The sequence below is a fragment of the Amphiura filiformis genome, chromosome 9 (assembly GCF_039555335.1).
Source record: "Amphiura filiformis chromosome 9, Afil_fr2py, whole genome shotgun sequence".
In the NCBI taxonomy this organism is placed as follows: domain Eukaryota; kingdom Metazoa; phylum Echinodermata; class Ophiuroidea; order Amphilepidida; family Amphiuridae; genus Amphiura; species Amphiura filiformis.
This window is the reverse complement of record NC_092636.1, coordinates 13,673,676-13,816,805: the sequence shown is the minus strand read 5'-3', so window position 1 is coordinate 13,816,805 and position 143,130 is coordinate 13,673,676. Positions and strand designations below refer to the sequence as shown.

General features: G+C 36.9%; 2 protein-coding genes across 6 annotated transcripts; both read left to right on the top strand.

Moving 5' to 3' along the window:
* The first annotated feature begins 54,596 nt into the window (after positions 1–54,596).
* On the top strand, positions 54,597–71,166 carry LOC140160657 (blastula protease 10-like). The gene is made up of 10 exons (XM_072183930.1): positions 54,597–54,799; positions 56,628–56,871; positions 59,940–60,084; positions 61,163–61,232; positions 61,728–61,937; positions 63,083–63,209; positions 66,230–66,346; positions 68,213–68,335; positions 69,898–70,008; positions 70,521–71,166. Exons 1-10 carry the CDS (start codon positions 54,698–54,700, stop codon positions 70,730–70,732), a joined length of 1,461 nt encoding a protein of 486 aa, XP_072040031.1. The 5' UTR covers positions 54,597–54,697; the 3' UTR covers positions 70,733–71,166.
* An 11,465-nt stretch (positions 71,167–82,631) lies between these two features.
* LOC140160656 (OTU domain-containing protein 4-like) lies at positions 82,632–133,367 on the top strand. 5 transcript variants are annotated; one of them, XM_072183926.1, is made up of 24 exons: positions 82,632–82,982; positions 96,766–96,849; positions 97,626–97,676; positions 97,979–98,025; positions 98,891–98,963; positions 99,475–99,556; positions 105,082–105,239; positions 105,959–106,070; positions 108,906–108,970; positions 109,559–109,659; positions 109,899–110,038; positions 112,118–112,301; positions 116,478–116,603; positions 117,927–118,089; positions 120,009–120,138; positions 120,802–120,873; positions 124,507–124,587; positions 125,171–125,226; positions 125,508–125,793; positions 126,464–126,544; positions 127,170–127,210; positions 128,046–128,250; positions 128,958–129,083; positions 130,054–133,367. In XM_072183926.1, exons 1-24 carry the CDS (start codon positions 82,863–82,865, stop codon positions 131,094–131,096), a joined length of 3,627 nt encoding a protein of 1,208 aa, XP_072040027.1. In that variant the 5' UTR covers positions 82,632–82,862; the 3' UTR covers positions 131,097–133,367. The 5 variants fall into 5 exon arrangements, with proteins under 5 accessions (XP_072040027.1, XP_072040030.1, XP_072040025.1 ...); XM_072183929.1 differs by having other exon boundaries at positions 112,088–112,301; positions 130,678–133,367; XM_072183924.1 differs by having other exon boundaries at positions 112,088–112,301.
* The last annotated feature ends 9,763 nt before the right edge of the window (positions 133,368–143,130 follow it).

The following is a 143,130-nucleotide window of genomic DNA, read 5'->3' as shown; positions in this document are numbered from 1 at the left end:
CAATTTTCAAACAAGGCATTTTAAAGTGTAGATAGATCATTTTCTTGATATCAGCAAAGCCTTCGACAGGATATGGCACCCTGGCTTACTATTATAGCAAAGTCATACGCCCGAATGCACAAACTGGTAGACTAGCTACAGGATTACTTCTGGGATCGCTCCTAATTGGGAAGGCATCAAGGGAGAAGTCAATAAACGCATGCGTACCTCAGGGATTCATCCTTGGTCCGCTCTTGTTCATCGTCTTCATAGATGACATTACACTGAGAATGATGAATCCATCTATCCTCTACGCTGACGATGTCATCATTAAGTCAAAAGAAGACAGAGAATCTGATGCCTTCCCTGCCTCCTCACTTAATACCGACCTTCAAGAGATTGAAAACTGGACCACCTCATCTCATGGAACGCAGTATTTGGTGCTGCCAAGTGCAAAACAATCATAATATCAAATCGGAGAGATGCCACCAACCCAATTTGTTCTTTCTTTTGACATATCATAGAAGAAGCTATACGCTAACACCGTTGTCGTTATTGTAATTACTGTCAGCGAAAACCTGTCTTGGACACCTATGATCACCAAATGGCAAATCTGCGATGCACAGTGTCGACTTCCTATTCGATAAATATAAATTTAATACTCCGTTGGTGAGCGACGGGCGACTCTTATTTCACCGAACGCAAGAAAAGGAGTTCTATCTGATTGGCTAGCAATCGATCGCTTAGGTCGCTTAGTAGTCAACTACAAACTCAAAACTGAGCATCGTATTCAATTCGATTGAAATCGATATTCTATTATTGCCGTAGATAAAGAGAGTGATAGTGTGTCAATAATGTACATTGTATTGCAGCTGGATTTTACATGCATTCTTTTATATAAAATTGCTCCCCCTCTAAGCCTACCAAAAATTGCTTGCCCCCCTCTCGGCCTGCCAAAAAAACTTTGCCACAAATTTTACCCTCCCCCATGATTAATAATTATTTTACAGAAAATATTTTTTAGAAAATTCCACTAAGACTCGACCCGCCAACCTCTACCATATTTCACTCTAATGTGACAGTGACGTCACAACTTCAAATGTCTGAGTGTTCGCCCCGGGGTGTTCGCTCAAAGCGCTGGCGTACGTACGCACGCATGCTTATATCTATGATACAACTTTACTACGCAGCTCAGTCCACGAGCCAAGAGGATTTTTTTGCGCAATACTTTAAGATTCTAATAAATATTATAACGGAATAGAGCCCGATATGATGATTTATATTAAATTTGGTCCATCCAGGAGCTTGGCTGTAATATGTTAGGTCACAATCAAATCAAATCAAATCAAATCAAATCAAATCAATCAAGTCAAATCGAATCGAATCGAATCGAATCGAATCGAATCGAATCGAATCAAATCAAATCAAATCGAATCAACTTTATTTTCAACAAGGCTCGTCATCCGCTGGGCTATGTTCACATTACATGTTCTGTCTTGGTGCGTTAAGCTTAACCAAGACGGGAGATCACTAGTCCGACCGTAGTTTAGCGCGACGAGTAACGACGTTGATTGGCGCGCGCGATCTTGCTAACTCAGGTCATTGAACCTTCTTTGCGGATTAAAGTTAACCGGATATCCTAATACTGCAGCCACATAATCTTTTTTCGAGGGCACTGAGTCTACGTCATGGGCATACATCATGGTGGACGTGCGTAGAAAATCTTTTCTTGAGCGTTTCAAAATGATTCAAGGAGCTATTGCACTTTTATGCAGTTTGTTTTATTAATTATGAAACATGAGAATAAAAGTATCGCTTTTAATTGCCTCACCTGAACCTCCTAATGTATACATGGCAATTTATTTGGAAACCATCTGCAATATTATAAATGTAAAACCGTCAACAGATCCTCTACATGTATGCTAGGTATCTTTAGTTTCGACAGTTTATGGAAAATGATTACTAAGCTACAGAATTATATAGAACAAAGAAGAAAATAATTTAGATTTATTGTGTATTTTTTTAAAGTTTGAATATTTGTTGTAGTCAGTTGTAAGGAGCAAATATGCAACAAGTATGCCTATGTGTCTCTCTCCGGGTTCGTATTTTAGATCATGGCGAAGCAATATTTGGCAGGTCAAAAAAGGGGCATGCAATTTTCAAACAAGGCATTTTAAAGTGTAGATAGATCATTTTCTTGATATCAGCAAAGCCTTCGACAGGATATGGCACCCTGGCTTACTATTATAGCAAAGTCATACGCCCGAATGCACAAACTGGTAGACTAGCTACAGGATTACTTCTGGGATCGCTCCTAATTGGGAAGGCATCAAGGGAGAAGTCAATAAACGCATGCGTACCTCAGGGATTCATCCTTGGTCCGCTCTTGTTCATCGTCTTCATAGATGACATTACACTGAGAATGATGAATCCATCTATCCTCTACGCTGACGATGTCATCATTAAGTCAAAAGAAGACAGAGAATCTGATGCCTTCCCTGCCTCCTCACTTAATACCGACCTTCAAGAGATTGAAAACTGGACCACCTCATCTCATGGAACGCAGTATTTGGTGCTGCCAAGTGCAAAACAATCATAATATCAAATCGGAGAGATGCCACCAACCCAATTTGTTCTTTCTTTTGACATATCATAGAAGAAGCTATACGCTAACACCGTTGTCGTTATTGTAATTACTGTCAGCGAAAACCTGTCTTGGACACCTATGATCACCAAATGGCAAATCTGCGATGCACAGTGTCGACTTCCTATTCGATAAATATAAATTTAATACTCCGTTGGTGAGCGACGGGCGACTCTTATTTCACCGAACGCAAGAAAAGGAGTTCTATCTGATTGGCTAGCAATCGATCGCTTAGGTCGCTTAGTAGTCAACTACAAACTCAAAACTGAGCATCGTATTCAATTCGATTGAAATCGATATTCTATTATTGCCGTAGATAAAGAGAGTGATAGTGTGTCAATAATGTACATTGTATTGCAGCTGGATTTTACATGCATTCTTTTATATAAAATTGCTCCCCCTCTAAGCCTACCAAAAATTGCTTGCCCCCCTCTCGGCCTGCCAAAAAAACTTTGCCACAAATTTTACCCTCCCCCATGATTAATAATTATTTCACAGAAAATATTTTTTAGAAAATTCCACTAAGACTCGACCCGCCAACCTCTACCATATTTCACTCTAATGTGACAGTGACGTCACAACTTCAAATGTCTGAGTGTTCGCCCCGGGGTGTTCGCTCAAAGCGCTGGCGTACGTACGCACGCATGCTTATATCTATGATACAACTTTACTACGCAGCTCAGTCCACGAGCCAAGAGGATTTTTTTGCGCAATACTTTAAGATTCTAATAAATATTATAACGGAATAGAGCCCGATATGATGATTTATATTAAATTTGGTCCATCCAGGAGCTTGGCTGTAATATGTTAGGTCACAATCAAATCAAATCAAATCAAATCAAATCAAATCAATCAAGTCGAATCGAATCGAATCGAATCGAATCGAATCGAATCGAATCGAATCAAATCAAATCAAATCGAATCAACTTTATTTTCAACAAGGCCCGTCATCCGCTGGGCTATGTTCACATTACATGTTCTTTCTGTCTTGGTGCGTTAAGCTTAACCAAGACGGGAGATCACTAGTCCGAACGTAGTTTAGCGCGACGAGTAACGACGTTGATTGGCGCGCGCGATCTTGCTAACTCAGGTCATTGAACCTTCTTTGCGGATTAAAGTTAACCGGATATCCTAATACTGCAGCCACATAATCTTTTTCGAGGGCACTGAGTCTACGTCATGGGCATACATCATGGTGGACGGGCGTAGAAAATCTTTTCTTGGGCGTTTCAAAATGATTCAAGGAGCTATTGCACTTTTATGCAGTTTGTTTTATTAATTATGAAACATGAGAATAAAAGTATCGCTTTTAATTGCCTCACCTGAACCTCCTAATGTATACATGGCAATTTATTTGGAAACCATCTGCAATATTATAAATGTAAAACCGTCAACAGATCCTCTACATGTATGCTAGGTATCTTTAGTTTCGACAGTTTATGGAAAATGATTACTAAGCTACAGAATTATATAGAACAAAGAAGAAAATAATTTAGATTTATTGTGTATTTTTTTAAAGTTTGAATATTTGTTGTAGTCAGTTGTAAGGAGCAAATATGCAACAAGTATGCCTATGTGTCTCTCTCCGGGTTCGTATTTTAGAGCAGGGCGAAGCAATATTTGGCAGGTCAAAAAAGAGGGGCATGCAATTTTCAAACAAGGCATTTTAAAGTGTAGATAGATCATTTTCTTGATATCAGCAAAGCCTTCGACAGGATATGGCACCCTGGCTTACTATTATAGCAAAGTCATACGCCCGAATGCACAAACTGGTAGACTAGCTACAGGATTACTTCTGGGATCGCTCCTAATTGGGAAGGCATCAAGGGAGAAGTCAATAAACGCATGCGTACCTCAGGGATTCATCCTTGGTCCGCTCTTGTTCATCGTCTTCATAGATGACATTACACTGAGAATGATGAATCCATCTATCCTCTACGCTGACGATGTCATCATTAAGTCAAAAGAAGACAGAGAATCTGATGCCTTCCCTGCCTCCTCACTTAATACCGACCTTCAAGAGATTGAAAACTGGACCACCTCATCTCATGGAACGCAGTATTTGGTGCTGCCAAGTGCAAAACAATCATAATATCAAATCGGAGAGATGCCACCAACCCAATTTGTTCTTTCTTTTGACATATCATAGAAGAAGCTATACGCTAACACCGTTGTCGTTATTGTAATTACTGTCAGCGAAAACCTGTCTTGGACACCTATGACCACCAAATGGCAAATCTGCGATGCACAGTGTCGACTTCCTATTCGATAAATATAAATTTAATACTCCGTTGGTGAGCGACGGGCGACTCTTATTTCACCGAACGCAAGAAAAGGAGTTCTATCTGATTGGCTAGCAATCGATCGCTTAGGTCGCTTAGTAGTCAACTACAAACTCAAAACTGAGCATCGTATTCAATTCGATTGAAATCGATATTCTATTATTGCCGTAGATAAAGAGAGTGATAGTGTGTCAATAATGTACATTGTATTGCAGCTGGATTTTACATGCATTCTTTTATATAAAATTTTTCTCAAAGAGTTGAATATGATCAAAATTTTTATTCAGGATTTCAAATTTTTTACCCGCAAATTGCAGTTAAACATATCCACAGCAAAATACAGGTCCTCACTAATTAGTGTATTTAATTTCCAGTTAGTGTATTTAAGATAAAACCTGACAACAAATAAAATTTTCTTGCAATAGAAATATCATATGGGATACTGATATGGTAGGCCGCAACCGCCATAACGTGGAGCTGCTACGCGTAGCTGACTTTTTGCTCCGTGGAGCCAAATTGACCAATCATGATCATGTTAGAGTTTTTCGTTACTCGGAGGTAAAACTGACTAATTAAGTACGACTTAATCATTACGTGAAGCGAATTTATTCATTAAGAATTTGCCAGACGAGCGTCACGTAGTTGCAAGATATCCTCGGTCACGAAAGTTATGATTCAAAAAGTAGTTTATGAAAAGTACGAACTGACTTATTATTAAGATGGACATGCACTCATAAGAAACTCATACAGTATTGTACATAACTATATAGCTAGGCAGAGTGGTGGTAAACTATGCACGCAGTTCTGTGATCTGCAGTGTATCGCCGGGAGCTAATTTGTATAACTTGTGCGGTGTCCCTGCGGAATTCGACCTTCAGCAAACTGCAAACCAGTTCGGATTTACTTTATATACTAGTAGTAGGCCACACATACTGTAGTTACTGTCCGTTTTCCTATACACAATACTCAGTGCGCTCACAATTGACGCGTGACCTCTACAAATAGTGTATGTTAGAAGTATAGGCCATTGCCTAGTTGACGTCACTACTGAGTAAAAATAACCGGCCAATATTTAAAGTATTCTCTGAAATTCTAGAAAATATAGTTTTGTAACATGTCCTAAATTTTTAGCTAATTTAGGTGTTTGGAAATATTGGTACTTTTGTACCAAAAAATATGAAGAAATTATTTCTAAACCGTGTTAAGGGATCTAAAATGAGCGTTTGTTGCGTTTCGACAGTATTTTTGTGGGACATGAGAGCACCTCAGACCTATCGAATTGCATTCTGAATACGAAGCATGTCTTTCTGATATCAAATAATTTTCATTTTTGAAAATCACAATATAATACAAATTTTATGACAAATTATAAAAATTTGATATTTTCAAATGTTTGATATATATAACAGTCCTCGAAGTAAATTATATAAATCTAATGACATATTCTTAAAGTGTATGTAGCAGGGAGGAAAAGCCGACGGTCAATTGAAAATTTTGACCTTTCATATTGAAGATATGGATTTTTTCCCAAAAAGACCTAATTTTTTTGGTGTTTTGGGGAAAAAAATCCATATCTTCAATACGAAAGGTCAACATTTTCAATTGATCGTCGGCTTTTCATCCCACCTATACACACTTTAAGCATAAATCATCAGATTTATAAAGTTTACTTCAAGTACTGTTAAATATCAAAAATATCAATTTTAATGATTTGCCATAAAATGTGTATTAAATTGCGAATTTCAAAAAATCAAAATTATTTGATATCAGAATGACATTCTTCGTATTCAGAATGCAATTCGATATGTCTGATGTCTAATGTCCCACAATAAATACTGTCCAAACGTTCATACCCCAGCCCTTAAGTCATTAAGCTTCTCATTTTCAAGAACGCTGGTTAACAATAAGCAGACTATTGTCTCATTTCGTAAACAAAAGCCCACAGTATTGTTACCTTGCGTTCGCTTTATAATCGTTCACCCAACTGAAACTATAATACCAGCTCATTGCTCATTGCACAGGTAAAACAGACACAAGTGCAGTGTGTATTTAACCAGAGAAGATCTGATGTAACATAGTTGAGCCGTTTTCATTGAGTGTTATCTTGGTTTAATAGCTTTTAATAGGGTTTAAGTCCTTCAAAGGTCGTGGTGAGTTCTACTGTAGACATGACTGCATCATGATTATTTTTAAGTCAACAACATTCAACAATATGATCACCGTGATAGTATGAGAGTATCAGTACCGTGGGTGTCAGTGATCCTGGCCTGACACAGTAGACAAACAAACAAACAAACACGCCACACACATGACACATGCATGCATGCAAGGTAACATTGACTATACACTAATCAAACAATGGTATTGATCCTGTACAACTGGTCGTGGTTTATTTACAATCGATTCATTTAATATCCCCATAGTAAACATTAATTTTGGCAAGAGTTTTTCTCTCTGGAACGAGAATGCATCCACTGGCTCCGCGTAATGAAAAGATCTAACATGATTGGTCAATTTAGCTCCGCGAAGTGAAAAGTAACCTACGCGTAGCAGCTCCACGTTGTGGCGGTTTACGGCCAGCCATATATTGATCATGCGAAAATCGTAAAACATAGAATAGAAACAGTGTGGCAGGCGCTCAAAATCTCAAATTGTATGCTTAGCCTGAGTTGCACGGCCTATCTCGAATAAAATCACCATGCGTAGTTGTTGAAAAACGTGAGGATTCATCGTACTATCACGGCAATTTTTAACACGAAGATATAGGGATGTTGACGGTGTGCGATGTCCTTCCCTTTCGCCTGTTTCAGCTCAAAAATAACAAATTCAGAAAGCATTTTAATTATATTTCAATTTTTCGCTTGCTACGAGTGCATTTTGTCCCGATAAAGTGGACCCATTTCTGACCAGATTTAACTTTTTGGCTTCCGTGAGGCAAAATGAGGCTGCTTTCAAATAATTGTTTAAAAAAAACCCCAAAGAGCTAATTGAAATAACAAATGGCCCAAAATATCCATGTTTACGGCACTTTCCCGTATTGTCAATTTGTCATTTGTACCGAGTATCCTCACCACAGGTTTAATATATATGTCTTTCCGAATGATTTACTGCGTCATTATACAATTGACACGCGTTATGTAGTGTAAACACGTACCTCCTTCTATTCCTCGCGATATTTCATCTGGGAAACTCATTAATTTGAATATGATTTCTGAACATCAGTAGGCCTTCATACAGTCGACTGTATGAACATACATGATAAACTTGTAAGATATTTTTGTTTCCCAGTGTAGGTTTCAACTTGTCAGGCCAAGTACAGGAAAACAAATTTTGCCAGTAATGTAACTAATAATTGAACTATGCCCGCGCTTTTAACCAGATGACGGGAATCTTTAGATTACGTATATAATACATTTTATATTCATTAATTGTTTTTATTGTAAAATGAAACGCATTATTCAAAGCAAACGACAACTTAATTGAATTATAATCCATCAATATAAGGCCCCATGTCACAAGGGAAAAAACGGGAAATCGCCATAAACTTTGTGTTTTTTGTAAATATTTTAATGTATTTAAAAAAATTTAAATATATTTATATTTCACTATTGTCATTTAATGCGATTTTATAATTAATTCTTGTAATTTTACAACATTTTTGCCGATTTTACAAAAATTTCGGTGATTTTACAAAAATTTGGTGATTTTACAAAATTGTCGTGATTTTACCAAAATTGTTGCGATTTTACCAAAATTGTTGCAATTTTACATAAATTTTGATAATTTTACAAAAATTATGGCGATTTTACCAAAATTTTGGCGATTTTACAAAAATGTTGGCGATTTTACAAAAATTTTGGCGATTTTACAAAAAAATTAGTGATTTTACAAACATTTTGGCAATTTTACAAAAATTTTGGTGAAGTTACCAAAAATTTGGAGATTTTACACAATTTTTGGTGATTTTACAAAAATGTTGTTGATTTTACAAAAATTGCAGTGATTTTTGGTGATTTTACATGTTAATTTGACCAAAATTGAAACAATTTTACACAAATTGCAATGATTTTACAAAAATAATAGTGACTTTCTTTTTACAAAGTATCCTGTGTGTACATGTGCGTGTACATGTATCTATTACTAGAGCAATTGTTTTGCCCATGTAGGGGTGTGTTCTGTAGCTTCAGATTGTCCTATTTTTCCTATCCAACATGTCCAAGATGACCATACAAGTATGTGAGCTATTGCCATTGGGCTATTCCAGTTGAAATCCATACACCCCCTAATATGGAAGACATGACCTTAAACCACCCACACTGGGGTCTATATATTGAAGCACCCATTCAAGTCACCCGGTCACCCCCGGGGGTCACCCCAGTTGAATTTCACTCTCCTTGTGAGTTTGTGTATTTTCTCACCATTTTTAGTTTAATATTTCTTCTTTCAGGGGGGAAGAGTGTATGAATTGCACCCATCCCATAATACAATGAACTGCACATTTAGAAATGTGACCACCTAGGCCTAAATGGGATTAATTTATATAGATTTATAAAATACTAAAGACTACAGAAGCGCATTGAAAATTGCTTTGAAAATATGTGGTTCTCCTAATTGATGATATAACTTGGACAAAGAATGACTTTTATTAAATTTATCTATTGTACAGGTCCCCAGTCAAGTTGTCTGTGTTACAGACTGGGAATCTGATAACTACATGTACCGGTGAGCACAGATCCTGGCAGTGATGTATCGTTCGAGTCCAGACTCGGACTCAAGTCCGGACTCAAGTCCACTTTTTGTCGGACTTGGACTCGACTCTAACATAAAAAGACTCGGCTCGGCTCGGACTCAAACACAAAGGACTCGGACTCGAAGCCAAGTCCGGTCCGAGTCATGCAATTAGATCCATGTTTAAAAATGTGAAATGATTATACCTAAATATGTCAAAATAGATCTAAAATTTGATTTAAAATTTGTTGACTTCACTTTATTTGCCCTTTTTCCTAAAATTGGGGCTGTCAAATAAGTCATCTGTCATGTATCCTACATATCCACCATATTATTTAGGTTAATATCTGTGAATTAGCATAATCATATTATTGTTAGCATTAATGAAATAAACCAGTTTTATATAATTAATTATGCATAATTTTACTGTTTAAAATATCTTAAACTTCTTTCATGAGCTTTCATGGAACTGTCTAGTTTCATGAAACTCAGTGAAAAAAAGAGAAAAAGTGCACACTGGACCATGCAGTATGCATGGCAGCTCATCCTAACTTTGTGCTCCTCCTTACATACATGTACATGTATGGGTATGGTTATTACATAGGGTATTTTACATTCTGCGTCGGTCGTTCACGATAGATTCGGCTATTCCATCTTGTGCCCTCAGACACAGGGGACACTTACTGTTGTACTCAATGGGGGAAATCACAAAACATGTCATATGATATATACCTCTTTGTGAAACAATTTAAAAGTTTGATTTCTTATCAGGGGAATACGCTCCGAATAATGAGTAATTACAAAGGAAAATTAATGCACATTGATGTGTTCTATGCGGAGAAAATTGACTGGAAATCAAAGACCCTGTACAATCCAATAGGGATGTTGTGAGGGTGTCCCCTTTGACAGATGTGAGAAATGGGTAAGTGCACTAGATGGAACAACCCTGACCGAGATAATACATACATGTGTAGTTTGTATGTGTTCACTAGATTTGCTGCACATTTGATCAGTTTTGAAAAGATATTTGGAACTATCAGGTACAAAGCATACCACATTCTTAAACTTTTGTTTGGTGACAGCATAATCCACCCAGACTGACTGATAAAAGTGTGTGTGTGTGTGGGGGGGGGGGGATATGGACCCCACCCCTAACTGATTTGTATACATGTGTAGTTATTCCAAATCTTCAGGCTTGCTTTAATGAATATGGTAAAAAGATGTTTGCATACTGGTAATAAAATGCCAAACTGGGAAAACATTTCAACACATTTTCTTCTTGATATTTCTGAAGGCTGAATTTATATTATTATGATTATTATTATCATTTATTTTATTATTTAAATTATTATCATTATTATATTTTTCTATAATTTATCCCACCCCCATTGAATACATTGCTCTCCATGTACATTTATGCTGCACACAGCCTGGTGCCCCTTCCCTGTGGCCTGTGTACATCTGTGAGTTACATGCGACACGGGCATGTGACTAATGTGACATACACACAACAACACATCCACATTTACTGCTGTCTGATACATGTAGTTTTTAGAGAACTTCTAATACCTGTGACCCCATCGTTTAAAATGTTTACCAAATTACCCCCTCTTTCTTTTTTATACCCAATGACCCACACCCACACTTTTTAGGCCCCTACTTCACTGATAAAAAGCTGATAGACACATGCATGTCAGATATAAAGTTCAGTGCCCCACCCCAGGCATGGACTCGGGTCGATTTTTGTTGGACTCGGACTTGGCTCAGACTTGGCACCCCGGACTTGGACTCGAGTCGGACTCGGATCTAAAAGCACTCGGACTTGGCTCGGACTCGGGTTCAACTGGACTCGGCTCAGCTCGGACTCGGACGAGCTGGACTCAAAAGTACAAGTCTGGATCCTGGATTGAGCTATTCGGAAAATAGATGCACACCCCTATAGAGGAGTTCGAAAACTGGACTTTTGTCCAGTCGTGACTGTTGGAAATCCAGACATTTAAAGTGCCCAAAGGCAAAAAAATCAGGCAAAAAATAGTTTAAAATCAGCAATCCTCCATTTGAGAGCTTATTTTGGAGATTTCTGTGATTTTTCCTTCATTTAATTGGATTTCCAAGCTTTATCAAGTGACATTGGCAACAGGAATTCCAGTGGTTTTCCGAGAAAGAATAATTGGAAATCCAGACATTTCTTTGATTGAAAAGTTACTCCTCTATATAGGGGTGTTCCTGAAATTTTGTGTTATTTTACATTATCTCCTGAAAATTTGCAGTTTTACTAAATGTTCTTAATTTTTTTTAATTACAATTTTTGTATTAAAACATTTTCTGAAAGTTTGTGTTTTTTGTGTGTTTTTTGTTTGTTTTTTCATCTTATTTTACATTTGTAAACAAATATTTTGGGTATAGTTTTTGATTGTTTACAATATTTTCTGACATGTGTTTTTTTTGCGATATTTTCATATATCTTTCTTTTTTTTTTATATTATGTTCATATACTAATATTTTGTGTTATTCTTAGTATTTTGACCCAATTAACGTTTCCATCTTGAATGGTTCACCTTAACCCACATATCCCATCTGTAAAGTGAGAACTGAAACTGATTTTTTTTTTTTTTTGGCCTATTGTAAACCTAATATTGGTCAACCAAATTTAGACCACTCTCTGTAAAATTAGGGATCGGGCCATACCCCTTTAACATATATCTAAATCTTACTAAAAATACACCCCCCTCATCAATTTCCATGGTGCTCAATTACAAGCATGAAAGAGGGGTGGGCAGTAAGTGAGTCATGGAAACTAACACAGGACAGACTGCTTAGTCATTCTTGCTATCTACTGAAGATAGCTTATTTTCATTGATTTGTCATGAAGTGAATGATAATAATATGCAATCAGAAATGCTCAAAACATAAACAGTTTCAAAACAGCTCTCAAATCTTATCTTTATCCACAGTAACTTTTGTTTTTGTTTTCCATAAGGCCATATAAAATTAATATTTTGGTTCTCGTCCAGAGGATTTTCATGAATTGATGAGGGAGGGAGGTGTTTTTTTTGTTTTTTTGTTTTTTTTTTTCGATGTAAAATCAGCATTGTCAGTAGTTTTCGGTCTTTTCCAACAGTGCTTGAGGAAGCGATGAGGCACTTTTTTTTTTTCAAATGTGAGATTCTGAGGATAAACCCCTAGAGTACCACAAAAAGACTTGGAAGTGATCCGTGTTCTCTAATAAACTTATTTATATGTATGAAAAATTCATAAATCATTCCAAAGTCTAAAATAATTGAAAAATCTATTTTAAAAAAATCTGACAAATCCCAGAAATTGAGGAGGGAGGGGACGAGAACCAAAACATTAATTTTATAAGGCCTAAACTCTTTGTTCTTCTCATGAAACATGTATATCACCAATATATTTAATTATTGTTTAATGTTTATATTTTTGATCTTTTGTGTTTTGCTTACTAGCGCTTTGAAACTTATCTCGAAAAGGTGCTTTATAAATGTTGTAGTAAATTAATAGTAGTATGTATGTATTAAATGTCTGCCTTCCATGAATAGGGCTAGGATGTCTCAGTGGTTGTTCTGTGCTAATTATTCAGAGCACATTTTATACAATAGCTTTCAATTTTGAAGATGTTCACACACCCCGGCCCGTACATACACACAACCACCCTACACAGGAATAATAGTACTTAGTACTAAAGATTCAACCAAGCAATCCCCCCTCTTGTAGATGCTGCCAAGTGTGGAGGTGCGTTTGTAAATGGTTCTAACTGTGGAGGTGTGTGTGTTTTGTCACATTCACAATGTGGAGTCTGCTAACAACCGTGGAGCTCCACAGTTGGAGATAACCTCAAAAATGGGGTTTTTGAGCCATAGAGGGGGGTATACCACCTGTCATTTTCTGATTAGAGCAACCTCCACAGTATGGCGGTTGCTGTGAGATTTGTGTAAAAAAATTTCCCCAGTTTGAATGTGGTGTGTGAATCTCCCAGTTGGAAAACACACACATTACCTCTAGTGGCGAAAGCATCGTGCCCCCACAAATCAATTGTAAAATTTGAAAAATCCCATAGGAAAATATAGCCAAAAAAAACCCAACTTGTCCCCCAAACAGACCTGGTGCTCCCCAATCATGGTCGGTGCCCCCAATATGATGACCCATGCTTACGCCACTGCAATAACTTGATCATGTTGATACAGCCACCCAAAAACTCCTCTTTTGAAACTTCATACTTCAATATCAACTCATCTGACAAGATCAGAACAAGAACCACTCCCATCAGACCGGGCGGAGCGGACGCTGAAGTGTGTTGTGTTTTATGGAATGGCCCCGGAAGAATGGCAGCATAGCTGCATGGTAAAGAGTTTATTAAAAAGGAATGCATAGCAGTCAACTGACCGGCAAGTCTATTTTGCATATCAGAAAGTGCATAACTGCATAATGGGATTTGCAGACTAAAAGGACAGAGGACTTGGGGAGTTATTCATTCCTACAAGTTACAGTGTCTGCCAAAATAACCTCATCTCCTATGGCAAAGTTCATTAACACCATTCAATAAATATAGCTAAAAGTTGACCTCAAGTTAAAGAGTATGGGATTTTTACCCAACAGACTCAAAGGTCATTCTATGCCTGTACAAGTGTATTGTGGAATAAAGCATGTTTGTGTTAGCTCATGTGGGTGTTATAATTTGTGGTATTAATTGTTTTAACAGGCCTCATGTTCCAAGGATGTCTGTGTTTATATTTATCATTTCAGCTTGTCATATTATGTCTCAAGTCAGTTGAGGAAATTTCTGATACTGTGTTGAGTTGCATGTTGGATCTGTAACCATGGTAATGGTGATAGAAAATACACACAATTTTGGACTTGGTCAATACCCAATACCAAGGTCAATTAGACATGAAATTGCAGAAGTTTAAAATGATTTTGTATTGCTCGCCTGCCTGGTATAAATATTAGTCTGATATTAATTTGTAACATTTTTATAAGATTACAGTGGCAGGGCAAGGGGGAATTTGCCCCCCCATTTTTTTGCCCCCCACTTTTGAGGGAAAAAACCCAAAATTACGTAAATTTGGGAGGATTAAAAATAAAAACATTTTTCTAGTCCGAGTTTTCAAAAAAGAAATGGAGGAGAAATTGTTCTGACTTTTGTCGGAATTGCAACTTTTTTGGGATCATGATTCTTAAAAGTGGAAATTATGTTTTGTTTTATATTATTGGCACCTACCTTTCCTTTATAGTAGTTTGGCCAAGCCCATATTTAAGACCTTGCCTGCAGGATCTCACGTCCTTGGGTATACAGAAACTCATACTCCACAACTTGAGTTTGCATTTTAAGCACTTACTGTTGTATGAGGCTATTGAACTATGTTATTGGAAATGAGACTGGTTTGCTTCCAAAGACTTGAAACAAAGTCTAACGCTATCGAAGAAAAAGTCTACCACCATGATTTTGGAAGTACAAGGCATAAACAAATGCAGTGCAACTCCTCACTCTTGGGAGCTCTACATGATTTTACTCATTTAGCCTGAGAATCTTTGGCATTTTGGTATGCAGGTTTATGCAGTTTTATGCACATTCTGTTATGCAAAATAGACTTGCCGGTCAACTGACCCCAAAACTAGAAGGCCCGTTTGACCACTGCAGTGGAAGGTTGGCTAGAAACATGATAAATCCATGTTATAATAAGCTACATGCCATATAATGTTATTGCATCAATTAGCAACCTGTCAAATTCATAGATAACCTTGAGAAAAGATAGAAATTATGCATGTATACTCATAGATTTTAATGGTATGGTATACTCTAGCAGCACTGGCAGTTGTTGGTGAAAGAAAGTTGACCATGTTGACTGGGTGAAATCTGAGTTGGTTGAGCACAAGGTTGAATATGAATGGATGAAGGGCTCTTGTCAGTCCACAATGCATGCATTTTGTTGCATAGAACTTTTACAATTCAAAACTTTTCAGTAATTAAACCACATTTTCAAATTCTGCATTTTCAAATTTTGAAAAGAAATAGATAACTAAATAGAAAGATTTTTTTTTTGGTCTGACTTCTGGAAATTACATGAATTTTTCAATGCTTGCAAATTTTTCAGGCATTGAAAATATCTTACTTTACAGGCTTGTCCTTCACCTTATATTAGGTGAATGGTTTTGCAGGAAAGTACTTTAATACTTTCTGAAAACACAGACATCAGAGAGCAGTCATGGACGGTCATGTGTAGTGGTGTCCTGGAGTGGTGTTTGTGTGTGTGACATACTAGTACTAGACAGAACCCACATGTGGGCAGGAACCAGGGAAGTGTCACTTGATTCGTGCAGCATACATCAGTATAGTATAGCCAAGATTCAGTGTGAGGGAGCAAAGCCAAATGTTGGTCCCCATTAATTTTCTCAATAGTAATTTTAAGGACACTTTACTCTTTGATGTACCCATTTTATCCCTGAAAATTATTCATGGCAGGCAGCCCTGGGTCCCCTTAGCACACATACAAATACAGGAGGAATAAATTTTAAAAATAACACCATTGTCAATATAATAAAAATTAAAGCCATATAAAGGCCCTTCACAATTGATTCATAGTTTCCTGTTTCTTACATTCACACTGTACGTGTGTATGGGTCGTTCATAAAAGACCCCCATTGAAAATCTACAGTGGTAGGGTATTCTAAAAGAAATCCCCTGTTTCATGGTTGAAAACAAGGGATGAGGTGACTTTTAATTATTAATTATCTATTATTTTAATTTTAAAACAAGCGGTCGCAACTTATATCTACATTAACCCGTTTTGACTAGGAGCATGGATTTAATTATTTTACAACTATGTTTAATTTTATACAGGAGTAATCGTACAGTTATGTTGTTAGTTTATTCATCATGATCAAAGTCAGAAAGTAGCAACTGGAAGTCATTAAAAGTTACTTTAAAAGAGAAAATCCAAAATAAAAATAAAATAATTAGGCCTAAATATTTTGCAATTCTCTACTTTGGATGCGGACGGGAAACAGGAAACTAAGAATTATTTGTAAAAGTCCTAATCTACGATCTTATTATATGAAATTGGTTTTTTTTTTCAAACCTGATTTTTTGGCATATTTGTATAAATGTTTACACATGTCCCAACGTCCACCTAATTGGAATTGGCCAAATTTGTTGTGTTTGTAAGTCAAAGCAAAGTTTGACATGAAGTCATAATTCATAAAATTATGACTTTATGCCCTCCCATCGAACTGCATGTTAAACGGTCAAAATAACCGGTAGGGTTTTTTCACTTTAACTTGTTATTTCAGCTCAAAACGAACAGAAGCCTTCCCTACAATAAGGCCAAAAAATAAATTGTTTGCTTGTCCATAGATCACTTTCAGAATTTGGGTCGGTCGGTCAGTCAGGAAAAGTTTATCACTAAAAAGCATAGCCTACTGTAAAGTACTTGCTTGTATGCAAAACACTCACTGACCGCAGAATTTCCACCAAAGACAAATTCAACTCCTCTACTTTATTTAACATGTAGGTCTGCATGTCTGACAGACTTAAAATATTCATTACGGTTTAGCTACCTGGAGACTTTTTTTCAGCTCCGACCGGCGATTAGTTGAGAATCGACGGTCATTATTTTCCCTAACTTTACTCTTGCAGCTGGTATTCCTTATCAATAACACCATATGCAGCCGCGCCCCGAGGCATTTGACTGGATAGTAAAACTCGATGTCTAGACGATGCACTAATTGTTGTGCTGACCATGAAGTGAAAAAGTTACGCACTGCAGATAGTTCTCAGTAAATAATTCAAAACAAACAAATATTATAATAATAAATATCAATCTGAAATACATGCAATGCATTTCAATTGATGTGGCATTTTCTTCTTTGAAATGATCAACAACCCACAATAAACACAAATACTCCCCTTTACGATGCATCACAATAATAGTAATAATCATATTAATGCGCGTCAATGAATGTAAACAGTTCACCAACAACATGATCGATCGTTGCCAAACCCGCGATTTGGTAGCCCAATTGGGCGACTTTTGAAGATTTTCCCCGCGACTTTTGACAATTTCCTGTCCCATAGAAACCAATGGTTAAGAAAAAATTTGGGCGACTTTTCAACATTGGCTCCCGCGACTTCCGATAGTTTCCTGTCCCATAGAAACCAATGGTAAAGAGAAAAATTGGGCGACTTTTCGATTATTTGACCCGCGATTCGGGCTGAAATCTTTTGGCAACCCTTCATCGAAGTTGCAACATTATTCTTCGCGGCAGAATTCAGACGTACTGTGATTGAAACTTCAATTTTTGCCTGCAAATTATATACTTTTCTGTGAGTATGATTCTTTATGTACACTAAAATTTGATTGTATTAAAGAGTTAAGACCGACTGGATGATATTATTTATTCGCTAGAACTTCGAAAGATGCTTCAACTTTCATGACACCTGAATCTTGAATTGTATTACTAGTAGTAAAACATGTGTATATTGGCACAGTGCCATTGTCATCGCATCATAAATGCTTTTTGAAGTACATTGTAAATATTAGGCTACATGCTGTAACATGCATGCATGCAATGATCCGACTTTTTTTTCTGAAATGGAATGGAGTTTGCCAATGCTTCTAAAATCATTGGACTAGTTTTTTAAGACGAATTCGAGAGCAAGCATAAAAATACGTCAGTGATGATACTACACACACTGTCAAAAATGTCCATGCACGCTTCGACCCCTCACTGTACTTTGGTATTTGGATAAATGTTTTGACTAGACTCTAACTCAGGGAAAATAAATAACACAAATTCACATGAAGCTGATATTTTGCAATGGACAGATATTTTTAATTTTTAGGCCTACTATAATATAGTTGAGACTTGTAACAAGCTTATTTTTTTTTAACACCATTCTTGTTTTCTTTTCTTTTTTTCATTGCTCACAGGTCCAGAATACCATATCAAGCTATAGGCCTAGACATGTATCAGAGATGTATGTCAATGCAAATACCATTTAGTTGGAACCAATATAGACTATGCAGGTGTTTGTGGGTTTTAATTCATTTGACACAAGAAATTGAGGAGCAACAATGAATTCTTGATTAGAAATGATCAAAATACTCGTCTAGCTGTGAAGTGTGAACGTTAGAGGAAATTTCCTGCAGGATTTTAGTGGATGGATCTTTAATATTGTACTTGATATTGAGAGTTTCCGTGAGAGTTCGAGGTCTAAGGCTAATGAAAGTCAATGTTATGTTTAGCGTAACATTTTTTTCAAACCACAATGAGGCAACTTTTTCATTATTCATTATTCATTATTTTGCAACGTTTCATTAATTACAAAATAGCAGCCACTTCATCAACACTTGTCGCACTATATACCCTCCAATATTCTATTAAAACAGCTCTAATCAACAGTATGCCTTTTTTGAAGGCATATGAACCAACAAATTTGTATTAAAAATATTTTTCACCATCCAGGTATTTATACCAGCTTTCTTACCAGTTAAAAAGGCCATAAATTGTTAAATGACTGTCCACATTATTGGTCCCAAACCAGCCCTCCTTGGGGTAATGGCCAATTATAGTTCAATTTGATAACAGAATCTTGTTTTTAGTTCTTTCTTATGTTGGAATAGGTTGATTTATCATTGGCATTTGTGCTCGTGTCCCCACTGGAAACTAATTGTGTACAAAATACAAAATAATGAACTGTTTTGGGATTTTGGCATCACAAACGCGCCAGAAAATCCAAAGCGGGCGGGTGACGCTAAACATAACATTGACTTTCATTAGCCTAATCGAGGATTCATACACAAATAACACAAACCATACTTGATGAACACATTAAAATGCACAGATGAACATTTCAAAAGGACACTACGGTAATATCAGAACTGCATGAGAACAATTTATATTTGATTAATTAATACTAATTACAAAAAAAATTGTGTCTAAAAAACTCTGTTCCATATAGGGCCTACGCCCGCCCAGGTTCTATGGATGGACAGACAGACAGACTGGTTCGGTCAATCTGGATTTTTTTCCCTTCTGGAAGTGGCTATATGATCCCAAAAATATTGATTAAAAAAAAAAAACTTTCGGTAAAAATTAACACTTACGCCAAAATATGACTGTTTTTGAATTCTAATTCATCTAAAAAAATCCAAAAGGCTAAATCTGGGTTGTTCGGGGCTGTAGAACGGGGTTTTTTCGTAGTACACTCCAGGTGAATTTTAAAGGAAATGTTACCAATGAGTTGATATTTTTTTATATGTACTGTAAAACACTTAAATTTCACGAGGTATTTAATTTTGCGAGGACCTGAAATTTGTGAAATTAAATCCCATGTGAAATATAAAATTTACACTGAAACTAACATTAAATCTTCTGGATTTGTGATTTAAATCCCTCAAAATATCCTGCATTTTCTCAATTTGCGAAATAAAGTACCCGCGAAATTTAAGTGTTTTACAATATGCATATTTAAACTCAGGACCAGGACTTTTGAGTACGGTATATACATGTAGTATGAGATCTAAATGATTTTGAAATTTGAAGCACACTGAATAATAATCACATTTCAGATGGACGGTAGACAATGGTAGACCTACATGTTAAAATTATTGTAAAAACTAAGACAATATGAAAACTAATAACAAAGGGGACGAATCCTAAAATATTTTTTTCTCGTCATTTTTTCCTGCATTTCAATATAAATTAGAAATATCAGCCAGAAAAATAAATAAAATAAATTATAAATCAGCCAAAAATAAATTAATGTGTTGCTTCTGCATCTGTTCTCTTTGTTGTATTGTAGCCCATTAAACAAGTATTTTATGTAAATTGCTGAAGTTTGGCCGTGTTGTTTATCCAATTCATTCAACCACGTGCCTTCATCATCCTTGGCCCGGCGCGACCCGACCCGGCGTCTCTCAGGTTCATAGAACTGGTAAGCGATTGTTTTCGACCAATGAAATAGAGCCTCATAAATTCACAAGCATACATCTGTAGTCCCAAAACCGATCGCTTGTCGCTCAGTGTCAAAGTGGGAGTGTAAAATCAGCTTTTAATTTACAAAGGTCATGGACTCGAGACGGATGTATTTCTGTAAACATGGTAAACATCAATGCCCGGGGTTGAATGAATGACTGACTTCAGAGTAGGTATGCCACGTGTATAGTATGAACGCAAATTTAACATGGTTGGTGGGTTGGGGTGTGCAAAACTTTGAGTTTAAAAATAACTTTCAAGAGATTTGTTTAAATTTGAGTTTGAACTGTCATGCATACCGATCCCGGGAACGAGTCATCGGGCGAGTCATATTATTAAAATAATAATATTAAAATATGCCCTTTGCCAAAATTATTGAGTTGATTCCAGCATGCCAGTGAACACCCGGGTATACTGGGAAAAGACCCAGAAAATTGAACAAAATAATAGCGTAGCATGCGAGGAGAACATCTTGAGTATTCGAGGCGGGATTCGAGGCTTTTACCAACTTTTAGTGTACACGAAACTGGGAAAGATTTACCGACATTCTACAGTCTATGGAGGGACTGTGTGGACAAGTTATGGTGACCTCGCAATACCTCCGGCGTGTTTACGCATACGCTAGAGGTGAGCTCCCGTCTGAACATAGATAGTGACTGAACAAGCCTAAACAAAACAAAGTAGTTCCGTCCATGGTCCATGAGCAAGCTTCACACGCCCACCTGTTCATACTGGTCATAGTGACAGCTGATGGTGCACATGCTGCGTAGCCCATGGCAATACTAGGCTGACAGCTCATGACAGGATTTTTTCAAAAGTCTCCAGGTAGAAAGACGTAATGTGCATTTTTAAATTCACAAATGTAAATGTTATATTCACTTTTTACTGTATTGTGTAGACGCTGAGAATGATAAAATATCAGAACCCTCAGCCAGGTACGAATGGAGAAGGGAAACATGCAGGAAATTGTATTTTACACACCGGCGTGCCAGGATCTTTTCTGTGGGGGGCTCAGAGATTGCCAAAAAGTGGCTAATTTTACATGATTTTTAACAAAGTGTAGGGGGGCTTTAATTTGTTGAAAACTACACATGTAAATCAAGGATACAAGGTTCATGCGTGCGGTTTGCTTTGTCTGTGAACTGTGTGGGGTGGTTGTGTATATGTGGGGGTTGGGGGTGTGGGGCCGGCCGGGTGAAAGTGTACACAGGTGACCAGAAAAACACAAATTAGAATTATGCATCCTTTTCTGAGAATAAACATGAATCACACAAATCCTAGTAGGGTTTTGTTTTGCTCAAAAGAGCAAATCCTGTTCCCCCATATGTTTTAAAAATCTCTGGTCATGCATACCTGGGAGTGTTCGCTTTGGATAAAGTTAAAAAAGAAGAGAGACTGGCCACAGCATTACTGTTACTATTTGTTGCCTGTTTACTATGCTGCCTTTTCTTTGTTATTTAATATTACACTGCAAAAAGTGTATTAAGGAATTGCACCCCTGTTTTTAAACATATTTAAATGCTACACATGTTTAGAAACTTTGTGTAAGAAAAGTGTTTAGTTCCTAAAAACCAATGTCAAATTCCAATTTAGACATCATGTGTTAAATTCTTTTACACAGCCTATCAAATTCCTTAAAGACATGGTGCAAGATATTGTTTAGAAAAGTGTTTAAAATTCCTATTGCAGTGTAGTGACCAGTGACAGCCAGGCCTGATATGTATACACCTATCCGACTTCGCCATTACTGCGGTGTCCCCGATGTAAAACTGCGGTGTCCCGAGGTCGGGGGTTCCATCCATTATTTATTGTGTGCTATACAGAATTGTACCCGGGAATTGTACACAACAGTGATATTCAATACACAATCATGAGTATTGAATTACGAATTAAATCTCCGCTCTGGTACATCTGTGTTGCCGTCAATAGAGGGCCAAATACAGTAAACGCTTCTCGGATTGGTGTATACAGCTACTGATTGCTCCATCCCGGGGGCATTCAACTTGACAGAGCCAGGGGTGTGCGGACAGCAGTTCAAAACTATAGGGGTTTCGGAATCAAGCATGTTTAGAAATGTGGTTCAATAAAAGTGTGAAATCCTAAGCTTTAACAAACTTTTATCCTTCAATAGTGACTTCCATGGCAAATTTATGTAAAGTCATCAGTGGTGTAGATTTCTTTTCAACATTGTGTCTGTCTTAATTTAATTTAAAAAAAAGGATGATTGATCTTTGAAGCCCTCTGAAATAATTTTTTTCCTGGTTTTCCATTTGGCAGGCCAATGGTACATGTATGTACGTGACACTTGAACATGGCTGCAATGCTTGATGTGTGTTGTTTAGAGAGTAGGGATGATTGTTGAATGATGGTTTAAATTGTTGTGTGTTTGTTAATTTCCATTTTGCCCTGTGTATCATGGGGTTTGAGATTTCTTATGTTTGGTGATGTGGGGGGGGGGTGTGGTGTTTTGTAATTAAAAAAAATTAATATTAATGTCAAAAAAATATTGTGGTGATGGACTTCCTGTAAAGTGTTAAGTCCGTGATCAAGAGCAAAATGAATTATCTTTTGCTTCTGGCTATTGTGTGTGAAAAATTGTCATTTTCAAGTTTCAAGTTAAAATTGGCAAATAGTACATAAAAAGTGATAAAAAAACCTAGGGCTAGTTATGGCCATAAAACAGATTTGGACAAAAATAAATGTACTTAAAAAAGTATTGAAAAGGGAATAGAGCTAGCAACACCTGGGGAGCAGTTGAGGAAATGTCAAGAGAAATGTATAGTTTAATACTTGTACATAGGTACATTTTTACATAGGACCAGAGTGAAATTATATGATTGAGATAATTGAACATGTAGAAGACTTGCGCTGTAGGCCTCAGTTATCGAATTAGAGTAAATGTTGCTATGCCATATTAAAATATCCAACATTTTGGACAATTTTTTTTAATTCAAATTTTGACCTTTTTTGACCCATATTTTTAAAACGAAGAAAAAAAAATTCTAAAACTAATATCATCATAGTTTTTTGTCTTTTGAACACAAATATGCAATTTTCATCAACTTTGTTATTAAGAGAAAGTTGTTATGGTCAGAACAGAAATATTGACATGGAAAATCAAAATGTAGCTCTTTTCTCAAAAACTGCTCATTTCTGCCCACATCTGCTGTGCTTAGTCTTGCATCATTTTCTTTCTGAAAATGTATACTTATGTATATTAAAGACTTTTAGAACATTAAAAGGCGCCCCATTAACCATGGTTAATGTGTGCCTAAAATTCCCCCTAGTTTTACCCTCGGGGCTCATAGTAATATTACATAGCCCCTAAATGGTCTAGATATATATTGCAAGTGCATGCAGCGAGCTAGCAAGAAAAATTTGCATATTTAAGCGTTTCATTCCGTACTGTTTTTAGAGAGTTTTATTTAAATGTGTGCCAAAAAACGCTTGCCCTTAGTCCTCTCGGCTTGTGCTCTAATGTCCCACAATAAATACTGTCCAAACGTTCATACCCCAGCCCAGTGTTAGAAATATGCCTCAAAAAGTTACAGGCCAGCCGGGCCGGTAAGTAAAAAGTTACCGGCCAGCCGGGCCTGCAACTACGCTACTAGTCAGAAAAGTTACCGGCCAAGCCAAAACGTTACAGGCCAATGGCCGGCCCTATTTCGAACACTGCTCCAGCCCTTAAGGGAAAGAGAAAGTACAGATCTGTACAAATATTCCATGAGATTTATCTTATCACTATATAGGCTACTCGTAGATCCAAGGATGGTGATTGTGGATGACAATATTTTAAGGAGCTTAAAGGGCTATCATTTTCTTCGGAAGGAGGTCCCAAATATATTGGGAGTCATAAATTTTGAAAAGAAAAATGAGGGGGGTCATAACATTTTAATGACCAAAATGTAGGGAGTCACAAGATGACCACAGATAGTATGTTTATTTTATTGAAAAAGACTGATTTCAATACAATTTTAGCCTGTTTAGGGGCAAGGTGTATCAGTGGTGGGGTGGGCATAAAATTTTTGTTGACAAAATGGGTGGGGGTTGCAATTTTATTGACGGCAACTTTTTGTAAATTGGGAATACCCTTCTGAAGAAAATGATAGCCCCCTTAACATGCTGAAGGCAAACAATAATTAATGATTCTTTCATTTCTTTATCCCTCAAAAAGTGCGTAACATCTACACAAACAGGCCTGTACATGACATGCTGTTTTTGCAAGGAAGAAGTGCAGAATTTCCTACTTCATCTTGCTTCATCTATTAAAAGAATGTACTTTTGTTGGATATTTTGAACAGCTCAAGTTAGCATGAAAAGTGGTCCCTTTGTGAAATCTTCTTTTTACTTGGGACCTTCTTTGATAATTTTACTCTGAAAAGAGGACTTACTTGGTGATGTAGGGGCGTCGCACCTCGTCCCCCATACCACCGCTTCTTGCTAGATTTACACCCCCGCCCTACACAGGCTAACCCCTCTAGCAAAAATCTCAGCTATGCTCTTGAATTGTTGTTCAATTACCTGAATCTAAGTTATTACCCGTAACTTTCTGGATATCTTGACTTCTCTATCACATTTCCATCCCTGATTTCACCAAAGATACTTCTAAAATTCTTCTCCTAATGTAAAATTAATGAAGATAGTTTGTGGAGTGCAAATTTTCACTGTGCATGTGTTTGGGCTGAGTAAAAATAAAAACATTTTTCTAGTCCGAGTTTTTAAAAAAAAATGGAGGAGGGACTTTTTCAGAAATGAGACTTTTCTGACTTTTGTCGGAATTGCAACTTTTTGTGTACACATATAATCCTTGAGACCCCCTCTCCCAAATACTAGTAAACTGATGCATTATTTCATCAAATTTGCGTTGTGTAATTTGGTAGGCCAATAACAATATTACTTTTATAGGCCTAGTATACGATATCCAAGACTGAGAATGAACTTAATGAAGAAGAAACAGAGTAATATTATAGGCCTATATGTTTTCTTATATCCACTATAAAACAAAAAGAAATTGAAATGTGCATGGATTAGCTTTTCTGTGTCCATGATTTCGACTTTCCACTGCCCATATTAATCCACAAAAAACAATTGGAAACAACACAAATCCTGTGAGGTACTACTTCCAGCTACATCATTGCTTGGAATGTTCTGGAGTTTTGAACCTCTCATTTTAATTTAATCTGGAAATGATATTATTGACATTAAGTTTACTTGACAACATTTTTGTATAACATTCATGTTATACAGATAGACTAAGATGACAAACATTAAACCATACCACACAATGCCCCACATAAATTAGCATGAACTTGCTATGTGTTCATTTTTGTTTAATGCTAAACAGTACAATGAAAATTCTACAGAACATACTGAATGCTTGGAAATCATTCGGGATCATGGAAATTATGTTTTGTTTTATATTATTGGCACCTACCTATTACCTATCCTATTTGCCAAGCCCATAAATAAGACCTTGCCTGCAGGATCTCACATCCTTGGGTATACAGAAACTCATACTCCACAACTTGAGTTTGCATTTTAAGCACTATACTGTTGTATGAGGCTATTGAACTATGTCATTGGAAATGAGGCTAGTTTGCTTCCAAAGACTTGAAACAAGTCTAACGCTTATCGAAGGAAAAAGTCTACTACCAGGATCACCATCACCATGATTTTGGAAGTATATTTAAGGCAGGCATAAAGCTCTACATAGCTCTTTATAATTTTACTCAGTTAGCCTGAAAATCTTTGGCATTTTGGTATGCAGGTTTATGCAGTTTTATGCACAATCTGTTATGCAAAATAGACTTGCCGCTGCTGAGTGCTGTTTTCTTTGTTGTTGTTTTTTGCCAAATTTCTCATTTCAAAAATACCATGACAATTTGAATGACCTATCATTCACTTCTAAGCATTATAATTTTTAATTTGTTTACAGGTTCGCTGGGATCACTCAATGGGTCCAGTTTTAATAATAACACTATAGAGTCTACAAACTAGACCCACTGACTAAGAATAAACTTTTGCCAAGCCAGATGATGCTGTCTGGTACTTTCTGCAATTTGCGAAAAAATATATACTGCCACAAACATTTACATGTCTGAAACTTTAAATAATCAGACAAACTTGGATAACATTACTATTACATAATACCTGGCCTTGTGCTCACAATTTTAACCAAATCACCATGCACATAATGATATGCTGATTTATCAGTGGGTATACACAGTGGTAATTTTATGCAGTCATGCACATCACAATCATTCACTTGTCCACTCACTGGACTCAACATGCTGAGATAGCTCCATTGAAATATAATTATTGAAGTATTAAAAATCATAGATTAATTGGTAAAATGAATTAAGTTAGTTGCTGAATGACACTGACAGACCAGCACCTACCTTATAAAGTTTCACTGGAGTACTTCCATGTCCTGGGCAAGTCAACAATATTTTTGGCAGCTTAAAAATTTGCCAGATTTTTCAGATATTTTTTCATTTTCACCAGAAGAAACCATGAGGCTTACAAAAAATTATAGGCCTACACACAAAAAGTCAAAAAACAAGAGACATACTAAATAGAAAAGTGTGGATTTATTTAGATAAGGCCCTTTACAATTGATTCTGAGTTTACTGTTCAAGATTTTAAATATAGGACGAGGTGACTTTTAATTATTAATTATTAATTATCTATTATTTTCTTTATTTAGTATTAGTTATCACAACCAATTATCAGCCCGTTTTGCCTGGAGCCGGCATTTAATTATTTTATTACTATGCTTACTTTTACACATACACTGTAGTATAAGGTGCAGTTATGTTGTTTGTTTATTCATCATTATTGTTGATATGATTCATGTAAAAGTAAAAGTCATTAAAAGCAATTTTAAAGGACAAAACAATTAAATATTTTGCAATTTTCAATTTTGAACTTTAAGGGAAGCAAGAAATAAATCCCTACTTTTTTATTTAGTATGTTTGATATTATTTTTGATGACAAATTTGCTAAGTGATGAAAAAAATCTGGGATTTTTTTCATCACTTAGCAATTTTGTGACGGGGCCAAAAGCCAAGGAGGCATTTTTGAAAATTGAGTTACTATATTAAATTATTTACCTTGTAGTAACATTAGGCTATCATTATACTGAAAACACCAAAAGTCTCGTATACTTGGTTCTAAAGTTATGAGGTTTTGTGATGTGCATTTTCTTATCTATTTTATTGTTTTTTACTCCATATTTTTGCCTTTATCTCAGTTTCAAATTTGCCACCTTTGGCCTCCATGGACCAGATCATGTTACATTTTAGATTTCTTATGGTTTAAAAAAAATTATTTTGTGAGGAAAAAAGTGAGGATTTTTTCAACACTCTGCAACTTTTTTTTATTGTGTTTTTTATTATTTTGTGAGGAAAAAGGTGAGGATTTTTTTCATCGCTTAGCAAATTTTTGTTTACTTGTACATTATATAATATTTTATGAGGAAAAAGTAAGGAATTATGTTTTATATTATTTTATGAGCAAAAGTCAGAATTTGCACCACTTTCCAGTGTTTTTATTTCCTTTTGGGATTGTTTCCCAACTAAAAAACCCAGTGGAACTATTATTTTATTATTAAAAATTATTTTATAAATCAGCAATTCTAAAAAGTGATGAATTATAGGATTGCAAAAAATGAGGCCACTTTTGTTATCCCTAGGCATGGATAATTTAAGAAGAGAAATATAGGCTATATTTAAAAATAAAATGAAATTTTCTTATTTTGTGATATTGGCAATTAAAAACCTATCCCTGTAATAATTCAAATTGCTTATGTCAAAATCTAACCTTTTCTGATCATAAATATAGGCCTACACATAATTATAATCATTTTCAGTAAAGCAATATCCCGAGCAATATTCTGTGCAGAGCTTGCCACCTTAAAAATATGGTATGGCATGCTAAAATAATTTGAACAAAGACTATTTTCAGATACTATTGCATTGACATGAAATTGCATTTCATAAAAAAAAAACCATTAGGCCAATGAAAGTCAATTCCGAGTTTATCGTCCCTTTTTTTCCCCATGTTGGTGAGGTGACTTTTTCATTTTTCATTTTTTCATTATTTCATCAGATTTCATTATTGACCTAAAATGCATGTTGATTTAAAGCCAAACTCATACGTGTGAGTTATAAACATGTTTTTATATGGACAGGGACTAGAAAAGTTAGAAAAGAGCCTGGTTTTGCTTCCAAGTTATGAATTTATATGTTTTACAAACAAAAATATATGTTTCCAATTGCTAAAACTGGTGAAAACACTGATAATTTGAAAATAATGAATTATTTTGGCAGTTTTGAAAATTGGACGCGGGTATTTTTGGTTTCCAAAAAGTGACGCGGGCGGGGGGCGATAAACTCGGAATCAACTTTCATGCGCCTTACAATGTACATTAAAGGAGTATTTTGTGATCCTAGCATCTTCATTTTCAGTATATCCATGAAAAAAGCTTATTCCCAAAATTACAGTTGATTCTGATTTTGCGTTTGCGAGTTCTGCATGATTACAGAGGAGGCTTTAAAGGCATTCCTACATGCACTATGATTGGGAATTTTGATCAATATAACCTAATTTTAAAGACAAAGTCCCCATAATTGCCACACACACAAAATGGTAATTTTAAGGGATGTGCCTATAGGAATAAAGACCAAACAAACATATTCTTGTTTATGCCGTAATATTGTAGTCTTTCAACCCTTTCACAACTTCAGCTGTGCAACTTACAAAAATTCCCGCTGAAAAGTGGTTCTTTTAATTTTAGAAAATAAATGAAAAATCGCTCTGGACTTTTAGTACTGATTATACTGTAGACGATCACAGACTATTCTGTACTGATCATACTATAGACTATTGTGACGTCATTGCCAGACAGTTTGTCTGTATTATGGCTATTGTTCCTTGTCTGGAAATATGTTCGGGCTTTATGTTATGTTCAGGGGCCGTGTTTTTAAAACTCCCGCCTCATCACAATAAGGCATAGGACAGTGTACTGATCGCATTGAGTTCAGTCAAGCATATATTCCAGACCAATCCCTTTTCGCCTCATTAAATATGTGTCAAATTAGGTCAGGGACGCTATTTATAATGGTTCGAATCCTTTTATTTGAGGTCAATAGATAAAAGAGAGGCATTGAATTGAATCAACACAGGTGTTGCTCTAGATATGATCATCAAATCTCCCATAGCAGATTTCACACAGGAGGCGGCTCTTGCTCATTCATAGCGCTCAAAATTCCATATTGTAATAATATTGGTGATTACAATCTTAGCAGCGGATAGGTGTGCGCCGTGTTCGGCTGCAACCGGCCTAGTTGATTCATAGCGCTATATAAATGTAACATGAATTTAATTTTGTATATATATTTTCAGGGCCGGATTTACCTTTTTTGGGGCCCTGGGCCAGGCCAAAATTCGGAGGCCCCAAACTCACCGTGGGAAGGCATGTGCACTCAAGTGACCAAGTTTTGGTTTACAAATAGGGGCCTACAATAAGATGGGTTTTACTAAGACATTTGCGCAAGAAGCGCGAGAAACATTTCGATTTCAGACAATTTTAGCCCAAAATGAAGGTGAATTTTGTTATAATTATAAAAGCCCAGTGGGCGCGAAGCGAGTAAAAAATGTTAGCATATTTTGGTGCAAAATATGGTGTATTCGGGCTAAAAAGAAACATGCACATGCCAAATTGGGCCCCCAGATTTCGGGGGCCCTGGGCCCTGGTCCATCTGACCCAATGGTAAATCCGGCCCTGCATATTTTATAAATATTTTTTGTTAACATTATCTAATGTGGTGCTTAGGACTACTACATGTGGAACCGATGCGAAAGGCCGGGTCTGCAAAATAATGATCAGTGCATGATGGCTGTAGAGATTTAGCCATGTCCATGTTCAGTGTAATCAAATGAAATACTAGGCCTATATAGCTGGATATCATAAAATCGTGGAAAATGGTATCGCCTATCGCAAACCACCAAATCTGTCGTAGGTTTGAATTGCCAATATAAAAACCCTGAATTTAGTGTCACACATCTACGACTTGGTTTGAAATAAGGCGAGCCTGACGCCAGCTGACGCCATTATCAGTTTTGGGAATATAGCACACCGTTCGGTGTGCAAACTTGTGCTAAAATGCAATTAAATAACTAAAATCGGATTACTGGAATAATACCAAACAGCAACGGACATTGAGTAAGGACTACGTGAGAAGTTTGGGGTAAGTAAAACATTTCCTTGTTATACAAAACAGCCAAAAAGCTGTCCAAAATTGCACAAGGCGATATATCTCGAAACTAAATTTTGAGAGGGCCTACGCCGATTCTTTTAATTCTAGTTTAAAATCTATCCGTCACCTGCAGTCTGATATGGTATCTATGGTTTCATCCAATTCTTGGGAACTAATGTGGAAGGTATTTTGGTTTAAAAACCCGATACTGTTAAAATATCGGTATTTATGCAAGCGACATTTCTATCGTGTAAAATGCATTGAAAATTGTCGGCTAAAGAGTGCATAAATAAAAATCGCGAACAGTAAAATCAACAATAACTATCTACATTCCAAGCGGAAACGCTTTTCAAAAACATACAACCTTTTTTCGTGCAATCGCTGAAACCGAAATATGCAATTCTAGGCCATCTGTAAAAAGTGCGTGAACGTTTGTGACTATGAACTTGGGTCACCGAAACAAATGTTTATATTGGTGTCAGGCCTTTCAAATTGATACAATAATTAGCCCCACAATAATGGCTTTCATTTTAACCGTTATTTGTTAAACTGCGATTTTTACTTTTTTAGAAATCAAAGAACGTATCAAAAAACTTTTTGTAGATCGCTTAAAAATGGCCCCATGCCTTAAAACCGCAACCAATGAGCTCAATAGTTGAGACTTATAACTTATATTTGACTTTCTTGCAGGAAACTTTCATATTGTCCAGGCACTGCATTAATTTTATTCATAAAGTCACAATGTTTTGAATGTTAATTTAAATAAAAGGATGAAAACACCAGATATTTGCACACAACTGTAGGTCAACTGTACCACATGTGAACAAAAGCCAGACACCATATTATAGACAATGTGTTATAATTTCGTACTGGTATACCAGAACGAAATTCAAATTTCACAATATCTTTGCTAAACGAATTAATCTGCAAAATTTTTTGTATAGCCTATACATTTATGTATAAAGCCAGAGGTTTCCAGTGATATAAAAATCTCAACTTTTTTGAGAAAAGTAGGGGGATGATGCTGTGGATCACAAAATGCCCTTAGGTCACAATCAAAATACTATTAAAGAATGTTGATTTTATATTGTCTGAGATGTAATTTGCACCAACCTAGATTGACCCACAGTCTCGGTTCGGTTCCATCTCTAGATAATGTAACAATAAATAATCACATTAATGCTCTATGAACAAATGTGACGTGTCATGTCAAAATCAAGGCAATCAAGGCAGGGGCGACGCTAGCAGGGGGGGGGTGTATGGGGTGTGACACCCCATACACAATTTTGTAGGCAAAAATTGACTTTTGTCGTCAAAACCATGTGATTGTCGGCAAATGTAGTCAAAGCTATGTATGATTGTCGACAGATTGCAAGAGTCATCTAAAATATTAATTGTGCTGTTGTTACGTAATATAGCTATGGTTAATGTTACAGTAGTTACTCATTAATAAAATTTCGTCAAAATTTTTTTTTTTTTTTACTCCTACGTTTTATGGCTTTTAGGGCGCTAGCGCCCATAATCCTTTTTTTTTTTTGCTTAACCAAAAGGAGGCCGGGGGGCACTCTCAAGTCATATATTGGTACACGCCATTAGACCTGTCAATAGACCTCTTTTTTGGGGAGGGGGTAAATCTCCAAACTTCACCAAACATGAACACAGTACAGAAGTATTATGGAACACAACCAAAAAGAAACACAATACAAGTCTAACTGTACAAAAATTCTAGTAAATGGAACTTAACCAAAAGGAGGCCCGGGGGGGGGGGGGCACTCCCGATACTGGTACACATCATTGGACCTGTCAATGGACCCCCTTTTTTGAGGCAAATCAGATTACACCTAATGACCCTCTGTATCGTATTTGTATAGAAATTTACACCAAATCTTTGCCCAACCTCCCTGCCCCCCCCCAAATCAAATGGTGCATCCCCTAGGCCTACTCATCAAACAGGAGTAATACAGACCTTCACTTAACAGGAACACACACAGTACAGCAGATCTGACTCTTGGCTCATCCAACAGAAGAAATCATAGAATATCCCACCCAAGTTCACCAAACATGAACACAGTACAGAAGTATAGGTCTATTATAATGGAACGCAACCAAATAGAAACACAATACAGGACTGACTGTACAAAAATTCTAGTAAATGGAACTTAACCAAAAGGAGGTCGGGGGGGGGGGGCACTCCTATATAGGCCTACTGGTACACATCATTAGACCTGTCAATGGACCCCCTTTTTTGAGGCAAATCAGCTTACACCTAATGACCCTCTGTATTTGTATAGAAATTTACACCAAATCTTTGTCCAACCTCCCTGCCCCCCCCCCAAAAAAAATCTAATGGTACATCCCCTAGGCCTACTCGTCAAACTGGAGTAATACAGACCTTCACTTAACAGGAGCACACACAGTACAGCAGATCTGACTCATGGCTCATCCAACAGAAGAAATCATAGTAATATCCCTACACATCATTACCTGGCAATAGACCCGTTTTCTGATGCAAATTTTCCACCAAACATGAACACAGTACATAGTATGGAACTCAGCCAAATAAAAACACAATACAGGACTGACTGTACAAAAATTCTAGTAAATGGAACTTTAACAAAATGAGGCACAGGGGGGCACTCCCATATATTGGTACCGGTACACGTCATGAACCTGATATGTCAATATACCCCCTTTTTTGAGGCAAATATCCCATCCAACTTCACCAAACACATTAGGGGTGGTGCAATAATTATGTGTACCCCGGGGGGGTGAATTCTCAAAATGGTCTGCCAAAAATCGCTTGCCCCCCCTTTGGCCGTGCCAAAAAACCTTTGCCCCCCCTTTCGACGTGCCAAAAAACCTTTGCCCCCCCCCCCCCCTTTTGACGTGCCAAAAAATCTTTGCCCCCCCCCTTACACATGCAAGATTTTGGGGAACCCAATTTAAAACCTTAAAATGTCTTAACATATAATGCGAGCGCAGCGAGCAGGACATTTTGCATATTTGAACGTGTTCGTAACGTTTCCTACGCCTTTTTAGGGCGTAATATCGAAACTGTGCCCAAAATATCTGTGCCAAAAATTGCTTGCCCCCCTTTCGACCTGCCAAAAATCGCTTGACCCCCCCCTTCGACCTGCCAAAAATGCTTGCCCCCCCCCCTTTTGGCCTGCCAAAAAATCTTTGCCCCCCCCTATAATTCACCCCTTGGGGTACACATAATTATTGCACCACCCCTTAGGCCTACAGAAGTATTATGGAACACAACCAAAAACAAACACAATACAGGTCTGAATGAAACTTAAACAAAAGGAGGCACAGGGGGGCAGGGCCGCAGCAAGGTTGAAAAATGTGGGGCGGCCATCACAAATGTGGGGCGGTCAAAATACAAATATACGCCAATATTGAAATAAAGATATAAAGAAAAACATAACAAATTTCTCAAAAAGTGGGGCGGCCATGGCATCCCCGGCCGCCCTGCTTGCTACGGCCCTGCAGGGGGGCACTCCCATCCCATATATTGGTACACCGTCATGTACCTGAGGCTGAATAGACCCCCTTTTTTGAGGCAAATCTCCCACCCAACTTCACCAAACGCAGTATATAAGTATTATGGAACACAACCAAAAAGAGACTCAATACAGGTCTAACTGTACAAAAATTCTAGTAAATGGATCTTAACCAAAAGGAGGCCGGGGGTCACTCCCTTAACCAAAAAGGAGGCCGGGGTCACTCCCATATATTGGTACACATCATTAGACCTGGCAATAGACCCGTTTTCTGATGCAAATTTCCCACCAAACATGAACACAGTACATATTATGAAACTCAGCCAAATAGAAACACAATACAGGACTTACTGTACAAAAATTCTAGTAAATGGAACTTTAACAAATTGAGGCACAGGGGAGCACTCCCATATATTGGTACCGGTACACGTCATGAACCTGATATGTCAATAGACCCCTTTTTGAGGCAAAACTCCTTCCAACTTCACCAAACACATTAGGCCTACAGAAGTATTATGGAACACAACCAAAAAGAAACACAATACAGGTCTGACTGTCAAATATTCAAGTAAATGGAATTTAACCAAAAGGATGCCCGGGGGGCACTCCCATATACTGGTACACATCATTAGACCTGTCAACGGACCCCTTGTTTGAGGCAAATCAGCTTACACCTAATGACCCTCTGTATTTGTATAGAAATTTACACCAAATCTTTGTCCAACCTCCCTGCCCCCCCCCAAAAAAAAAAATCAGATAGTGCATCCCCTAGGCCTACTCATCAAACAGGAGTAATACAGACTTTCACTTAACAGGAACACACACAGTTCAGCAGATCTGACTCTTGGCTCATTCAACAGAAGAAATCATAGAATATCCCACCCAAGTTCACCAAACATGAACACAGTACAGAAGTAGGTCTATTATTATGGAACGCAACCAAATAGAAACACAATACAGGACTGACTGTACACAAATTCTAGTAATGGATCTTAAACAAAAGGAGGCACAGGGGGAAATGGCACTCCCATCCCATATATTGGTACACGTCATGTACCTGAGGCTGATATGTCAATAGACCCCCTTTTTTGAGGCAAATCTCCCACCCAACTTCACCAAACACAGTATATACAATGTAAGTATTATGGAACACAACCAAAGAAACACAATACACAGGACTAACTGTACAAAAATTCTAGTAAATGGAACTTAACCAAAAGGAGGCCCGGGGGGAGGGGGGCACTCCCATATACTGGTACACATCATTGGACCTGTCAATGGACCCCCTTTTTGAGGCAAATCAGCTTACACCTAATGACCCTCTGTATTTGTATAGAAATTTACATCAAATCTTTGTCCAACCTCCCTGCCCCACCCCACCCAAAAAAAAAAAAAAATCTAATGGTGCATCCCCTAGGCCTACTCATCAAACAAGAGTAATACAGACCTTCACTTAACAGGAACACACACAGTACAGCAGATCTGACTCTTGGCTCATCCAACAGAAGAAATCATAGAATATCCCACCCAACATGCCCAAGTTCACCAAACATGAACACAGTACAGAAGTAGGTCTATTATTATTGAACGCAACCAAATAGAAACACAATACAGGACTGACTGTACAAAAATTCTAGTAATGGAACTTAAACAAAAGGAGGCACAGGGCACACCGACATCGCCTGGCTAATAATTATTTGGTGCAGCAGAGACATTAAAATGAATACACGGGATCGATACACGTGAATTGCTATGCACAATTTTGATATCAGACGAAAATCTTCGGATACTGAGTTAGAAAATGATGAATATCTCCCGTAAATGAATTTTTCTCAAGAAACCAGATGTGGTCTCATACACTTGAAAATACGTGTTGAACAGATATTATAGTCGTTAGCGTGCGCTTTGAAAATTGGCCGTGCGCTTTGAACTCAAAATTTGACCAAAACTCTCAATTTTATATTGCGTTGGTCCTGTAGGCCTATGGACTACAGCGCGCAGCAGGCTATAGCGGCACTCACTCAAGTGGAGACAGTATATTAACCATTGACCGCAATGTCGTATACAAGCATGTCACACAGCGAGAAATCAATTACCCGTCTATTGTCATAGCCTTAGTCAGGTCACTTCGCTAATAATATGCATCTCATAAGGTCCGAATAAAATAGCCATGTGTGGCTGTGGATTCAACCTACCATGGCGATTTCTACTATGAAGATATCGGGGCGATGTCACTGTGCAGGGGGCACTCCCATCCCATATATTGGTACACGTCATGTAGGCCTACCTGAGGCTGATATGTCAATAGACCCCCTTTTTTGAGGCAAATCTACCACCCAACTTCACCAAACACAGTATATAAGTATTATGGAACAGAACCAAAAAGAGACTCAATACAGGTCTAACTGTACAAAAATTCTAGTAAATGGAATTTAACCAAAAGGAGGCTGGGGGGGGGGATCACTCCCATATATTGGTACACATCATTATACCTGGCAATAGACCCCTTTTCTGATGCAAATTTCCCACCAAACATGAACACAGTACATATTATGAAACTCAGCCAAATAGAAACACAATACAAGACTGACTGTACAAAAATTCTAGTAAATGGAACTTTAACAAAATGAGGCACAGGGGGGCACTCCCATATATTGGTACCGGTACACGTCATGAACCTGATATGTCAACAGACCCCCTTTTATGAGGCAAATCTCCCTTCCAACTTCACCAAACACATTAGGCCTACAGAAGTATTATGGAACACAACCAAAAACAAACACAATACAGGTCTGACTGTCAAATATTCAAGTAAATGGAATTTAACCAAAAGGATGCCGGGGGTACTCCCATATACTGGTGCACATCAATAGACCTGTCAACGGAACCCATTTTTTTAGGCAAATCAGCTTACACCTAATGACCCTCTGTATTTGTATAGAAATTTACACCAAATCTTTGTCCAACCTCCCTGCCCCCCCCCAAAAAAAAATCTAATGGTGCATCCCCTAGGCCTACTCATCAAACAGGAGTAATACAGACCTTCACTTTACAGGAACACACAAAGTACAGCAGATCTGACTCATGGCTCATCCAAGAGAAGAAATCATAGAATATCCCACCCAAGTTCACCAAACATGAACACAGTACAGAAGTAGGTCTATTATAATGGAACGCAACCAAATAGAAACACAATACAGGACTGACTGTACAAAAATTCTAGTAATGGAACTTAAACAAAAGGAGACACAGGGGGGCACTCCCATCCCACATATTATTGGTACAGGGCAGGTACAGGATGTGTCAATAGCCCCCCTTGTTAGAGGGTAAACTCCGACGCAACCTCACCAAACACAGTACATAAGTATTATGGAACTCAACCAAAATAGACTCAATACAGGTCTAACTGTACAAAAATTCTAGTAAATGGAATTTGACCAAAAGGAGGCAGGGGGGTCACTCCCATATATTGGTACACATCATTAGACCTGGCAATAGACCCTTTTTTATGCAAATTTCCCACCAAACATGAACACGGCAGTACATATCATGGAACTCAGCCAAATAGAAACACAATACAGGACTATCTGTACAAATATTCTAGTAAATAGAACTTTAACAAAATGAGGCACAGGGAGCACTCCCATATATTGGTACCGGTACACGTCATTAACCTGATATGTCAATAGACCCCTTTTTGAGGCAAATCGCCCATTCAACTTCACCAAACACAGTAGGCCTACAGAATTATTATGGAACACAACCAAAAAGAAAAACACAATACAGGTAATTGGAATTTAACCAAAAGGAGGCCGGGGGCTCTCCCATATATTGGTACACATCATTAGACCTGGCAATAGACCCTTTTTTTTATGCAAATTTCCCACCAAACATGAACACGGCAGTACATATCATGGAACTCAGCCAAATAGAAACACAATACAGGACTATCTGTACAAATATTCTAGTAAATGGAACTTTAACAAAATGAGGCACAGGGGAGCACTCCCATATATTGGTACCGGTACACGTCATTAACCTGATATGTCAATAGACCCCCCTTTTTTTGAGGCAAATCGCCCATTCAACTTCACCAAACACAGTAGGCCTACAGAATTATTATGGAACACAACCAAAAAGAAAAACACAATACAGGTAATTGGAATTTAACCAAAAGGAGGCCGGGGGGCTCTCCCATATATTGGTACACATCATTAGACCTGTCAATAGACCCCTTTTTTGAGGCAAATTTCCCACCCAACGTCACCAAACATGAACACAGTACATATTATGGAACTCAACGAAATAATTATATCGAAACACAATACAGGTCTGGTCTGACTACAAAAATTCTATAGTTAATGTGTACAAAAGTGAAAAGTTAAAGTACAAAATAGGCACTTTCATTAATTTTCAGTGCTTTGAAATTTATGGGGGTAAAAATATAGCTGATTTTGAACATATTATTTTTCCCCCCCCCCCCCCATGTACCCCCTTTCTCATTTGGGCAATTCTCAATTTTTGCTCATTGAGGATCTCTTGCTTATGCATGTGAATTTACATATAAAATGTAGGGTGGGAGTTTTTTGCTGTATTCTGTTACACATATTGACATATTGACCAACCACACACGCTTGAGGAACCCACTTCAATTTGAATTTTATCCCTTTTTTTATCTCAAAGTCTAAAAGTAATATGTTATTCCGATTCCAAAAATCAAAATGAAAGATTTTAATTTTTTTTTCGCAAAGGATGTTTTCCAGAAAAACGCATGTGAATTATTCATTCTCCATTGAAATGTGTACAAAAGTATAAAGTAGAAGCCCAAAATAGGCACTTTTCTTAATTTTCAGTGCTTTGAAATTCATGGGTGTAAAAATATGGCCGATTTGAACATATTATTTTTTTCACCCCCCCCCCTTGAAAAACCCACCCACCATGCACCCCCCATCATTTAGGCAATTTTTAAATTTTTGCTAATTGAGGATAAATATGTGTATGAATTTACATGTAAAATCACCTGGCAGGCAGGGTGGGTGTTTTTCGCTGTATCTGTTACACATATTGACATATTGACCGACCACACGCACTTGAGGAACTCACTTCAATTTGAATTTTATCGCTTTTTTATTATCTCCAAGTCCAAAAGTAATATGTTAATCCGATTGAAAAAAGCAAAATAAGAAATATGGCCGATTTTGAACATGTTATTTTGTCACCCCTCCGAAAAACCAACCCACCATGCACCTCCCCACCCCTCATTTTGCAATTGTCAGTTTTACTCATTGAGGAGTTCTTGCTTGAAATATGTGTGAATTTATACATGTAAAATCACCTGGCAGGCAGCAGGGTGGGAGTTTTTCGCTGTATTCTGTTACACATATTGACCAACCACACACACTTGAGGAACTCACTTCGATTAGGCGCTATATTAAATTTGTCTTTATTATTATTTATTATATTACATTAAAAATTTTCAATAATGAAAAATAGTCACTATTTTCATCACAAAATAACTTGATAATCTTATCTCTATCCATTAGGCTACCACCTCCCACTGATAAATGGTGGTTAAAACTCGGTCTAATGTAAGCAGTTATAAGCAGACATTGTATGTAACTTTGAAAGCTCCATCCTTTTTGCCCAGTGACTTGCAATGGATATTACAATTGGAAAGACATATTTATCAGTCAGTCCTCGAATTGATCCCAAATTACTGGTCAAAACCTGTCATTCCCTTTGTTCTGTGCATTTTTAGCAGTGGTGTAGTGTCATAGGGGCATGGGGGGCAAAATTGAAAAAATCCCATAGGAAAATAGCAGAAAAACGGCTTCCCCCAATCAGACAGTGCCCCAAATAAGATGGCCCATGCTACGCCACTGATTTTCAGTGGGGTGGTAAAGTCCCAGGTAAAGTGTTACCTGAAATAATAATGGTGCCAATTCTGACAATAATTTTAAACACAATGGTCTTCATTGCTGGTCTAAGTTGCCAGGTAATCAAGTTTGGTGAATATACACATGATACAAGTCAAGTATACAATGAATTTGTATACAGCTTGACTGGTTACCAGGTAGTCAGATTTGGATGTTGCTTAACTAGGGAATTAGGTTAGTCGAACTAGTGTCAATTTTGACAAGAGCTTATTACAACATCTCACTCAGTCAGCACATTTTAAAATTAGTGGGTCATTCTTGGTAAGTTGCTTATTTGAAGGTTTGAAAAATAGACATTTCAAAATGAATTTTCTATTTATTTTTTACAGATTAAGAATGTGAGATATGTCTCCAATGAAAAAGTGTTTGGTTCAATTGATATCTTTTTCAGCAACTTCATATATTTTTTTGGCTTATTCTGCAGCTGATATATCATCTCCATCACGGTCATCATCTGTGTCACAATTGTCACGAAGATCAACTATAGCAAAAATGTGTCGCACATTGAACATTTCTTTTTTACCTTCGATAGAGGAAAGGAGTATATAAACAAGATTATGCAACATATCATTACAATTCCATTTGACTATTTTAAGGTCAAAACCGGGCATTTTCTGTAGAGTGACGGAGATGATGTCAATAATGGAGATGCTGCTTTATCATCTCATTCATGTGACAGAAATGATACTCTCATTACTGAATTCATCTTTGCACGTCATAGCTGTCACAAAATTGTGATGGATATGATGTGATAGTATTATATATTACGAAATAAACAAACCTATGACCCTAGTACCGTAGTAAAACTGTAACGTACACATGATAAAAAGAAGAGGCGAGTAGAAATAAACTTAAACAAAAAAAAAAAAAAAAGCAATATAAATAATGCGAAAATTTTAGTGATCAGAAGCGTTCAGAGATAAAGGTACCCACCTGTATGCACCGGCGTGTCCAGGATCTTTTCCTGCGGGGGCTCTGGGGGCTTTCAGAGTTACTGAGGGGGCTTAATGGCTAAAATCGCCAAAAACGGCTGATTTTACATGATTTTTAACAACGTGCGGGAAGCTTCAGCACCCAAAGCCCTCCCCTGGACACGCCACTGTGTGTGAGTGAAGAAATGTTTAGTTTTGATGAATTCATTGCGCCAACACAAGGGCAAAATATGTCCAAATGAATTGAGCTTGTTCTCTCCAAATGAAATATATGACTTTGTAACAAAGTTGGTCTTCTTCTCAGAGCGCTTTCAATTTTTTGTGATGGTAAATGATGCAAATTTCTGGACAGGAAATTTTAGACATAAAGAGTGAAATTATTTTCACTCTTAATAATTTCACTCTTATTTTCAGTCTTTGCTGTTGCTATGCAAGATGTGTTGCAATAACATTTTCCACAATCATTGATAGGCAACGAATAGTTTGTTATTCCCGGTGTTTTTTACGCTGCTGAAATTAACCACTAAGAGATATAAGCATCAAAAGTTTTGATGATCCCAATCGGGACATGAGATTTTTGGGGTTGTGACACCCTGTAGAAGCTATTTTCTCGAAAATAAGAACTTCATCCAGTGTTTTGATGCTTTAAGATATGAAATTTCAATATTCAACATTTCTGAAAAAAATAAAAGAAATCCTGTTACATATTATAGCTATAACCCCTGAAAGTGGGGGGGGGGGGGCTGCAAATAGGCACCTTACCAAAGAATGACCCCAGTACTATCTCTGATTAACATGATTAAGGCAAATGATTCAAAAAGACTCAGGTGATTATAAAGTAAGTGCAAATAATATTAAATGTTATGTGGATTAAAGAGCATGTATTGAGCTTTAGTTGTTTTGTTTTGCTCATGTAAGCTTACCTATACTTCATTAGACTACCCCGTAGTCCACTTGCCCATTCTGCATTATACTCTGGGTATTGTATTTGAGCTTAAAACTCTGATTTAATTAATGTGTGCACAATTGATAGATTTTCACATCTGATCTTTTTAGTCACCCTACACCCTCTGTTTGTTAGATCCCCAAGTGGACTACTGACATTGGATTGCGGTCAGAGATGCTTAACACGGCTGTCTATGAGCTTCTATGGATGAGATTGTCGGAAATCTGGCCTACTAAAATTGGCCATGATGTAATGCATCTTTAAATGGATCTGGCTTGTGATTGGTCGCCCAGATCTCGTTATGGTTTAAATCCTCCGTGTATATCATTACCATTAATAACTACATGATACACAAGTCTGCCGCCATTGTGTGGTGTAATTGCATGAACGCGTCACTAAGTGCATGGTAGCGTATTGTATTTGCTTGCGGTTAAATTTGATTGATAAACAAGTGTGATTGACAGTGTGAGTGTCAGGGACTTTGCCCACTCAAAATCGCGTTTAAAATTGGAAGTCCATAGTCTATTTTGAACCTGGAATTTCGCGATTAATAAACTTGGAGATTTTAAAATCAGAATTGTTCAGTGAAGTGCCAATACAATTATGACATTATGATAATTTATGTTGCATTCAATAATATAAGCCTACGTACACTTTACTTTTACTGTCACTAATATAATTATATAAACTTTTTCATAACAAATTTATACTAGTATATATTTTGATGTAATAAATATCAGTATAATTTCGAGTTCAACTGAATGCCGGGCTGAATGCTTTCATCATGATTAACATGCTTTTATTTATCAAAAATAGACTATGGCATAGTCTAATACTTCATAAGCTTATACCTACATGAGTAAAACAAAACAACTGAATAAGCTAAAATACATGCTCCTTTTAATCCATCGAAGTTGTACTTCATTGTATAGGCTACTCACCTGATTTCTGGGAAATTTCATTCATCTTTTTATGTAGACAAATTCTATGGCTATATCTTGTCATAAATGTGTTTACGCAGTCTCCTGTCAATTTTTTAGCTAAACCCTTGGGTTCATCGGGGTCTCAAACAACATCAGTTCCCATTCTACTGGTCAGGCTTCAGAACATTGTATAAGTAGGGCGAGAATGACGAACGACTTGAGAAGGGGTTTGTTAATTTAAGTCATCTGGACAAACTTACTTATACATGTAGTCATGGCTAAGAATTACAGGTACACCCTGTCAGTCCAAAACCCCCGTCAGTCTGAACCAACGCTAACCCTAAACCTAACCCTAACCTTTCCCCTAAACGTAACCCTAAAAATTCGGACTAGCGGTGGTTCGGACTGATGGTGTTTCGGACTGACGGGATGTGATGTGAGTGCAATGTTTAGAAGCTTTCTACTGAAGATAGCAATATGGGTGACTTGTAACTTGATAGGCCTATGAGAGAACCTAGACATAATTATATATTAACAGACATATAATGCTATACATGCAGGGCGGGGGCATGCACTAGGGGTATAATGACTTGTGACTTGATATAGAGAACTATAGGCATAGGCCTACAGACATGTCTATCTAATAAAGAAACAGCAATGTATGCTTTTGACTTTCATGCGAGGTTGCTTAAACCAAGCTGGACATTCAGTGCTCGGAAAACTATCTTCTGAAGACAGCAATTAAGTGACTGGTTACATGACTTGCTATGAAAGACCCTCAAAATTATAAGTATGATGTCATGTATTGTTTGGTTACATTAATTATACCAAACTGACATGCAGTGCTATCTACTGAAGATAGTATGTACATGTATGGCTTGTGACTTGTTGTGAGAGAACCTTTACCAATCATGTCATGCTAGTTTTTAAAAATAAACCCAACTTGACAAGTAGTGCTTTAGTGCTATCTACTGAAGATAGCCAAATGTGACTTTCAATCAGAGAGGACATTTTTTGATTCATAGGATGAACACTTACTATTGAAATATTCAATAACAGATCTTAAAAAAAAAAAAAAGCATTTAGTACAAGTGTAAAAAAGCATTTGGTACAAATCATATGAAATCATAATGGATTCTTATTTTAAAGATGTTTTATATATGGAAGTCTATTCAATGGATACAAACACTGTTTAACTTGAGCGTACAGTTCTGTTATCAAATGTTGCACAGCTGACAGCCAGACTTGTAGTACCCGTACTCGAGTCCCAATTTTCGTACCCGCATACCTGTACCCATGGCTCTGTACCCATACCCGCACCCATGACTCCGCACCCGCACGGTACCCGTACTCGGGCCAGTACTCACACCTTATTTTGGCTTAGGACCCATACCCGTGGCTTCTGATCCGTACCCGTACGCATGGAATGGGACCCGTACCCGTACTCATGGCCCGGGACCAGCACCCGTACCCATGGGTACGGGTACCATACAGTACATGGCTAAATGCATGCAGGAAAGTGAGAGTCAGAGCTAGCTCTACTCTTACTTCCCACCCATGAATCCCGCTGCACTGTGAGCCCCACATATATGTTAAAACAAATCTAGGTTACATGGGATGGGATGGGGTTAGGTGGGGAGTAACACATTAAGCCAGATAGCCAGTGCCCTAAATTTTAGCCTGGCCCAGGGCCATGAAAAAGGTAAATATGGCCCTGGCTACACAAAGATGTGTATGCTACATATTACAGTGTAGATTCCTACATTGTGACAGCCTCCAGCCTGATGTGTGCACACTTTATGCTACCCATATACATACAAATTACATGTCGCATTCACACTCTGACAGCTTCTGACTGATACAGAAAAAAGCAGCAAACTGGACAAACATTTCAAGAAATTGTGTTTTTGTGGTGAATTTCAAGTTATCCTGTTCATAGCTTTTATTCATCATTTTAATATTCCCCATCTGAATACACTCTCCTATAGGCCCACATGAACAAGTGCACACATGAAGAACTACCAGGGTACATAATGACTGGTGTGAGCAGTGAACACTTTCCGCCATGTACTTGGGATCATAGGTTCTGTGTTGGAGTGTGGTAGTGTATCTGAATAGAGAGTTCCTTTACCTGTAAACACTTGAGAAATTTATGATTTATAGTAGCTTATAGGCAAAGTATTAATAAATCTTGGATATAATTATCCCGATGTACATAATTAATGATAATGATTATATTAAGCTAATTGGATAATCTGGTATGTGTGGCAGGATGTGTGGATGTGCATGAAAGCTAGGCTCCACTTATTTGGAAAATTGACAATTAATTTTAAAGTCTACCAAAATTGGATCAAATTTGAGATCCAATTGATGTTTTGAGATAAATAATAACTTGAATGCTATATCACTGCTAAATGTATGTTGAAATTAGTATTGCACAGTGTGTGTGTCCATACAAAAACATAGTTTTTTCATTTGCATGAAATTTGCATCCCAAAATATGCCACCTTTAAGCTAGATTCACTAACACCATTAATATTATATCTGTTTTTGTACTTGATTAATTCCTAAAAACCAGTTCTGCAACTTTCTGTAAATGAGAGTACTTCTTTGCAAATAAAAATGTCTCGGCAACTCATGGCACACATACAACTTAAAATGTATGTTGTATGATTATGACGTAATAAATTTCTGTAATTTTTTTAGAGCAGACTGTAGTATTATTCATTTGTTGTGGCATAAATGACATCAAGGAGTGTATTTACAGCATGGTATTGCTAATAAATTAATGTTTACACCAATAACAAGTAACCGTACGCATGGCCCCTACCTGTACCCTTACTGGGACCCGTACCCGTACTCGAGTCCCCATTTCCGTACCCGTACTCATGGCTCGGACCCGTACCCGTACTGGCACCCTATTTTGGGTTCGGACCCGCACCCGTACCTGTACTCATGGCTTGGGACCCGTACCTGTCCCGGTACCCCAGGTCAACATAAAAAGTGGTAACCATGTGTGTTCTAAATTTCGAGGAAAAGGGGTATTTTGTTGACTGAAATCGCGGACCATGAAATCGCAAAAAAGGGGGTATTCTGAGCATTGTCTACGCGAAATTTAAAAAAAAGGGGTATTTCACAGGTTCGTTCGATCGATGTCTTCGACTGATACCACAAAAGTGTACATTTGAATTTCTACTATCTGTTTCTGTATGTGTTTAAGATATATCTGATCTGAGTATCCAACCCATAGTGTTGTGCAGCCTGAGGTCTTGTGTCAAAACTTGGGTACCACAATACTTTAAAGTAACCTCTGTACACAAAACTTGAGGATTGTTCCTCTTTGGTTCATTTTCAATTAAAATCAGTATACAGGCATTGTAATTACCCCAGTTAATAACACAGGATCATCTGGGAGTACAACAGACACAAAGTAATGTTCATACTTGCACATTTTGTACTTAATATATTAAAATATTTGGAGTCATTGAAAAGGGGTGTCTGGAAATCTTCTCATTGAAAACCTTGAAAAAGGGGGTATTTTTACCCTGATTTTGTCAGTGATTTGGCAAAAAAGGGGGTAAAATCAATGAAAAATCAGTGAAAAGGGGGGTTTTGAAAAAAAGGAAGAACACACATGGTTACCACTTTTTATGTTGACCTGGGGTACCGGGGTACCTGTACCCATGGCCTGGGACCTGTACCCGTACCCATGGTCTGGGGCCCGTACCCGTACTCATGGTTTGGGACCCGTACCCGTACTCATGACGGGTCCCAATACTACAAGGCTGCTGGCAGCAGAGTAGCTACAGTTCAGAAAGCCAGGTGTATCATCAAAACCTAAATGTTCCATACTCAATGTGTACGAGACAAAGGTGAACCAACATCAGCACCAGCTAACATGCCCCCATCGATTTGAAAATTTAGAAAATCCCATAGAAAAATGTCAGAAAAATAGCCTGTGCCCTCCCCCATGGTTGGTGCTCTCCTACCAATAGGATAGCCCATGTTAAGTCACACGGCTTTCCTGGGAAGTTATTAAATAAAGTGATTGAAATTCAATATTTTACAGAAAATGCCATCTGGGAACAAAATATTAATATTAATGTTCTGCTCACTGGTGAAAACTGATTGCTCATCAGACAAAAATTGTCAGAAAGATACAATGATGATACCCCCTGCTAGTGCTATGGGAGGGCATTCATTCACATGTAATTCAGCAGCTAAGTTTGTTCCTACATGTACATGTATATCCTCAAAAATATTTTGCTTTATTTGACATTTTGCTTGTGACTTTTGTGTTATTGCTTGATGTGCACCACATAATACCATGAATACAGTTGGTTTAATTGTGATGTGTGTATATAATTGTGAGTCTACTGTGTGCTTATAATTAATTTTTCACCAATGTGTGAAGGGGCAAGGGCATGGAGCGAAGGCTCCATGCAGGCAATGAGAAGTAAGGTGCATTTTTGATACAGTTTGTGTGGCTCAGTGGGTGGGTGTATTTTTATGATGGGAAAAGTTGCTAATGAGCAGTGGCGGTGCCACGGGGGGGGGGCATTTCAAAGACTCAACTTAACTCAACCACTGACCAACCGTACACAAAGATCATACCCATGAACAGGTAGAGCGTGGCGCAATGGTTAGGGTACTTGCCTTTAGTGCATGAGGTCCCGGTTCGATTTCGGCGGTGGCGATTTGCTGGGATATTGACTTGGAAAAAAAAAAAAAAAAAAAAAAAAAAGTCTGAAATTAATTGGCAACATCTGTAGATTAAGTTTAGACTTCCGCTCTCCCCATGGTTCATTTAGAATTGGGTAAATGAATCATGAAAGTACTTAAATCCTTCGGAGGGGACGTTAAGCCGTCGGTCCCGTGTGCAGAGAGCCATACCTGTACATATATCTCGTGAGTCAGTTTGAAAAGAGTAGGGTGTTAACCCCTGACTGTTCCCTAACCCGTCCCGGTGTTCAAATGGACCCCAATGGAAATAAGCTTCAAAAGAGACTTTCTTAGGTTATCAAGGGTTGTAACAAAACAAATCAAAAAAAAAAAAAAAAAAAAAACTCCTGAAGGTGAAAACTGTATGTACAGGGATGTATCAGACCATTTGTATCAGACAGCAGTCATGTGGGGGTATTTGTGTGTGTGGCCATGTCTTCAGAGTCTATGGTGTGGCACACTACATGTAAACTCACAGTTAACTTGCGCCCGGGCTTGCGCCCAGGGACTGGAGAAGTGTCACTATAGTCTGTCCGCTTAGAAGTACAAACCAAATTTGTGGCATTGGGGGTCGATGCTTTGCGTCACGCAGCGGCGTGATGCGTAAAGAGCGTGGTTAACAAATCAGCGCAGCAGTTGGCGCGCCAAAGAAGCATTGCACTGAAATAATTATTCTCATACCTCCAGTTTCCGAGGTCTATTTACTTTGAACTTCTATGTGGACAGACTGTAGGCTGCGTGCAGCATACAGGATAATGAATTGCAATATATTCAAATACCTACGTACATTATAGAAAAATAACATCATCATCAATCATCATCATTATCATCATCGTCATAATAATGATAATACTAACAGAAATTCACCTTTAATTCTAAACATCTTTTCAAAATTGTCCCACACAATGTGCACTTAGTAGTGTGCACACACAAACTACAGACACCTTATAGCCCTATGGAAGAGTACCAGTTTACTGGTGGGAGCTGATATGTATGGTCCAGTGTGCATGTTTCTCTCTTTCAAGAGTATTTAATGGATTGGAAAGTTCCAGAACTCCAAGATATTATTATATGCCCAAATATTTTATAAAATTATACATTTAATTAATTATCAATTATTTCATTAATGATTTACAATAGTTTACAATAATATGATTCTGCTCAGTGACAGATAAATCTCAATAATTTGGTGGATATTTAGGATTATATGACAGATCACTGATTTGAGAGCCCCCAATTAATTTGGAAAATGGCCAAATAAGTAAAGTCAACAAATTTGAGATCTATTTTGACATTTTTCGATAATCATTTTACATGGATTTAATTGGACAGGACTCGGACCGGACTTGGCTTTCTTATTGTTATTAGGGGTGGTGCAATAATTATGTGTACCCGGGGTGAATTATAGGGGGGCAAAGATTTTTGGCAGGCCAAAAGGGGGGGCAAGCATTTTTGGCAGGTCAAAGGGGGTCAGCGATTTTGGCAGGTCAAAAGGGGGCAAGCAATTTTGGCACAGATATTTTGGGCACCATTTCTATATTACGCCCTAAAAGGCGAGGAAAAGCGTTAGGAACACGTTCAAATATGCAAAATTTCCTGCTCGCTGCTTGCTTCGCAGACTATATGATAAGACAATTTAAGGTTTTAAATTCGGGTTCCCTAAAATCTTGCATGTGTAAGGGGGGCAAAGATTTTTGGCACATCAAAGGGGGGGCAAAGGTTTTTGGCACGTCGAAAGGGGGGGCAAAGATTTTTGGCACGGCCAGAGGGGAACAGCGATTTTTGGCAGACCATTTTGAGAATTCACCCCGGGGTACACATAATTATTGCACCACCCCTTAACACATGTTTTGACAATAATATTTGGCAGTTTTATAGAATTGTTGACTATTTTATCTAAAAACTTGGTGATTTTGACAAAATATAGGCGATGTTAGCCAAATTTTGGTGATTCTACCAAAATTTTGACGATTTCACAAAATTTTTTGCGATTTTACCAAAATGTTGGCGATTTTACAAAAATTTTGGCGATTATACAAAAATTATGACGATTTTACCAAAAATTTGGCAAATTTACTAAAATTTTGGCGATTTTATAAAAATAACGGCGATTTTACCAAAATTATGGCGATTTTACAAAAATTACGGCGATTTTACAAAAAGTTTGGCGATTTTACAAAAAGTTTGGCGATTTTACAAAAAATTTGGCGATTTTACCAAAATTTCGTCGATTTTACAAAAATTATGGTGATTTTACAAAAAGTTTGGCGATTTTACAAAAAATTGGGTGATTTTAGAAATATTTAGGTGATTTAACAAAACATTTGGCGTTTTTATGCGAGTCTGCGATTTTAGGCGAATTCCCGCGTTTTCCCTTGTGACATGGGGCCTAATATAAATAGTACAAACAGATGCCTTCTTTAATCTTCAATTGCTACGGGTGACGTGAAATCAAGAGCATTATTTGTGAACCATGATATTGCTCGTTCACGTGGAAAATATTGAGGTTTCGTTTAATGCATAAACCATCTTTGGTCTGTTTCTCTCATCTTGTTTATGTTTGTTTTACTCCGTTACCTTCTAATGATGTAAAGCTGTTTAATTATTCATACAATATTAATGTGTGATTAAATATGTGATGGTAAACAACTTATATTTTTATTTAAAGCTCCCTACTGCTTACAGCACCAAACAATTAAATTTACTTTATATGAATATAAATTGTTTGTATTGCTTGCCTGACCGATCCTAATCTTGAAAATCTGGAAAACGTTTTAATGTACAAAAGAATATTGACGATTATTGACAATGCGAAAGGTCTTTAAACAGTTTCGTCATACCAATAAACTATTTTAATACATGAATGAAATGATACAGCACAGCGAAATATATCAAATCTCACCCATTTTGGTGTTTTTATTTTGCAAATACAATTCGACCGTCTATTAGAATATTGACCCTATACCGGGAGTGCCACAAGGCTCTAAAATTGGCCCACTTATTGCAATACGTCAATGTGAAATTTGTTATGAGATGCGAATTGAGTCACACATTGATAAATCAATAAATGTACCAATTTGTACCGCGTATGTGATTGAAGTACTTACTTCGAAGATTTGAAACGTCCAATCCATATAGAAATGGTGGGGACATGCCTGATGATCTGAGCGCGGTGATGATGAAACAAAACATTTAGCCGATTTCGGCAACTACAATGGCTGTAACTACAAATATTTCCTGAAAGATTATGGTCTACAGAACTAGAAAGTCCTTATTCTAACAGTACTATAATTATTCAAAAAATAAGATGCCTGTGATTTTAGCCACAGGTGGTTTTTGAATCGGTAAACATCCTTGGTATTAATATTATTTCAATTACATAGATCGCATGCCAACAATTGCAGGTATGATTTGATTATCTATGAAACTCTATAGGTGAAGTATAAGACATTCATTTTCAAATACATTATTTGATGAATTTTGCATATGTTGGGAATCACATACCAATCTGAGAGATTTGCTATGTAGGTATATCGGTTAGGTTGCTATATGGGAAAGGAAGAAGGTTAATTATACTTTAATCAAAAGTATTGTTGAGAGGAATGTGATGGCAGGGGCCGTATTTGTCCAGTTTTGGCCATCTTAACAGGATTCACAACATGCTCATCTATCAGGGCACAATTATTTAACCCTGCAATACATTTGTACATTCATTGAATGACCTTTGAAAATTTGGGTACAAAAACTCATACTTGAGGTCAAATTGTGCACTATGATTGTTTGATCGAGGTTATAAAACTATGCCATTGGGAAGAGGCCATTGTGGTTCATAGTGTAACTAACAAATGCAGCGACGGTATTCTTCATATTGATATACTTTAATCTCATAGGAATTGAGTCTAGGAAGCCAATAATCACATATTTTTGTAGGTGTCACGGTACTTGAGTTAAGGACCATAATATATAAAAACGAAAGTGTTTGGCGTTTCTCCCTCCCGAGGAAAACCGAGCACATCTAAGCAGAAATGACACCAATTATATCAAGTCTTGGGACCTCCTTTATAGCACTCCATTCGTCTTGTGTGTCAGCTTTATTTGTAAACACCTACCAATAAGCAATTACCCCCTCCTTAATGAATTACCATTATTCCACAATTGTTAATCGTATGCCAAATTTAGAATTTGCATTCGAAGCATAAATTATTGTGTGCATTATGACACCTCTTTTGTTGCAATGGTCCCAATACTGATGCCGCAGCATACATTTAAATGAATGTAACCCAAGATTTGCAAGTTGCAGCAAAATCCTATTGACTTGTATTTAGTATCCATTGAAAGAAATCTGTTCAACTTTCATTAGATTATCCATTTGTTTCATGCTTTTGGAGGCGATCAAAACATGTGATAATCAATAGCAATTGTCATTTTTCACATCAGTGAAATCATTCACGTAATGTCAAATTGAAACATGAAGATTTCAATATTATTTGACCAACAAGGTCCTAAATGTCCTACAATTACAAGTTGTCCTTTCAGTGGTAAAGCTAGATTTAAAATTGCCTGATTGGGAGGTGTAACCCTTGGCCTTACACTTCTTTTGACCTGATTGGTCCCAGAAAACATTGAACTTGTCATGTTGGAATATGGGAATAAGTAAATATGACCACTGAATAATAACATTTTGTTATTGATTATCACATGTTTTGACCGCCTCCAAATTCACAAAACAAGACAAATAATCCAATGAGAGCAAAAAACACTGTCCTTCCATGGATAATGAATACAAAGCAATCGGATTTTCCTGCAAATTTCAAATCGTGGGTTACTTTCATTTCAATGTATGCTGCGGCATCAGTATTGAGACCATTGCAACAACTGCGGTGTCATAATGCGCACAATAAATTCCACTTTGAATGCATATCCCAAATTTGGCGTACGATCAACTATCATGACTATTTTGGAATAATGGTCATTCATCAAGGGGGTAATTACTTCTTGGAAGGTGTTTATAAGTTTAGTATGTCTATAAAGAGAATGCATGGTTGTTTGGTGCCATATAAAACTGAGTCATTTTAAAGAAAGGTTGAACAATGATGGAGCTATTTATCTTAAATCTTGTTTGCATCTTTACAAGGGGTAGACACTTGTATTATGGTATTAGAACATCAGCAAAAAGTCTAATAAATGATAATGGAATATTTTATCGTGAAATTTAAGGTATAACTCATATTATTTAGTTATTTTAAATTAAAAATATATGTAAATAGTGCCCTCAATTTGCACACAAATGTAAACTACCACAAAAAGTCAGAAAAAAGTGAATAATAAGATATACCGTAGAAACGAAAATCTATGTTAGAAATTGCTACAAAATATATGTGTATACAGTTCATTTGTGTGATAGCTGTTGGTATTATTCAGGTCTATAATAATTGAACATATAATGTTTTGTAGAAAAATTAATAAATGATCGCATCAAACAACCGTGGATGATGCAGGCCTTATTAACCGTCCTCTCACCTTGCTTTGTTGTTTTATTGTTGTTGTGATTTGGAAATTGGAAGCTGATTGGTTGTAAGTGGTTACTGGGATCTGAAAACCCAAGATCAAATGTTTTGCCGAATCACCATACATAGTCTGCGGGCATTCTTGCCGCAAAGGTTCATAGTGTAATGCTTTCACTTCGTATCATTTTTAAGTATACGCACACATCTGTTCGAATTCCGCATTAATATAGGTTAATACATAAGTGTGAGTTTTCTTATGTTTCTTGATTGGAAACGGTATGAGCTGTGGAAAGTGTCACATACCTATATTAAAGCCATATTATAACATTTGCTGATACAGAAGAGAACGCCCTAAAACAAATGTTAATTCTGTTTTTTACACGATTGTAATGTACTTTAGTCAATAAAGAAACTCTGTAAAAATCAAGAATTTTAGGTGCTGTAGTTTTGTCAAAATCCGAGAACCGGCGTTTTATTATTACGATGGAAATATTAGTCGAATACGTATGCACAGTGCGTACACGGCGTGCGGGATACACATACACACACACCCGAGGATCGTACCGTATTACAACCGCGGGAGTAACATGCATTTGCGCTAGTAGTAAATTCCAATTGTCTATGCTTTACCTCACTTGTTCGGCTCAAAATTACAAGGGGACATATCTGACAGTAAAAGCTAACATTTTATGGAAAATAAATACTAATCTATTTTTACAGAAATGTTATAATATGGCTTTAATGCCAAACCAAGCTATATACATTTTCGCAAACATTTTGACAGAAATATGCTGGGGATTAGAAATAGAACAGTAGCTTGCATAAATCATAATAAGATCTACGATTTTACTTTGAAAATATTAAATATCTCAAATCTTTGCACAGAGGTGGAAACAATATCAAATTGATCGACATGATTGAATTGAAAAAAATATATACATATGGAAATTAGAATTCTAACAACGATGAGTTTGTTATTTTCAAAATTTGTTCTGTGTTTAATGTTCGTATTTCTGTATCAACAAGTGACAAATCTATGTGATGAAAAACATTCTAACTTAAACCCATGTCAGAGTGAAATGTGGGCGTGGTCGGTTGATTTAATAGTCAATCATCTTCTGACGTCATAAATAAAATGGTTGCTCATTGGTTGACGAAAGTAGTCAAGCTTATAAACACATGGCTCAATCTATCATGTATATATTCAATTGCATGCTGGGATATTCCTGCATATTTATACCAGATCTACCGGATATTTTCCTTTTCATCGGCTACGAGACTACAGCTTTGGTGAAGCCGTTTTAGGAAATATACGGACCTATTGAGGAATATTTATTTAAAATGGAGCCACTTTTGAAGCTTGTTATTTTGTTTTCACTGGTGACAATAGGATTGGCGGTTTCCGTTGACAGGCTAAAAAGGGACAATGACAAGGACGAAAAGGTAACATTTGCATTCTTTTTTGATAATTTCATTGTGTTTCAAAATTACTTAAAAGCGCCGGTTGCCTCTCGATATTCTAGTATGTGAAATAAAAGTTATTCTATTAGTAATTCGAGCTTTTTTTCTTAGCAGAATCCTTTATATCAAAGACAATGCCCAAAGCCCGTGTAACACTTTAATAGCTAGCTCTCAGAATACCTCTCAAAACGCATCCTTTAAAAGCTCTGTGGCTGCGTAGCACCACAATTAGATGAGAATCGTATACAGTGGCGTAAGCGTCACAGGGGCACGGGAACCAACTCTTACGTATGTGTCACCAATCGATTTTAAAATTGTCGAAAAAAGATTTGTGCCCTATGAGGCGGTGGCCCCTCCCTTCGTATAGGATGACACACCCACGTAACATACTGACGTAATATTTTGTTTCACTCTCTCACTTATAAAATGTAGTACAGTTCATGATAACATAATTATTGTATTCATATTTAGCAAAAGTAATAAAACTAGAAATTAAATAAACGTATAGAACTACACAGGAGTGAATGGGTACAAAAATACCCCCACAGTTTGCAAGCCTGTATCCCTTTGAGTTTGTTATAGGTTGATTACAAATAAGCCTATTTTTAATCAAAAATGTCATACATGTAGAAACCATTAAACACCTTAATTAAAAGATGGTACAACCGGGCATACACAGTTGTTTGATGTGATCATTTATTAATGTTTCTAACAAAACATTACGTAATTTTCATTTCTAGACCTTAACCATACCAACAGCTATCACACTAATATACACATTATATAATTTTTAGCTATTTTCAACTTAGATTTCTTTTCTATACCAAATTTGGCATCTTTTTCTGCCTTTTTGTGGGTGGTCAATTTTTATTCTGTATATTTGTGAGTAAATTGAGGGCGCTATACATACATTAAAAATTTAATTTAGTCCAATAATGTGAGTTATTCTTTTCATTTCACAATAAAAAGTAGTTTGATTTAAGATAAATAGCGCCATCAGTGTTAAACTTTGCTTAAAATGAATACAGTTCTATGACATCAAACAACCGTGTATAGACCTTTTTCCCTCTTTCCCATCATGCACTATTCCAGGGGGGTATGAGTGTCGCAAAATACATCATCTTCCCGGGGGAGTGCAGAGTTATGTTCATTACATTCTGGAATACGGACATTTCGGCTGGTGCCTTCATCACAAAAAAGGAATCCCCGATAATGATGATAATGGCGCCACGATCACTAATAACTTTCGGGGGCAAAAAACAACATTTCTATGCCTTATGGACATGGTGTCGTCGCCAAAAAAAGTTTCCTGTTATTGAAACCTAACTTTGTATACATTTTATAGACCTAATGGTTAAAAACTAATGACGGGCCACGCAGTGATATTTTGTCGGCGTCCGTTTCACTTTTTTTTCGGAGATGAAAATAAAACGGTAAGCAAAAATCTCTTACACAGATGTTCTGCATCGCTCCGTAACAGCATCACTCGTATATTCAATAATTGCATAATTAGTAACATCGATGGCCTTTACGATAATCCGCATAGGCCTATATGGAATCAGTATGCCCATATTAAGACAAAATAATTGCAAAGGCCTTTCAAAGACCATCGGATGCACACGATCTATGAGGTTAATGAACTACGTCATACCCCCCTGGAATAGTGCATTGTGGGATAGAGGGAAAAAGGTCTATACCATGTACATAATATCGAGGGTTGGGAACCAGAAAGCCTTAACCCAATCCTGAGTGAGTTAAGGATTTCTGGCTCTGAACCATCGATATAATATATATGGATGTTTTTCTTCAGGAATTCAATCCAGAGTTTGTAGGTGAACCCCCCGAGGAGAGACAACCCCCACATCCATCCCCATATATGCACGCGGACATGTTATTTACTAAAGGACAACAAGAAATCTACACTAAAAACAAGGAAAATGAAGAAAATGATGGTGACAGTGATTCGGACAGAATAGCAAAACGTAGAGGAATGTCAAACTTACTTCATCGGTGGCCGAGGAACATTGTCGTGTATAAGATCAGTCCAAATGCAGGTAGAGGAATATTAGAAAATATATAAATGAATGATATCTAGCTAAAATGTAGGACAAAATCCTAAAGGATTATCTGGGTACCCATGCTAGATCCGGGTGGCGCCAGATTTTTTTTTTTTTTTTGGGGGGGCATGGGGGGGAAGTGAATTTCATAGGGGGCAAAATCACCACATTTTGCGCAAAATTGCAGCCTATGGATATGTTCGTAATTTTGTGTTTTAACTGGGGGAGCAACAGGGGGCAAAGAGTTCTGACTGGGGGAATTTCCCCCTCATGCCCCCTGGCGCCGCCACTGCCTGGAGGTAACCTCTACCGGGACTCGTTTTTTTACGTAAAAATAGATTTTTCGGGACTAGAAGAGGCTACAGTGAGTTTGATACCTCGAAGTAAACAAGGTAGACTTTATAAATCTAATGCTACGTACTACGTAAGTGTATGTAGCTGAATGGGAGGAAAAGCCGACAATCATATGAAAATATGATTATTTATATTGAAGATATACATTAAACTTCTTGTATATCTTCCATACGAAAGGTCAAAATTTTCATATGATGGTCGGCGTTTCCTCTCAGCTAGTATACACTTTAAGTACATATCCCGGGTACATGTCATTAAATTTATAGAGTTTAATGCGAGGACTGCATGTCAAAAATGTAAATTTCTAATAATTCGTCATAAAATTTGCATTATATCGCGACTTTGATATAAAAAAAAATGACATCAGAAGGACATTCCCCGTATTCCGAATGCAATTTAGCGTGTCTGATGTGCTCTCAGGTCCCACAAAAATGGAGCTTCCTTACTTCAGCCAACGCCTTGCAAGCTAAGTTAGAAAAAGGATTTTTGCCGACAATGAACTGTGATGTCTATTGTACACATAAATATTTGGGAGAATTGCACAGGATTTCCATGCCACCGAGCTGTCGTTGGATCTAGTCATGTTTTCTCTTGAATATTATCAATTATTATTTATATCAGGCTTTTGAGCGATACAATAAAACTGTATATTGTACAATATTTTCAAAATACCCGGATGCAATACAATATTTCGTGAATATTGTACGCGTATCGCGTACGCGTCGCGCGTTACCATGGTGACGGCACCAACACGGGTCATGATACAACAGCACAACAATACACTACAGACATCGTAACGGCTCACAGGAGATTTCGTACTGTATAAACAAGTAAAATCACAAACTTAAGGGATCTAGAATGAGCGTTTATTGCGTTTCGACAGTATTTTTTGAGGGACATGAGAGCACCTCAGACCTATCGAATTGCATTCTGAATACGAAGCATGTCTTTCTGATATCAAATAATTTTCATTTTTGAAAATCACAATATAATACAAATTTTATGACAAATTTTATGACAAAAGACCTTTTTTTTTTTTGGTGTTTTGGGAAAAAAATCCATATCTCCAATACGAAAGGTCAAAATTTTCAATTGATCATCGGCTTTTCATCCCACCTACATACACTTTAAGTATAAATCATCAGATTTGTAAAGTTTACTTCGAGTACTGTTAAATATCAAAAATATAAATTTTAATGATTTGCCATAAAATGTGTATTAAATTGCGAATTTCAAAAAATCAAAATTATTTGATATCAGAAGGACATTCTTCGTATTCAGAATTCAATTCGATATGTCTGATGTGCTCTAATGTCCCAAAATAAATACTGTCCAAACGTTCATACCCCAGCCCTTAATTCGCGGCAATTCTGGATGAGGATAACCTTAGGAAATATAATCCACATCTACAAATAAACCTATATATAATTATTCCGAAATTGTCTTTGGAGAGTAAAGAGCAGAAAACAAGAAGGTCAAAAGGTAAGCTTACATTACAATACACATTGGTTAAACCCGATGGCTAGGTGAGCTTAATAAATTTTCATTTTACCGCATAGCAAAAGCCTGATATAAATAATAATAATAATATTGAATGGCTTATTTTCGTGTGATACAAGAATATATTGCACTCGATAGAAAAATATTCTTGTATCACACTCAAAGCCATTCAATATTATATAAATACTACACTCCTCAAAAGAATTAAAGGATCAGTTCAATATAATCAGCATTTTTGAAATCATTGGATATGATGATAAATATTATTGATAATTGTGCTTGATCTTTCATTACATCACTTGTTTCCTAAGCTGCAGACAAAATTCACTCATTACAAATATCCGCCATCACCCACATCATGAGGGGAGGGAAGAAAATGGAGGCCAAAATTTCGATTTTTAAGCCATTTTTCAAACGTCACCACGGTCAAGGTCAACTCACATATTGGGGTGGGTTTGTGTATGTCACGTTTGTGTGGATCTATACGTCACATTAGTGGGTATAAGATGCCCTCAATGTATCCCCGGGGTGGGGAAGTCATTAATGTAACCGTACAAAAGATGACCACCCGGCCCCTCCTCGTTTCTCTGGGGGTAGGGGTCTTAATCGTGACCAATAAATGGTACAGAAGAACAAAACATAATTATATAGAGTATTCATTTATGCATTACGTTGCACTATTAAGGGAGCTCAATTATGACCCCTACCCTCGGATATGTGAGGAGGGGGCGGGAGATCATCACTAATGTGCCGTATTGACCCAACACACATCACATACACAAACCCATCTCAATATGTGACTTGACCTTGACCGTGGTGACGTTTCAAAAATGGCTTCAAAATCGAAATTTTAGCCTCCATTTTCCCCCCTCCCCTCAAGATGCGGGTGATAGCGGATATTTGTAATGAGTGAATTTTGTTTACTACTTAGGGAACAAGTGATGTAATGACAGATCAAGCACAATTATCAATAACATTATCATCATATCCAATGTTTTTAAAAATGCGGATTATATTCAACTGATCCTTTAATTCTATTTTAAATAATTCTGGTCAATATTCAATATAAGCTCCACAATGTCGGGAACAGTTATGGTTTTTAATGTGGTGTCACACTGTCGCTGATCCCCGTTTTTAACTGTTGTGAAGCTAAAATATGATAAACTTGAATGTAAATGACATGTTTTAATGATGAAATTCTTTTCTTTTAGAGAAATACAAGAAAACCATTACAGCCGCAATAAACGAATGGCAAAAATACACATGTTTGATATTCAAGCCTGCAAATAGGAAAGTTGCCAAAAAAGTTGGGCATACCAATTATATTCTCATTGACGGAGTCGATGATTCAATAGGGTAAGTTTAATAGATTATTTTGTAAATTAAATCTAATACTGGGGTTGCGTCCAAAACCATCGGACTTCAACAGGCATCTGATCGATGATGGTGTGATGTCAGAAAGGGGGGGGGGGCGGTGGTCCCTGTAATTCCGGGTCCCATCCGTGTGACAATTGGAAGAGGAGACCCCAATAGCGGGCTCTTCCACTCTGTTTCATATGGATTCCCTTACTCCTCTCTGGAACACTGTCCTTCTTGTCTAGGATAATTGCCTCCTCCGGGTTGAAGAAGTGACGTCACACCTTCATCAATCAGATGCCTGTCGGACAAAGAGCCCCTTTGACCTTGCGCAAAGAATAATTGACATATAATAATAAATAAATAAATTTTGGATTTATAAAGCGCCTTTCTCTAGATCTTAGAGGACTATAAGCGCTGTAATTTCGCTGCAATGGTGAATCATCACAATCAGATCGCATCAACTAGATCGTTATAGACATAGATCGTTCTAGCTAAATCAGGAAGATGTGATGCGTAGTTATCTCAAACATTACCATCAAATTGAATAGATTTATCAAAACAAAGTTTGTAAAGTAGTATACTTATATTTATAATTTAGCAATTGGGTTTCGGGAACATTTTAACAAACTTGTGTTTTTACCTACTGGTATTACAACTCGTGAATTATATAGTGAAAGCGCCTGGGTGACCTAATATCTACTGAACCTTTGACGTTTCACATATGAACGCTAACCCCCCTACAATATTGTCTAGACCTAACATACACACACTTGAATCGTCGCGTGATTTCAGTCGCCCATCCCAATTGTTCACAATCCCTGATTTAGAGAGAGTTTCCCCCGAGAGTTTCATGGATGACCTAATCTACTAAACCTTTAACGTTTCCCCTATGAACTCTAACCCTCATGCAATATGGCGCCTATTGTCTAGACCTAGGATACACAGTACACACGCTTGAGTCGTTACATAATTTCAGTCGCCAATCCTATTATTCAAAATCCCTGGTGCTCGTAGGCTTTAGGTAGGAATTACGTAATATCATCAATAATTGGAATTGTGACGTATCCTTCAACAGGTGTTCATCGTACATAGGTTACATACAAAGAGAAGGACAACTACTCAACTTGACAGATGAATGCACTGCGGTAAGGGGCTATCTGCATTGCCTTGTTTGTACTTATAGGCCCTAGTCATGATTCGCTGTCACTAATGTGACGTCAAAATCAATCATTGCCAGGTCAACTGGTTCACGCTATCTCTTTTCGGAACCACGTTCAAAATGACAACACAAAGTCAATAAGTTGCTCACAGGTCTGCGTAAACTAGTAGTACTAATAAGGCGAATAATCGAATCTTGTTGAAACGGTCTTGACATCTACGTTATATCTCTCTTAAATTTTTAACACTTTTAAATTGCCAATGATGCTTGATGCTTTTCTTCACTCCCTTTGTGGCCGGGGGGGGGGGGGGGGGGGTATGAGCCCTCCTTCGAAAACCATTTCCCATAGGAATATGGGCATCAACTTATAGTTATATCATGTATGAGGGATCAATTTCATCAAATCAAATAGACACTTGAAATCAAGAACCACAATCGAATTTTGTTTTTATTAATATTCTTATTTAATTTTTATTTGCAGAAAGGTCCAGGATCCGCCATACACGAGTTGGGTCATGCTATCGGTTACGTCCATGAACAATCTCGTCCTGATCGTGACCAATATGTCACTGTACATCATGAGAATATCATACCGAACATGGAAAATAACTTCGAAAAGATGAGTTCCGTGGAAGTGTCTACCAATGGTATTCCGTATGACCATGCCTCCATTATGCATTATGGTAGCCATGTAAGTATCAGAGTATGCTTTTCAGTCCATTAAATCATGTCTTCATTCAATAGTCGCCATGCAAGTTCACTTGGACAATTTGTGAAACTACTCGAGACTTATTTTAATTGTCCTAGTATGTACCTTATTTAGTTGGACTACAATGTTTTGCAACATTCTGTGTGCTTTGTAACTTTTGGAAAAGGTGCCTCTATATTAATATGTGTATTGGGGTGTGTAGGGGTGTGTGTGCACTTGTGCCAGCATTCTTTTGGGGTACTGTGTAAGTTGCAGCAATAGCTTGTGGGGTACAACTTCATTGTGGGGTATAAATCATGGATCTCATTAAGAAAAACAAACAAACTTATAGAACCCCATAAGGCCCGAAACGTGTAGAAAAAACGTTCCTCACAAACTATTGGTGGTACGTTTTTGGTACCCCACAAGAATGGTGTGATAAGAAATATACCCCATAAAGAACCACTGGCGTAAAGAATAAAGCCATAAAGAATCCTAGTGTAAGTGGGCGTGTACTTACCACAGATATCTACATTGCGGGTGTATTTTTGCATCAGAACAAAGTAACATTGTGGCCCTGAATGTTATGAGGGTAAATGAGGCCCTCTATACTCTGATCAGCAGGTAATAGGCGGGACTCATAACATCGTGGATTGATATACATGTAGAATGGCGTACACACAGTTGGGCACAGCACATACGCCAACTGCGCTATGCGTGATTGACGCGCGCTTTTATGAATTTACACCAGCGTATTAAAGTTTATTGAAACCGAATAATTCTTGCCTATTACGAGATAATCATAGTTTAAGAGACTACCACTACCCCTCGGAGGCCTAAAAATGCAATTTGAAGGGTATGACGTCCTCTTATTCGCGCAAACGGCATCACGTCATGAGCGCCCTACACGGCCAGGCATTGCCCCTTGCATGAACACCCTACTCACACACGCACTATAATCGATCATACAAGAAACACGCTCAATACGCGATTATTTCCGGTTGCGAATTCGTAGACACTTTCTATTATGAGCTATTATGGATATGCGCATCCCAGGAGATTCCATTGTTGCGTTTTAATGCAGATCCCGCTCGCTCTCATTTGAAGTCACCCATCAATAAACAATTTCTAGTACATTTTTCTTTCAGTACGCTTCGAAAAATGACAAGTCAACAATAGAGGTGCGCCATTTAGAGGATCGAATGAACATGGGTCAGCGTCATGAGCTGAGTCGGTACGATATCAAACACGCCAATGTAATGTATGACTGCCCAGGTAAGGGAACAAAACAAACAAACAAACAAACAAACAAACAAGCAAACAGACAAAAGTAAACGGAAATTACCTGTTTGTGGGTTATAACTTTTACTTATGAAGAATTTTCAACTTTTCAAACCCTTCTGCGCCAATTTTCCCGCAAAGTCATCCGAATTCGGTTTACACAATTGATCAAACTGCAGGAGAAATACTATTCATCGCGGTTGTTTGATGGCATATAAAACGACGTCATTTTTAAGAAAAGGTAAACTCTGATGGCGCTATTTATCTTAAATCGTGTTTTTACAATGGGTAAATACTGATTTAATAGCATTAAAACATCAGAAAAAGAGAAACAAATAGCAATGTAATGTTCTAAAATGTAAGGAATGATTGATAATATTTGGCTAATTAATTTAGAATGTATGTAAAAATAGCGCTCTCAATTTGCACACAAATATACAGTTTATAGAATATTAATTATCACACAAAAGGCAAAAAAGATGAATAAGGAAACGAAAATCTATGTTAAAAATGGCTAAACATCTTCCAAAAAGTAACCACCCCCTTAAATAATGGTCATTATTCACAAACGGTTAATCGTATTCCAAATTTGGGATATACAGTCGAATCAGAATTTATTTTTGCGTATTATGACACCTCATTTGTTACAATGGTCCCAATATTGATCTCGCAGCGTACATTTAAATGAAAGTAACCCAAGATTTGAAAGTTGTCTTGTACCCAGTATCCATGGAAGAAAATGTTTTCGGTACTCATGGGATTATTCTTCTTGTTTCGTGAATTCGGATTAGGTCAAAACGTGTGATAATTAATAAAGAAAGTGTAATTATGCACATCAGTGGTCATTGTTTACTTAATCCCTGTTAATCTCATATTAAAACCTGACTCAGATTAAAACATTACAAGTTCAATGTTTTCTGTGACAAAAAAGGTCACAAGTGGAAGACCAAGGGTTTCATCTGTTATGGAAAATAATGGCCAGTATTTAAAGGGGGAGGGGGGTAGTGACTCTTTGGTACGCCACAGGAAAGTCGTCAAGGCACCTTCATGATAATGATCGCTGTGTCTACGGTCTTGGTACACACGTTTGTATATACAATGGTTGGTAAGTCTCCATCATGCAGTTATTGTTAACTACATATGTGCACACAACACAGGGGCACTCACAATAGGCAATTGAACCCTACTGGTAGCGCTGTGTTGTAACTATAGGGGATGAACTAGTTAGCGTCATATATCAAAAAGTATAAAAGTTATGATTTTAGTACTTGCTCTATGTTTCATTTACTTATTTTTTTTCCAAATATCTGAATTTTCAACCCGGTACAAGCTTTAATAACGGGGGAACATACATTTTTATGAAAAAGAAATCCTGCCATCTATCCAAACTCGCCGTGTTATTCCAATGCACATTTTGCTTCACCGGGCAGCCATGGTTTGGTCGTATTTGGAAGATTGTCATAAAACCGTAATAGGTACAAATTTAGTACTTTCTGTCAATCAAGTATGGCTTATTCTCTACATGTCAATCTTTAAATAATTAGCATAGTCCTTATAATAACGGTGGTCCGCCTTGATGAGTAAATGACAGCAAACAGCTGCAAACCAGTGAAAAATACCCCAAAATTCGGTCAATGGAGCTCCGCTCGTACATGTCAATAGCGTCATTATCGATTGGATTAGTCGTCCGTAGCGGACAATTCGGTCGCTCATTGGATTAATATTATCATGTGGTAATAAATTTGCATTGGACAATAGATTACTATATAATGGTTTAGTACTGCATATATCGGTTTAATCTTCAATAAGCGGGTTTATGGCTGGAAAGGTCACGGTGAATTTGCCGTGAACGTAACTGCACTATGCCCCAATTATATCATGATATGCAGTTCTTCACAATCAGACTGTTTGCACTGGATGTCATATAAAATGTTCCTTTGTTTATCGGGTGTCCTTAGGATGCACCATAGAGTGTTGTCGGGTTTTAAGGTGACGGGGACGCGCCGCGGTGTTTCACGAAAATCCGCTTGAGTTTCTCCGAAGCGATACGGGATAGTAATGTTTCTTGGAGAGGAGCTTCTGCGGTAGTGGTGTAAGTTCTGATTTTCGTGGGGCTTGAGGTGTTTATTCAGTTCTGGTACCTTCAGGTACCTAGCGCTGATTTATGATGGTTACGTTCTTTCAACTTAGCTTCTTTGGGCATGGGAATTCTCTGCGCGTTAAGATAGTATTAATGACCCCTAGTTTGTGCGAATCAGTTTGTGAATCAGCGAAAGGTGCGACTCAAACAGTAAATATCCCGGGTAAATATTGGTCCGAATGATTGTGGTACTTAACTGAGCCATTGCTCTCAGGTGACCAAACAGTCTAAGAATTGAAGTTCATTGTCCTTTACAACTTCTTGCGTAAAACTGATATTATTCTATGCAGCGTTGATGTGTTTGAAGAAGGGGACTTGTTTGATTTTATTTAACTTCACAATAGTATCGTCCACATAACGAAACTAAACCAATGTTTTGGGTGGTGTAACGTTGCAGGATTGGAGGGCTAGCCGCTCAAAACGCTCCTTGTATAATTTGGCGACAGTATATGTGTTAGTACTCGACATAGAACATAAGTGGTTTTAAGAGGAGGCAAACTTATCTCCTGTTGGAGGAACCTTTGCTCAATTCAGGATGATGACTATGCCACAACTTTTCCAGGAAGCTCCAGGACCTGCGACGCAGCGATCAGAAAAATGCCTCGACGATTCTCCTGTGACGTCATACCAACCGTGTGACAGGTCAATAGTTCAGTGCCTGATTTAATAGTCATCGTGATCATGCTCGGATGACACGTGATACCGTAGCTATTAGAAAAGCCAGATGAACAAGTTTATAATTCATTTTAGCATTTTGATTCACGAAATTTATTAACGAAATCAAACTATTCGTTTATGTGGCTTCATCGATATTTTGATTATTATTATTATTGTTGTTGTTGTTGTTGCTATTAATTATTTCTATTTCTACCAGAGGTGAACGAATGTGAGAAACTGGATCCATGTAATAACGGGGGTACATGCGTGGACGAGGAGGGATCGTATAAATGTGAATGCGCGGAAGGATGGCATGGTCAAAATTGTGACTTAGGTAAGAGCTGGGAAAAAACATCGTCTAACAAACATTTGAATATTAAAGTTTGTCTGTTTGTTCATCAGCGTTGAATTAGAGAATAAAGGTATTGGTTTTAGCCACTGGAGTGCATCTATCGTCTCATATAACACGGGCGACATCATTATTTTAAGTAAAACAACGAGGCGAAGCCGAGTTGTTTTACGCCAAAAATAATGATGTCGCCCGTGTTATATGAGACGATAGATGTACGACAGCAGTTAAAAACAATACCTTTATTCTCATTCTTAAACACTTCAATTCAAATAGAAATATCATAAGTATTACAAATTTTAATCAAATTAAATCCTACATTTTACAAGGAACTACCTAGGGCTTAAAATCGATCAGTCCCGTCGTTGCTATGCTCCTCCGATTGGTTCAAATAGCGAGCACGCGTATCGCGTCGATGCACACTCGCTGACCCGTGTGATATCGTGTCATATCACACGGGTAAGAACCAATGAGATTGCAGGAACGTTCTCAAGTGTTTAAGACTTTTTATTATGTTCCTATCAAAAATGTAGATGTTTACTCATATTGTGAAAGTGACGTTTCGCCACTAGACAAGCATTGACTAGTGGCTTCATCAGGCTAGCAATCCGTCATCATCTTCCTAAGGATGTATATACGATTAGCTTACGTAGTTTGGCGTAAACACTAGACTATGCCATAGTCGAATTTTATTTAAAATATGTTATTATTAGACATGATGAACCCATTTCGTTGAACTCAAAATTATACTGATGTTTATTAAAATTAAAGTATTCAATAGTAAAATGGTCATAAAGAGTTAAAAATATCAGATGATTAGTCACAATAAAAGTAATTGAATGCAACATTATCTTGCATAATTATAATGGCTCACTTTAATACTGAACAATTCTGATTTTGGAATCTACCAGTTTATTTATAGCGAACCCCGAAAATCCGACTATGGACTTTGAATTTTAAGCAGAACTTTACCCCGGGACTTTGCTCTCTAAAAACACACTGTCAAGCATACTTGTTTATCAGTCCATTAACCACAAGTACTAAGCATGGTATAGTACAAGACGCGTTAGATGTTTGATGAGAGATTAACTTTCGCATCAACACAAAAGCGCCGCAAATACCACAGATAGTTGTGTACGGTGTAGTTAATGGTACTGGCGCGGGCCCGTAAGATTTAAACCATAGCGAGATATGGGCGACCAATCACAAGGCAGATCCATTTAAAGATGCATTACATCATGGCCAATTTTAGTTAGGCCAGAAATTGGCCTAACCTCTCCATAGAGTCCCGTGTTAAAAATCTTAACCGCAAGGCAAAGTCAGTAGTCCACTTGGGAAGCTAACAAACAGAGGGAGTGCGTTGACTGAAAAGATCAGATACAGATGTGAAAATCTATCAGTTGCACACAAATCAATATAAATCAGAGTTTTATGCTTAAATGTAATAGCCAGAGTATGCAAAATGGGCAAGTGGACTACGGAGAAGTCTACGTAAACACATGAACTCCGGCTTGTAGAAAGGTTATACGAAATTTCTGAGCACATGCAAACTTTCCTTATGATGCAAATGGGATCAAAGGTTTAAAACAATTGAGTAAAGCTAACAAAAACCGTTGCTTTGTCCAAAAACGCGTTTATAGGTAGGAAAACTTAATTACACAGTCGGCTTAGTCGTTTTACTCAGAGCAAAATAAAAATACCCAAGCTCAAAATAATTAAAAACTACCGGCCTGCAAAACTACTTTGTCTCCATTGTCTCCATTGTTTTATTAATGCAAGGAATGTGCTCATTTTGTTTGTACAGTTTGTTTTTAAATTGAAAATTAGTATTGTACTAAATTTTTTTCATAGGATGTGAGGACGACCATAAAGATTGTAATTTCTTTGCGGGTAGTGGTGACTGTGTCGGCGGTGAATACCAAGGGTGGATGTTGATTACTTGTAAGAAGAGCTGCGGAATTTGCCAACCATATGGTAAGATATTTATTTAATATTACAGAGGATCAGTAAAGTAAAATGAATGACAAAAAATCGGTGAGGCCGAAGAATGATTGATTTAACAGTTATCCGACCTATATGTATAAATTGACATGTCATGCACACAAACATTAATACAGTGGTTGTTGGGTGTTATTATTATTATTATTATTATTATTATTATTATTATTATTATTATTATTATTATTATTGTTATTATTATTATTTACTGGGTATTAGTATTATCTTGGTAAAAAGAGTATGGCTTTAATAGTCGTAGCCAGATTATAATAATGTATATTCCCAGCAACTGAACATAAAAGGTTTTTGACATCATCTGAAAAAGGTTGCCAGAAAATACTTAATTAATGATATAAAGGGCATACAAAGCGTATATAAAACATTTCATAACATTAAAAAACGTTTTTGATAACCTACTGTAAATATTCTAACATAATGATATTAAAGTGTTTACAAAATATTTGGCAAAAAAAATGTTTGCAAAAATATTTTACAATAACATTTTGAAAACATTTTAAAAACATTGTTGTAGTGTATTTTCATACAAAACGTTTTAAAACGTTTTCATGACCTTTATATAACCCGACATCTAATGTTATTAAAACGTTTTTAACAAAACCAAAACCCAAAATATAACCTGTTTAAAATGCTTTGAAAACGTTTTTGTGTGGGTTTAAACATTAACCCTGTCTGGGATAACAACCTGACCCACTGTAGACTGCGCTGCATTCCTTTTTTTGTGATAAACAATTCATACGTTTCCATGCATGAAACCATTTAAAATCTATGACGAAACACATCACATCTCCAGTGACTGCCCTGCCCAGAGAATTCCCATGGATATCTGAGCTGTTGAATCAGAACAGGAATGATGAGTTTTCCATGGTCAGGTCAGAGAGCTTAATTTAGGGAATGATAAATTAAACTGGTCTACTACAGTAGACTAGACCCACTGGAATCAAGGGGGCGCGTCACAGCATCTTCTTGTTTGACGTCATCTACACCTGTGACGTCTCAACATCACTAGAAACAGCAAGTCATCAGAGTAAGAACATGCGTTGAAGCGATGAAAGAGCTCCGGTGAGTGAACCGAATTGGAGTAGCGGCAGGGGTGAGGCCGCTTACATCCATAGTAAAGACTTGCAACTAACGGAGTTCCAATATATATTAGAGCCCCGCAGGGCATGAAATCAGGGGTAAATATAACAACTTGTGAAACAAAATACCACAAATCAATGAGTAAATTGTTAATTTAAGTTGTTGTGGAGGGAGAGGCTGGAAATTTAAGGCAAACCACAAAAAGCAATATCCTTTACATATTATTCTTGCACTGAGTGAAGCTGTAAGAGTGAGGGCCAAAAAGCAACTTCCGGTAGCGGGGTTGTAGCAGGACTGTAGCGAGGCGGTAGCGGGGTTCAGTACCGAGCTTTTCTCACACATATACTACCTCATTTTCTGCAGAAGTAAAGAGTGGATGTGTACGTTGTAATCTATATGTTATTTAAAATAGTTGAATGATTGGTTGTCATTTTCTACAGAGTGCAAGGACATTGCCGACAATTGCGAGGACGCTAAATCACAAGGATACTGTGAACATACTTACGTAGACTGGGCAACGGGGAACTGCCAGAAAACATGTGGCTTCTGCAGTAAGTTGATAAATCTTTGTTTGCTGACGACTTTGACAGGATCAAAGGCAACGTGATAAGACAACGCACAAACATAGACAAAGGGGCAGGACATGAGATGAGACAGATAATATGAAATGATCAAATATGGGTGCAAAAGCTGAATAGAAAATAAAAATGAATGGTGAATGAGGAGAGAAAATGATCAAGTGGTTTTTGCTGAAAATTTTTTAACGATGTGTGGCCTATAATTGAATACCAAATTTAAAAAAAATGGTTTGCGTCAGGGCAAAGGCGCGGTGCGATTGGTTGCTGACCTGCGCAGTACGGTATATTTTGTCTGGTTGACAGGACATCATACGCAAGCTAGTCATTTTAATTCTGTCTTCGATTATATAACCTTACATTATCCCAAATATCATTTCTTGTAAAGGACGTTATTTATCATTTATTGATTTATTTATTGCAACTTTATTTTAACCGTTTTTGTAACACCTATAGTATTCAATGAATGAATATTATTCATTTTACAGATTTTTGCAATCCTGCACCGTGTCTGAATGGGGCAGCTTGTGATCAATTTGGCGCTGGGTATAAATGCACATGTACCGAAGGATTCAAGGGTGAACACTGTGAGACTCCAACAGATGAACCCGCTGAAGAAACCCCAGTTGAACCTGAGCCTGAACCTGAAGATGGCATGACTAACTTAGGCAATGGATTCTGCATGATTAAGTGTCCATAAAGTCTTAATAATTACAGATATAACAAATTAGTATGGTTTCCCCTTAAATTTTAGAAAGTCAATTTATTTATATGATAATAATTTCACAATAACCGGTTAATAAATTTTCAGATCTTCTCCCATTTTATAGCGACATCTATTTGAATAATTATTTTGTCAAAATAATCGTTACTTAGAAAATAAGACGAAACGTGACATTTGCCCATATTTCCCACAAATACGGGAAATACCTTCGACTCATTCCAATGATTTCGGCATCTATGGCAACTCTGGCACATGCATCTGACGATGAGGCTACCCAGAGAGGCTATTGTACCATGATGGGCATTGATGGCTCGACGTGACTACGTCTCGCAAATCGTCAGCCTGCTACGCTAAATGCCTAAGTCATTCTTACATGTTTCTCATTTGCAATTTTGATTTTCTGAGTAACAAACCCATAATTCATCAAATTTCCAGCCGCATTCTTCAATAACTTGTGGAATACATCAAAAGAGATGTATTCCACAAGTTAATGAAAAACGCGGCTGGAAATTTGATGAATTATGGGTTTATTACTCAGAAAATTAAAATTGCAAATGAGAAACATGTAAGAATGACTTAGGCATTTAGCTAGCGTAGCAGGCTGACGAAATGATCTTCTTTGGCGTCCAATACGTTACAAAAAGGGGGAAAAGAGTAATTATATATATAGACTGTAGTGGAAGAATACCTAATAAAGAAATAATTCTATGAATAAAATGGTCCAATATATACTTTCATATTTTTCTAGAAGAACTGCTTTATTTCTAAACAAATAGAGTGAAGTTCTGCTCCATAGCTTCTATTTGAGAATATGACCTCCATTTTTATTATGTTTTCACTATGATAAAGCGCTTCAATTGTAATATTAGGCGCTAAACAATGATTATGTGCCCCGGGGAGCGTCAATATTTCGCCCCTATAGCCATAGTAAGGGGGAAAGAAAGAGAAGACATTTTTGACAGATCAAAGGGGGGGGGGATAATCAAATGTTCGCACGTCATTTTAAGGCATAATACAATCGTGAATTGTAGGAATATCGAGAGAGGAGTAGCAACATTTAGAACGCCTTAAGAAAATTTTACCCTCCACGGGGCACATAGGGGCCTTAAAGGAGTATTTCGTGATCCTAGCATCCTCTATTAATGACATTTTCCAGTACATATCCACGAAAAAAGCTTATTACCAACATTTCAGTTGGTTCCGATCCCGGGGGGATCACTCCCATTGTGGCCTGTACACCATCCGCGATAATCAACTTTTGAAAAGCACCCTAAACAAGGATTTAACCATTGGCTAAAACGACACCCTAAACAGGGATTTCATTCCTAACATCAAATTTCATACCCTAAATTTCATTTCCGCGTATTTAGAAATTGCAATTTTGCTACCCTTTTTTCCAATTTTTCATGTTTTTGACACCCTAAACGCGATACGCGCGTATTGTGCGTACCCACGAAAAACGACCCTTTTACGCGTTTTCATTATCGCGGATGGTGTACAGGCCACAATGGGAGTGACCCCCGGGGTTCCGATTTTGCGTTTGCGAGTTATGCATGATAATGTGTATTACACTGCTCCATAGACAATGCGTTGTAATTTCGTTCTGGTATACCAGAACGAAATTCAAATTTCACGATATCTTTGTTAAACGAATTTATCTGCAAGAAATGTTTTGCACATAAACATTATGTAGCCAGAGGTTTCCAGTGATAGAAAAATCTCAACTTTTTTTGAGAAAAGTGGGGGGAATGAGGCTGTGGATCACGAAATGCCCTTTTAATTATTATGCCATAATTATTATTATTATTATTATCCGTTTAATGATGATGGAGACAAATGAATAAGGGCTCACTCATTGTGCGGAATCTTCAGAGAGAGTTTTGTTCGGTGCTTCGTAAGGTCGCGAAACACACCGCTTACTTGTTTCATTCTTCGGCTAGTACTTAACAATTTCGCGACAAAATTTTTAGTTTAACAGCGTTCCCATTCATCTTGGACACATAAGTTTCGTAAAATAAATATCTCTGGATCCAAATGATTCATAAAATGAATAAGAAAATATGATAATAGTTTCAATCTGTTCCTAACAAAGTGGAAGTTCCTCTTTCACGGTTGTTTGATGTGATATGTTTCTAACAAAGCATTACATAATTTTCCATTATGTAACCTTTACAATACCAACAGCTATCACAACAATAATTATGTATACACATACATTTTTAAACTTAGATTTTCTTTTCGTTATCAAGTTTTAAAAAAAAATCTTTTTCTACCTTTTTGTGGGATTTTTATTCTATAAACTGTACATTTGTTAGCACATTGAGGGCGCTTTTACATATTTAATTTAGCCCTGATTTAGCCCAATAATCTGAGTTATTCCTTTCATTTCAAAATAAAACGTAGTTTGAAATTTTTGTTGCTAAATGGTTCTAATTTTTATGTTTAAATGCCATTATACACGTGTCTAATCCTTGCAAAGATGCAAACAAGATTTACGTTATAAATAGCGCCATCAGTGTTCAACTTTACTTAAAAATGAATACAGTTCTACATGCCATCAAACAACCGTGCTTTGGAAAGTATCAAACACCTTTAATTGTAAATTATTGTTGTAATTATTGTGATATTAGTTATTAGGTTGATGTTAATTCTTTATTTAAAACACCAAAATGTGTTACCATTGTAACAATAAGCAATGTAAGCAAGAACTTTTCCTTCGTGATCAAAATAAAATACAATTATTATTTGTATATTTTGTTGTTGTTTGTAAGGAGCTGAAAAAGACAATCATAATTATTTACAACATGGCGAGTGGAACCGACATTACTATAGAATATCGTCGAAATACTTTAAAATTATTTAAATTAGATTCAAATGCAAAATGGTTATGCATAACAGCTGGTCTCCGATATTTGGCGGGTACTTAGCCGGAATCCGACGAAGTCCGTACCCTGGTATTGCATTTCATCTGCTTATGCAAACGTAAAACGTAATGTTCCTATATCAAACTTCGAAGTGGCCCAACCTGGGCAAATGATCACCAATGAGCAGTGGCGTAGCCACGGAGGGGGTGGGGTCAAGGTGGCAGCTTCCCCCTGTAAGAAGGCGTGCCCGTGCCCCATGGGATGCTGGCCACCCTGATATTAGATTTTAGACCCTTTTTTGTACTTTTTAGCCCATTTTGTACAATTATTGTCAAAGTTTGCCCCCTTGAAAGTTCCTTTGCCCCTCCCCCCTTTGCCCACCCTCTAAAGAAATGCTGGCTACGCCACTACCTGCGAGCAGGCCGATTAGGAGAAATCACAACGACTTTAGGTTCCATGCCCCTTAATAACATTAAAGACTTGAAAATACAAGGAGGTTATATATATAATCATGGAGATAAAATCGATTACGTAACGCATTGTTCTTTTGATGCCGATTTGATTTGCCGAAAAGCTATTCATAAAAGTGGTCCGTACAGTTGTTTCGAACGAAAGGGTTCCGCCATTAAATTGGTAACTGATCCGACAGCATAAACACTTTACACAGCCATTATGCAGTTATGTCTACAGTAGAATTCACCACGACCTTTGCAGGACTTAAACCTCATTCGCTATTAAACCAAGATAACACTCATTGAAAACAGCTCAACTAAAGATCTTCTCTGGTTGAATCCACACTACACATGTTTCTGTTTACCTGTGCGATATTGCAATGAGCTGGTATTATAGTTTCAGGTGGGTGAACGATTATAAAGCAAACGCAAGGTAACAATACTGTGTGGGCCTTTGTTTCCCAAATGAGACAATCATGAGTCTGCATATTGTTAATCAGCATTCTTTTTTTTGGTGTTTTCTGTCATTTACATATCGGGGAGGTACGACCATTTGCAGATGCCCAACCTACTCAGTTTTTAGCCTACAATGTAATGTATTCATTATTCTTGATTGACATCAAGTACAAAAATATCCGTCAAGTGGTTTAGCTTTAATGCCCTTCGCAAGAGAGCGGTACACAAGTGAGTGATAGTCAGTAAAAGATGCATCCGATTTACACAGAAAATTTTGCAGGCCGTGCCGTACCCTTCCTTTCTAAAACACCAAAGTGCGAATATTTCCAATCACCTAAATTAGCTAAAAATTTAGGACATGTTACAAAACTATATTTTCTAGAATTTCAGAGAGTACTATAAATATCTGCTGGTTATTTTTCACACAATGACGTTAAATAGGCAATGCCCTATACCTATAACATACACTGTTTGTAGAGGTCACGTGTCAATGGTGAGAGGACTGTGTATTGTGTACAGGAAAATGAACAGTAACTGCAGTATGCGTCGAGTATCAATAAGTGGCCATATCCAAGTCATGTGTAAGCGCACCAAAATTTGACTTGAGAACGTGGTACCATTGTTATTGCACAGCCCAAGGATGTGATTGAATTGCCTAAATTTAGTTGCAAGCACGCAAACCTACTATGTAATTCCAAGGTGCCGCCCAAAATGGTTTGTGTGGCTAATTAAATAAAATGATGACCCGACGATACAGCTCGATACGACCAATGTACGAATAAAAACACCAAATGTTCTTTTCGGAGTTGTACAAGCGCCCGAGTGTTAGATCTCCCATTGGTCGAAGCGACCACAACTGCTAGCTGGTTTCCTATTCAGTCTAAACCTATCAATACTATACAGTCAATGACAATTCAACCAATTAAGGACTCTAATCTCAGAGCTTTTGGTCTATGGATACAGAACCAAACCTGGACTGAAGTGTATGACATGAATGATGTACAATCCAAGGCAAATCCCTTCTATCACATTCTGAGTGTGGTATCGACACTTTCCTTCCATCCAAGACTGTCAAGATACACTCTTGTGACAAGCCTTGGATGACGGATCGCGTTAAGGCCCTCATTGGTCTGAGACAGAGGGATTTTGCTGATAGAAACAAGAATGCTAGAAATAAGCTCAGAAATAAAGTGATCAGAGAAATTCGGAAAGCAAACGTTTCTCACAACATCAACAAGATCAGAGAGTTACAAAAAACCAGGTAAATGACACAGGGAGATACGTATTAAATCTTGCCAACATGAATAAGCTTGAGAACACTCCCAACACTATTCATGTTCCCAACATTGATCCTACAAATTATAAAGCGGTTGTCAATGAAATTAATACCCACTTAGCCAGTTTCTCTCAGTCTCAAACAGCACTCAAGCAGGTGGATCTCCCTGCATACTTCCCCAGTAAAGATCCACGCCTTATCATTCAACCCTGGGATATTTATGGTGATCTTGAGAAATTATCTGCTTCAAAAGCAGGAGGTCCGGATAATGTTCCACCAAGAGTTCTGAAAGAATTTGCATATAAACTTAGTAAGCCTGTTGCAGATATTATTAATGCTTCTCTCGGGCAAGGTTAAGTACCCTCTCAGTGGAAGGAAGCTACTATGTTGTGCCTATTCCAAAGCAAACCCCTCCTTCCATTGACAAATTTAGGCAGTGTTAGGCCAATTTCTCTTACAGCAGGTCTTGCCAAGGTTGCTGAAGGTCGTGTAGCCAAATGGGTTCTAGAAGCTATTCAGCCTTACATTGATCACAGACAATATGGTAATCAGAAGGGAATGTCAACTACCCACTGCCTCATTGATGTTTACCATCATATGGTTTCTGGAGCTGAAAAGGCTGGTAATGTTATCACTCTCGTCCTTACGGACTATACCAAAGCTTTCGACATGATAGACCACAAAATTGCTGTAGTGGGTGATTGACTTCCTTTCCTCCTGTAAGCAAAGGGTTAAGCAAACCTTTTCTGAATGGGTTACTTTCTCTGGAGGTGTTCCAAAAGGTAGTACCAACATGGGTCCTATAACTTTTCTTGCCATGATCAATTATGCCTTGAATGATGTCCAGCATACAAACAATAGAGTCTGAAAATACGTTGATGACCTGACAATAGAAGAAAATCAGGCATATAGTGATGACAGTGCAATCCAAGAGAATCTAGATGCCCTGTACACTCATAGAAGTGACTTGTTCGCCTTGTTGGCGCAATTCAAAAGGAGTAAGTTTGAACAACTCAAAAATAGTGTAAAAGTTGCCAAAACAAAATTCATTTTAGTTATCCGAACTTAAAAAAAGCTCAAAAAGTTCCGTCAACTAATCAACTTTGTTGGCATTACTTAAAAAGTTGATGTAAGTCGTTGCGTCAACTTTTTCAGTAATGCCAACTTCTGAATTCAAGTTCAGGGAATTGGATCATTTTCTGCACAATTAGCAGTATTCCAATATTTATTTTTGTAATCAGTGCACAATTTTGTATACTATAGCACACCTCTAGAAAATTATGCTAACCTAGGCTTGTTTCATTTTCTGAGTTGTAACAACTCAATAAAGTAAGTGCAAATGAGTGCGACCAACATAATGATATCGAGTCAGCGTTCTTACATCAACTTACTGAGTAATGCCAACGAACAATTTCTATGAGTGTATGAGTGGTCTAAGAACAATAAATTTAAGTTGAACCCTTCAAAATGTCAGGCCATGCAAGTTTATTTTGGTAAGAATGCTACGCCATATGTAGATCTTTCCATTGATGATCACAAATTAGCTGTTGTTGAGAAGGTTAAAATCCTCGGTGTTATGATCCAAAATACACCACATTTCGCCATAATACATTCTAGAAACGCTTGCTGTTAGAATAAGAACAATTTTAATGCTAATTTATTGCACATTCTAGGGAAGCGTGGTTACCTTTTAAAATAACCGAGTGAGAGGGTTTTCAAGAAAATATTTTTCCTGTCAAAACTGAAGCATCCTCTGTATAAAAGAAAATATGAATATTAACTGCACATCATATATTACGATTCGTGATACCCAATTATGGCGCATTTGATGTCGTTTAAGAGGCAGAGAATTTTATTTCAATTTTATATACGCCAAAATATTTTTTTAATTGAGCAAGAATAAGGATAGAAAAAACGTTGAAAATCCTATGTGAATATTACATTAGACCCAACCAAAGATTACTGTTTCGTTTTTATGGTAATCTAATCTTTTATTTCCTGAAAAAACATTTTGGGTCTAATGTCGAATATTCACATACTTGATCAAAACATCGAACGTGTATACAAGAAAATGGTAGGTTTTCCTCTTTAGTATTTTACTGACCATGGAAATGTACCGAGACACAAGCACGTGTCAAAATCGATATAATGTATTGTCCATATAGACGCCCAGTTATTAGTATCATGTTTTTGTTGGATTTTTTTTTTGTATAAAACGCGTAGTTAACAATTGAGCAGTAATAATACACATAAATGTTTTTAGGCAAATAAAATTCCAAAATATGGTACGTTTTCTGCCTTTGCTTGTCACGTGGTAGGCCTATGTTGAAGTTGCGATTATATCTACAAATAAGTTTCAAATGAATTCCAACAAGACAAGTGGCCGAGTGGTCTAAGGCGCTGGGTTCATAGTGTGTCCAAAGCAGTCCGCCGCCGTGAGTTCGAACCCCGCCTCCGCCAAACTTTAATGAAGTAAAATTAAAATTTTACTTTTTAATAAATTTCATATTGGGGAAATGTGACTGGCAGAATTTATTTATGGCGTGGAGTGGTGTGGATCCAAAACAATTTATGTTGGGATGAACAAGTTCATTCCATGTATGCGAAGGCCAATCGTAAACTCTTCATGCGCTGCAAACTGATGAAGGAAGCATCTCTCTCACCCGAGGAGTTGTTATTGGTGTACAATGGGTCATCCGCACTGTTTTAGAGTATGCAGCCCCACTTTGGCATTCTGGTCTTAATACTTCTAACCAGGTGGCACAGCTTGAGAAAATTCAGAGAAGTGTTTGCAAATACATCCTTGGTAGAAAGTATTACTAGTATACATGTACTACCAATGCAGATTCCTTAGCTACCCTCGAACTTTTAAGTTCGAGGGTAAGTTCGAGGGTTCGTATTAAAATACGTTGGAGACAAAACATCTGCAAGGAATTTGCCCTGAAAGCAAGCACGTCTGTGAGGTTCTCCCGGGAGGTCTTCACCCTGGTTCCCACCTTATATTTTTTTTCATTATGTTTAATGATTTTTTGACTACCTATAAGATAGCAATTACGACGGGTTTATATACGACAAAAGATTATTTCTTGCGCACTGAATCATTGTTTGAAATAACAGCCATGTTTTCCATTTTTGTTTCTTATTTTTTTCCCTTCACGTTCCTGATAATCTGTGCTATATAAGTGCCGTTTTAAATTTTGGTGAACTTATTCATTATTTTTAGCATTTCTTTATAGCTAAGTTGCATTCGCCCTATTGCCTATTTTTCCCCTAAGCTCGCGGCCAATTAGCATAGCCGCGAGTCGTACTGAATCATCATCTAGAACGCGTGTTAGACATTGTTTTTTGGAACATTGTTATTTTTTATATTTTCTGCTTTGCTTGCTATCTTCTGAAGATAGCATTTAGGGCCTACGAAGAAAATAATTAATACCTCAGCGATGGTTTTTTTTTTTACTATCTACTCAAGATAGCAATTACGACGGGTTTATAAGACAATGGATAATTGTTTTGCGTACTGAATCATCATTGTTTAAAAAACGCTCACATTTACTCATCTAGAGTAAATCTTGGCAATCATCTAAAATATCAGTCATGTTTTGCACTTTTGTTTCTTAGTTTTTTCTTTCCCCTTCCTGATAATCTCTGCTATAAGTGTCGTTTTTAAATTTTGATCAACTTCGCCTTTTTCTAATCGCTTGGAAAATTAGTATAGCCGCGAACCGTACTGAATCATCATCTAGAACGCTCGTTAGACATCGTTTTTTGGAACTTTTTATTATTATTTTTTTTTTTTTTTTCTTTGCTTGCTATCTTCTGAAGAGAGCATTTATAGGGCCTACGAAGAAAATGATTAATATCTCCAGCGGAATCTGTTAAAATCATCTTTTCGTATATATATTTACTCATTTATATGTTTAATGATTTGTTTTACTATCTGCTGAAGATAGCAATTACGACGGGTTAAATATAAGACAAAGGATAATTTCTTGCGTAGGCCTGCTTGTTTAAAATATCAGACATATTTTTGTTTTTTAATGTTTTTCCTTCACGTTCCTGATAATCTCTGCCATGCCGTTTTAAATTTTGGTCAGCTTCGCATTTTTTACAGCTTAAGCCTACATACTTGACATTAATTATAGAATATTTGGGCACCTTGGGAGAACAATGCCAGTGCATTGAAAGGTCAACCCAGGTTAAATAAGAATGAAATAAATAAATAAATAAATAAATATTTCTTCACGAAGTACCAAGACTACTATGAAAGGCGACTGCATAAACCGCACGTTTTAAATCATGGACGAAAGTAGTCTGTGAGTTAAGGGTAGACGAGGTTTTGTTGGTCGAAGCAACCTAAAAATCGATTTCCATTATCTAGATCAATATATTATTGAAAATTAACACCTTGATGTTTATCAAAGGTTTATTCTACAAATCGTATACTCTGCAAACTTGCTTAATTTATTGTTGTTAATTAGTTATGTACGTTTTACAAAAGTGTTGTTGTTTCAGCCCTCTTCACAACAACGTAACTCAAGAACCGCAGCACCTATAAAAGTATATCTGTGATATTTTAATTCTTTTACACGCTCGCTATGAATTGAGCAATGCAATTTTTGCCAAAGCTCACTACCATTCGTAAGATGCTGTGAACTACCAAATCACAACAGTTTAAAATAATTAATAACCTTAAGTTAAATGTTTATTGGGGTGTGTCGGGAGATGTTGTCAAATATTTTTTGATAGGAAATGTGTTTACCATTAGGCCTATGGTGCTCATAATGTAGTGGATTAGCCCTTTAGCTGGCGAATTTAATGAATTTGAGTGGGGTTTTTTTTTGGGGGGGTACATTTCTGAATTTCTAAACATTGTTCTGATATATTATCAAATTTATTGAAGTTTGAGGTGATATGTACTATAGCTTCAGTTAGAAGCTGTTAAAAAACTCTTTTGTAGGCCTACAATTTTTATGCTTGTTGATTTTGTTTGCTATCTAGGGCCTACTGAAGATAGCAGTTACGACGGGTTTATATTGCCCTAGTACAAAAAGAAGAAAACAATAATTTAAATACCTACAGCAAAAGCCAGAGGCTAAGTTTAATAAGAAAAATTTTTGGTATAGTTTTATGTTTTGTGATTTTTTTTATTAGGCTTATTATCTCTTTTTTTTTTGGCTATCTAGGCTAGGTGAAAACAATTTTTACGCCGGGTTTATATCGGCCTATAGGCCTAATACAAAAGATAATTCCTATAGGCCTACATTTAGCATTTTTATCGGCTATATTACAGCCTCGATTGCGTTCTGAATCATCATCTCTAGGCCTATAAGTTACGTTTTGTATTGAGTGAATGTTCTTAGTCATCCCGTGCTTGATGAAGTCTGCTGGTTCCAGATGCAACGCGTCGCAATAGTTGCAAAAAAGTAAAGAAAGTAAGTACCAGTAAAGCCTACTTAGATTTAATTCCAAAACTCTGTATTTTTGTTTCTTTATTTTATTTCAATCTCGTTCCTGATTTTCTCGGCTATAGGCTGTATCAAAATGATTGGTAGGCCTACCCATCGATTTTTTATGTTGATTGAAAAGTAGGCCTATCATTGTGAGCTATTGTGCCTCTTCCAAAATTATGCAACGTTGGATAGGCCTACTCTCGAAACATCTTATGTAGGCCTATAGGCCTAGTTTATTGTTAATATACAATTAATCTACATTATTTGGATCTTATGTTGAATTTTGATGCGTCAGTTCATCCATGAAAACTGATGGGTATGCTATAGACCTACCAATCATGTTGACCCACCCTTTCCCCGTTCGGAGCGTGAGTGGAAAAATACTAGGGGGGGGTATGTCTTTCGGTCAAAAAGGTCCATATTTTAGAGGGGGATTTTAGGAGGGGGAAGTGCACTTTTTCAAAATCTGTCCGCCTAGCCGGGTCAAAATTTTGAAAAAAAGTCCACTTTTTTTAAATCAGCCCCCATTTTAAAGGAGGATTTCGTGATCCTAGCATCCTCTTTTTATGACATTTTTCAGTGAATATCCATGAAAAATGCTTATTCTCAAAATTTTAGTTGATTCCGATTATGCGTTTGCGAGTTATGCAGGATATGACACGGCTCCATCTAGGCCACTGTTGTTTTCATTCGTTCTGGTAGGCCCCTATTAGGCCTACCAGAACGAAATTCAACTTTGACGATATTTTTGTAAACGAATTAATCTGCAAGAAATTTTGGTACATAAACATTATGTAGCCAGATGTTTCCAGCGATTATATAAAAATCTCAACTTTTTTTGAGAAAAGTGGGGGGGTGAGGCTGTGGATCACGAGTGGGGAGGCCGGCCCGGGGAGGCCGGGGGGGTGAGGAGCAAGCAATGGGAAGCCGAAAGGGAAGGCTAGGCTATATCAATGACGAGGTTATAGGCCTAATTTTAACCTGGAATTTCATATTAGTCAATTTTGGCCTGCCCCCTGCCCATGATTTAAGGGATTTTAACCCGGGGATTTTAAATGAACATTCCCTAAAACCTGTTGCATCGAATTGCATACTTCGTCTGTTCTAAAAATAGCACAGAACTACGTGCTTTGTAACACCACATGCAACGACATATCTGATTGGATGTTGCGATAGGGAGGATTTATTTCAGATACCATAAAAATGATATAATATGGCTAAATATAGACAACTCTGACAATTGCACATTTATTAAAGCTCATAGTTTGTTCGTAATAGTTAGTTAATTGATTTGTTGATCTCAGATTTACATTTTTGTAACCTCCCAAGTGACGTTAACGTGTTTATAGCTAAGCCAATCAGATGATGCATAAGGAAGTTAACACGAAAAGGACTTCCTTCAGTTCATAAACATTCCCACATGTTCAGTGACGGCTGAATGTGTTATGGCGTTACAATTTTATAACTTTTTGTGTTGGTTTTTACCAAATTTATTTATCTAAATGGCTCATATACATCGTATTTCAGTTAAACTATAGTTCTGGTACACAGCACAACAGTGTGAAGAATAATTTATGCGTTTTATTTGCCAAACAACCTGCCTTCAAAATGATGCGCAGACCTAACGCACGAGCTGAACCAATAGACATGTACCTGTCGACATTGGGGCTTTACAGAAAAATAACAGCTAAAGATGGGTCGTGCTTATTCCGAGCTGTTGCAGAGCAGGTAAGTTAAATAAAGTAATCATTTTAACAGAAAGTATGGTGTTGCACAGCAGGTCATGCAGGTAGCTTAAGTTACTAGACCGAATAATCAGTCGCAATACAAGTTACAACAACATCTGTCACGGGATCTGTCATGTCTGTCAGAATACTGGACACTTCATCCCCTGGACACTTCATCCCCTGGACACTTCATCCCCTGGACATTTCATCCCCTCGTGTTAAAACGCTATTGTAGCGTTCTTTGAGCGTGACAGTGAATCAAGAATGCATATGAATATAATAATTGTTTAGAATCTTGAACTTAGAAGGAACTAATATAAGGAAATTAATAATCTTATTTATCCAATGTATGCACCGTGTTCTGTGTGAGCTATCACCAGCTGATCACACGTATAATAATCGATCAATGTTGAATGGCAGCAGGGCCTATTAGACTATTTAGTTAATAATAGTTTATACATTCAATGAATTTACCTAAATTGAACAGTGCATACGCGTTATTACTGTGAGTATTGTTATCATTATAATATTACTATCATTGTTAATATTATTAGGCTGTTAGGCATATTATTATTATGATCATTATTATTATTATTATTATTATTTACTGTGGGTTAGTTAGAACTTACACTTGTAGGAGAATTAAATTAATACTAAACGGTAAAGACTAAGGAGTACTATACATAAAATACTGGAATTCCATCAGTTCAACTGATAATAAATATCTGCATTATATTTGTTCTTTTTCTCCTGTTTTTGCCCATTTATTTTTCTTACTTTCCTCCAAAGATCCCTTCCCCACCTCCAAAGATCCAATTTTTTTTCTTGTTTTCACCCAAAAAGACATTTTTTTGCTCCCAAGACCATTTTGTGGGGGACACTCTATACTGTTATAAGATCGGCAACCAAGTTTTAGAATATGGCTCAAAAACTGCAGAAAGAACTGATTTTGGGGTTTCCGCTTTTATGCATGTCATTTTACTATTAGTATCCCGGAAACTTTAAAGTTTGAACTACATGATTCCCGACAGAGTTTACACAGATTACACTCTGCATCTGTATGGATTACAATCCATGGCCCTTAAAGACCGGGTTATAAAAAATCGCATACGACCACAAATATTTAAATTTGATTTCTCTAAATTAAATTTTCTAGATTAATTTTCTAAAAGTAAGACAAACTCAGTTTCACCCCATACAAACTTGCTCAAAAATATTAATCAACATAATTTGTCAGTGGAGTATACATGTAAGTCCTATTTGTTCACCTGAAGATCATGTGGTTACTTATTTTGTTTATTTAATTAATTAATTTGTTTGTTTGTTTATTTATTTTTAGGAACTATTGCATTTGTTTGTTTGTTTGTTTATTTATTTATCAACAATTATACATCAACAATTTGCAACAAACCCAAATTATGAAAAAATCACCACAGGGTAGTTTTATATTTCTCCATTTACGATCCTGCCCAAAAGTGTCTCCTTTTGATATACCACGTCACAACTACTAAGATGTATTTTACTGGGGCTCAACTTTGTCATTACTGTGGTTTGATGGTTTCCTCATTTTTGACAAATGTTTCATTTCGAAAATACCTTTGATCCGATTTGTGCATGATGATGGATGCATCATAATATTTTGGGTCGTGCTTGTACACGCCGTACTTGAAGTCAAGTTGTCATTTGAAACCGATTTTTTATAATTTCATGATAAATTTATGTGAGACCTTATATACTTTGGGACGAATATACTTTCTTGCTGATATAACGTGAAATAAAAAATATTATTGGCCTACCATTCCTTTTTGTACGCTATTTTCTATTTTCACACCCCCGTGCCAATGTATAATGTCATGTAGTTAGTGATATTTTAATTAACCCCAAAACAACCTTTTTTCAGTAGGCCTACATCATGCATTTTTGCAGTTGATTTTCAAAACAAAAAAAATAAATAAATAGATAACGACTGGTAATGTAGACTAACCTCTTTTCAGCCACTGCCCCACTCCCCAGAGCCATGAAACGACATGTGGTTATGTTATTTTTAATAAACCCAAGTGAACCTACATGAAAAGAGAAACTTGGCCCCCCGCTTGGCACTTTTGTCGTCTTAAGCCACTTGTGAGAATTGATATGGGAATATTCTAAGGATAATCATGGGGATTAAGCCCTTATATCAGTTATCTCCCTGAGCGTGTATCGACTTTAATTTGTTTCCCATTGTCATACTTGGATGCACACTGACCACAGAATGTTTTCTTTTTATTTGAATTAGTTGTTTGGAGCAGGAAAGTTGAGGTCTTTCTCAACTTTCCTGTTTGGCGGTTTTGTTTTGAAGGACCATTGACTATGACAGAATATCCAATTCAACAATTTTGAAGTCGGCTTTTCAAAAATCGCCTAATAGGCCTATTTAATGGATTTCATGGTGAGATTTTCAAAGTAGCCAAAATGTCACGAAATCATGGGAGCACTTTGTTTGTCGGGACGGAAGTCAAAAGTCGCCCAATTGGACGACTAAAACTGGCAATATAGTTATATGTATATAGATTCCACTGATTGAAAGAGTTCAACTTCCTGTAAGTAACCATTCGGCTGACGGCTATTGTTCCTATTGTATAACATGACATTGCACTAAATCTAATCACCTCATCAAGTGGACAATACAAAAATATTGCCATGATCCTTCCCTAGGGCCTATACAATGTATGCAGACATATTTGATCACTTTAAGAATATAACATACTATCCACATAACAGATACATGGTAATTTTGTTTGATGAACAACTAAGGAAATAATAATAAATAAATAAACAAAGAAAATAAATAATAAATACATAAATTATAATTATAATAATTATAAATAAATTAACAGCCTATAGATACATAAACAATACACAATAAATACATAAATTTAACAGGAAGAAAGAGAAGAAATACACTTTAGCTTAAATAGTCCAGGCTAATATCAACAACAACAAAAACAAAGTATAATAATATAAATAATAATAATAAAAATATTAATGATAACGATAGGCCTACCTCGGTAAAATAACAAAATAATAATACTTTTAATAATAATACTAGGCGTAATATTGAATTAGAATCATCCGTGTAGGGGGCCTACAAGCCGCTTAATAGGTAAATTGATTGCACTATTGCCATTCAACATCGATCGATTTTTATACGTGTGATCAGCTGGTGATAATACTGATAGCTCATACAGAACACAGTGCATACATTGGATAAATAAGACTAATTTTAAATAAAGATATTATTTCCTTCTAAAGATCCTAAACAATTATTATATTCATATGCAATCTTTTTACTGTCACGCTCAAAGAACGCTACAATAGCGTTTTAACATGAGGGGATGAAATGTCCAGGGGATGAAATGTCCAGGGGATGAAAATGCGAGGGGATGAAATGTCCAGTTACCGTCTGTCATGTCTGTATAGGTATGCTAGGTGAATTCAAATTTGCCATCAAACTGCATCATTTTACATATCAAATCAAAGCCCTTGAGTAAAGAAAGCTAAAACTGAAAATATTTTTGTCATAGCACTTTCCGTAACAAAGTTACATCTTGTCAAGATTGACTTTCATCAAAAAGATTCTGCTAGCAAAATTCCCCAAAACGGCATTTAGGGGTGTTTCTAGATCTTAGTCTCATGGCGATAGCAGCTTTTTTTAATGGAACTGCTGTCAAAATCCTCTAAAATTCCATGTGCGACTTGATTATCACCATAAAAAATCATATATTTGGGTCAAGTGAAGTATTATTAGTATAGAAAACGTATTTATGTAGGTTTCCTTCACCGACCTATTCTCAAAAAAAATTGAAATTTCGATGTAAATATGCATTGTGTTTGGGCCCCGGTTTCGGCGAATTTCGCTGACTAGTAAATGGGTTAACTAAGGTTTGCCTGGGATACCCACTGTATAGCGACTGAAGTGGTTACAATGCTAAAGTCCATGGTGGTATTTCACCGTATTTATGTAACTTTTTGTTGAATTTGTCTCACCAGCATTTATATGAACCACTCCAAATTGTTGCTTGTATATAATACGAGGTTTTGGTGTACAATCGACGTCAATGCATTCCTTAAAAAAAACAATTTGTAGTTACGTTTTCAGTGCAGTTTCTCTCATTGCATGCTCGAGTATTTACTTTTAAACTGGCATATGGAGCATGCGCGGCTAAGCTGAATTTATACTCCATCGCCGATCAGTACTTGACCAATGAGATACGCGCTTTTTCCAACATAACAAAAAGTGGTCTACCTCATTGGCAAAAAAAAAAAATCGCTGTCGCTTAGCGGTGTAGTATAAATTTAGTTTTTGCCCAAGTCTTCCAGCCCCGATTTTGAAGCTAGTAAACATAGTGGAACGAAATGACCGTGCTTAGCAGTTGAAGACTAATGGGATGAACCCTAAGTGCGAGGGCGGCCATATTTATTTACGTTGTCCATGCAAACAAGATTTGCGATGAGCAGGAAATTTCGAAGGTGAGAGCGCAAGAAATTGGATTTTTTTTGCACATTTCAGTGCCCATCCAGAAGCTTGAAGTATTGCGCTCGAGAGATAAGTAAGTTGTTATCACGTATAGGGTATTGCAGGGAATTATACAAGATTATTTAGGGGTGAAAAATATCAAGTAAAACACATTGTGGCCGTTTGCAAGTTCAGGATGTAAATATCGTCATCCTCGCCGAATATAAAACATAGCGTAATAGTACGGCACTAGTACTAGTAGCTTACACAGAAAAGGAAAAAAGCGTTCCAGCATCTTACTATAATTTGCCAAATGTTGTGTGTATTATGCGTGTATGTGGGTAAAAAGCTCCGTCAGTTTTGATCCGAGCCTCGCCAAATTCGCACGGGGGATGCAGAAAAATACGGGGAATGTCGTAAGCTACTTTCGGTCGAAATCCGAGGTCGAAGGTCAAAGGTCAAATTTTAAACTTGGTCCGATTGGGCTGTAACTCGGTGGGTAGAATCCGTGATGCGAGGGGAACGCAGAGGTCACATATGGTTGAGATCGATAAAGAATTGGGCTCAAAATCGGCGAAAATGTGATTTTTTTTTGTTTATCCAAAATCCACAGTATGGTATTGCACCCTGAATGTCCTCTCTGTTAATCTATAAATAGCTCTGATCATATGCACTGATCATGCTGATACATGTATAGTAGGCACCGGAGTTTTGCGTGATTTAAAACAGCAAAATGCGCTGGCCACTTTTCAAAATGCGCGAAAATGCGCCAAAAAAATAGGTCAAAATGCGTGATCCCCTGTTATCAATGCAAAACACGAAAAAACATCGGTAAAACGATGGCATGTCAATCAATTACGACCGACTTCCGGTTCATTTCCGGGTTCATTTCCAGTTTCTGGAAAAAATAAAAAATAAAGATGGCGACCATCACAAATCGTCGATCGAAATGTCGAAAGCAAGGGTAAATTTCCCCACATTATGCTTGGTTTAATGATCGTTATTTGTATTTTGATGTACATAAGTGAAGTTAGAACCAATATTGCGTGAATTTTCTTGTAAATGCTGCCGATTTGGGGCATAAAATCGTAAGTTTTAACTTTAAGCTTATCGATGGGTCAAAATCGTGAACATTCTCGATGGAACCCAAAATGCGCTTTGGACGCCCAAATGCGCGAAAATGTGCACTTTTGCGCGGACCGCGCAAAACTCCGGTGCCTAATGTATAGGCCTTGCACAATATACCAACTCTTGCTATAAAGCCATGTCTTCCACTGTGGGTTTTATATTAACCCATTAAATGAATGAACAAAGAAAGTGTAGTCAGTAAAACAATAAAAATATATAAATTAATTGATTTAATTAATTACCGGTAAATAAGTGATGTCATCTGAGGTCAAATGTCATCCTAAAGGTCATCCAGGGTCAAAGGTCATAATGGGTCAATGGGGTGAAACAGTACCCTATCAGCTGGATTGGGCTTAAACTTGGTAAAATAAATCTGAGGAATCAGGCCACACCACCTCAATGCCTTCGGCAAAATATTTCCCTAAAATATCGCAAAGTAGTTTGATTAACAGATTTCACCTCTGACCTCGATCACAAACATGGCTGCGCCCAGTGAGACCATGGCACGATAGTTGTGAAAATCAATCGCATTATTTGCCTCGTTTACCGACGTGCTTTGACAAGTTTGCAACAGGTTTTCAATTCATCTTGTATCAGAGAAGCAAATAATAAGATGGACTAAGGACAAATATTGCCACGGACATCGAATAGACGGCGAAAACATGACGAGATATCGAGATTTGTTCCATTGACCACCATTGCACTGCCCGAATGTTTTCATATGCATTGATCATACCTTTGCATGTGTGTATTAGCATCCACACAAAGAAAAGTTAATTGTGGGGCCCTGATGACTGTCCACCAAAGTGAACCAAAATGACATCTTGATAGCTTAGAACCAAGCTACTGTCCGGTGGTCACAATTTGCATATTATATTGCTCTTTATGTGTCTATAGTCTCTGTGATTGTGCATGTGTAATAGTGTGATTATATGTTTTGAAATTGTATAATACAGGAAATGGTCATTGAATTTTGAATATAACTAAACTAAAGTATTTTCTTTGAGTTCCAAAACTTGGGTTGAACACTGTTATTTTAATTATCAATTATGCAATGGTTAAATAAATTTGTAGACAGATTTGGGAACATATAGGCCTATTTATAAACTGTCACATTAAAAGTATTACACTGAAATCGGAGGTAATTATTTTATTGTATTATTAATATTATTATTATTATTTTTTTTATATATTTAAAAAAAAATTTGTTAAAATTATTGGGAAATAATTCATTCATGTATTAACTTTTTCATGTTTGCAAGGCCAGGGCTCTTTTCTTGCACAGATTGTGCTAATACATGTAATATGTAATAGTACACTACAAGATTCCTGGCGACGGAGTATCTCTGCTGCAATGGTACTTCGCGGCTACTACCGCTGCTACTATCGAGTACCCAATCCCATTGTTGTGGTTACCTAATAAATTATTTTGCTTTTTATATTTTGATGTATTTTCGCCAGCCCATAGGGCTGGTATCTAATTCTGAGATGGGATTTGTGTACACTAAAGATTAGCTAAGTTTATAGCCTTCTTCTATTGGTATGAATTATTTTTTTCACTTCTTGTGGTGGAAATGTTTTTGATGTCTGCTAATTCGATTTGCAAGGAAAAGAAAGTATGTTTTGCCGTTTCAACGAAAGAAAACGATTGAGTACGGTAATGCCAAAGTTATGTTTGAATTAATTATGACTTAAAAAGTTATCATAGGTTAGGCCTACACATATAAACATAAACTTGTTCAGCAATCAGCATAAAAAAATGACATGGTCAACAATTAGTAATTAGTGGGGAATGATCACTGGAACAAGGTCATATCAGTGGACTACTGAGCATAGCATGATGTTTGGTTGCCTGTGAGTGCATAATTGATATGTTGATAACAGATCTAATAATGTTGTAGAATCAAAATCTTCATTATATGGACCACATTGAAGTCAAAGTAATTATCTATCCTATCATGTATCGTTTTATGGATAAAATTGACTCAAAATGTTATTGATGATATTATTGCTATCTTTAACATCAGTTTTGTCTTTTCAACGGGAAAAATCCGATGGAAAATAAAGTTTTTAGGGCTAGCTATAATATTGAACAATATATCCCATATTTTGACATGCACTTATAGAAAATAAATAAATTATTGTCTTACTTTATAAATTATAAATACTGTAAAATGACACATAACTAAAGTGAGGCCACTTTCTATCTTTTTTATTTGATTCATAAAATTACATTCAACAAAATGATTGAAGACTGAGAAAACACATAGTGCAGACTATTACAGAATGGAGTAGGTAAGATGCCATGCCCATAGCTTTGCAGGAGTTTCGGACTAACAATCAACACATTCAAAAAATACAGTTTAAAAGTGAAGATTGTAGTGAATGATCAGTCCTTTATCATGTGCTTGCCACTATCTTTATAGTAAACTATACATTGCGAAATAATATAAAATCATTTTAAAATAAAATGTGCATGTAAGTTAACTAACAACTGCAGTGTATTTTTTGATTTTAATAATAAGCATGGGTAAAAAGCAGTAAAGACAAAAATACAGAACAATTTGGAGTAATGAATTAAAGAGTTGACAGGAGTTATAGGAGTTAATGTTTTTGCTGTTTCAGTGTGCATGTTCTCACCATTGATGGTTTGGTGAACTGTCATGTAACATGGATGTAAGCGTGATCCTAAAAAATGCCTTTCACGGTGACCCAAACTATTTACAAGACCTCTTCTGCATTGAGGCTGGCCTTCCCTTTTAAAGGGAATTTTTATTTAAAAAATGACTGTGCAATATCTTTTTTATGTCTGTACATGCAATTTGGCATATGGGTATGAGATTCTTAATAAAACACCTATGATTAAAAAGTTCTTCTTGAAAAAGACAATGGGAGATTCCTTGAGTTCTAATATAGATGCACAGATATCTACTTCACTTGTCCCAATGTGACTAGATTCCATGACTTTCCTTTCAAAGGTGCCATACTGTAAAAGCCTCTAAGGGCGAGTTTCCCGACAGGAGTCTTATTAAGCCGTAGTCTTAAGGTGGCCTTGAGGCTACTAAGCCTAGCCCGCTCTCGAAGCCCGAGTCTTAACTCTAGCCGGATTTCTTCAACGCAAATTCAACCTAGTCTTAGTGGCCTTGCAGGCTTAACGCTTGACAACCTCGTCCCTTTCAACCAGCGACTTAATTGTATAGGCTGTTGGAGGTAGATGTACATAAGCTGTGGTCCTCACGGTTTACCGTACTAACTATAAATAGCTCTGATGATATGCTCTGATCATGCTGATACATGTATAAGCCTTGCACAATATACCAACTCTATAAAGCCAATGTCTTCCACTGTGGGTTTTATAAAACCCATCAAATGAAGGAAGAAAGAAAGTGCAGTCAGTAAAACAAGTAAATATATATATTAATTGATTTAATTAATTACCGGTAAATAAGTAATGTCATCTGAGGTCAAAGGTCATCCAACAGGTCATCCGGGGTCAAAGGTCATAAGGGGTCAAGGGGGTGCAACAGTATCCTATCAGCTGGATTGAGCTTAAACTTGGTACAATAAATCTGAGGAATCGGGCTACGGTAAATAAAAGTCCCTAGGATTAGGCTGATACCACTTTATATTAACCCTTTAAATGAAGAAAGAAATGGTCAGATATATGAATAAATAAATAAATAAATAAATAAATACATAAAATAAAATTGATTGATTAACAAATTCATTAATTAATTAATGTCATCCGAGGTCAAAGGTCATCAAACAGAGGTCAAAGGTCATGTGGGTTCCAGCTATGTTGCTGTTATGCATACATGTACGGGCATATTGAGCTTAATAATCATTTATGCATACGGGTATTAACTCTAGTCAAGTCAATTTACAACATGATCATGATGATGGGAGCTGACCTTCAACAAGTTGAGAACCACCCATATCTTGGTGTCGAGCTTACATCTAATCTGGACTGGGGACTACACATAAAGAACATAGCAGGCAAAGCTCAGCGATCACTCAACTTCTTAACAGCGTAACCTGTACAAGTGTCCTGAGCAGATCAAACAACAAGCCTACTTCTCCATAGTTAGACCAGTTCTGGAATACTCAGGCACCATCTGGGATCCTCACTACCAGAAGCACATTTCAACCCTTGAGGCAGTCCAGCGGAAGGCAGCTCGCTTTGTGAAGAGGAATTACCAGCGTACAGCCAGTGTTACCCAGGAGTTGAAATGGCCTTCACTTCAGGACAGAAGAACCATCTCACGCCTCACAATGCTCCACAAGATCAACTCTGGAGATTCACCACTCACAGTTCCCGGGAAGTTCCAACCAGTGAACACAGACAGGCCAGTTACTCGCAGCCATAGACCTGACCAATTCATCAACTATCCAGCCAGAACAGCTCTACAAGAACAGCTTCTACCCACAGACCATCAGGCAGTGGAGTCTACTCCCAGCCAGTGTCATCACTCAATCAACATCAGCCAAATCCTTCAACACAAATGCATGGAAGTACATGAACGACCACAAGGCACAGCTGTACATGGGCAGGCCAGCCGGACGTTCCACCTCTGCAAGCATCTAAACTTCACTCCAGTCACTGTATATTTGCGCACCCCTTTTAATTGGTTATCTGCACCCTCAGTTGTTTTGTGTGTAAGAAGTTGACATGTAACCGGAAGTCTGGATATTTATACCGCCTGGTCCTGTCCAGTATTACCTTAGAAGTAGAAGTAGAAGTGAGTTTTAATTCTGAATCATCGAATGTTTACATTTATTATTCATGTTATAATTACAAATTACATCTGATCTGACATCAGCCCGAATTAAGGATCTGAAGGGGCACAGCAACTTTTTTAGGGCAAGTTGAAAATTGCCTTGGATTTTCACTGAAAAGGCAAGGCAGCATGGTAGTTTGTAATATTTCAAGAGGGCATCATGGCAACTGTTGAAAATTTGAGAAGGGCACCAAGGCAATTTCTCAAAAGTGAAGAAAACACACACAAACAATAGATAGATGATTTTATAATGAAGGGGCACGGCTGGGGTACCAACGGCAACTTCATTAGAGGGCACGGCAAGTGACTGCCTTGGGTAAAGCACATATTTTGAGGGCATTACGGCAGTGGGGATGGGCACCCACGGCAAAATGCCATGGGTGCCGTGGGTTAATTCGAGGGCTGTCTGACATGTTTAGTCAGCAGGGCGGCAGTTGAAGTACCTATTGCTCGAGAAGTCTGGTTCACTTTTCCCCACTTGGGGTGTTGAACTGTACAGAACCAGAAGTCTAGCCAAGAACTTGCTCACTGAGCTGCTGAGAGGGCGAGATGCCGATTCACTCTGTCGGACATCCGGGAACATTGTCTCCTTCGTCCCCTTTGCACAAGCGCGCGCATAGCAACCAGCTCGAGAAAGGGGATCTGCACATGCGTACACTGGTTTTACAAGGCTATTTCCCCATTGTGACGTCAGTCCGTTGACCGAGAGAATGGCCGAGCGGTTTTAGAGAAAGGGATCATCCCTGATTCTGATATCTGGTCATGCACTCAGTCCTAGGTTCCTGGATAAGTTGGCGTTTAATAGTACAGCTATCAGCCGGGAGATACGATCGACGAGAGTCCAAATTGGCTTGCCTTAGGTGAAAATTCTCCTCCCTTCCAATAAGTAGGTGTATGAAAGGCAAACCTTATATGTAGTTAACACATTTGCTAGTCTGTAGTCAGCCAAATTCGTCTAGACCGGGGCCCAAACACAATACATATTTACATAGAAATTTAAAAGAACAGATTGGACAGGCTGGTCAAGGAAACCTACATAAATATGTTTTCTATACGGTACTTCACTTGACCCAAATATATGATTTTTTATGGTGATAAGACAATCGCACATGGAATTTTAGAGGGATTTTGATAGCAGTTCCATTAAAAAAGGCTGCTATCATCATGAGACTATAAAGATCTAGAAACACCGCCGAAATGCTGTTTTGGGGAATTTTGCTAGCAGAATCTTTTTGATGAAAGTCAATCTTTGAGTGACAAGATGTAACTTTGCTACGGAAAGTGCTATGACAAAAAGGTTTTCAGTTTTGGCTTTCTTTACTCAAGAGCTTTAATTTGATATATAAAATGATGCAGTTTGATGGCAAATTTGAATTCACCTAGCATACCTACAATAAGTTCCTAAATGGTCAGGAATCCTTCAATTGAGTTCAGTTTCATCACAGAATTTAATTGTAAAATTTCTTCTCGCCCTCCATATCAGCTTAGCACGTGCAGATATAGGTAGTGTGTGTGCGATGTTCCGTTAAAGTTTCAGAACTATTCGAAAAGAGAAAGGGGATCATCCCCGATTCTGATATCTGCACTCAGTCCTAGGTTCCTGGATAAGTTGGCATTTTATAGTACAGCTATTCTGAATCTGCCGACTCAACCAAGAAAGAAGAAGAAGAAGCTTCACATAAGGCTAGAAACCATTGCATTGAAAATCTAGTCAGATTCGCTGAAGCATGACACCATAAGTCAATGGAGTTCAGAAGTAAACAGTTGATCACGACAGGCGATCGCATCAAAAATGTTGCTAAAATTGCACTTCAACAAAATTTTAAGACTGTTCAAAATAGGCAAATTTTACTCAAAGGATATCTTACTCTTGCTTTTTTGGATTAAAATATAGTTTCCCTGATCCACAATTTCTGACAAGAATCGAAATTGATTCTTATTAGGCTATTGAAACTTGATATTGAGTTTAGCGTCCCATTTTTTTCCGCTCATAATGAGGCAACTATTTCATTATTCATTATTCATTATTTTCAAGGTTTCATTATCAGCGGCCTTTTACCAATGCTTATAGCACTTTTGTTCATTCTAATTGGGTATCGCCAGTCGCAATATAATGTCACAAACACACATAAACATTTATAAAAGTATAATTATCTTGCTTTTTGTTTTTCAAGTTTTAAAAGAAACTAAATGTATTCCGAAGTATACTATGCCAGTCTTCTTCACTCCAATTTGTACTAACCTCTCCGTATACATTTGAGGATAGGGAAAAATGGGGGGGGGGGGGATTGACTCATTAAATACAAAAATAACAATCATGCAGAACATTATGAAATAAATTTTTGGCACCAATTTGTCAAAACTAGGTCTTTCCTAGTTAAATTTTTTTTAATATTTAAAATCAACAATGTCCATCTGGTAAAAATATTTTGGCTAGGTTGATTTCTTTTCTAGTCTATTATCCCAAAGGTATAATTGAAATAATTGGATAGAGCAAGGGTCAAAAACCTGTATATTTTTAATGCTAAAATATTTAAATGTATTCATCTAATAGAGGTTATCCACTTTACTCATGCGTGACTTCTAACAAAAGGCGCTGGTTCCCGTAGTATTCCTCATTCAAACTAATTCAATGCACGACCTCGGAGTTACCTGCATGACTTTGGCGGGCTATTTTGAAATAGTCATGGTTGCACATGCAGGTACCTCTTTTGAAAGTCCTAAACAAGGTATAGGAGTCGCTGGTAGGATATGCAGCTTATAGAACACGGATAACCTCTATAGTTCTCTAGGCTTTCTATAGTTTTCAAAGGGTTAAAATAGAAAAAAATGGGTTTAAAAATTTTGTAGAACAAATTTTCTTTCTGGTTTAGTAGTAATTTGTAAAATAATGAATTATTTTCAGATTTTACATCTCAAACGCGGCACAAAATTCATAACGCGGGCGGTGGACGCTAAACTCATAATCAAGTTTCAAGTGCCTTAAGAAAATCTGTGGCAAAAATGCACCAAAATTAAAAATTACCCTGAATCAGTTCTTGAGACCCCCATTGGTGGCCCTAGACCCTGCTTTTTTGCCGGTCGATCAGTTCCCTAGACCTCAAGTTCGAAACTGGCGGTGGCACACTCCTACCAAAAAGAATATGAGTGCCCCCGGGTCAACTGCATAAAGGGTAGAAGTTCAAGCCCTGGGGGAAAATATATTTGGCACATTGAAATTTAAAGGGGAATAGGTTATTTATAGCATGTCAAAAGGGGGAATCTAAGCCAGAATTGCCCCCTCGGGTACACATTGCACAGCCCACCCCCCCCCCCCACCCACCCCACAGGTGTTTTGACAAATCATTAAGTTCATTAAACATTTTATATTGCATTTTCTACAGGTTTTCTACACTCAAGCCCTACATGTGCAAGTAAGAGAAGCTTGTGTACGATTCATAGAACATAATAGGGAACGCTTTGAACCAGTAAGTACATTGATCAGTTCTGGGGTGCTGTGAATTCACAGACTCCTCTGAATTCAGAGAGCCGGTTTGTGATTTCACATACTGTACTTTTCACTTGCTTCAAGTTTGGCAGCAAATAAAACACAAAGCAGTATGTTTGGTACATTAGATAGTTCATGAGCTTTTTTGCTTCAAATTCATCTAGTGTGCAAATTAAAATTCTATCTGCAATTTTTTTAAGCAGAGCAAAATGATGCGATAAAGCAGAAATATCTGAAAAACTTGCAGCATAACTTTGTTCACTGTTTTTTATGTTGTTGTAGCACATAGGAAATATTTAAACCACATTATAAACAACAGCATGTAAGCACCTTGAAACAAAACTAGCTAAAAATGCAGTAAGAAGTTAGGTGTCATATGTTCAAATCCGCACATGGGGTCTCAGCTGCACTATGGGAACCCTCTATTGGTGGTGTTCAAGGTCATCAAAGGTTATTTGAGGTCAACTTGTAAAATATCATTAAGACTTTTGGTTAAAATTTGGTCTCATATAAACAGTTTAAATCCTAATGCAACCATTATTATGTTTTGATGAATCTAAGATGAATTTTTAGCAATAGATAAACCTGATAAAGCGACATAGAGGTATTTTGATTGTATAAAAATGTTGTAGCATTAAGAATGAAGTAAAACAGTCAATTTAAGCAATAAATTAACTTACATAATTTTAAAAAAAAAAAAAAAAAACCCTGTTTTCACCTGTTAATTTATTTTTCTGTTTCATTCTTCCATACCAGTTTATTGAAGGACCATTTGATCATCATATCTACAGACTGAGAAATCCTAAGGTATGTTTGATTTCAATTACTATCTGAGAAACTGGGAGAGATCCAAAAAAGATGTGTACATGTAGTAGTTCACACTGAGACAATTAATTACCTGGATTTGCAGATGTTAACTTAATTAATTAAAAGAACCATTAGCTAACGTCATGCAGGGCTTATAATTAAGTGCAGGGCATAAATTGTGAATGTCCTAATTTAGGAATATAATTGTTATGAGTATCTAATATTTTGGATTTTTTGCTTAAAACTAAATAGATGTTATTGATGTTAATAAAGGTATTTGGGATTTTTTTTCTCCTATCTAGGAATGGGCTGGCCAAGTTGAAATTAGTGCTTTATCTCTTATGTATAAGTAAGTATGGGTTTAAACTTGACATTATATACCTTAATTGCAGTTCAAGTAGACTTCACTGCAATCCCTCATTCTACCTGCTCTCTTCCCTTCATCCTTTACTCCCTTTCGTTCCTTCCCCATTCTTACTCCTCTCCTTCCCTTCATCCCTCACTCCTTTAATTTCCCATTCCCTTCCTTCTGCTCTCCCCCTTTTCTTTTTTCTTCCTGATGTTGTTAAGATACAGTTTAAAGACCAGATATTCCACAGTTTGAGCTCTCTGAACATTGCCAATATCCATATTATGTAATGGGTATTTCCAAGAAACTCTAGTTTACATTGACAATCTCATGTCTAAGGCCAAAAAAAAAATTGTTTGTTTGTCCACGTCCGACCGACCATGTACCCTGGTCCCGACCTTGTCTTTTTTTTTTTTTTTTTTTTTTTATTTATTTTTTTGGCATCGATTTTCGTATAAAACAGTTGTTAGTATAAATTTAAAGAAAGAAAATGTAAAGAAAATTAACAGTATAACATGCAGAACCATCTCAAGAGTTAAACCAGTAAAGTGCTGTGTGTTTTGACTTATTTACCAGTCTTCAAATTGTCAGTTTCAAGTGCAATATCTGTAAAAATATAAAATATAATAAAAAAAAATCCGACCTACCGACCCAACTGTTTCATAAGCCTCTATGGACAAACAAACAATTTTTTTTTTTTGGCCTAAAGGCATGTTCACAAAATATTGCAAAGTCAGTATGCAGTGAAACTTGTGTAATGCTCAGTAAAAGTAGATCATAAACTCAGTACATTGTTACCTTTTCATTTTCATAGTTATCCTTTCATTTGTTACTTTTTCGTTTTCAACTTGGCTTTTCATTTTAGGCGTGATTTTGTCATATACCAAGAGCCAGAGCAGGCACCCACCAATGTAACTCAGAATGGATTTGAGGATAAGGTAAGTCAAATCTGTCACTTAAAAAAAAAATTTAAACTGCAGTTTGGATATCCATAAATCCACATACAAAATACTCTTGTCATCTTAAGGTGGTACTACACCCCTTGATAAATTTGTGACTATTTTTGCATTTTTCTCAAAAACTAATAAAACACTCGTCAAAAGTTATGTATATAGGGGCAAGGAATCCAGTTACTACACTGGAATTTCAGTGACTCAAGACTTAGTTATTGATTTATTGATCAAATATTGGTTTTCCCTCATTTTTGACTGTAACTCCACAACTGTTGTCTGTGCGGTAATAAAATTTTTAGTGCAGTAGTTGTAGTCCTTGCCCCTATAATATATACATATCTTACTTGTCACCAATGCGCTCTAATTTTTGAGAAAAATGCAAAAATAGGCACAAAATTGGCCAGGGGTGTAGTACCACCTTAAAAGTTGTTTTTTGATGTATCACTATCAGTATTATAAAACATTATATGAATGTTGTTTTATTTTTCTAATGCAGGTTATGTTGTGTTTCTCTCATGGCAATCACTATGACAGTGTCTTCAGAAAGAGATTTCAAGAAGCTGCTGCCATATGCCAAGGTATGTCGAACATAGTATCAAGAAATTTAAGGAGGAGAGTGTAGTATACTCCACCTAAAAAAAAAAAAAAAAGAAAAGCGCAGTGATTTATAGTGCGCTACGCACAGGCACAACGCCTAGGCGTTGATCCTCAGCACACTTTACAGGTTGTCGCTGACCACTACGGCCCACATCATTCCATAAACCATTAAGGTTAAACAAAGTGTTGAAGGGCTTTACCTCCAGAAAAAATATATTATTACCTTATACGTAAGAAAATATGTCTACTTATCATGTGAAATTAAAAAATCCGGAAAAAATTGTGTGAAAATGTGTTTTTAGCCTATTTTTTCAGCTGTTATCAAGCACTATTATTCGATTTGTTTACAAGCGCCAAGCAACTGTCGTCTAGGAGAGTGATTGACATCTTTATTATTAGAGAAGAATGGAATCTGTATAGTTCATGAATATTCATGTAGTATTTACACAACCTGTATCCCAGCCATTTTTGCCTAGTTATCGTAATCGTTCATATAAGACGCCCATATGATCCATGGTGTTAAACTTTATATCTCTCGATCTTTGCGATCCGAAATATTGAATTTCAACTTTAGGCACATCTCTAGCAAGATAATTAAATACCTGTCACAAATAGAGGTCTTGAAATGTTACTTGCAACGTTAAAATGTGAATAGAGAACAAATCGGGTTCAAACATGCTTCAAAAATATGAAGGTAATTGTCAACGCCTACTACCAGAATAGCCGGAAGAGGGCAGACTTCATAAGGGAGTGTTCATAATATACTTTAGTGGGGACAAAGAATTGGGTTTTTGGTTTTGTTTTTTTATATTATCTTCCTGTTCGGGTGTTTCGGTTGGCACATTTTCGGGGCATTTTCATGCACTTCACAGGAGGTTTTCGTGGTTTCTCTGTAGCTGCCGTGTGTACTTTTCCCCCACGTACAGGGTATAAATCCCGGGGTATAAATAAATAAATGAATAATAACATATAAAAAAAAGAATCTGGAACTTCAACGTCAAAAAACAAGACAAATTGTACTCTGCTAAAAATATCAACCCCTATCCTCTCTGAGAATAAAAATAATAAGACTCCAACCTCACCTGCAAAAAAATATTTTTTCGGGGGATAATTTGGGATAAGTTCGGGCCTATTTTATTGCGACAATTTTCAAAATCTATAAGGTGAAATGTGTCGTGGGGATGTGCGGCAGATTTGGGGTGCATTTTCAGCCATTTAGTTTAGACTCTGTTGTATTTTTAGCCATGATTTTATTGACCCTCAGTGTCATGAAAATTAGGTTCAAGAAGGGTATTTTCAATAATTTTCTCGAAAAAGTAAAAATTTGCGAAAACTTTCAGTCCAAAAGTTGATACAATTTTGGGTCTGTTTTCTTCAAATTTGGTTTAAAATCGTACCGCAGTTTTTCGGAGTCACAGCCTCACATCCTTACCCAAACCAGCTTGAGAGGGTTCCCCCGGGTGTGTGCAAATTTGCAATTTATAGGCCTACACTCGTTATTTAAGCCTAAAATCAAAGTGTTAATACCATTAACACTGCCATGGCCCGTTTTGTCGTGATGACTGGCTTCCAAAATGTAGGCCTATTTTAAATTATAAATCTGGTCCCGCTAGAGGTGTGTTTTTACCCGCGGAGGTCTCTCCCTCGGGTTCGTGGATGTGCCACAGTTTAGGAGCAACAAATTATTCATGACGATGCGTGAGATTTTACTCATTTTCCAGCTTTTTGCGTGAGATTTATTACCTAGGCGTGAGATTATACTACCTTGGCGTGAGACCGTGAGCAATGCGTGAGAGTTGACAGCCCTGCTTGTAGGCCTATACCGCGTATGTCTACCGTGATGACAGTAAGCGTAGCTGCCGGGGGGGCAATTGCAAAATTGCCTATTTGGGTCCCCGCCCCTAGTGCAAGGAAAAAAAGAGGGAAGGGGGGGGGGAAGAGGAAAAAAGAGAGGAGAGGGTGAGAGGAGGGGCAGAGAGATGGGGAATCCAAACGATATGCAATACAGCTCAATAGGCCTACCATATACGATTATGATAAGCCTGGCAAAAATTGTCTATTTGGGCCCCCGCCCCCAGTGGGAAATTTGGTGGATTTGGGGCCCTCCTGGAAAAAATCCCAGCTACGCCGCTGCGTGATGATGTTGCAAAGTTGCGGGTGTTCATATGATAAATTTCCCATTTCCACTCGACTACAACAGACCAGCACGCATGGCGCCAAGCAGTAGCTAATCCCGAGCTAATCAGAGACATGCGTTTCTCTTTCAACAGAAAATAATGTGACCATGTGACTGACACGATGTACGCTTCAAATAATTATGCTCTCAAGCGTCAAAAGTATGATAATGGAAAATATTTATAATGAACACTCCCTTATTTAGCCACACCTTTCTCGTGTTGCCTGGTATATCAGCAAAATCCTACACCTATCGCCTTCCCTTGGTAAAATCCCTGATAAAAACTCGTGATATTGAAATTGAATTTCAGCGCCAGAACTTCCGTCATTCTAGCATCATGGATGGATATGCAGTGGCGCCGCTAGGGGGCAACATTTCCCCAATATTTTTTTCTTTCCCATCCAGTTTTTAGGCAAAATCCCCACAATTCTGTAATTTTCCACTTTTGCGGCAATTTCAAGTGCAATAAGTGCCCCGTCTCAAATTCACTTCCCCAGGCCCCATGCCCTTGAAAAAAAATTCTGGTTCCGCCACTCACGGGTATGGCCATAGCTAGGCGTTCCCCCGTTGCCCTTGGTTATGCTGAGAGAAATTTAGAGCTTGTAGTTCAATTCCGCCAATTTTAGAAATTTTAAAGGTAGGCCTATATACAGTGTAGGCATGTATATAGCCTATAGAAAAACGGATCACAGTCAAATAAAATATAAAAATCGCAGGCCCAATAATTTTACCAATGGCATTTATTGAGCTGCTCACTTCTTGAAAATCCTATGGTTTAATATTGATATTATAATTGAGCTCCTTGTCAAGCTCCTCAGTAGGCCTACACATAGGAGAGTGACTAACTGAGCTCCGCTATTTTCAGAAATGAAGGCCTGGCCTATTAAATGAATAATTAGGATTGAGGCAGCCTTTTGTTTCATTTTACAGAACTTTTTAATCCCCCAAAATTAGTGTTGTTTTTTTTTAATGGGGAATAGGCTTTTAAAACGAAATTCAAATTTGGCAATATTTTCCATTGCTTAATGAATTGATCTGCGTGAAAATGCCTAAACATGTGGCCAGAGCGGGATGACTGGTATAAAAATCTTAACTTGTGAGAAAGGACGTAGGCCTATGGGGTTGTATGAGGCTGTGGATCACGAATGCCCCTTTAATGTGTGCTAGGTAAAGTCATTCTTCCTTTCGACCTGCCAAAATTTATTCCCTCCCCCGGCCCCGGCTTGCCAAAAAATTGCTTTCTCGAAAGGCTGTGCAATCAGTACCGGTAGGCCTAGTATTAGTCTACTAATTAGTAAGCCAAAATTTCCAAGCGACTCGCTAAAAATCGCTTGCCTCCCGTCTCGGCCAGCCGAAAATCGCAAGTTGTCCGCACCCCCTGGACTGCCAAATTTTGTGGCCCCCTCCCCTTGGCCTGCCAAAATGCCCCATCCCTTTGCATATAGCCTAGGCCTATATGTAGGCATGTAGGCATATGCCAATTTTTTGGGATCCCCAATTTCCATACCCATGATACCCATATCTTAAATGGATTTCTAAATATCTACCTGTTGCCCGGGGGGGGGGCACATCAAAAAGTTTTGGTGGGTATGCTCCCGGAATTTTGAGGTGGTGGGTCTTTGGGAGCTGCGGCGTTCGGTACAAGGGGTCTTTCGGTGACTGCGAACCGCGCTGTGAACAAGTAAAATGGGGTCTTTTGGAGCTGAAAAGTCAAAATCAAGGGTCTTTCTTGGCTTTTTGGTTGAAAATCGCCTGAAAAAACAAGAAATATGAGGAATGAGCAATTTTGGGGTCTTTTAGAGCTGAAATTATCAAAATCAAGGGTCTTTCGGAGTGTTATTTTGGTCAAATATAGGGTCTTTCGAGACTGCGAAACCCAAAAGGGGGTCTTTCGGGGAGCATACCGTATGGTCATTTGTGTTGAGTGCCCCCGGGACCTGTTGCAAGCGCAGCATTGGCGCTAGATTTTAAGCTAGAAAATACCTAAATATTTTAAAATCCAAACTCGGCAACACCACTTTGTGACGAGCAAATACAGCCCGTAAGTAACATGTCGTACATAAACAACGCGTGTTAAAAAAAAAAATGAGAGTGTCACTTCTGTCCAAAAATTTGAATTTTGGCCTTGAGCAGCGACAATCAGAGGTAAGAAAAACACAGTATGACGCAGCTTGAAATATAGAATCACTATATGATTTTTGAAGTTTGTACTTCAAAGCACAAGCTTCTAAACGAGGTGAAATGGTTCGAAAAAAAAATTGATTTCGCTGTATCTTTTTATCGCGAAACTGGACAATTTGGCAGCAGCGAGTCGGAAAAATAGCAAATATCTCAATTTTCTGCTATCGAAATAAAAATTTAAATAGCACCTGCATGCAGAAGAGGGTTTATAGAAATAATGTAGGTCAGAATTTTGTCTATGAAATCTTGCACGGAATTATTATTACTGGTTACAAAAGCGACATACAAGTGGAGGCCATTTTACTTCAAATTCGCCAACATTTTAAGCTTACATAAAAAATCGAGACAACCAATATCAAGAATGAATATGCACATTCTTTTACTGACTTGTTTGTAATGTGCGTCAAGTTCCCAACAAAATCGCCACTTCAATGAGAAATTATGGCCGTGTTCCAAAAAATCTTGATGCTCCGGAAAATGAAAAAAAATTGAAATGTTTGAAAAGTACATTTCATTTTGAGCCAAGTGGAAAATTCAAGCATAATAATGACCCTTACACTTTCAGCTTTTAGGCGTAGTTTTGCGTTTTTCTCTCCGATATTTATTTCCAGAAATAGATAAGTTTAAAGGGGGCTACGTGCATCCCATTTTGCTTCTGAAAATGGCAAAATTGTGTATAACCTTAAACAACAATTCAGGGACTTTGCTGCTTCAAGAGCGCACACCCTAGACATTCCACAAATAACCATCGCAACCAGGATCAGCTCCCCGAGTTTCGTACGGGTTACAACGAGACAAGTTAGCAGTAAGTTCCTTGTCCAGGGAATTTCAAGCTAACTCAATTTTTCCACGAGAACAAACTAGGCACCACCAGGGTTCGAACCCGCAACCTCTCGCACCATAGTCGAACGCCTTATCGATTGAGCTAACTTGACTACATGTAGTATATAATGTAGAAATATATACTGCCATGGGAAGTTCTGATTCAAAGTACGATGGGCCCGAGATGGTATCAATAGTAGTTCTTTAAAATCTTATTATATATCTTGCAAAGAGATGGATCACAATTTCTATCAAATTTCGAGTGATGTAGGATGTTTTAACATTACTACAGTGAATTTATACAATTTGTGTGTATTACTTTCATAGCTGTTATTTATGAGATCCTATACAAAGATGTGTTCAAGTTACCCAGAGAAGCAGATGAAGCAGTGGAAGTCCTCCGATCCTCAACGAAAAAACCAAGACGAGATAGCTTTGGTAGTCAGGATGGGAATAGGGAAAATGATCCAGAGCTAGAGATACTGGTAAGCAACAGTGTCTTAGGGATGAAATCAAAACCTGACGGGCGGTTGCCTGCCGGTTCCGCTCAGTTCCATCCGGTTCCCATTGTTTAGAACAAAAGCAACCGGGTGGAACCGGACGGAACTGGTGGAGTTTTGATTTCATCCCTTAGTTAGAAATTGAGGTTTGCTCATCGTAGAAATATTATTTCCTGTCCTAATATGACCTTCAGAACAATAACCAAACTTCTGCAGCATGTTGAGGGTTTAAAGAGTTTAAATATGTGTTGGTACTTTTATATGGCCTTGTCTGGTAAATCTGACCTTCTCATCACCTTTAATTTTTATAAAGCAGTAGAAAAAAATTCTTTTCAAACATTTTACTCATTATTTTCTGTTTTGCCTATCATGGTCGATAGGCATCATCAAAATGATGATGGATGATCCTTCTGGTTGGAGGTATCCCAACTGTAGAGGGTGTATTTTCAGTCAGGAGAGGATCATACACATGACTTGGGTATAGTGGGCCACCTCATCTCTGTTCATGACGTTGGGTCCTCGTCATCTGATCCAAATGGATTCTTTGACATGTCTAGCATAAGACGGTTGCTTTTGTTACGTTGTGAACAGAGACGAGGAGACCCACTACCTAAGTCACATGTATGATGAGATGGTATAACATAACCAGGATTGTTTCTAATTCCCTTGATGGGTTTCTCCTCTTTTTAATTGTTTCTTTCCAGGATAATGTGAGGGCTCATAGAAGACCTCCACTACCATACAAAGTAGCCAAAGCATTAGATCCAGAAATTTACAGGAATGTGGAATTTGATGCTTGGAATGAGATGAAGAAAGGTAAGCAGATAGAATACTTTGGTGTTGCAAAACTCACTCATATCAGTAAAAAAAGCTGCTTTTCTCATAATGGGTCAAAGTGGACTGAGTGAGTTTTGGAATACCTGTCTTCAGGTACGTATATGTATGTCTTCAAAAATAAAACCCATTACAATCAGTCTTCAGATCGCCCCTATTGAACCCATACTTTTCCCTTTTAGTGTGGGCTTTATTTTTCTCAATATTTGAGCAACACTGTTAGCTTGACATCGGGTACCGCTCCGACTCGCCTTGATCAAATATGTCACAAGATCAAAAGTGGTCAATTACAGAATAGTCTTTCAACCCATAACTTGAGTTTTATGAAAATGTCATTGTGGATACAGCATGATAGAATCTGTTCATAGAATTGTCTATGATTTTGATGTATGCTATTTTCATATGCGCTGATAACAAATCTGAAATCCGATTCTGAAGAAAATATGTTTTTTTTAAATCTTCATGACATTATTAACATTGTATGTTTTGAAATGGTAAATTTGAACTTAAGGGTAGACGAGGTATTGTTGGTCGAAGCAACCTTGATGTTTTGCCAAAGTTCATTCTACAAATCGTATACTCTGCAAACTAATTTATTGTTGTTAATTAGTTATGTACGTTTTACAAAAGTGTTGTTGTTTCAGCCCTCTTCACAACGTAACTCAAGAACCGCAGCACCTATAAAAGTATATCTGTGATATTTTAATTCTTCTACACGCTCGCTATGAATTGAGCAATGCAGTTTTTGCTTAAGCTCACTACCATTCGTAAGATGCTGTGAACTACCAAATCACAACAGTTTAAAATAATTAATAACCTTAATTCGATTTTTTATCCCAATGAATTGCAAACTTGATCAATTAAACAGAGATGCCAGACTTAAGGAAATTTCCTGATTTCAGGAAATTTTGCTTGGATGTTTATGTGCAAAAGTATACACAAAAGTAAATTTTCAGGAAATTTTCAACCATTAAGGTTGGTCTGAACCCTGGAATTATGGAAACTTTCGGGCCTCATAACTTCTAAATTGTTGGTCTAAAGTATATAAAAGTATACATATTTAGAATGGCAAAGACTTGATAAGTTCATCTGTGAGGTCAAATTTGGGCCAAAATGGCACTTTTGGCCCAAAATCCCCAAAATAACGGTTTTTGGCCCACTTCTTTTTTGTGCACCGTAACAAAAAAATTTTGGGCCAAAATTATTTTTTTCTTAATTTTTAAAAACTAGATCGAAATATCTAGGACACGTTTTTCATTTTTTGAATTTTGACCAATTTCACCAAAAATATTTGAAATTTGTGCCAAAATTTGGCTTTTTATGATTTTTTGAAAAATCAGCATTTTTGGACCATTTTTGGCAAATTTCTCAAAGTAAGTCGAAATTCAAAAAAATGAATAACCAGCTCCTAAATATTTTTATCTAGTTTTTAAAAATTAATAAAAAAAAATTTTGGCTCAAGAATTTTTTGTTACGGTGCACAAAAGAAGTGGGCCAAAAAACCGTTATTTTAGATTTTGGGCCAAAAGTGCCACTTTGGCCCAAATTTGACCTCACAGATGAACTTATCAAGTCTTTACCATTCTAAATATGTATACTTTTATATACTTTAGACCAACAATTTAGAAGTTATGAGGCCCGAAAGTTTCCATAATTCCAGGGTTCAGACCAACCTTAAGTAGAGTTTAGTTTCTTCTCACCGCTTTGCATCATGCACATACATACATTAATTTCTCTTTTGTATTAGTGATAGGCTGTACAGCCCAAAAAAAAGGGTGATGTTTCAAAAAGCTTAGGGTACCAGCTGAATTGAAGCAGCTAATCCTCCTGAGCATTTTGACACCTTTTAAAAAAAATTGGTTGAAAAAATGAGACAGTGCCGCCAAAAAAAAAGCGACGCATAAGGGGGATTTCTTGGGATCCCCCCTATTTTTCACTTTTTTGACACTTATGGGCATTTTCTTTGCTGTTTGTTGGATTCTAATGATTATTTACATGATTTTGGGTCCCTGGATATATTTATGCAATTTTTACACAAATTGTATGTTTCGATGCAAGTTTAAGAGCCAATTTAGGATGTGAGGGCGCTGTTCAGCCTAATAGCTGTTACGTATCCCCCCTACTAAAATTTTATCATTTCTTATTATCAAAGCAAAGTTACTGATAAATAACATCTTCTGTCCAAATTTGAACTCTCAACCTTATTTCACTTGTGCGTGGTACCCATTTGAAAATGTGTAGAGACGCTTCCATTGACTTACATGTGATACAAAGTTCGTTGACCCCTGTATATTGCTATGGGCAGGTTACCCCTGTATTAAAAATTAGTGCCGCGGCCACAACAAATGTGATAAATGGCTGAAAATTTCAGAATATGGATGATTGATGATTATCTCTAGTATGATTAACTTAAAAATCAAAAATGGTTCCGAAATGGGTCGCTAAAAGGTAAAGCGCCCTCACGGCCTAATTTTACCCAAAAACGTTAATTTTAAGGACACTAAAAAGTTTCATTTAACACAAAGTGCATAAATGACCTTCCTGGACCTAAAACTATGTAAGTAGATACCAAAAATGCATTACATAATCCTTAATGTGGTAAAATTCACTTAAAACTAGAAAATAAGGGACAAATCTGCCCCCCCCCTTGTGTGTCGTTATTTGGCCGGCACTGTCTCAATTTTTGGCCGATTTCAATGAAATTGGTGTCAAATTACTCAGAACACCAAGCTGCATCAAATAAGCTGGTACCCTAAGCTGTTTGCAACTACACCCTTATACAGCCTATCACTATTTGTATCTTTATTTTGATTGTAGAGCAACAGCATAAAGATTACTTGATAGCAACTGGATTACAGTATGCTCCAGGTGACAAGTGCCAGGTAAGTTATCATCGGTCTTGTTCACAATATTAAAAACATGAGAAAATGTGACACGATATATCCAATGAGGGAATACACAAAAGGTATAAACAAAGTTAATTAACTGAGAAATACCTTTTGTGTTATTCTCCCAATGGATGTTATGATGTCACATTTTTTTATTTCATCAATTCATGCTAGTGTATCCTTTTAGATCCATCCACTGGTTCCCTGCTGTAATTTGTGTATTAAGATATTTCCAATGCTAGCTAGCACAGAAGACTTTTGAAGTGTTGATAATTTCACAAAATCTTATCCATTGTTGTCATATTGTCATGTTGGAACTGTTATTTGATTAATCTGATATGCATAATAATAATTTGATGTTGTTTTGCAAGTTGAAAAGTCACTGTGTGGGCATTTATCATTAGAGGCACGGGTGTTCAATGGAATGAATGCATTGTGTACATTGTTGGATTACTTTGATGTTTTACGACAAGGTAGCAATTTTGTCCAAGCTCAATATGAAAAAGTACAGTACCGGTAATATTTTTTTGAGATGGACAAAGAAATTACAACTTTGTTGTTCATTTTTCATTTTATTTACAGGTTGTTTTAGAGGATTCCAAGAGACTGTATAATGCTCACATTCAAGAAGTACAACCTGAGGATGGACCTGTCACAGTGTACATTCAGGATCTTGGGGAAAAGTAAGTTATACAACAAATAATACTTTTGATAGCATGGAAATCAAATTTAATTTCAGTCTTATCAGACCAGGTCAGTTGTATTTGAATATAAAATAAAGTAACTTCAAACAACAAACAGCCCCCCCCCCAAAAGAAAGAAACACACAAAAAAAAACATGCACCATTAAACACTATTTGGTGTTCGTTCTTGTATCAATTTCCATAACAATTTTCCGTGTTGTATTCTAATCCCATTGCAGGCATACAGTCCCCCGGAAGAATCTCCGTCCAGTGGCTCCAGTGACTCCTCAGAGACCATGGAGTCCAGTGATTGGTAGAGGGTACAGAAATCTTTCAGGCTACTATCAAAAGTACACAAATGGAATGGTACCAGATGCAGGTGAGATCCTATTCCTATCACCCCCTTTTAAAGAAGCCCTGCTCCATCTCTTGTAGTCTTCTCCTGGTCCGTACCATATGCAAATGAAACAATCAGAATAGCCCTGAGATTCCTCATACTTAAAAACCCCAACTCATGATTGATGCACCAGATGGTGGTTTTCTCAAAGTGACGAACCCCAGATTACTAAAAATGGTCCTTGTCACCCTTGTATTGTACTTATTGCATTGGACATTGAAAAGCTGTTCTTATCATGGTCACCACCCATATTTGGCAAATTGTTTGAGGTTTATAGGAATGGCTTTAGTATACAGTAATGTGGTATTATTCAGTATTTAGTAAATTACAACCAAATAAAGCAACCGTGCTCTAAGCCCAAGACATAGATGAGGCATTTGACAATCATAATCATCAAGCCTGAAACAAGCAGGCGCCGAAGCGATTTTACCCTCACGGTTACCGAGTTTTGACGCCTGGATCCAACCAGAATTACACGCCCAGGCGCCAGAGAAAATCTGAATTTTGCGCCCGGTATATATGACCATTATTGCTCCATTTTGACAATTCAGTGCTCAGGAAATGACCCAGTAAAACTTCATCAGGCAAGCTCATTTCCACTCAAAATATTGGCCATTTCCAATGTATTTTCAACAAAATGCAGTGCCAAATCTTATCGTTTACCTAATATTTTGCCAATTTTCCTTGATATTTGCCTTCAGGGCTCATAATTTTGGCAGTATTTTGCCTTGTTTTCTGGTTAGGTGATCACGATGATCGCGATCATGAAAATGCCATCTTGAATTTTGCCAATGTGTTTCTAGATATTGTTTTTCCTAAAATCATGAAAAAAAAGACAAAATAAAATAAAATAAAATAAAATAAATAAAAATGAAATGAAATGAAATGAAATGAAATGAAATTATTAAATTAAATTAAATTAAATTAAATTAAATTAAATTAAATTAAATTAAATTAAATTAAATTTTAAATTAAATTAAATTAAATTAAAATATAAAAAAATAAAATAAATAAAATAAAATAAAATAAAATAAAATAAAATAAAATAAAATAAATAAAAATGAAATGAAATGAAATGAAATGAAATGAAATGAAATGAAATTATTAAATTAAATTAAATTAAATTAAATTTTAAATTAAATTAAATTTTAAATTAAATTAAATTAAATTTTAAATTAAATTAAAATATAAAAAAAATAAATAAAATAAATAAAATAAAAAAATAAAAGAAATAAAAAACATAAAATAAAAAAAATAAATAAAATAAATAAAATAAAATAAAATAAAATAAAATAAAATAAAATAAATTAAAAGTCTGTTCAGATAACATCTCAGGTGAGCATCGAAAGCTGTAGAAAAATAAGCATTTTGAAACTTTCAGAAAAACGACTCCTGGCTCTTTAAAAATGGCTCCTGGTTCGCTAGAAAATTACAGGACCAGGAGCCGCTTTTCCAAATGTTTGGCTCCTGGTTCAGACAGACTTATTTCCAGGCCTGATAATCATATACCGTAAAACCCTGTCTACAAGCATATATGGTGTTTTTTTATGAAAGCTAAATTAATTCGAAGCAAGCGTAAATATACCGATACAATAGTTGGTCTTAAAATAATACTTGTTTGTATATGCTTGAATCCGTAACTTATTTGCTCAAATTCTCCATAATGGTGCCTGGAATAATGTAGCTTTCATCAGAAGCACTCTATATGCTTGTAGACGGGGTTTTACGGTATGTGACCATCCACAACCAATCCAGTGTAATGTCACACTTTTGAGTATCTTAGGTTATTAAAAGTTAAAATCTCCATTAAACAAGCTTTAAAATGATATATCACTTGTCATGACTGCTAGGGAAATAGGTGCTCTAATATCAGTTTTGCTCTCGAAATTTCTTTGTTTTCTATCGATTTTCTGTAATGCTTGTTGCTCCATATCTCTAAATAAGCCCTGGCGACTCTACACTGGGTGTTCTTGAAGTTAAAATAGACTCCATGGGAGTGATATTTCTTTAATTTTATGTATGCATGCGCAGACCATCAATTCCTTCCGATCCCATTCCCAGATGGTTTTCGAGGAGCCAGAAGAGGATCCGGTAGAAGAGGCAGCCCACGGCTACCCATGAATAACGGGATGATCCTACCACAGGGATTCATCCCGCCACACACAGGACCATCTTACGATGCCCAACAACCTTGTATGCATCTACCACAGCCACACAATAGGTATTATGGACCTAAATCATCTGGGTGAGTCATGCAGATTTTTTTTTTTTACAGAAATTGAAATAATTTTCAAGGAAACTGAATTAGTTAAGCATCGTCCTTAAACAGATGCAGTAGGATTGTACTTGTAGGTCACAAAATTTGTACTCATGACTAGAGCTTTAGCCATCCAGGCTGAGGGGTTGATCACAAGTGTACTTTCACTCCTCCGGATCAAAGTTTTTGCAACTGTGGATCATATATACCATATATGTCAAGGAAAGTGATAGATACCCAAGAGGGGGAAGCAAAGCAACCAACTGCGATGATGACAGTTGCTCTCTTAGTTGCATATGATCCACTGTTGAAAACAACTTTGATCCCGAGGAATGAGAGTGCATGCAACCTCCACGGGAAACATGGTGGACCTCATCACTTGTGATCAAGCTATCAGCCTGGATGGCGAAAGCGTAAGTAGTGAGAAGAATTTTTGGATTTCTCACACAAAAATAAGCAAGTGTAAGTGAGCAGCATATTATCAATAACTATATGCTTTTATTGTATAATCTCAATGGGAATTGGAAATACAAGTTGTTTGTTTGATCCATTGCCATCTTATACAGAGATGTCAGTTTTCATCAATGACAACGCCCCCTCATGTTCCACTAGCTGTTGACCTCTGGACCACCGCCATAATTGTCAGAATATGTTCAGAGGACCTAATGGCATCTCTGTGTATAATCCCTATGGCACATACTTGCATGCAATTCTCGCGATTCCAAATACAGCGCGCCACCAACGACGGCAGTGAAAATTGGCATTTCCCGTGTCTGGGGTCGACATCCTTTTTCATCAACCATAGCTGACCATGTTTGTGATTATTACTCTAAAAACACAATGTTTTGTAGTACATTTTGAAATTTTTTGAGACTTTCTGTGTTGAAGTGAAATATTGCAGTTTGATATTCATAGATGTCCTTTTCTAAAACCCGCAAACTTGATGTTGATACTAGGTGTTAACTTTTTGTTATCCCATTTTCTAAAACCGCCCTTTTTTGTTTTTAAACTTTACGATGCTTTTCAGCCTAGCTTCAATGCGAAGTAGCCCTAGGCCTGTCTTTTTTTTTAAATGGAAAACGCATAGGTTTTATTTTGGTTATTAGAATAAATTGTTTTAATTCTTTCTGAATTTATTGTTTGTTCAATACGATAATAATATAACACCAACATCCATACTATAGGTGTTGCGTTTTTGTAATCGGCCTACATTTACTAAAAATGTGGGTTTTTTTGGAACGAAGGAAATGCTTATAGCGGCCCGCTTTCTTGTGGATAGGCCTACAACAAAGAAATTCAAGTAAATTTTAAAAAGATTCTTAATACTCATTACTTATAAACATGCATCACATTGGTTTGCCGTTTTTGTTATTATTGTAATTGTTTGATTTGTCCTTATTTTATGTTTAGCCTAAATTTGTATTTTTAATTATATTACTATCAAACATTACAAAAATTACGATCGCAATAAAAACACTTTGTAGGCATAGCTTACCGCATAAAAATAGCATTTATTTTTTGTTAATATTTCAATTTGAGACTTTAATGCATAAGTTCAACAATACCTCATAGAGTTCTAGCATTATAATAAAGATGAAGAAAGTTTCAAACTGCAAAAGAGTACATGAATTTTAAAAGATCATTATTTTAAGGCATATCAAGAAAATCTGCATGAAAAAACTTTATAACTTTAGAACCAAGTATGCTAGACCTTTGTTGTTTTCAATTTAAAATGAAAGCCTAATTACAGTAACACAATTTTCAAAAATGCCTCCTTTGGCCCCCATGAACCAGATCGTGTCACAATTAAGGTTTAAATTTGACAATTGTCATGCCCGATTTTAATATTAATTCATGTTTCTTTTTCATATTTTATTTTTACTTCCGCTTTCTTGCATGTCTACCATCTTTATTTCATCTTTCCCTTTAATAATTCATAACCCAAGGAAATTTACTCTTAATGTAGGCCTAGGCCTACTCCCAAATAACACACGTTGGTTGGAATGAGTTTCTTTTTAGTCATATTATCGGTCGGCACAACATTGAAAAATCAAACTTTTTCGACTAAATATTCAATTGGACAATTTTAAAACACCTAGGCCTAGGCCTATACATGTTTTTTTTAAAGAAAAAGAAAATGGGAAAGATTAAAATCTTTCCCATTTTCTTTTTCTTTCTCATGAAATTATAAGTCAACACTGTGAAAAGAACTGAACTGTAGTGTAGTCCAACCTTTACGGCATTGTGGACTTTGAAAATGAAAAGCGTGCCTATTCATACAGAAGAATTCGGCCTATTCGATCTCCGCACCAAATTTATTGAGGGGCTGAGTCCCAAGCCCCGGTTCATAAGCCTATGTAATTTTGTTGACAGAATTGCACCACGAGAGTTTATTTTAAAAATTAACAGGTTTATTTGTTTAGTGCAAGTATATATTTTCTCCCGACATTATACATTGGGGCCAAAGTGTTTTATTTATAGGGCTATATAGAAGGAAATGGCTTCTAAATTTACGACCTTTCATGATCATACAGTAGGCCTACATCATGCTACAAAAGCGTTTCAAAACGTCACACGAAAATGCTTATAATATCTATTCAAGTTTGTTAAAAAGGTTATAAATGTAAAACATCTCGATAGGCCTAGGTTAGCAAGAAAAATAATAAAAATAAAAAATAAGACAAGCGTTCAAAACATTTATGAAAACCAAACGCTTTTATCTTAATCATATGTATGGTAATAATTATGGGAAAAGTTATCCAATCAAGAAATAAAAAAGGCACAAATTTGAGTTTTAGATTAAATTACCTGTTTGAAATTGTCTTGCATCAAAAGCATTTGCTATTATCAACTCGAAAATTGACATTTTGACATCGGGTTTATAGGCCTAGATGGTCGATCAGAGACATCAACATTTTTGACATCGAGTTTTAACCGTAGATGGTTGAATAGGAATAGAGTACATTTGAAATTGAAAAACGTTTTAATCGTATTTTAAAAAAAATGCTTTACGCTGTCCATGCTGTTAAAATATGTATTGAATATTTCGTTCTTCTAAATATTGAGAATTAGGCCTACTTAACTTAAAACGAACAAGGTTTAAAAATTGGGTTTTTTTTAAAGGATATATATAAAGTAGGCCTATCCCCAATCATATGTTTCACTGTTTTCTTTTCTTGTAAATGAGAGCCTAAAGTATTTTCCCAAGCGCCTCGGATCGGGCTCGGAAAAGTTTGAAAATAAGGGTTTAATTGATGCCCATTATTTTGTGTGGGAATAGGCCTCACACTCTGAACATTCACAGAGGTAGGCCTAAACCATGACTGTCGAAATTAACTTTAAAAAGGAGGCAGAAATGAAAAAAAAAAAATCGTCGGAGGGTTGAATCAACAGCTGTTCATCATCAACGTAAATAAACAAAAGTGGTTGAGTAATGAGTAATCGATAGCAACACTCGTTTCCGTTTCATTGGGCGATGGTTCATCGTCGACGCGTCATGGATGTCGACTTTTACCCATGATGCTCTCTTGCGAAGTAGATCAGCCAGGCGTGATCGTGGGTGGCGCGCTGTATTTGGAATCGCGTCAATTGGAATTCACATAGTTCGGTGGATTCATTAATTACAATATTGCATGCTGATTGCGTTTTAATTTCACTATATGTATATTGTGATGTGTTTTACTCGATATTATGAGTGGTTATATCAGGGTTCCCATAGTCCTTGAAAGTCCTTTAATTTGAAAAACACACATTGTCAAGGCCTTGAAAGTCCTGGAAATTTGCACAAGTTCCTTGAAAGTCCTTGAAAATTGGAATTTTACCTAAAGTATAATTTTGACCAAATTTGGGGAGTGGAGAGGAGCTGTCACTTTCGTTAATATGTGCCGCATGGAGAGCCGCATCATGATTTTTGTGTTGTGGCAAGTCCTTGAAAATCGTGCTTTTGGACCTGAAAAGTCCTTGAATTTTAAAGGCTTCAAAGTGCAAGAACCCTGTTATGTATGTATGCAGTCATCAGTGATATGTATCATCACATAGACAGCTTCACATATATTGTTCGAGTTCTCTGTAAATCACACTATATTTGAGAAGTAAAATCGAAATGAACGGTTTCCATTATCATATGAAACTAATTGATTTGTTCTGACTGTATCATTGATTCAGTGCTAGAAATCCAAGTCCTCCACCACGCTTTCAGAATCGAGTGCCAGAGTGCGTAGATCAGGTTCAAGTTGGTAGCAGAGGACAGAATATGAATAACAACAGACAAGGATATGCACCACATGATAGGTAAGTCATTTTGTTTGGGGTCAAAAACTGCACTTCTGTAAAAACTCAATAGTAAAATGTAGCATATGTGCTTACTATCAAACGTTTTTGAAAACATGAAATTGTACCATAATCTGGCGCTTTACCAACTGAGCTAATGGGGTTGAGAGACACATTTGCAGGTTTACTTGTTTGTTTACAACTATGTGTATCAATAATTTGCTCAAAACCCTTTACACTTTGTGTTTTAAAAGCGCTTCGATAGTAACGTGTGCTAACTATTGAGGTTTTACTGCATCTGGGGAGAAATTACAATGTTGTCCCATGTGTCAAGATGAAGCCATTTATTTTGCATTGTAAAGATGCTATTGGTTTTGAGGTAAGGGGTAGTATATATACCTTTATTATTAAATTTAATGCTGATGTCAAAGGGACCGCCAACCCTACGACATCCTGTACTAGGTTAGTATATGATACATGCATTACAAAGTTATGTCTGTGATTGCATGTGTTAAAGAAAACCTCATCATTGATGGGACAAGCCGTTGTGTGAGAAACAAGGAGGGAGGAGTGCTTTTTTAATTGTACAAAACATAAATATTTCATGAACCAGTACTTTTACATGGTATAAATAGCTCAAATTATGTTCATCTTACGCATCGTCGGGTGTATTACATAGTGACGGATGTCATAGCTGGGTTGTTTTGCATAGTGACGGATGTCGATCGCAAATTTATCAAGAAATCGACTTCATGAAAATGTTGAATATAGATGAATTGTATTGGGCATAGATTATAAACTTGCCATTAATGTTCAGCAATTCATGTGTCTATTAAAAGTAGACTTCTGAAAGTTATTTTCAAAATGTTCAAAGGTTGTAAAATCGCACTATGTAATAACCATTTTTCGTGAAATCGCAGCATCCGTCACTATGGGTTTTACCATATTGTTCAGATCCATCAGTATGTAATACGCCCGACGATATTTAGAATTACCTTGAGGATAAGTTTGTTATCAATTTACAGTGTAATTGATTGTTTTGTAATTGTTGTTTTGTAACTTGTTGTTTTGCAAAATGATTACACTAAACTGGCACCAATAGGTTTATTTTGGTACTTTAATACACAAATATCATTGTTAAAAATATTAATAATAATTATTATATTGGCTTATTTTTGTGTGACACGAGAATATACCTTTGGTTTGGTCTGTATTTTCATGACTCATGTGGTATATTCTCGTATCATACTCATAGCCATCTTATATTATACAATTGCCCAGATTATGTGATATATGATACCAGTGTAATTGTCATCCGATTCTATATCGACTTGTTCTTAACAGACGTGGTCGGGGTGGCGGTAGATATCCATCCCATCAACATAGGCACCAGGGTCAATTTGACAATGGCATGAGTTATGAGGAACTGGAAGAAAAGAGAGTATTGGAAGAGGTAGCTCTCTTTGAGTTGCAGGAAAGAGATAGCGCTTCATTCCCGGCCTTACCTGTAAGTACAAATTCGGCTATTCCAGTTGAAATTCACATTACCTCTGTGGAAGATTTTGGAAATGCCTTCCACAGGGGGATTAAGTTTTTATGTAATTGGTCATCTGAGTTTAATCATTTTGAAACCCATACTCCCCCTGTATTGTGGCTTTACCTATATCTTTCACAACTGGAGTGAATATTTCAAATAGAAGTTACCCAATTGTCTACTTTATTCAAAACTTATACTCCCTCTGTGGATGACTTTAGCTTAATCTTTTCCACGGGGGGGAGTGTGAATTTTAAATGGAATAGCCCATTGCATGTTATTGTTTTATTGTAAAATGGGGTTGATATTTACGTGGAATTGTTGCATATACTGCATGTTTTGCTATCAGATTTAAACATTTTTTGGGATATAAGGGACAAAATTGCTAGTGTGAAGAATGTGAGATTGTTTAGTAACCCTTGGTCACATGTTTTCTTATAGTTTCTCAACGTTCTAATTCAGCATGCCCAAGTTCTTTTCAGCTCTTCTGTGTCCTAGCTAGAGGTCTCCCGATTATTTGAATCAAATTGCTCATGCAAATACACCATTAACGTAGTTGGCTATCAAGTATTGTTTTGCAGAAATTCCTAGAATACTTGGTTACAAAGTAATGAACTTTCATATCGGAAATGTACTTTTATCATTTTCTGCTCCCTATTTTTGCCTGTAACACAATTTCACACTTGTTGGATTGGATCACACATGTACATCCATATCAAAACAATGTACTTGTCGGCAGCTACATACCCCTTTTGTTAGTGACAGCCAAGCAAATTTGAATCAGTCAAACAGTCTATTGTTGAACGGGACAATAACAGTGTTGCCAGTCTTCAGGAAATTGCCTGATTTCAGGAAATTTTACTTGGATGATCCTGTACAAATATATAGGCAAAGTACATTTTTCAGGAATTTTTTTACCATTTCAGGATTTTTTGACAACACTGACTGGCATCTCTGCAATAAGCTGGTAGTATCACTATAGAATTGTTGTACAGCCCTTATCTTGGTCTGCTTAAGCTCAGCCCTTTGTTGATGTTTGCTTGTCCAACCAGTAACAATGAGAGAACATTCCTATGACTTGTGGATGATTTGAATTGATTGCCACTTGAGATGAGTCTGGCATTTAACCTAGCTATATGGAAAAAGAGACGGATGTAGCAGCCAACAAGTGCACCCCTTTAGGGATGTACACATATGTAAAATCTGTTTGATCACTAATATGTAATCAGGTACCATAGGATGGTATCCTAATTCACATATTGCATTGTTGAACAAATTTTAATTTTAACCCAGAGCAGCCAGCGCACATAAACGTTGAAAAAAAGAACCAGTGCATCTGGCCGGATTCGAACCAGAGACCTTTGTAATTTGCCAGCGCAGTGGTTACATAACTCCGTGGTAACTGGATCACACACATTTTGGAATTTGTACTACATGTCATAGACTTTGTGTTGCGATCATTTGGATTGTGGTGTGGAACTCAAAAGCATGATCCAGTTGACAGAGTGATAATCGGATTACACGTAACATTTCACTGGCGAATACTAGCACAACACTTTAACCACCAACTGAGCCACAGAAACACGCTGGCTTAAGAGAAGATATAAATCTATCTATAGGTATTAGGTTTGAATGATGTGACTACTTTGTGTATTTGTTATAAATATGCAGTTCTGATGGGAATGCGACATAGATTTATATCTTCCACTCTTCGCCAGTGTGTCTCTGTGGCTCAGTTGGTTAGAGCATCATGCTAACATTACGAGGGTCGCCGATTCTTTTTCAACTGTTCTGGATAAAGATTAAAATTTGTTCATCCTATCAACCCAGAGAACTAAGTATAATAATTTTCACATTTCATTGTTATTTTCCTTATCATGTCATCTATCCAGCATGGTCATGATAACAACATGTCAGGTACTAACCCAGCTCATTTCTGGAGTAAACTACGTAAAGGCAACCGTCGAACACCTTCACCTCATCAGCGAATGAATACCCCATCTCCTATCAACCAGACAGACCGTAAATATTTTGATTTTCATTGTGTTTATCAGTTACTCATTGACTAATCATTATACGCTGTTTGGTAAGATCAGCGTAATCACTGATTATTTTTGTGTTTCTGTTACAATACCAGCACTTTATGAGATGTTTATATGTTATGTTCAACGGCCTGGCACAATCCGTTAGTACTCGTAGTGTGGGAGGGCGCTTGCACAGAAGTACAGAGTTTGCATTGGCTGATCAACTCATGTGATGAAATATCAGCATCTCATTGGATAACCTAGTAATGATGTCTTGTGTGACCCTGCAATTTTCTTTTTGTGATAATCAAAACGGGTTCATCACAAGTGCAAAACGATTGTGCAGGAAGTTGTAGGTTCTAGTTTAGATAAAACAAAGTTATGTGCGTATTTTGCAGGAGTTTTGTATTTGACCCTGATACATACTTGCCAACTGTCCCATTTTACCTGGGATTGTGTCGTTTTCTGTATCCCAAAACACTGACAAAGTGGTGGCAAAAGGGGATAAGTCCAATGTGCAAAACTTGTCATTACTATCAGGAGCTTTCAAAAGTCAATTTTAAGCTAATGAAACAGGAAAAGTTTTGTTAATAGTACTTTTTGTTTGGTTTTCCATGCTTTGTTCACCTCACTCATTTTGTTGTATGTTGTTTATGCACAGAAAGTACTAATGCCGATGATGAAGACGAATCACTTAACAATCAGTTTGAGGATGTGTCTATTAATGATCCAGGTATTATGTAGTTTTTGTTTGATTACGAAATGTAGTGATTTGATTTGTCAGGTTATTGCGGACAAAAGAAAAGGGAACCAATTCATTCATTCATCCATTCATGGTTTATTAAAAAGACACAGTCGCAGCTAAAAGCTGAACTGATGTGAAATTATCAATCAATAAAAAACAACACATATTCGACCATGGGGCGAGACCTCCTCCTACAATCAAATCCCAAGGTGAGAAAAGTCGGCAGTCGAAAGTGCGAACAACAGGACCTGGGAAAAATGTGGAAAGGAGATGGTCTCACCCATAGGACAAAATGCAATTCAGTGTTCGAGTGAACAAAGATGACTCTTCAGGAGGCAACTGCTGATTGCAACATATAATAGACAAACATTTGATTTTAGCCTATTTTAATACTGCCCAAATGTCATTAAAAACTATCATCATGTGAAGTAGACCATGTTATTTTAACTGCTGTTGCTTTTTTATTTCCATAACTTGTAATAATTTTGAACTTGATTCACAATTTCATTGTTATGCATTATGTTGTAAAGTAATTTCATATCAAATGCTTCCTAATAAAAAAAAGTGCCGTCTTCAGAATGATTTAATGATGGATGGTTGATTTATATCATTCATCATGATTACATGTACACTGCAAAATTCCTGGCGACAGAGTGACTACATTGCTCTGGAACTCTGAAGTCACTACCGCAGTCACTCCAGAATAACCTACCATATGGTGGCCGACAGAGTCACTACAGGAGAGTGACTACATCGGAAACAAGGCAGTAGGGTACTATGCAGCAGTATCATCACGTAGTGACTACAACTGCTAGCCTCCGATGTGTTACCTGCTCGATGCGCGATCGGCGACTCATGATGTACACCACCGACTAGATTCCGACAGTGGTCCACATCTTGTAGTCACATCAAAGTGACTTCGTAGCCAGGCCCCATGCGCGTCGCCTGCTCGGTGCCCAGTCGGTGAACTTCACGTGGACTTCGCTGCCGAAAGGTCGTTGACCGAACCCTGTTATGAGTTCGAACACTCTGGGGGCGCAGCGTATATCTACCAAATACTGGCGCTGATGATGACAAATACTGGCGTATCATGCTTGTTAACTGCTTGTATACGCTCATGAATGGAATGAGTTGGTTTTATAATTAATTGATTGATGCATGCTGTACAGTGGGTCTGTGGTTCTACTGCCGTCTTTGTTTTTGTTTTGTTTTTATCGTGCTTTTGCATTCTTTATCATTTATATTTCAACTGTGAGACTTCTGTTTCATTTATTTATTGTTCTCTTTTATAATATTTTAATTCTTTTCGTGCTGCCTGTTTAATAATCTCATCAACTGTGTGTGTTTTATTTGCAGTTCTTGTTCTTGGTTTATTTGTTTGTTTCATTTCAAACATTTTTATTTTGTTTATTTGTTTGCTTGTTTTCCCACAAAACTTATATCATTGCTTTGTTTACTTCTTCATTGGTTAGATGACATGCTTTAGGCTGCGTTCACATAGAAGTATACTATTCGGGTATACGGTGCACGTTTTGCAGGTTCACGCGTATAGCTTCAATCGAGCAAGGCAATTTCATAGTACCGGGTCACATAAGGCTACGATCGCATAGAAGTATACTATTCGGGTATACGATGCACGTTTTGCAGGTGCACGCGTATAGCGTAAATCGAGCAAGGTAATTTCATAGTACCGGGTCACATAAGAGCTATTCGAAAAGGCCGATATACCTGCGTTTAGTATAGTATAGTGGGAATCGCGCGTATTCGATTTTAGTGCAGCGTATACCGTCCAAATTTTAAAAACCTAAACCATATGTGGGTAAATTCATTTTTTTAATAGATGCACTATCTAATTCTGCACATTATGACACCTCATTGAATGCAATGTGACCTCAAGAAGTAAAGTTACAAGCATTTGATAAGGCGAAGAAAATGGGTAAACTGACATACTAAGCTGTTAGCTATCTGAAATCGCTCATTCGATCAGGCTGAGTTCACATAGTATACTCCTATATGAACTCAGCCTGATCGAATGAGCGATTTCATATAGCTTAATACCGTATACCGTATACTTCTATGTGAACGCAGCCTAAGGCCTATTTTTTTGCATGATAACGTTATACATGTATAGGCCTATTGAAACTTTTTTAAATATTTAAAACGAATGGTGTTTTTAAATGTTTTAAAAGAGATATTAATTTTCAGCCGAAGTTCGCAAAGTATGCCTATTATAGGCCTAGCATTTTCAATTTATACATTTTGATTTGCCAAAACTTTACTTATTTTGAAGCAAGAATTTTTCTGTTCCATTTAAAATTGATTTATAGGCCTAGCATGCATTTTGTTTTACTTCTTGTTACTTTCCTGAAAGGTCTACTGCAAATTTATACTTATACTGCCGTAAGTTTATGCAAAACTTTGGCTTGTGCTATTTTCTTTTTCCGTTTTTCAAAATGGTGTTTATATAGGCCTATATTAGTTTGATTTGTTTTTCATGTTGATTTTTTTTACGTTATCAAATTATGCCTATAAATCGGCGTCACATCAATATAGGCCTGTTGCAATGTTTGTTTGAAATTGTCTTATTTTTTATCACACAAATATTAATGCTTGTTATGAATTATTATTGTTATAATTATTTATTTATTTTACACATTTAATATTTTAATTCATCAATAGGCCTACATGCTTTGCTTCTTATAATATTCCTATTTTTAACTTCTTTATTTGCAATTTTTCTCAAGTTGTTTTCTTTCGAAGTGTTTCTTTGTTTCTTCCATTCTTCGTTTATTGGTTTCTTTCTGTTTATTTATTTCTTAACTTTTTATTTATTTAGTTATTCAAATAACCACCAATCAACAAAAATGTATTTTATTCATCATATTAGTTTATTGAATTATACTTTGTTTACTGATCATGTTTATTTCTTTTACTAACAAATTTATTTTATTCATCTAATATTTCCCTTATTTTTAAAGTCCAGTTTGCAATTTCCCTCCATAATCCCCTAAAAAAGCAAGAAATAAAGAATATTATTTGAATAAATCAAGAGAATATAAAAAATATGGCAATAAAAGCAAAACCGGCAACCCAAAACGCCGGTGCTGAGCACCCAGGCCCAGTCGCGTAGTCACACCGGTGTGACTCTCCTGCGAAAGTCACCGCGCCATGCAAGTCACTCTGTAGAAACCTAGGAGGCTGGCTACCCGGCTATTTCGGACCGGCGATATGGAAAACCGAGGTGTAGTTTCCGATGGAGTGACATTCTGGTGACATCGGCGTCACACAGATGAGAATCTTGCAGTGTAGGTGTTCAATGGAAACAAAAAAAGGGTCACCATCATAATCAGAGACAAAATTAATGTTTGCGAGACGAAGGAAGGATTGTGTGACGACTTACGTACGGTATTGAACTCAGCTCAGATGGGCCAGTGGTTAAGGCGCAGGTCTTGCAAACCTGATTTCGCGTGTTCAATTCCCTGGTGGGATCACTTTTTATGTTGCTTCCTTAAAATATATATTACAATGACAGCACTGTGTCTAATTTAAAATGGTTTTGTTGTTGTTGGTTTCCATGCTTTGTTCACCTCACTCATTTTGTTATATGTTGTTTATGCACAGAAAGTACTAATGCCGATGACGAAGACGAATCACTTAACAATCAGTTTGAGGATGTATCAATTAATGAACCAAATGATCCAGGTATTATTTTGTTTCTGTTTACTTATGAAATGCCTTGATCTGATCAGTCAGGATATTCCTGGCAAAAGGAAATGAACCCAAAGTAATTCAGTGATGGATTGGATGCACACTTTGAAATACCACCAACTTTTACCAAGTGGTGGTGTTGACTCTATTGTGTTATGTATTGCTGTTTCATTATTTTGTAATTTTCTCAAACATAATTCACCATTTTGTTATTGTTATGCACTGTACAATGGTGTTGTATCAAGTCGTTGAATATATTATATGCATATTACGTATAAATTGCTAAACATGCACAGAAATTCCATGTTGCTACTTTTAGGCCCCATCTTCTGAAATGAAAAAAAAAGCCTGGCAAATGACAATCAGCTTGTTATTGGTCGGAATAACTACAGCATACCTACCACACCCCAACTTAATGTGAACCCTAATCTTAGCCCTAACCCTAAACCCTATTCCCAGCTCTAACCTTAGAACACAGGGTGTGGAAGTTATACCCTTGAAATTAGTCAATTAAAGTTAACAATAGTTTCAGTGCATCAGCATTGTGAAGTGAATTTTTTTTTTTATATTCCGCTAGATTATCTAGGTGCAGAAGGAGGAGACATGAATGCACCAATGATGAATCGTCCAAAGGTTGGTATCAAATGGTGGTGACATTTTGTCATAGTTTATTACTGACTGCCTTTTGTCTGACTGAAAGAACTTTAAAGATTGGAAAAGAGATTAAGAGGTACCAGAAACCATTTTCCCGGGAAAGTGCATCAGATAACCATAACAGTTACACCTGATGTGAAGAACGAAATGTAGGGAGTAAAAATTCACTTAATTTTGTCAAGCAAAATGGAAATATGTATATCAACATTAATTATTGTAATATTTATTGTATCATATATGCAACTCTTCACACCATACAGACACCAGGTGAAGAATACATGGGCCAGGTTGTCAACCATATGGGTTCAGGAGGTAGTGAATTCCTCCCCACTCAAGAGATGCCCCAGCAGCCTATCCCGGTTGCATCATGGGTCAACACCAATGGCAGCCCTGCCTCATCCAGTACTACAGGCAGCATTGGACAGTATCAGTCAAACAGTAGCACACCCTCACCTCCTACGATAGCGGTGTCTGTTGGATACAATACAGGACAGCCAGCCACTGCCTGTCCTCTTGGAGTGCCTTTTTATCCGATGGTTATTCCTGGTAAGATTACATATCTGCATGTATATCTGCAATGCATGATCTTTGTTATAGATTAATTTTTTTTGTGCATATACACAAGTTTGAGCTTTCATGCAGGCTATAATGCATGACTTGGAATCACTTGCTGCCAGTTTGGGTTTGTCAATTTAACACACTCTAGTGTGTTGTTACCTCCACATACTAAAACATCTGTAAGTGCACTAATTGCAGGCCATGCCTACTGTCACAAACACTGAAGCAGTGCTCATTGGATTTCTGTCAGGAAAATTCTTTCAAAACATTTTGTCAAAAATCTAATTGGTTGGACCCTGCAAAACTTATGTGACAAGTGTCCTAATAAACTCCTCTGTATCTGTAATATCTCGGGAGGGTGGAGGTGGTTTGGAAAATAGAGGACTTGGTATAGTCTACAGAGAAATCCATGTGTCTTACAAACGTAATTATCCATGTTTACATCAGGGGTTCTCAATAGGTGGTCCTTGAACAGCTCGAAATGTACTACAGTAAACATAGCAAAACAAAGTGTATTTGACACTCAAACACATTTTTGAAATGATTTTGGCCTTCTGGCCCATGAGCAAATATAATTTAGCACCCCTGGTTTGTATAGGAGAGAGCAGCCGTACTTGCTTGCATACAATTTAAACTTACTTCCGCATGTATATTGCAGTGATGGAATACTTGAGTGGACCAATCAATCTTGCAACACAGCCTTCCAAAGATCCTGGTGGTAATGACCTTCCATATGGAGGTAAGCTTAATCTTGACCTCAGGTGTTGGCACAAATCTCATAGAAGGAAATAAAAGGGTCTGCTGATCAATCCTTAAGCCTAACCCCCAGGGGCTTTTTGGCGACGGGAAGGGAAAGAAGGAAGTAATAAAGAAAGAAAACAAAGAAAGAAGTTGTTTGTTCTGGGTGGGATTCGAACCGAGACCGCTCACATGCCCAAACACTAGGTCGGCGGCACCTTGCCACAGGTCTTGCGCTGGCCTGGCCAGCGAAAGCATGCCTATATATCACTTAAGGCCATTGCGTCATCACATCATGTGGGATGCATGCATGAACAGTGCATATATCAAGTAGTACCTGGTAGTGTTAGGGTTAAAATAACCAAAACACAGGCAATTTAGTAACACATCTTGAAATAACCACAGAAGGCAATTGCTGCGAGTGCTTTAATGGTGTTGTCTCTGTGCCTGGGGTTTCGTCAACACATTCAAATGGATATACAGTGCACAAATTCTAGGTATTCCAGTATCAGATGGATCCACCCGTGGTGAATGTGTGATTTTTGAAATAATGTGTAACAAAACTGATTGTATTTTGCTCCTAAACAATGTTCAACAATTTTGTTCTTTTGTGCTTGCCTTCACAGATATTTCAACCATGCGTTATTTCTTTAATCTTGGTGTAGAAGTAAGTACTGTATCTGTGGTGTGTAGTCATTAGCGCCAATCCGGCTTAAAATGTTGGGGACGACACCCAGCTAAAATTTTTTAAAGTGGCCGAAAAGAACAAACAATGGGTCATTTGGCGAATGGTGGCGGACATGACCCCCTGTACCTTTGGGATTGATGCCCATGTGTAGTGATGGGGTGTGCGTTTGCTTTGGGTTCTTATCGTCCTGTCCAGCAAATTTATTGTGAAAGTAGCCCCAGAAAGATCTATAACTAAATTGTGTTGACCATGTCTCTGCAGCTGTAGCTGGTAAAACAAGTCTTGATTCAATTTGTTGAAAATTAACTATTCAAGGGTTACTTTTGTTTGACGTCTCTTTGACAGCATTATTAGTTAATAGTAATGACATCTTGTAAGGTGTCTTGGTGGGGGTGGAGTACTCATGTATATAAGGTACACAGGGAAGAAACCCTAAACGTGGGTCCCAATTTGAGAAAAATATCCCTAAACATGTGTTCCAATTTGAAAACAAAAATGGTCAAAAATTGTTTTTTAGGTAAAAAAAATCACTAAACATGGGTCCCGATTTGAAAAAGAATTGCCCAGACTGTCAAATCAGCCATTTATTTACGTAACCCCCCCCCTAAATGGTTAGGGGTTTCAGAGTTGAGGTTTCAGTGGCACACCTCTGTCCAAATGTAATACTAGTACCCCCGGTGAAAAATATTTGTCAATGGCAAAAATTACCCAGGAGGACTAAATTGCATAATATGTTCCAAGAGAAATAGCCATCATAATTTAAAAAGTATTTTTGAGCCCAGTGACGGATCAATGTTGGTGTGATTCCTTGCAGTACAATCGCCGAATCTGTATGGTTCAGCAGGCACATTGGCAGCAACAACAGCAACAGATGCAGCTACAGCAGACAGACTCAGGCTATGCATCAGCCGGCCCATACAACCCATCTCCACCACCACCACCACTTGTACAGCAACAGCAAGTACAACCACAGCAGCAACATCAACAGCAGCAGATGCAGCAAGTGCAAGACAGTGAAGGTTTGTTTCATATTTTCATTTGTTCATGGGTTGTGAGCTGATGAGACTTGGATACTTTTCAGAGACCTTTTCTGTTTTCAGATTTTTTTTTGTATCAGGTGAAAGCTCATATTTTACCCTTAAACCTGGTAAAATTTTAGACCTGGAATATGTTCTGCTCGGGTAAAATGAGCTGATTAAAAAGTTGGAAGAGTTAACTGATGGTGTCAGATGAATGTAAAGGTTTGTCTCAGACTTCTACAGAGCTTATGTTATGAAGTGGATGGATGAACAGTTGTGGTGCTGGGGGTGTATGTTCCCCCAAAAAACTTTAAAAACTTGAGCTTTGCCATCTCCTCCCCAATTCAGAACCAAACAAAGCTTCTAACTGGACAAGTTGCTCTATGACAGGGCTTTTACCCATCGGAATCAACTGGCTGTAGGGTTGCTTGGATGGGTGTGGAAGAAACAGTAATTCACTCTACATCTAAATGCCAAATGGGATGGGGGCAGGGTTATAGAGCATGATGAATTCTGTTACTGTATAGATCAAGTTTTGTGCTTATTAAGTCAATATTAATAACTCATTTGCATATTGTTTAGGACTGTTTAAATTATAATGGTTGACTCTTGTTTGAAAAAAGTGACTGGTGGCTTCATGCATGATGCAATTTTGTGAATATATGTCTAGTTTCTCAATTTTTAATCAACCTCTTACATGCATGTAGGTTCACCAATTATGCAGTTGGCAGAAAATACCTCATACAACAGGGAACCAAGCGGACCAAACCAGTGCGATACCAGTGTGTCAGATGATGAACGTGAATCCGAGCAAGCGCAACCCATGACAAGTGGTGAGTTTATTATTAATAACTAGCTTTATGCCCACAGTTTTTGATTTAGGTATGAGGAAATTTTGTACTTTTAGGTGAATTGGTATAAACAATCAAATGATAATCTGTACACCACGCTCTTGCAATAATTAAGGGTGATGATGACCAGGGTGATGACCGCGTAATTCTATTTATTCAGGGTGTCTACGGTTCCCGAATAAATTAGTAAAGTTTTTGTACCGATTAATTTGACTCGCCCTGTTTAGCCGTTTATACACCTGGGTGAAGAGGGATATAATGCTTATCTAAATGCACAACAGGATGGCACCACTGGGCTTTGACCCGCAACCCTCTGCTTATGAGTCAGAGCCTGTACCGCTGTACCACCAATCACCATACCCAAAGAGTGTCCTAACCTGACTGATAAAAGCTTTATTGATGCATATTTATAGCCTATAGATTAAATTGTTAGATTTTGCTTTGTGAGGCTACTCCTGATTCATTCCCCTGCAATTTATACATTTGTTTTGAGTTTTTTTTTATATGTATGTATTACTTTTATACATGTATGTATGCCATTGTCATCATTTGGAAATGAATTTGGAGAAAACCTTCTGTTAATAAAATACTATGCTGAGCCACCAGCCTGGGTGACTCACGCTCCAGTAATTTCAGATGATTGAGCCCAGTAATACATCAAAGAATGTCTTCCAATTCATGAAAACAAAATAGATAATCAGCTTATCGGATTAAAAGCTTAGAGGGAAGGTCTTGCTGCTCAGCGAGTGTTTGTAATTATCAGAAGGTTTTCTCCAAATTCATTCTCTAATGATTGTCAAGAGATTTGGTCATTGCTTACAAAGCCATGAAAAAAAAGCACAATAGCAATACTGCTTTCTATGTTTTTAACCAAAATTTCCACCATGACCTAGTTTGAAATTGTATGTGATTTAATCCTGTAAGTATGTCTTGACTAATTTACCTCTTGTAGGAGCAAGCCTAAAGTCAAGTGGGGTTCCACAGCTAACCAGTCCCACCCCAGAAGAACCCGTCCATAATGTGACCATCAATCAAGCATCAAGCAAGCCATGCACCAGCTCGTCTCATGCCACGCCAATTACCGTCACAGTATCATTAGCATCTGCTTCCGAGCCAGCTAGAGTGTTAAGCAGCAGTAACATTGCCATGATTCCGCAGAGTAACCAAATGACATATCAGCAACTCCCACAGACCCCAGTGCATAGCATACCGCAAGCCCCACAGACTCCTATACATAGCATTCCGGTGCCTATGGGAACTGATATCGATCGTCGTGACAACAGAATTGCCAATGTGACACCGCTTAAATCTAGTATACCCAGAAACATTCCAAGCAAATTGGAAGCTGCTGCAAGCGAAAGAGGGGTAATCGGTAGTATGCATAGTACAACTCCGTCTCCAACCATTTTGTTTTGTTTTCCCGATGGCATGGACATGAACAGCCAACCCCGGCTCTCCATGGAAACCCCGCCCCGGCGAATGTCATCACTCGACATGAGCAACCCAGCTGGAGTGTTCCCAATGTCTCCATTCCCCAGCACTAATAATATTTTCACTTCACCTTCTAACACTACAGGCGCTGTACATCGCCAACACCAGTCGTCATATTATGCAGATTCTATGGCGCCCTCTCTTGGCAATATGAATCAGCACTTGCCACCTTCACATCCACAGGCTTATTACGGCCCTGTACCTACTAATCACCACAATAGTAACATACAAACCGAATCGGCGTTTTCTCACCCTATGGGTCAGTTTCAGCACCAGGCACCTCCACCACTACCACCAGCACCAATATCACAGCCAACTAATTACCAGTACCCACTCCAGCCGAGTCCAGCCCAGTGGGGACCTGCCGGTTACCAATATGGTAGTCCGGTGAAAGCTCCTGCAGGAATCCCTCCTCAGTATGGACAAAGTCCACCTGCTGCAACCTATGTGACTAACACTGCACCTATTGCTTCACCTACCCAATACATGCCAGCAAATCAGTAACTTGGTGTTGCCATGTCAAATATATTGTGTTTATTTGATGGGTTTTTCACATTTTATTGTGTTAATTTTGTACGGTAATGGCCTTTAATTCCAGAAGAGTGTTGCTACCATATGTGATGTGATGTGATCAAAATGAGTCGGATGTCGGGAATATTGATTTTGAGATATAGCCAATAATATTATTCTTCATTTGTATTTTTGGTCTGAGCAACACTAAGATGACCATATCTCTGGAACCGTAACTCTTTAATTGTGATGAGGTTTTCAGCAAAATAAAGCTTTAGAAGTATTAAAAATTGAAAACTGAATTTTGATTTTGATCGATATCAGACTCATCTTGCTTGATTGCATCACATATGAGATGCGTTAATTTTCATTGTTCTATGACGATTACAAAGGTGAGTGTATCAATACAGCATTAAATTATATTGTATCACTTGAATTGAACACTAACATCCACTTAGGCATAAAAAAGTTGATTGATTGGTGTAACTCGGTCAACCCTATTTTTGGAAAGAATAGGCAAGTTTGGAAAAATGTCAAAGGAATCTTGTTTAACTTTAACAAGAAAAAATTAAGTTGTGCGACCCGCAAAAACACTACCGACCCTATTTTTTCTGCCTGTTATGACAATCAAAGAGAATTCAATATGAAATCCACACTCCCCTTTGGAAGACATGGCATTATTAATATCCTGCACAGTGGGTGCAGATTGCAAATGGAGTCACACATTCTGGTAACCCCATTTGAATTTCACACTCCCTAGTTAAGAGATTAAGGTCACATCTTCCAAGAGGGTGTATGGATAGCCCAGTGATGTGATAGACTTATGGAACATGTAATATTTTATATGTGACCAGATCTGGTCCAATCAGATTAAAGTCTGCAATAAGGAAAATGAGATATAGGCAAAAAGTGAGGAGAAAAAAACATAAGAAAATTGACAAATAATAATAATATAATAATAATAATAAAACAGCATTTATATAGCGCATTGTGAATCGCAGATTCCTCAAAGCGCTTTACAGTAAAAACGAATTAATCACAAAATAATGAAGAGGTTCATGACTTTGCCACCAAGTATTCAAGAGACCTAATTCGTAATGGTAACTTAATTTTCAAAATTTATGAATTTGGCCTGAGTGGATCAGATTGGGTCACATAATAGGTGGCATGTTAATATTACTTGCCTCAAAAACCTCACTTCTAGAACTGACTCTTTAATACCGTATGCAGTCCAGTTCATTTGCACATCAAACACACTTCTGGAATGGAGACTTTCTACTATTTGACATGTTAATGTTGTTGATGTTATTATTTACATATTTCATGTTTTTTCTGTGCCATAATTTATTGATATTACTTGTGTTCAATTAATTTGTACACAACATTTTTATGTATAGTGAAAACTGTTCATATGCAAGGTGAGCATGTTTTTTTTAGATACCATGATGGACTTATTTGAAGCTAAATAATTATAAATTTGAATACATACATTATATATTTTATTCGGGGAATTTTCAAAATTAGCTCCACATGTTTGATGCCATATGTTTTTAAAGAGGTCACAGTCAGGTGGTGGCCGCATTGCATTCTCTAAATTCAGTAAATTTTCATCGTCAACCGTGTAATTGAATGGGATTATTTTGAAATTTTAAAACGCTTGAAATATCACAAACAAATAGGCCTATGTTGATAAATAATATAAATACAAGCTAAAACCGTTGGGGTTCGATAATGAACCCCACAAAACTAACCAACTATATTGGAAAATGCCATACGGCCGGGCGGTTTCACAAGTTGCCGGCTCGATCATGTCATCCGCCGCCTGGTCACAGTTGGACCGTGAAAGGGTGAAATTGAATAAAAATATTTGTTGCGTGCTATAGGAAAACTTGTCAGGACTTGGGACGTGTCAGACTTAAACAAAGTTTCTTTCATAACATTTTTTGAAGAAAATAGTTTTCAATCAAACAAATGTTGTGGCCAAGTTAATTGAACACAGAGTATTATTAGGATCATTAAGTGTAGCCAGGTAGTATTTACACGTAGTTCAAAGATATTTTTATGTTAAAACCACAAAACATGTACTTAACATATTTTGAATTTGTATTAAAACCATAAAACATGTACTTATATATTTTGAATTTAACACAAAAAGTTCAGGCTTTTCCTTGAAGCATTTCAAGTGTGTGAACTGAAATGCCTTGAATTAAATATCTTGATTCTATTGATTGTGTTTGTTTCAGCATTTCTGATCAATTTGTATCTTGAATGGGGCGAACTTCGCTATTCCGAAGGTTCGCTATTACGAAGGTTCTCTATTCCGAAAACAGAAAAGGTTCTCTATTCCGAATATGAATATGAAAAAATGGGTTGGCTATTCCGAAAACGAAAGAAGGTTCTTTATTCCGATATAAGCCACCGTATTCTCTACTCCGAAAATTAAAAAATGTTCTCTATTCCGAATATGAAAAAATGGTACTCCATTCCGAAATCTGGGGCCCGTGACCTATGACCTCTGGGGCCAAGATGGGCAACGGATAAATCTACGGGGTAGGGCCCATTAGTGTACCACATATGGGCCCTGGGGCCTTTGTAGTTTTAGCGCTAGCCTTGACAGAATGATGTGTTTGATGACGGAGGAACAGGCCCTAAAAGAAACCAAGTAAAGTTTTTCGGTTAGCCATTATGTTACTGAATTCCACTGCATATAACATATTCGGAACAAAGCACCTTTTTTCATATTCGGAGTAGAGAACACGGTGACTTGTTTCGGAATAAAGAAGTTTTATTCGTTTTCGGAATAGAGAACCCATATTTGAATATTCGGAATATGAATATTCGGAATAGAGAACCTTTCTGTTTTTGGAATAGAGAACCTGTTTGTGTTTTGGGAATTTTTGGAATAGAGAACCTTCGGAATAGAGAACCGTTTTTTGAATAACGAACCTTTAATTACATTGAATAGCGAATGCTAAAATTACACGTTCGGAAAAGCGAACCTTCGGAATAGCGAACCTTCGGAATGGCGGACCTTCGGAATAGCGAGAGGACCCCCTTGAATGCATATTTGAAAATATTTCTTTCCGTAATTATTTATGTTAACTGTTACGAGCTATTATGAGTGTCGGAAGTTTTCGAGTTAACAACTTAATTGTATAAAATAGTAAAAAAGTTATTATATCTTATGTGTGTGGAATGATTTTGAAATTTGTTCATCAATTCTATGAATTTACTTTTTGGAAATGAATTTCAAAAATATAAATATTGTATTTAGTGCCTATATTTAGTAGTTGTTGTTTGAGTTGAGCTCCTATGTGTAAAACTACTAGTATTAAATACTAGCCGTTATATTATGTTATATTTGTGCACATAAAGAAAATGTAATAACAGTGTGTGAATATTGTATACAGATACCAGTAAGGTGTGATTTGTTCATGCCATTTATATTATCTGTTAAAATCCCTTTCCGACTCGAATGAGACGAAAGATGAGTCTTATATATTTATGTATTGAAACTGTTATTGTTGTTTATTTTGCCATCTTTGAAAATTTGCTATTTAAAAAATGTGCATGTTTTGTTAGCATTATATAAACAAGTGTTTAGGAACGACTAGAATATGACATTGTTTTGGTTTACGAGTTTGTTCTTTTGACTTACGATCTTCCAAAGATTTGAAAGGTTCCTTTTGGAATAACTAGAATATGACACTGTTTTGGTTGAAGAGTTTGTTCTTTTGACGCATGATCTTCCAAAGATTTAAAAGGTGCCTTTGAACGACAAGAATATGAAATTGTTTGGGTTTAATAATAGTTCATTCTTTTGACTTGCGATCTTCCAAAGTTTTGAAAGGTGCCATTGGAATGACTAGAATATGACATTGTTTTGGTTAAGAGTTTGTTCTTTTGACTTGTGATCTTCCAAAGATTTGAAAGGTTCCTTTTGGAATGACTAGAATATGAAATTGTTTTGGTTCAAGAATTATTCCTTTTGATGTATGGTCTTCCAAAGATTTGAAAGGTGCCTTTGGATTGTGTAAAACAATTGTAACATGATTAAAGAATCCGTCAGTATCCTGTCTGTTAACGTGATATTATAATATTATATGCTTTACCACCTGTTTTTTTGTGGAACCAGACAAGGTTGGAAAAGTTTAAGTGAAGATTACACCGTAATCAATTTTTATTAAAAAAAAAAGATTTCTGTCTCGAACAGTTTGCGAAAAAAGCTAATAACCAAAGAAAAAGGCCCAGCACTAAGATGGTTTATGTGCACGGGTTTAAGAAACAAATCTCTTTTGGGGGCCTTATGTAATGTTGGCTTGGAACTGGTGAGGCCAAAAGCTAAATGTCTTATATAGTGGTAGCAGGTCGATGTTGTATGGTGATATGGATTTGGACTGTATGCCTGTCTTATTCTGCAAGTGTACTATATACATAAAACTTCTGTAACATTGATGCCGAATGAAGACATATTGATTTAGGTTTCATTGTTAGAGAATAGTCATCAGACTTTTCCACCTGGTGGAATTAAATTTATATAAAGTAAAGTAAGATTGTTAAGGTAAGACTTTTATTTAAAACTACAGTTTTCTAAGCTGCCTCTAGAAGTTAAACATAGTAATTTACTTGGGAAAATAGCTCATTTAAATTAAATTTGAAAAAGTGCCTTGTCGGTTGGTTAGGCAAAAACTTGACAATGAAGAAGTGTATGATCATGGAAATATGACTTCGAGGGTTGATAAACAGAAGACCTTAACTCACTTTTGGCCATTTTGAGATTTTGGTACCAAAATAATCTGTAACACAAATTCTTAAAATCATAAAGCCTTAACTCAGTTCAACTTCCTATTGCATCTATAGCACAATAAATACTTGGTTACATCTCAATGCAAAATATTATTTTACTCATTTTTCTCAAATAGCACTTTTTGAGTTGTGGCCTTCTGTTTGTCAACCCCCGACTTGTGTGACTTCAGCGAAGCTAATTCTGTGAAAGCTGCCCTATATATATCTTCCTTTCTTGGGTCAGTGACTCTTCTTGAGATAGTTTCATGATGAAACAATCCAAAGAGTCTAATTCATGAGATTGAATTCATTGTAGTTTTTACTGAATTATGTTATAATCTAAAAATTTAACTTAAAAACGCAACTTAATTTGCCAATTCCAAAAAATTAAGCTCTCCAGCGAGGCTGCAACTTCCTTGGTCATCTACAGCAAGTTAAAAACACATTTATCGACCCTTTGTACGGTCATCTTAGGTTCTACCTGCAAAGTGCATGTTGTGTGTGCGTATGTCAAACATGTGCTTTAATTACCGTGTACGCTTTGCAAAAGCCTTCTGGAAAATTGTTTTGGTAGCAAGATGGCGGATCCGTGCAAAGGGCGAATTGTGTAGTATAGATATGAAAATAATTCTGTACATTTTCTTGCTTTAAATATGCAACATGCATACCAATGCACATAGTGTGTCTCCATTCAGGGATTTGTTACTCAAGGTTTTGTCACTGAAATAATGCAACATACACGCGTGAGAACAGATATGTGTGAGAACAAATACGTGTGAGAAACAGATATGCGTGAGAAACATACACGCGTGAGAACAGATACGTTCAAGAAACAGATATGCGTGAAAAATATACACACATGAGTATAGAAGCGTGTGAGAATGTGGAAATGACATTTCGACTAACAGCTAGATGTAGCAAAAAAAAAATCAAAATTTATGACAAATTGTTAATCTGGTGTGTGATATTCTAGCTAATTGGGCTATTCCAGTTGAAATCCAGGACTTAATCCAGGACTTTAATCTTCCATACAGGGAGTGTGAATTTCAAATGAGGATACCTGAATGGGCGATTCCATTTGAAATCTACACCCCCTTTAGGAGAGATTAAGGCCAGGTCTTTCATAGGGGTTGTATGGATTTCCTCAATGGGTTAACTGAACGGGTGACTCCATTTGAAATCTACAACCGCTGTGTGGGGGATTAAGGCCATGTCTTCCACATGGGGTGTATGGATTTTATCTGGAATAGTCCATTGTTGACTCAATATTGCAAGTTTCTGGATACATATACTGAAGTCTTTTTGTTGTTGTGTTATTCACAAGTGTGGAACAGATTTTGTCATATTTTGTGAAAAAAATACAGAAATTTATGTAAGCAGCTGATTACTGATGTTATTGAATTCTTTGTTTTGCCAAGAAAGTAAGTGGGTGAGTATAATACCAAAAAAAAAATTTGCCTATTACCTTCATGTATGCTTACTCATAGTTACAACTTATCAAAACAGGGATTATGGCTTACCGGATAAAGCTAATCCCTCAATGAAGTCTTGATGGGCTAATTTTGTGTATGCTTGCATAAAAGGATAGACCAAAAGTGGCTGTACGCGTGAGATTGTACACATACTAGTATATAAAAAACCTGGTGCTTAAAAGTGGCAGGCTTGCAAAATTCTTGTCAAACATTTCTAGATCTATTATCTGATCATTGTAGAGGTGTATCCTTTGTAAAAACAAACAAACAAACAAACATAAAACTGTATATGAACTTAAAAATGTATCTATATATATATAAGAGAGTTATTGTTGATTAGATTGTATTTTATTTTGTCTCGGTCTGTAACCTTAATCATAATGGGGCTATTCCAGTTGAAATCCATACACCCTGTATGGAAGACATTCACATGACCGCAATCTTCCATCCATGCAGGGAGTGTGAATTTCAAATGGGGTTACCCGAATGTCCGACTCCATTTGAAATCTGCACTACCTGTGTGGGATAATAAAGTCATGTCTTCAATAGAGGTATATGGATTTCATTTGGTAAAGCCCGACGTGTACCAGTACAAAATAACCATCCCACCCCTGTATGCTGATGATGAAATTGGTACAAACTTGCACTTTATGTAGTGTTCTAGCTGGTTATGACATTCCAATGCAAGGTTGCAATAAGCCGAGACAAAAAGTATTACATTTTGAAATGTTACAAAAGTCATGCATTATTTTTCAGCATGAAAATGCATTGAATGTTTCTTTTTAGCAGCTCCTTTGCAAACAATATGTACATTGAACCCGAGTGAATTTCAAATGCGTTGACAAAAATGGAAAATAAGTTAAATTGTTCTATTTTTTGTATTACCGACAATTGAATGTATTAATCATTGCAAATAATTTTGACATACTTACCTTTTAAACTTAAATTAATGATAGAAAGCTTATATAGAAATAGATATGTGATATTATTGACAATTAGAAAACGTGTATAGATAGCTATATAATTTGTTATTTGTTAGAAAATATTTTCCTAGTATAATGACAGTAAACAATACTAATTTCACCATAGATAATGATAATGTTGTTGTTTACATTTTAGGGATCATGATCCGATTAAATAAGTGTTAATTTGCAATGTGTTTTAGTTATGGATGAAAGAAGGCCAAGTTATAGCACCCCTCCAGGAGTTTTTGACCATTTTCGTTGAAATCAGTGCATTTTTCAGTTTTGACCCCTATGTGGCCAAAAAAACTGACTACCCCCACCTTTGATATTTTTGCTTATATCCTCAAGATCGGTATGTCGCAGGTTGTCAAACTATGGTTTTTGACCCTAGCGTTGACCTTTAATTGAACTTTATGCCCTCAGAGCCACTTTTTAATTTTGGGGACATGTCAAACCTGGTAATACTGTCTGGTAGACACCCTTAGCAGTTTAAAAAAAACAGGGTGTTATTATCTCTCAAAGGGGGTGCTAACTAGGCCTTATATGGTTTGATCAGCTCGTAATCGGTGGGAATCGTTAGGATTTTACCCCTACGCCGAAAAGTAGACCCATGCTCAGAGTGATATAGTTGACCTGTCTGGTCTATATTTGTGCATATTAAAGAAAGTAGATGAAGCATAGGATTTGAATTAATAATTTGGGATGCCTCCGGTACGATGTCACAAGAAAATTCTCAAACTAAAAATACATTGATATTAATCCGCGATGTTATAAGGCCCGCCGATAACGAGCTGATCAAACTATACATCCCAAACTATTTTTGTTGGATGTTTCTTGTTGTAATGCTAATTATGAGAAGTTTCTCATATTTACTCAGAGAGTATTTATACCCCAGTTACAGATGATTTGATAGCAGTAATATCAAGATTGTATGTAAGCATGACCAAAGAGAAATATTTAAGGTTTTATTATAATGGAAACAGTTACATTTGACAATTATTTGTGTATGGGCGAGTGTTATTTCAACAGGTTTTCATTCCTTGCGACTTTCTTTTTTGATTCGCCATTTCTTCTAATATATTGGTCGGTGAAAACGTTTTTGTCTGTGAAAGCGTTCTCTTCTACACACCAAGACAAAATTCAAATATTCCTTTGCACTTTATCTGTTAATCAAACTGATTAAGTATTGATGAATTGATTGAAGTAATTTATCTGATACCTGCAAGAGAAGGTTCTTGCATGTTACTGCTGCATCCTTTTGAAATGGTCACAAATAGGGATTACGGATTATAGCCTATGTAAATTATGATTTATAAACTAACCCCCCTTAATTAATGGCCATTATTTAAAAAACAACAAGCGATTGCATTACAAATCTGTAAAATATGTTGGAAGCAGAATTGATTTCTGCACATTTTGACACCTCAATTGTAGCAATAGACTAAATATTGACGCCACACCGTACATTTAAGTCAATGTAACCCAAGATTTGAAAGTTGAAGTTTATGTGTAAAGCATACCAGAAGCAAGCACACAAGCTGTTTTTATTTGTTAAGCTACCTTGAATTAAAGTCATTCAAGGAGTACTAGTACCAAGGGTGTTTTGTTAAAATGTTCCAGAAAAGAGCTGATTTGGAAATGCTCATTTATCTATTGAAAGTTAAATGATTTGAAATGGTTTCAGCGAGTTTGATTGTAAAATGGATTTTGAATAAAGGTCAGGTTTATTTTTATACACAAGTATATCATAGGCAAAGTCTAATTAATGGAATATATGATATATGTTGGATAATGTGTGCACTTGTAACGGTTTAGATGTGCTATAAAGGTATATATAGAAGAAAAGGCAATTGGAAAATAATTTTAGGTGAGATTTTGTGTTCGTATATGTAGTGAAAGCATTTACAAGGTATAAATATACATGTACTAGATATGCATGGCCTTAGCTAGCTTTTATGGTGCTTGGGCCAAGGATATAGAATGGTGCTCCCTAGCCCAAGGGAGAGCTAAATAGCTGATGGGGAGTGCCATTTTGGTGCCACTAAGAATGGCACCCGGGGCACATGTCCCTCTGGCTATGCCCCTGACGATATGTAGCAGAACATAGTATTTACAATATTGTGTATGAATTCAGTATGAATTTCAAAATAGTACCTATTACATTAACTTGTTTTTGTATCATTTGCAATACTGATAATTCACCTTGATCAGAGATGTAATCTTAGATGTGTGTTACCTAAACACCTCACAAAAAGAAAGTCCCCAATTGTTTGAGGAATGATAACTTTATAACACAATTTATGATTATAAGGAATGTGGAGAATTATGTTACAGCACTGGTGTACCAATCTATTTCTGAGTATTGATACATGTTTATGGCTATTAATGCATGCATAATGTTCTCCAACCTGCTAATCAATGACGCTTCCTAACCATTACTCGCTCACGTTAGGTGAGCGGGACATCCTGCATAATTATTCCGATTTCCATTTTGCAAAAGTGCGTTATCATTTTTCAGGGAAACAGATCTCCACATTCCAATTTTATTGTGTTTAATTAATTGTGTTACAACCTTTTACTTTGTTTTTGTGAGGTGTTCATATCTGGAATTGGACCCAGGTGTAACATGGGGAGCTGTTAGGGGATAGACATACCGGTGCCATTATTGTAGGCAACCAAATGGTGTGATTTAACCTAGAATAAATGTAAAGCGCTTTTATATCCATTTAATTACGGATCTAAATTGCTATAAATACCTACATTTAAAAAATATTTACTGTCAGCAAGCAGTTATGAAATGATAATACAAGCAAAAAAAGTTTGTAATGCTTTAAGGTTGCCAATTGTAGCATTAAAAAAGGAATCAAAAAGAAATATTTGAAATCGTAAGATTTATAGGGTTTATGGACAATTGAGAACTATCCTTCCTGATTTAACAAACAAGTAAAAAAAAAGATATCAACTTTAACTGTGTGAAAGCAATATTTCACCCTTTTGTGTATATATTATATATATCAAATTAAGAATATTGTCTTCATGATTTTCAAACTTTCAGGCATTATATGAAATTCATTGCACTAGAGATAATAAATTTCTTCATGTAGTTTGTTGTATAAATATTTATTTGAAAAAAATTGCATAAGTGCCTTGAACTATATCGTCATGATTTCGGCATACGGACAGACCCTGGTTAACTAAACCATGTAGGGACTGTTTATATTGATCCTGCATTCAGCAGTATGCAGAAATAATGACAATGTTGATATTGAATTATTTACTCAATTTGGTTTACTTGATATTTCTATATTAATATTTTTTGTATTTGGATATTCTTTTGACGGTTGTCATAAAAGAAAAAGAGAAACTTATGGCCGAGTTGTTATTTTATCTCTGCTGTACTCCATAATTGTAATCTTAGGCCAAAAAAATTGTTTGCTTGTCCTTCACTTTCAGAAGTTTTGTCGGTCGGTCGGTAAAAGTTCTTTTTCTTATATCTTTTTTTTATCAAGTACCAAAAGTATAATGTGAAGTACTTGTTTGCATGTAAAACAGTCACTGACCACAGAATTTCAACCAAAGACAAATTCAATGTAAACCCAAATTAATTTGCATGTGCATGTCTGGCAGACTTGAAATACTGCATTTTAAAGTTCAACAATGTTTTATCTGTGTAGACGCTGAAAATGATAATATGGAATATGGGAACCCTTGGCCAGGTACAACTAGAGAGGGGGAAACATGCAGGAAAAAAACACCTTTTATCAAAAAGGCAATCGAGGACAAGCAAACACATTTTTTTTTTGGCCTTAACTCATTGACCTATTTTTGTAAAGCAAAACATGCTTTCATCAGACCATTCATCAATGCATTCATTCATAAAATATTTATTAACAACATTATTGCAGCACTTTCACAATATTATACATAATTATATAACATTTAACATTATAAGTACATCAAAATCATTTTTACAACATATTAATATCAATTTACATAATTAGAGCATGAACTTGTCGCCCATATTCAAACAGGTACCCACATCATAGTAGAAAAGCCACTTCGTGGATACATAGGGTCCTGTGCATCACGTTTTGGACAAAGGTGTCAACAGGGCAGGTTAAAATTAATCGTTTGAGTCTCCTCTATCTGTTTAACCCGGCTGGCAATTCTGAAAAGTGACGTGGATATTTTAGTTGAAAATGTGTTTTTGTGACTTTTTACCAATTTTTACCAAATGCAATAAGTTTTTTTCTGATAAATCGAACACTGCTGGCACCTTCCTCTAAAAATGTTGCACGAAAACCTTAACTAGAGCAGATAGATCGATGTGGCCTCTCTACTATCATGTATCCACAACTGCAGCAACCCGATCACCCCTACTGACCTTTCACATCCTGGCGCACATCCCTACACTCCACCCACCCCCTTGCATCCAACCTTACCGCACACACATACTTTTATGCCCAAGGCAAACAAAGAAAAGAAAGAGGTTTGTCTCACAAACCCGCACGCATTAATATGTGAAAGTGTTTGAGAGACAACCCTTTCTTGTTTCCTTAAGAAAACAAAAACAGTTTATTGCACATTATTTCTATTTGGCGATTTGAGAAGAACCACCTAGCACCCACCATGGGTATACATTTTTTAAAGGCTCTTACTGGGCAAAAATCGTAGCCTAAAAGCTGAATGTAGGTGTAAATTTATCTAAACTCAACCAATAAAGTATCGAAACGATTATACATGTAGATGGTCAGATATATCGGGAAATGAAATATATAGCAAAAACTTATTTAATGTTTATAAAGC

Coding starts and splice junctions, on each gene's coding strand:
- LOC140160657 (XM_072183930.1), top strand. CDS start 54,698: ATGGAGCCACTTTTGAAGCTTGTTATTTTGTTTTCACTGGTGACAATA. Junction 54,800..56,627: donor ACAATGACAAGGACGAAAAG/GTAACATTTGCA, acceptor GTTTTTCTTCAG/GAATTCAATCCAGAGTTTGT. Junction 60,085..61,162: donor GGAGTCGATGATTCAATAGG/GTAAGTTTAATA, acceptor ATCCTTCAACAG/GTGTTCATCGTACATAGGTT.
- LOC140160656 (XM_072183924.1), top strand. CDS start 82,863: ATGATGCGCAGACCTAACGCACGAGCTGAACCAATAGACATGTACCTG. Junction 109,660..109,898: donor ATTCAGGATCTTGGGGAAAA/GTAAGTTATACA, acceptor ATCCCATTGCAG/GCATACAGTCCCCCGGAAGA. Junction 125,227..125,507: donor CAATGATGAATCGTCCAAAG/GTTGGTATCAAA, acceptor CACACCATACAG/ACACCAGGTGAAGAATACAT.